A 126,925-nucleotide genomic window follows, 5' to 3' on the forward strand; every position below is an offset into this window, starting at 1 on the left:
AGTTCCTGTTTTTCCATTCTCACTGTCAAAAACCATAAAACAGACATAAATTGCTGTTGACATCCATCAAAGGAAGAAACTTCCTGTTTTTTCATTCTCACTGACAAAAACCATAAGACAGACATAAATTGCTGTTGACATCCATGAAAAACATCAAATAAATTGACCAACACACATAACCGTCCAAGAAAACATCCATAAAAGTGAGAAAATTCCTGTTTTTTCAAGTGAGAAAAATTCTGTTTTTCCATTCTCAGTGAGAAAACCATAAACCACGTGGTTCTATGCCCATATATGGACTCCCGTCACGACCTCCTGAGGCATCTCTACTGATATTTAGTGTGCTTAAATTTATTCTAGCAACATTGACTGATGGTATGATTGGAGCAGTCCTTGAATTCCCAAGTCTACTGATTGTAGAGTGTGCTTTGGAAAATTTCGGTTCTAATGGAGCAGCACTAGAGCTAACAAATGAGCTGAACGTCCAGTTAACTTTGGAAAAGGTCGATTCTAGTGGTGATCAAAGCATGAAAGAAAATGGGCGCCGAATGTTGAACAGAGTTGAAACATTCATCGACTCAAGAATACCACAGATCGAAAGGATATCTGAGTCTGTTTATTATACTGCAGGTTTTTTAAAAGGGCTAAAATTCTTGACGTTGGTTTTTATATCAATTGGATGAAGAGAAAGAAAGATTAGATTCATTTCAAAAGAAATGAAGAGAAACCCGATTATTTTCGTCGTGGGTCCTGTAACTAGACCAGCACACAGGCTTTTATTTTTTTTTCTTAAGGAGCCACTGAATTTATAAAATAAGTTAATTAAATATATAATATATAGCCAAATATTTGTAACAATCTTAGAAATATAAGATTTTTGAAAAAAGGAGCCCTGACTTGAATACCTCTCACATCTTTGTCTATCTGTAACCTATTTATTTCTTGCTTCAGTGTCAAATATGTGGGGATTAGTGTTGGACAGTTACGTGTGAAAAGTACATAGGTTTGCTTAAGTTATAATTTTATTTATTAAATATTTATTGTCTGGCTTTATTTTCAAAGATAAAAAGAGAAAATACTGTTCTATAGTTTTATGTAAAAAAAAACACGTTTTAATTCCATTGGTTCATTTTTGTGACGCAATACAATCACATTTCAACCCAATTAAAAAACAGTTTTTTTTACTGAAAGTAAGGAGCAACTTTAATACTTAAAACGAACAGAAACTATTACCTGTATGGAAGGGGTTACTCCTCCACAACACCTGGGTCTTTATACTAAAGTTATTCAGTACTTAAAAAAAAGAAGCTTCTTGATGTTCTACTTAAGCAGACATTGTGTTTCAGGAGTCGTTCTTAAGGAATTGGGACAGAATCAAACTTTAGCGTAAAGAGCACACTGTTGTGGAGGAGTAACCCGCTTCATATACGTAATAATTTTTGCTCGTTTTAATTTTTAAAGTAGCTCCTTAATTTCAGTTGAAGAAACTTGTTTGTTTTTATTAATTTAATTTTTGATCGTTTTTGAATAATGCCAGGAAACCTGGATACACCTCCAAGGAAGAATCCCTTCTCCTTAAGGGTATATTCTCTAGGCAATTCAATCCTGCTGAAAATTTACGCCGGACAATTACCCTTAACATCTCCATGCGTAAAATTGAGTCGGCAATGAGAAAGCAAAACATAAGAAGAATTTCGTATAGGAATTCTGGCAAATTCCCCAGTGTAAAATTTCCTCTGAAAAATTCACCCCCTGGAAACTTCCCTCCCCACGGAAAATTACCCCCGTGGAAAATCCCACCAACAAAAAATTCGTCCCCTCCCCCTCCCCCGACAAATAGATGCATACTGACCAATAGCACATATTATACGTAAACAATGGGTAGAAATTGTATTTTGCAGACCTTTTTCCCAGGAGCTGTGGGGGGTCATGATATCAAAAATGTTATTGGACGATTTTGAGAAAAAAGGGACGTAGGAGGGGGCCTGGTTGCCCTCCAATTTTTTGATCACTTAAAAAGGGCACTAGAACTTTTAAATTCCGTTTGAATGAGCCCTATCGCGATATTCTACGACCACTGGGTCGATACGATCGCCCCTGAGGGTAAAAAAAAAACGAATGAAGACACACCCGTGATCTTTCTTCTGGCAAAAATCCAAAATCCATATTTTCAGATAGGTACTTAAAGCCTCTATAGTAGGGTTCTCTGATACGCTGAATCTGATGGTGTGATTTTAATTAAAATTCTATGACTTTTAGGGTGTGTTTTCGCCTTTTTTTCAAAAATCAGGCAAATTTTATCAGGCTCGTAACCTTTGACGGGCAACACTAAACCTAATGAAACTGATATATTTGAAATCAGCATAAAACTCCAATTCTTTTGATCTATCTATTGGTATCAAAGTTCAATTTTTTAAAGTACCGATCACTATTGAGCTGGGTCGCTCCTTACTTACAGTTCGTTACCACGAACTGTTTCATCATATATTTTATATGTTTGGAATGGAAACCAAATAACCCTCATATTTATCCGTCACTGTTATGTCAAACTTTGAGCCATTAAAAAGAGATTAAAACATGATTGGCTGTTTTATATAAAATTTTAAACTGGAAGAAAAGAACCAAAATATTTTAGTCACACCAGGTTTTATAGGTAAACACTTTGTCTTATTTCTGTGTCAGTTTTTTTCTAGATTGTAAAAGTCAGAAAAATTACGTCGGGAAACCTCAGTTGATAAGCATAAGGTTGATTAAGATCACTTATAGGGTATAATTTCACGACAAGCAACATAAAGTAGTAAAATAGTTTTTAAGGTGATCAAAATTTAATGAAAATATTAATTGCACGGGAGAAACATGTATCCATTATATATTAAATACACTATATGCAGCATCTATTATATCTAGAAACAATTGAACATTCTTTAACAGAGTCAAACTTTATTTTATTTTTTTGCGTATAATAATATTTTGTATAAATTTGTTTTGTGTAATATTTTGTGTATTTTGTATATTTTTGTTATTTTATTTTATTGTAGAACTTTGCATGCCAGACAGTGAAAAGAAAAAAAAACTTTGTTCTCGTGTTTCTGAATAAATGCATCTAAATCCTTTGGTGACTCGATTTTTGTGGTAGTTTTTTTTTTTTTTTTTTTTTTTTTTTTTTTTTTTTTTTTTTTTTTTTTTTTTTTTTTTTGCGTGAAGCTTTTAAAGAGAAGTAGCGAGTCTTTGTGTTAAATAAAAGTTAGGTGAAATTAAGTATTATAGTAAATATGGTGACCTTATTGTCTCATCCAATAGGTTTTGCCCATAACCCCAGGCATTTTATCAATGACTCATTATGTCACTTTACTCATTTTGTCATTGTATATTATTTACAGAATGATTGTGGGTTATTTCGTTCTCTGATGGGATTGCTGGCCCACTCTTGCTGCTAGGTTCTCTTGGATCATAAAATCCCGAATGACCAGGGCGATAATTTGCTATGGGGCAAGGGGCAACTGCAACCCGGACCCCAGTTTTCTCCCGCCCCCACTGAAACTTAGTGTCTTCAAAAATATTGTCAAAACTAAGATAGGCCTACATATTCAAGCATCCACAGAAACAAATCAGTGGTCTTTAGTATGCCTTCGCCTTCATGGTGCTAAATAGATCATTTTTCATTTTTCGCTGTCATTTTCACTTGATTTGAGAAAATCAGCCCCAACTTTGCCTCCCCCCTCCAGGATTTTGGGAAATAATACCATTGTAAATGACAATTTTCTATCCTGAGAGCTAAATTGGAAACGTTTTAACGTTTAAAGTAAACGTTTTAATGTTTTTTTATTCAGTTAATTTTACCTATTTCTGGTAAAATTCTGGATGACGGGCTTTTCACAATCATGGGAATTAGTTCAATTAGATGAATGAAACTTTTAGGAATGGATCCAAGGCCTAAAATATGCTCTGTGAAGACAGTTCTAGATCCTGTATATACTCCTCCATTTCAAAGGCTTAGAAGGTTGCATATGTCTAACTTTGGGAAAATAATCCTTTTCTTCATTCGAGTCCGATTCTGCGCTTTTTTTTTACTCTAGGCTTTGAAAAGATTATAAATCTTATTACATTTTTTTTTTAATTTAAGAAACTTTTTTGCTAATTTTTTTAACCTCACAAGTTCGGATAAAAGATATGTATAAGAATAAAACATTTGATGGGCCTCATTTGTGCTGTAGATAAGATTTAGTTTATGCCAAAATTATGTCAAAGTCCATTTAAGGTCAGTGCCGTTTGGAGAAGAAAGGGTTGAAGTTGATTATTCAGAGATCTTCTCAGGGCATAATTCGAACTCTGGGTCCGCTCTTGAACGTTTCAGTCACCTAATTTCATTATTTTCTAAGACAATAAAAACCATTTTGGAGGGTTCTACTCCTATTTGCTTCCAATTGGGCAATTTTTCTTTTACATGAACACAATTTTTGTCAGCATAATTGACAGAGAGTAGCACGACCTGGCAGAGTCCATCCCTTATACTTTTTTCTCTCTTTTTGTCCCTCCCGGAAAAGCACCAAATTTACAACATAAGCTCTTGATTCGCACATTTCAATCTCACTTGATTTATTTTGTCATTTCAAATAAGGTAATTTTAGTGCAAGATTAATTTATTGAACTAAGCCCTATAATAATAATATAATTATGCTATTAAATTCCCCATTCAAAACCAATTGAAAATATCCTGTACCAATGACAATTGAGTTACTCCGTCGTCCTAACGTCTGGATATAGCAGCACGGTATGTACAAAAATTTACCGGTTTTGTTGGGTTAGATTATTTTGTGTGCTCATGTCTCCCCCTCGTTTGGTTCATAACGCCAAACAATGTAAATTTAAAATAAAATAATGTCGATTTTAAATAAATAATATCAATTTAAACTAGCGAGCATCATATCTAAAAAAAAGGCTAGGAGAGGAATCGAATGGTACTATTGTTTTGGGTACTTGTCTAAAATATAAAGCCCGCTCGAGAACTTGTATTGCGAATACCCGGTTTTTCTACCCTGTTTATACCAAACAATAACCTTCGGTTCGTTGAGAAACCACATTGTATTTTTTTTTTTAAATTAAGTATTTAATTGACATTTTGGTTAGGGTATGCACTCTATCCCTTCCATAATTCTTTGTGGTAGTTTCCATAATTTTGTTACTGAAGCGTTGTATTTTCATCGTATTTTTTTATTTCATTAGTAGTCACCAAACTGCATTTCTCGAGTGTGTTTTATATACTAAAGTACCCTGTTTTGTTACTATAATAGCATCTATCTAAAAAACGAATTTTGCACTAAAATTATCTCGAATACGATTCAGCGTAAAAACGACGTATTTAGCATATACCTTTCTCGATCAGCATAGCAATACATGCATCATTAACTGAATCTCCTTAAGTATTAGCAAGCTTTCACCAACCGGAACTACACTTGGCTAAGTGGGGCTTTGTGACGTTACTTGAGGAAGCAGAGGTCTTGGCCTGTTGATGTCTACGAGAAAAACCTGCTTGCATAAATATCTTCGCCGTTCTCATCATTACCCGTCAAATTCCTAGTATTTGACGCACTCAATTGGGTTCTTTATTACTGTTAAAATTTGGTTTTGGGTAGATTCTTCCCATGTGAATTTCTAGGATAATACGCCTGCTAAGAGTGAGTATCTTATTTCTTTTCGAAAAGTCGCTATATTTGTTGGGCAAACGAAGAGCTCTTTCTGTTACAGCCTTACTCAAAAGGTAATACAGACCTTTAAGATTTTTAACTCAATTTCAGCTATAATTTTCGGTATCACAGGAACAACAAAGGCATATGGAAAGGAAAAGTTAAGACACCTATATTTTGATAATTTCGTCCAATCTTCAAATTACTCATTCAGCACTCCTTACAAATGTAATAGTCGCTACCGTGACAATTGCGTACATCCCGTGTATATAGCCCTGGATTTTAGAAGTGTGCTGATTTTGTGGGTTAGTCATTACCCTTTGTGCTTGTTCACAAGGCCGTACCCAGGATTTTTTTCGGAGGGGGTTTTACTCAAAGATTTTTTTCGGGGGGGGGGAGGCTACACAAAAAAACATAAAAAAATCCATAAAAAATTTCTTTATATCCATCTTTGTTACGTTTTTACGAGTCAAACAAATATTTCGGGGAGAGGGGGGTTTAAACCCCCTACCTCCTCCCTTTGGGTACGGCCTTGCTTATTCATCATCAAAATTGGGTTTAAAAAACCTAATAAATCTAATTTGAAATAAAACATATATTGGCATATATCCGAAGGCTATAGGCCCGTTTTTTAGCACTGAGATCTTACATCTTTCTGCAAAGATTATCGTTTTTCAACTCATCTTTGTTCTAAGATCTTACAGCTCACTGATGTTAGCAAAATACGTGAAAGACGCCATCTTTCTGCCATATAGAACAATGATGAAAGAACTTCGATGATCTACTCATTAGTTTTTTAAGACCGCTGATCAGACCAGAATTATGAAAGATGTTTGCATAAAAACGGCCAAAGATGTATGATCTTTCTTCAAAGATTTCACTTTTAAGCGTTTTCTGACAAAAGATTTATGATCTTAGCACATTGATGAGTGAAAAAACAGGCCTTATATCTGACCCTATTAGTGTGTGTATGTGTGTGTGTGTGAGGGTCTAATCACCCGTATTAGCTTTGTATCAACTCTGTTTTCGATGTACTGTTTTTGGCTTTCCAAGCACATATTGTCACACATTTATTTAGCTTCCATATGTCTGTATTTTCATTGGAGAGGGGAGCAAGAGGGGTCCACATCCGGGAAGTCCGGGGGAATGAAATATCCTTCAGGAGAAAGGGGTGTTGGAACATTTGTGAAAAATTCAAGCCTAAATATGTTTTGAGATGTCTGAAAAATTATTTCGGGAAATTATTTAGCAATGGATACCGAACACCCAATGGAAAAAAGTAAAGGTGGTGTGTGCCTGCCCTAAGTCTTCAACACCATATTTTTCTTCAAGCGGTAGTAAAGAAAAGTTACTATTTAGCAAAGACGCTACTCGGTTAAATTCAAAATTTTACAGAATACATAATAAATAATACACTCGCATCAAACAAACATAAATCAAACAGTTCGTAATAACGAACTGTAAGTAAGGAGCGACCCGGCTCAATAGTAACCGAAACTCTAAAAACCGGAATTTTGATACCCATAGATACATCAGTAGAATCAGATTTTTATGCTGATTTCAAATATATAAGTTTTATTAAGTTTAGTTTTACCCTCCAAAAGTTACGTGCCTGAGAACATTTGCCTTATGTTCGAAAAAAGGGGGAAACACCCCCAAAAAGTCATAGAACTTTAATGAAAATCACACCAACGGAGTCAGTGTATCAGAAAAACCCTATTGCGGAAGTTTCAAGCTCCTATCTGCTAAAATGTGGAATTTTGTATTTTTTGTCAGAAGAAAGATCACGGATGCGTGTTTATTTGTATTTTATTCCAGGGGTGATCGTATCGATCCAGTGGTCCTAGAATATCGTAAGAGGGCTCATTTGAACGGAAATTAAAAGTTTTAGTGTCCTTTTTAAGTGACCAAAAAAATTAGAGGGCAACTTGGCCCCTCCTACCCTCATTTTTTCCCAAGGTCACCCAATCAAAATTTTGAGATAGCAATTTTGTTCAGCATACTCGAAAATCTAATAAATATGTCTTTGAGGATGACTTAATCCCTCACAGTTCCCGGGGGAAGGGCTGGAAGTTATGAATTTGCCCATTGTTTACATATAGTATTGGTTAATGGGAAGTATAAAGACGTTTCAGGAGGAATTTTTGTCTGATGGGGGGGTGTCGGAGGCGGGGGTTACGGGGGAGGATCCTTCCATGGAGGATGTTTCCTTGGGGGAAGGGACATTTCTATGAAGGGGCACTAGTTTTTCCAGCATTACTTAAAAAACGATCAGAAATTAAATAAAAAAACTAGTTTTTTCAGCTGAAAGTAAGGAGCAACATTAAAACTTAAAACAAACAGAAATTATTACGTATATGAGGGGGCTTTCCCCCTAGTCAATACCTCGCTCTTTTCGCTTAAGTTTTTTTTAGTACTTTCAAAAGAGCTATCTATGCTAATTTACCGGTCTTTGTGATTCAGGGGTTTGTGATTCGAACAAAATTTGAACTTCAGCTTAAAAAGCAAGGTATCGACTAGGGGGCAATCTCCCTAATATATGTAATAAAACATACGAATATAGAAGTTCGTTACGTAAGTTACGTCAAAACAAAATTTCGAGAAAGCCACTTAACAAAAAAACTGAAGTTAATATCAAAATTTCGTTTAGATTATTCAGGTCCGATGAGGGCAAATCAAAACCTGCATTAATTCAAAAACATTCAGAAATTAAATAAAAAAACAAGTTTTTTTAACTCAATGCAAGGAGTAACATCAAACATTAAAACGATAATAAGTTATATCGTGTATGAAAGGGGGTCCCCTCCTCAATACCTCGCTCTTTACGCTAAAGTTTGAATCTGTCACACAACTTTATTTTTTAAACAATAAAAAACTTTAGCGTAAAGAGCAAGGTATGGAGGAGGGGACATCCCCTTTCATATACGGAATAATTTCTGTTCGTTTTAAGTTTTAATGTCACTCCTTACTTTCAGTTAAAAAAAATTTTTTTTTTTATTTAATTAAGTACAGGCTAAGGCTGTCATAACATGAGTTAACAAATATAAACTAAGTATTGTGCTAAGGCTGTCAGCAACGAGTTTCTGCAGACGACAGTTGTAGTGAAGCGTAAACAGGCTTTCGGGTAGGCGATGGCGAATCATGGTTGCAGCGGTATCTGCAACCTAGTACAGAGCGAACTACAGCCCATAGTAACCAACAGTTAAAAAACACGTTTGGAAAAAACTGCCTATTGAAAAAAAATGTCATATGGCACTGACTCTGGTAACTAGTATTTCGGTTCGTCTTAAAAGCAAAAGTTTATTGCGAAAAGAAATTTATGGTGATTTCAAAAAAAAACTGAAACCCCTCGAAAATGACGTCAGATCAAAATGAAAAGTGTACCATTGCAATCAGCATGGTCGAAAACCTTGTTCAGGGAAATTATATTCCCCCTCCTTGATCAACAAGGGAAATCACTTTTTCGCATTCGTAGCACCGATCTGTCTCCCTTTTTTTCTTTTTCTTTTCAGCAGGCCTAGCGGGTTACCAGAACATCACAGAGAGATGCTTAATGGATTCCCCTCAATTACCGCCGTTAGAACTAGTACACAGGCTTCGTCACAGACTGAAGTTTGAAGGTTCAATTCACAACTGTCGATCATTCAAGATTAATTTTTGGTAGATTTTTAGTTGAAAATTTTTTAGTTCTAGTTTTGTTTTCGCAATAATCTTTTACTTTTAAGATTAATAGACGATTTATGAAACTTGCCAAGAGGGATTAGAGGGGGAGTATACGTGAGGGGTTCTTATAAACCTCCAGTTAGGGGCTTTGGACCATAATTATTGCAATGGTACCGTCTTATGCTTCCAAACTCTTCCACTTAAAAAGTGGCACCAAAATTGCCGTTTTTAGTGCTATATGGCACTTGTGGATAGTAAAATTGATAAAAAGCACGTAGATATGAGTATTAGCTTTAAAATGAGCCTTTCCGGGATATGCTTTAAAAAATGAGTGCATCACTTATGCAAAAATAGTGAATTATCTGAAAAAGTAATCATAAGAAGGGACAAACCATGATTGAAAAAAATCCAAGCAGGAATCGAACGCATGATAATCTAATTTGAAGTCTAGTGATGTACTAACAGAACCACGCCTCTAATAATCTAATTTAATATATTGGGGTTCATAGGAATTTAATTGCGTAGCTTAGTAAGGGGGCCTGGACGAGGAACATGCGGAAGGTGTTCTTGCAAACCTCCAGTTAAGGATTTTGAACTATAATTATTACAATTATACCGTTTTATACTTCCAAGATTTCTTACTTAAGAAGTAGCACCAAAAGTGTTGTTGTCAGTGCTTTATCTCACTTATGAATGGTGGAATCGATAAAAAGCACGTAGATGTGAGTAAACGTTTTCAAATTAGCTATTAAACATGACTCTAAAAAGTTCTGCTAACCCACTAGCCCCAGCTTTTCCACTTGAGACATGGCACCAAAAGTACCACTGTTAATGCCATTTGAAACTTGCAGATGATGGAATTTATAGGTAGAACGTAGATATGAGCAATATTTTTTTATAGTAGCCATCAAAAATCTATCTACGGTGTTCTGGTAGCCCGCTAGCCCCACCCCTTGAGGAATGGCATAATAATTGCCTTTGTTCGTGCCATACTGCACTTGCAGATGGTGGAATTTACATAAACCAGGTACATGTGAGAAACAGATTTTGAATGGGCTCTTAAGCATTTCTCTACGATGTTCTAGTAGCCCGCTAGGCCTGGAAAAAAGATGAAGAAAAAGAGACCGTTTTAACATTTTTTAACATTTATTTACTATTGGCTGTGGTTCGCTCTTTACTAGGTTGCAGCTAATGCTTCAACCTTGACAAAGAGTTCATTGCAAATTGTCCCAAGAAACTAGCTAACATTGACATCTGTGAAATCTAATAGATGGTAGAATTCGTAAAAACCAAGTAAATATAAGCAATAGCTTTTAATTGAGCCATTAAACATGTATCTACTATGAGGTGGTAGCCTGCTAACGTTGCAGTAGCTTACTGGTGAGCAGACGATTTATGAAACTTACTGGGGGGGGGGCTATGAGGTGGAGTGTACAGGAGGGGCTCTTGTAAACCTCCTGTCAAGGGTTCTGGAACGTAACTATTACAACAGTACTTGTTTTGTACATCAGAGCTTTTCCACTTAAGAAGTGGCACTGAAAGTGTTGTTTTCAGTGCTATATCGCACTTACGAAGGGTAGAATTAATAAAAATTTAGTGATCTACTAAGAATGTCGTTGCAAAACATGAACTGGATGACCTTTATTCCCTTTTAAATCAAAATCCTTGACAGAATACCTTCCCGGGACATGCTTTAAAAAATGAGTGCATCACATTTACAAAAAAAGTGATATTATCTGAAAATGATCATATAGAAGGGGACGAAACCGTAATTGAAAAAAAAAAAACATACTTTCGAATGTCAAAAATACGCTTCATTTTCTGTAATACAAAAAAAATTGTAATTTACAAAAAAAAGTGATATTATCTGAAAATGACCACATAGAAAGGGACAAAACCGTGATTGAAAAAAACCTGCTCCCCTAGATCGGTCATAATCAGAAATTATATTAAAAAATAAGTCTTCAACTGAAACTAAAGAGTGACATTAAAATTAAAACGAACAGAAATTGTTCCGTATAAATAAAAAAAGATCATGGCGGCATTGTTCCTACATCAAAGCATGGTTGTAGCGGTAGCTGCAACCTAATAAAAAGCGAACAGCAGCCCATAGTAACCCAAAAGTTAAAATACGTGTTTAGAAAAAAACTGCATAGTGAAAGACACTGATTCAAGAATTTATGGTCATTTCTAAAAAAAAACCTGAAACCCCTCAAACATGGCGTAAGATCAAAATGAAAAATATACGATTGGAATCAACATAGTCAAAAGCCTTATTAAGGGAAATTACAGTCTCTAACATTGAGAAACAAGAAAAATCACTTTTTTTGTATGGGTAGCACTGGTCTTTCTCCCGCCTTTTTTCTGTTGTTTTTTTCTTCCAGGGCTAGCGGTTTACCAGAACATCATAGAGACCTGCTTAATAGCTCATTCAAAAGCTGTTTCTCACATTCTGAGTGCTTTTCATAACTTTTACCACCTGCAAGTGCAATATGGCACAAAAATGGCACATTCTGTGCCATTTCTCAAGAGGTGGGGCTAGAGGGCCACAAAAACATCGTAGACAGATGTTTAATAGCTCACATAAAAGCTATTGCTCATATCTACGTTTTATTTACAAATCCCACCACCTGTAACTACCAAATGGCACTAAAAATGGCACTATTGATGTTTTGTCTCAAGTGGAAAAGCTAGGGGCTAGTGGGCTGCCAGAACTTCTTAGAGAGATGTTTAATTACTGCTTCAAAAGCTATTGCTCATATCTACGTGCTTTTAATCATTTTTTCCATCGTAAGTGCCAAATAACATAAACAACGGCACCTTTTGTGCCATTTCTTAAGTTGAACAGCTTTGAAGTATAAAACGGTACCACTGTAATAATTATGGTCCAAACCGTTAACTAGAGATTTACAAAGAACTCTTCCCGTAAACTCCCCTTCCCAGCCCCCTTAGCAAGTTTCATTAGTCCGTTGAGAGAATTCAATACGAACTCTTTAACACGGTCAGAGCCAAAAGTAAAAAAACATGCTTAGGAAAAAGCTGCCTAGTGGGAACAAATTACCATCTGACATTGATTGCGGAATTGCGTCTTAAAAGTAAAATTTTATTGCGAAAAGAAATTTATGGTGATTTTGAAAAAAGCCTGAAACCCCTTGAAAATGGCGTCAGACCAAAATGAAAAGGGCACGATTGGAATCAGCATGGTCAAAAAGCTTGAAAAGGAAAATTAAAGTCCCCCTCCTTGAGCAACGAGGAAAATCACTTTTTTTCCATTGACCTGTCTCCAATCACTCACTTTTCAATCACTCTTTTTGATGTAGCACTGGTCTGTATCCTTTTTTTTTAGTCCTAGTGGGTTACCAGAACATCATAGAGAGATACTTAATGGCTCATTTAAAAGCTATTCATCATATCTATTTGCTTTTTATAAATTCCGGTATCTGCAAGTGCCATATGACACTAAATTGGCACTTTTTGTGCCATTTCTCAAGGGTTGACACTAGCGGGCTAGCAGAACATCATAGACTGATATTTAATAGCTAATATCCTTCATGTCTACATTCTTCCTATAAATTCCACCATCTGCAAGTGTCAAATGGCACTTTTGGTGGCATGTTTAAAGGGCTAAAGCTGGAGCCCGTGGGCTACAATAACTTTTTAGAGAGGTGTTTAATGGCTCATTTTAAAGTTGTTACTCATATCTACGAGCTTTCATCAATTCTACCATCCGTAAGTGCTATATATCACTAAAACCAGCACTTTTGGTGCCACTTCTTAAGTGGAAAAACTTGGAAGCATAAAACGGTACCATCGTAATAATTATGTTCCAAAACTCTTCACTGGAGGTTTACAAGAAGCCCTCCCGTTTACACCCCCCTCCCATCCCCAGTAATAAGTTTCATAAATCGTTTGCTCACCAGGAAGCGACTGCAACATTAGCAGGCTACCACACCATGGTAGAGAGATGTTTAATTGCTCATTAAAAAGCTATTGCTTACATCTAAGGTTTTTACAAATTCTACCATTTATTAGATTTCAAGGTTAGTAAGTTCCTTGGCAGAATTTGCAATGAAATTTTTGTCTCTAACACGGTCAGCTGACATGAGGCTTGAAAATGATTTTTAAGAGATCGAATGCTCTTAAGAGAAAGAAATTCACCGAATAACAAATAGTTGGATTATGAAGTTCTCGATGACTATTCCTTGACGTACCACCCTCCCCTTCCTCCTGTTGGCAAAAGTTCAACTTCATAAAAAATAGTTTAATTCTCTCGCTCTTTACCATAGAAACTTTAATTAACTCAGTGCTTTAGTTACATAGCATTTTTTAATACCCAGTGCTAGAATTCTCTAAGAAGTTTTACCTTGATGGATTATTTTAATTAATGCATGAGACCAAGAAGCGACAAGCAAACATTGTGAAAGTGGTTCTTGTAAACATAAATTGACGGGGTTTCTGGGTATTACAGAAAATGAAGCGTATTTTTGACACTTGAAAGTATGCTTTTTTTTCAATCACGGTTTTGTCCCCTTCTTTGTGGTCATTTTCAGATAATATCACTTTTTTTTGTAAATGTGATGCACTCATTTTTTAAAGCATGGCCCGGGAAGGTATTCTGTCAAGGATTTTGATTTAAAAGGGAATAGAGGTCATCCAGTTCATGTTTTGCAACGACATTCTTAGTAGATCACTAAATTCACACCCCAAAGTATGGCATAATTATTTTAAAATCCTTCTGCGTGTGTGTGTGTGTGTGGGGGGGGGGGTAAAATCTGGAGCTAATTTTCCCAAATCAAGTGAAAATGACAGAGAAAACTAAAAAAAAGCCATATAGCAATAAAAAAGGTAAAGATGTACTAAAGAAAGCTAACCTGTTTCAGTGGATGCTTAATTTTCACCTGGGGGATAGCTGTGGTCTGGGAGAGGCAGTTGCTCCCTCTGTCCCATAGGAAATTACGCTCCTGACCCCAACCCCTTGCCGCTTAGTGGTTGGAGAAGTGTAGGGATGTGGCTGTGGAACCACTTAAACTTGTATATTAAAGGAAGGATTACTTGTAGTTATACTTACTTATTCAAATTATTTACTTGACAATTCTGCTGTAATTTTCTCTCCATGCGCAAGATTGTTCATCCAAAGAGGAAGAAAAACAAATGAAAACATTTCTGTAGGAGAATTCTGGTAATTCTTCCCTAAATTTTTGAAATGAAAACAAACTTAGTTTATAATACCATTTATTGTATCTACACAAAAATGATCTTTTTTGAAATTTCGACTCATTTGTAAATAATGAATGGCTTTTCTACTTAGGGGCAGGTCAAATAACTCCCTAAGCCTAAAGGCACATTTCTGTTGAGCTAGCAAAATTTCCAACAAGCATGTCGATATGTAAGCTTGTCTGCTTAGTTAACCTTTTGTGTCGAAGCTACTCGCCTCGAGCTACTTTGTTATGCGCTACTAGATTAAATTTTTTAAAACAAACAATTAAAGGTCTATTCTTCTTAAAAAAAAAAAAAAAGAGACTACACTATTTTTCCCTAGATTGGACTTGATTAGAAACTATATAAAAAAAAGTTTTGGACTGAAACTAAAGTGCAACATTAAAAATTAAAACCAACAGAAACTATTCTGTAAAATAAAAAAGAATCATGGCAGTGTTGTTTCTAAACTAAATTATAATCAAAAACGAGCAGAGATTAATTTAAAAAAAAAAAAAAGGTTTTCTGAGGGAAGTAAAGAGTGAAGTTGAAACTTAAAACGGGCAAAAATTACTACTTCACAGCCTATCTACCAGATATAAATAAAACTAGTACAAATAAACCAACTACTTATGTTTCCCTATGTTTCTAGGATTACAGAAATCAGCGCTTTATAGAAACTGTAAGTAAGAGGCGACAGGACTCAATAGTAACCGAAACTCTAAAAAAAAAAGTAATTTTGATATCAATACATATATCAAAAGAATTGGCTTGTTATGCTGGTTCCAAATATATAAAATTCATTAACTTAAGTGTTGCCCATCAAAATCTACGCGCCTGAGAAAATTTGCCTGATTTTCAAAAAAGCGGGGAAACACCCATTAAAATTCAAGGGATCTTAATGAAAATCACATCATCATATTCAGCGTATAAGAGAACCCTACTATTGGAATTTCAAGCTCCCGTCTGCAAAATTGTGGAATTTGCATTTTTTGCCAGAGGAATCACGGATGCGTGTTTATTTGTTTGTTTTTTCCCCCAAGGGATGATCGCATCGAACCAATAGTCCTAGAATATTGGGAAAGGGTTCATTCAAACGGAAATTAAAAGTTCTAGTGCCCTTTTTAATTGACCAGAAAATTAAACGGAGACTAGACCCCTCCCACCCTCTTTTTTCCTCAAAGTTGTTCAATCAAAATTGAGATAGCCATTTTGTTCAGCATAGCTAAAAGGTCCAATAACTATGCCTTTGGAAATTACATGACCCCCCAGAGCCCTTAGGAAAGGTCTTTAAGTTATGAAATTTACCAATTAATGACCTACAGTATTTGTTATTCGGATGTTTGCTTGCATTTTTTGGGTGGAGGGGGAGGGATGAATTCTCTGATGGGAGGGGGGAATTTTCCATGGGGAAGGAAATTTACGGGGATGGGGCTAAACTTTACAGAGGGAATTTTTGAACGGGGGGTATTTGCCAGAATTCCTATACGAATTTCTTTTTACTAGTCTCACTTTCTCTTTACCGACTCAATTTTGCATGTGGAGATGTTAAGGTGAATTGTCTGGGGGAAAATTTTTACCGGGTTGGAGTTGTCCGAAGCATTTTTCCGTAGGAGGGGAGATTTTTCATGGGGGAAATTTGCCATTGTGGGGTAAATTCTCCAGAGCGAATTTTCTGTGGGAGTAATTTTCTACTAGGGGAGTAGGAGAACCATACTAATTTCGGGGCGAACAAGATCATACGCCTTTTTCTAGGCCAATCACAGAGCTAGAATACTAGGCTAAGTGACATCAGACCAGATTTCTGTGAATTAACCTTGAATTGACGTAATGTGTTTGTCGAAACTACGTATTATCTGTTATGTCACAATTCCACCTTGGGACATTGTTTATAGTGTTCGTGCTTCAACCTAAAATAGCAGTACTTTTGAAACCTTTAAGGAACAAACACCAGATAAAATGGAGAATTTCTATGATATTGTTACACACATTTATATCGTAAGTTTTATTTATAAATAATTAATTGTGATATTTGGGTACTATTGCATTATATTAGAGACACATGAAAAAAAGACAAGTTTAGTTAAAGAAATAAAGAAAGGATGAAAAATACTTTAGAAACAAACTGGAGCTCCTAAAAGATATTATATTCAAAAGCTCTTATTGATACCTACTAAATTAGCTTTAGGTTTCCTCTGTCTAGTAAGGTATTGCGTATTTAATATATGCTATGCTTTACCCCACCCCTAATGTGCAAATATGACCCAATTTTTTTTCTAAACTAGTATATTTTCATCATATTCTGTATTACTTCATTAGCATTAATCAGACTATACTTCTCGCGTGTGTTCCAGCTAACCGATAAGTATCGATCCTTTCCTCAAAAAGTGGTGTGTATCTGCATGATTTTCAACTCTGATAATTTTTTTTTTCATTTGAACTATGATTTTAACCCTCTGTGACATATAATTAAGGAATAATGTGTTCACATTGCAATAATGCAGAATGACAATATCTTAATGAAAAAAATGTCTTTTTTATGTATTTAATTTGCCATACAATAACATAATAAATAAACGAGCCTAACAGTGTATAAGAATTATAAACTTTTTAGCTAGTTGCAATGATAAAACTCCCCTCAAAAGTTGAAAAATATTAACAGCTTTTAGTTAGAGTTTTAATTCATTAGCATTAATCAGACTTCACTTCTCGCATGTGCTCCAGCTAACCTGTAAGTACTGATCCTTTCTTCAAAAAGTGATGTTTAGCTGCAGGATTTTCAATTCTGATATTTTTTTTTCATTTAAATTATGATTTTTTCCCTCTGCGACATATGCTTAAGGATTAATGTGTTCACATTACAATAATGCAGAATGACAGTATCTTAATGAAAAATATCTATCACTTTTTATGTATTTAATTTGCCATACATTATTATAATAAATAAACGATCCTAACGGTGTATAAGAGTTATCAACTTTTTAGCTAGTTTCAATGATAAAACTCCCCCAAAAGTTGAAAACTATTAACAGCTTTTAGTTGGTGTTTTACTTCATTAGCATTAACCAAACTTTACTTCTCGCATATGTTCCAGCTAACCTATAAGTACTAATCCATTCTTCAAAAAGTGATAAGTAGCTGCATGATTTTCAACTCTGATAAATTTTCTTTTTTTAACAATGATTTTTTCCCTCTGCGACATATACTTAAGGAGTAATGTGTTCGCATTGCAATAATACAGAATGACAGTATCTTAATGAAAAACATCTATTATTGTTTATGTATTTAATTATCCATGCAATAATTATAATAAATAAACGATCCTTACGGTGTACAAGAATTAACAACTTTTAGCTAGTTTCAATGATACCCCCCCCCAAAAAAAAAGTTGAAAAAATATTAACAGCTTTTAGTTAGTCTCATGAATAAAACTTCCCGCAAAAGTTGTAAAATGTTAGTGGGTTGCCTCTGCGACACATGCTTAAGGAATAATGTGTTCGCTTTGCAATAATGCAGAATGACAATATCTTAATGAAAATATCTATTTTTTTATGTATTTAATTTGCCATAAAATAAACGTACCTAACGGTGTATAAGAATTATGAACTTTTAGCTAGTTTCATGAATAAAACTTCCCTCAAAAGTTGTAAAATGGTTAAAAAAAACATATAATTTAATTTCTTTTCAAGGATAATTTTGAAGAATATGCCCCTGCCCCCGACAAAAAGGCCCGGATTGAGGTTGAGAGCCACTCGCACCCTTAAGTAATTAAATATATCGGAACCTCGACATCATGTATACAAGGCAAGAATACCATCGCTGTCAATACAAGGACCAATATACAAGACGGTGAACTGACTATGGACATGAGGATCTCGCAAAACGCAAATAATTCAACGAAATTTAACGATATTTCTTGTAAATAGACTAGCAGTCAACAACGGCAAATTATCCCTTTTTGGCACTATTGACAACTGAATAACATCAAATTGAAAAGTGATATGTGCTTGTCACATGATTGGAATGGGATAACACTACCCTTCAATTATCACATCAACCTATAATAAATCAAAACCATTTCTAAAAGTATTTCCGGTTTACAACCAATCACTTTGACAACAAGCAATTAACTGATTTTGTGCAGACTAAAATGAATATTCGTATACATAGCTCGTAAGTTATACAATTTGCCGCAGTTTTAAGAATGTATTCTATTACGGTGGGGGAGGGGGACAAGTAAGATCCCTGATTTTTTCAAACAAATAAAGAATATTAAGATTGAGAATATTAAGATTTTCAGGGAAGGTTTGACAAAATCAGAACCTATTATGTCCCGTTTAGATTGTAAATATAGAATAGAGAATATTAAGATTTTCAGGGAAGGTTTGACAAAATCAGAACCTATTATGTCCCGTTTAGATTGTGAATATGATATATCTGGAATACATATGGGGTGGTTATTAAATTGAAACTTTCAGGACATGTACAGTGTGGTTAGGGAAAAGTGAACTAACCAAATTCCACTATACGCACTCAGATATTTATTGCTACTGCTTCTGCCACTACTAGAATAAGTGTGTTTTTTTGGTTTGTTATTTATTTTAATGCTTATGTTTTAAATGATTAGAAGTATAGGTTGCTATTAATCCAATTTTTGACTTTTTTTTTAAAAAAATAGCGTGGTTTATAAACTTTGAAATAAGCTATTTTCAGGAGATGGCCTGAAGGGGTTAGACTATCCCTTTCAAACCAAGTGAGATCCCAGATTTTTCCAAAACAGATAATTGTATATAGATGAAATTTTCAGGGAATGTATAACAAAATAAGAACCTACTATGTCCCGTTTAGATTGTAAATATCATATGTCAGTAATACATATGGGGTGGCTATTAAATTGAAACTTTCAGGATATATATAGAATGGTTTTGGGGACAGTGAACTAACCAAATGTCACTATACGCACACAGATATTGTTATTGCTACTGCTTCTGCTACTACTACTACAATAAGCTTGTTTTTTTGTTTTTTTATTTATTTTAATGCTTGTGTTTTAAATGATTAGAAAATATAGATTGCTATTAATCCAATTTTCGACTTAAAAAAAATAGGGTGGTTTATACACATTGAAAATAAGCTATTTTCAGGAGATGGCCTGAAGGGGTTAGACTAATCCTTTCCAAGTAAGATCCCAGATTTTTCCAAAACAGATAGTTTTAAGATGAAATTTTCAGGGAATGTTGAACAAAATCATAACCTACTATGTCCCTTTTAGATTGTAAATATGGTATATCAGTAATACATATGGGGTGGCTATTAAATTGAAACTTTCAGGATATATATATTGAGTCGTTTGGGGGACAGCTAACTAACCAAGTGGTACTATACGTACACAGATATTGCTACTAAGCGTTATTTATTTTAATTCAAATGTTTTAAATGATTTGAAAATATAGTCGCTAATAATCCAATTCTTGGCTTAAAAAAATAGGGTTATTTGTACACTTTGAAATTAAGTGTCTATTTTCTCTATAGGTTAGAACGGATGTCATATCATACGCACTACTTTCTCACCCACCTGAAGAAGCAAATCATGAATCACGTGATCGCTTTGACGAGACGGTTTTAATTAAAGCACCAATGCAATTTCGTGATATTCAGGTTACCGTTGGATCATCACATATAAGTGAACGGTACGGTAAATTTTTACGGGGGTGTTATAATAGTAGCGATAATTTAGATGGTATACCTGCTTACATTATTAACGACTCGGAATGGGCAGATAATTTATTTGGAGAATATTTCAGTCTTGATAATAATTCTTTAGATGTAGACGCTAGTACAGTTGAACAAAGTAAAGAAGTTAGTTCAGATCAAGATTTGTTAGAGAGCGATTTACCTTGGCTGAGTCCTAACACCATACAAAGTTTAGATAATTTTAGTCGTGAGTTAAATGAGATCCCTTCCGCCACAGATTTAATGAATATAACCCCATTTCAACCGAATTTAATTGAAGAAAACAAATTCGCTTGGGCTGATTCGCATAGTCCTAACGCGTTAGAGACTATGTTAAGCAAACTCTGGGATTTCACTCCACACACCATCCCTATTGTTGAACAAAGTGGAGGAGGTGGAGAGGGAGTAGTTAGTGATGATATGCAATTCTCATCATCACCGCTACCCGAATTTCAGCAAAAAAAATCAATTATGAATACGATAGACGTTTTCACTGCAAGTTTTGGCGACCCCTTTAATACACTGATGGCATGAAATATTATAAGCGACCTCATAAATATTATCCATACATATGTGGAGAAGATTCGAGCACTTCTTGAACACCAAATTTAACTGTGGGGGGACGAGACAGCATAAAAGCCTCAATGGTTTTAAAAATATTTTATTTAAATGAAAATCACGGTGAGGTCTACGATCATTATGTGAACACTGAAATGCTGGTGGCATTCCCTCATTTGGGGAATTATGATAATGTTTTCATGCAATGGGTAGATAATATTGTCACGCAACTGGACAATTATAATGAGAATTGTAGTGGTTCGGTGGTTTTATTTGTTGAAAACTTAAGTGTAAATATATCAAAATTAAAAAAAAATTTTATTTTAAAAGAGGGGGTGGGGGGTCTGAGCGATCAATAGTTTTAAAATATAATCCTGATTTAGAAGGATGTCAGGGTGTCCAACGAATCTGTTTAGAAACACACCAAAAGTGTTTCATGTACGCATTTCTCGTATCGGCTTTCCAAACTCTGAAAGATAAATCTACAAAGAAAAATTTGGATCAGTGGGCCCTACATGGAAAAGAGGGGTCTGACTTCCCCCGAGTAGATTTCACTTGTTCAAAAGATAAATTTCCTGTAGCACTCAAAGAAATAGATATTTTTGAATGGGCAAACGCGCATTTAAAGATTGGTGTTACTGTTCTACAGGTGAAACGGAATTTGACGAGGGGATGCGTTCTAATAAAAAGGGGGTAATATTCCCAGTAAGGGCCCCATCGATTGAATCTGTGAAACACTGGGTTTGGCTGTTGTACACACCGCTTAGTGAACCTAATTCAGTTGGACGTTTCAACCCAATTACGGATACTAGTAGAGTTCTGGGGGAGGGTAAGAAGATGTGCGGGGTATGTTACTATTGTCCATTGTGTTTGTCTAGATTTGGTAGTGATTTAAAGCTACAAAATCACATGTTACACTGCAAAAGACACGGCTATCAATCGGTGGAGACAGTTGGTGGTGACCAGTCAATTTTACAATTTTGAAATTTCCAGAATATACTTATGCAAAGTGAAAAAATAAGTTTAGATTGGGAGGCTAGATTTACATATGTGAACGACCCCCAATATCCAAATCGTATCAAAGAATATCAAGCTATTACAGTTTCCTATGCCCATGCGCAAAGAGACAGCAGTAACATTATTCGTCGCTTAGAAATAGTCGAGATATTGGACGAGGAAGATTGCACGATCGAAGCATTGACTAAATTAATTGTCACAACGAATGGGGTAATTTCCCGCTTGAGACATACACATTGCCCAATGATTCTATCGGCAGAGGATCGCCTGGCCATTAAAAATAGGAAAACATGTTGGGTAAGTAAGGGGGAATTCGAAGGGGGGACTAAGGTGAAACGGACCAGGGGAAACAAGACGAAGGGGGAAGGGGAAAGTGAGGGACCATGATCATTTATGGCTGGAAATATCATCAGGGGGTAATAATTTTCGTGGTGTAGATCATCAATTGGGCAATGTGAATGTGAGCCAGCAGTTCTTTATACCAGCTTTCATTTACAATTCAAATTACGATTTGAAATTTATTTTACCGGCTTTGGCACGTATGCACAGGAAGAGGATGCAGATAGTCCCTGGGTAGATAACTCATTTACCTACAATATTATAACCAAATCAGCTGAGAAGTTGTTGCTTTTAGTATTCAAGTGGCAAACAGGGGATAATGGGCTTACGTTTTGGAAAAAAATCTGTTTTTTAGATTCTTATAGCTTTTCCCACATAGCTTTCAGCCAACTTATTTCAGTGCAGAAAAATGACAATATCGATAGTTTCCCTCTGCTTAAACAGCGCTTTCCCGACAATAAAATATGATTTTATTGTATCATTCAGTAAATATGATTTACTGAATTGTAAAGGCATATGTGCATATGATTATTACAACCTTGGCGCAACGTTAAGTGAGGAAAAACCTCCGCCTATTGAATCATTCTATAGTTCACTTACCGATAAAGAATGAATTGTCGAAGACTATGAATTTTCCAAGAGTGTATGGGCTACGGGGGGGGGAGGGTGTAAAAATGGTTGGGATTATTGTAGAATGTACTTGGCAAGTGACGTGTTAACTCTTTTAAATATTGTCTTTTGCAAGAACGCAGATCAGATTTATTCGGAATTCGGCCTAGACATTGGCTATTATTTTTCAACACCACACCTGGTAATGGATTTGATTCTAAAAATCAGTAGGGAGGAAATAGGTTTGATCACCGATGTGAATCAACACTTATTTGTAAAAACATCTATGAGGGGGGGATATGTTTTTATGGGGATCGCGTCTTAACAACTGAACCAACTGTGAAGAAGTCTGTTGATGGCGACGATATAAAGTCCAATGCTGTTTTTCTGGACATGAATTCGCTCTACCCCTCAGCAATGTCTCACTATAGTTTACCGTGTGGCAATTGCAAATGGCTTAAAAATCCTTGTGCCTTAGATTTCCCCGACATCCACAATGTCAAGAAAAATGGTCCCCATAGATGTTTTTTTTAAATTGACAGTCACATACCAATGGAGCTCAACGACTCTGTCAAAGATTTTGTTTTTCCGTGTGTAAATAGACCGATGACCAAGGACTCTTTGAGTCCATACAATTTGTCTTTGTTCGAGGATATGGGTACGCATTGGACCCCCTCCAAGCAGAAACTAATTGAAGATCTGGACCCGAAACTGAATACTGTTGTTCACCATGTGCTATTGCGGTGGATGGTGACCAATGGTTTCTGGATTACAAAGATGCACAGAGCCCTGCAATTCGATCAGAAACCCAACTTGAAAATGTTTATTGACACTCTTGTCAGTAAACGTTCACAGGCAAAAAGCAAAGTTCAAAAAGAAATGTATAAATTTATTTTAAGTTCAGCTTTTGGGAAAATGTGTGAAAGCGTACGAAACAGATCTCGTTGTGACGTCGTAACCTGCCCCTGAGAATGTGCACGGATCGTCGCCGATCCCAATTTCACAACATACGCTGTCATAGTTTCGAATATGGTTTTTCTACACAGAAAAAAGAGAAATGTTATTCTGAAAAAGGGTATCGCGGGAGGGAGTTCGGTGCAGGAAGTTTCAAAGATATTCATACTACCATTCCTTTACGATGTAGGTAAGTTACAATGACAAAGGAAGGGGGAAGTTCAAATGTATTATGGATACTCAGATTCTCTATTCTTAAAAGTTAAAACCGAGAATTTATTGGAAGATTTGGAAAATGGCATGCAAATAAGCTCTCGGATAGATTACACGAATTGGAATGAGAGCATCTACCCCGAGTTGGTGAAATGTCAGGCCCCAATCAACAATTAATGTTAAAATCTGGGACGGGGAGCGATTTAATATCCAACGGGGTGTTCCCTGGTTCAAAAGTATACTGTGTGGAAACACACGATAAGGATGTAAAACAAGTGTGCAAAGGGGTGCCTACACACTTTAAAAAAAATAATTTCGACATGAGTGTCTACAAAAACTGTGTGGAGAGTAGTTTATTGCCAAGAGCAAAAGTAATGGCAATTCGCTCATTACAATTTAAAAATTATACTGTTAGAGTGGAAAAAATGCCATGTCTTGCATATCTGACAAGGTCTAAGTGCGTGGGGAAGATGTGAAGGTACTCCCCCATGGTCAATACCGTATTTCAGATCGATTTGAATGTTTGGACTATCGAAAACACCTCGGTCTGGATAAATTAACTTAAATTCAAATATAGTACTACTTGGTGGGTTTGTTTTTGGAGGACAACAATTTCCCATATAATCTACATTCTATTTTCGTTACCATCATCATCGTCATCGTCATTATTGAACTTTTGCTGCTGCAATTGTATACTGTGTTTGTTTCCCGTCGCAGCGGGCCGGCCCCCGCACTTTCCAGCCCGGCCTAGGGGGTTGGGGGGTTTCTGCCTTCGGCCCCGGCCCGGCCTTTGGCCCCGGAGGTGTGGGGGGGCCCGGCCCGGCCGTCGGCCGGGGGGGAGGGGGGATTCTCATCTTTTAAATGTTGTAAATAGTGTTTATTTTTTCTTAGTCTACAAATATGTTCAACTGTGCTGCTGCTGTTCATGCTTTTGCTTTATGCATTATTTAAATACATGTTGTTTTTGTTCTTGTTATTGCCAACAAATGAAAAATATTAAATTGTTCCTGTTGTTCTATTCTTTTGCTATTATTGTTGTCGTTGTACAAATTGTTACTAATAAAAGAAAAAAAATATGTTTTTGTTCTTGTTGCTATTGAATATCGTACTAGGTAGATGCTGCTCTAGGGAATATTATTATTATATATTCATTAGACAAGCATGGTTTACAGTTAGTTGTAGTCCAACTGCTGTCAGCAGAAGTATCTATCGATTTAAAAGACCAGTCAGATCGTTTCTCTGTGGTCCGTCAATGTTGGAGAAAACGACACTTTTAGCTGAAATAATTAAAAATTGTAATAAAAAGTTTTTGGAAAAACCTAAGAAAATTTACTATTGCTATAGTATTTGGCAAGAGTCCTATGACTAAATAAAAGCTATTGCCACTGCTACATCTATGCCAATACAATTCATACAAGGACTTGACGTTTTCAATAGTACCAAACTCATGGCTGATTATTGATGATTTAGCTGAATCCATTGAACAGTTTCTCACAAGAAATGCTACAACTGTCTACTGTTCGCTCTGATCATGAACACATTTCCATAACCCTAGTTCTATACAATCTGTTTCATCAGAGCAAGTGTATGAGGACCCTTGCTTTGAACTGAACCGTCTATATTATCTACCGAGTTGTTTGTTATTCAAGTTGTCTAATAACTCTCAATAAAGACATACTTCCCAGTGCCCCCAAATTTCTACTTTCAGCGTACAGTCAGGCGACAAATAAGCCCTACGGGTACATTTCTTTTTATCTTAATCAGAATACAGCCGAGAATTTGGGTGTAGTCACAAATATTTTCGACAAAGAAATTACCGTATATCTTCCGATGAACAGTAGAAAGGGCTATTAGTTGCCATCATGCCACTGAAGAAACTACACAAAAATAGACACATATTTTAAGTTCTAAACACTTCAAAACCCCCACTCAGGATGAACATACTCGAACATGGTGTTGACAAAGAATTTATTAATCTAATATCTGAACTGTGTTTAAATTTAACTGAGGGCAATGTACGCTTGCCAGAAGGTGGTAGACAACAGACAAAGCAACATCGTTCCTCTGTACGTGCCTTGGTTTGCAAAAACAAAGGAAAAAATTTATAAAGAAAACGTCTCCTTCAAGCGGGTGGTAGGTTTTTTACATTTTTACTGCCAATAATTGCAGGACTTTTAAACAGTTTTCTCTAAATGGCTAAACTCTATAAATTGGCTCTAACAGTACTTGTCCTTTCACCAATTGAACACTTTGAGGACAATCTAAGCGAATGCATTAATGATGAAAATATTGCCGATAATAAAAAGCTATTTTTACTTCAAGATGCACTTCGTCGTGTAGACAAACATAGACCGTATCGTGAGATACCCGCCAATCAATGTAGCTGATCCCCAGCCCCCCAAAAAGGAAATATATTCTCAAGATTCTGCACCATCAAGAATAGCACCATCAAAGGAGAAGGAATTGAATTCAATAGTGTCAACAATTGGAAACCTACTGCCTTACACCTATAGGGAACAGAGTAAAAGAATATTAACATATCTCCATATATATCAACATATATTATATGTTGGAAAGTGGTGATGATCACCAAGTTCAAGTCGATAGCACCGGGAAATGAATTATAATTCAGGGAACCGGCTATAATATATTTGATTTCATTTGTGATATGGTTAAAAATTGTAAAGGAATCTTATCTTTTGATAATAATATTTACATCTTTCTAAATATATAATCTTCTCCAAAAGTGTTATCGAAAATAAGCAAATTCTAAAGAAATTAAGGGAATATAGTAGAGGTGTCAGCCGCACACCTATAGGGAACAGAGTAAAAGAATATTAACATATCTCCATATATATCAACATATATTATATGTTGGAAAGTGGTGATGATCATCAAGTTCAAGTCGATAGCACCGGGAAACGAATTATAATTCAGGGGAACAGTTGTAATCTACTCGATTTAATTTGTTATATGGTTACAGATTATAAAGGGCTTATCATTTACAATAATCTTTACAGCTTTCTAAACACATAAATCTTCCCCAAAAATATTATTGGCAATAAAAAAATTCGAAAGAAATTAAGGGAATATAGTAGAGGTGTCAGCCCTCTAACAACAACACCATTTAGAGAAAAAGAAGAATATTTGAAATCAATCTTGGAAAATACTAGCACTCCTAGTAGCAGCAGCAATGATTTGATAACACTGACGATGATGGTGATGGCTAGACAAAAGCGAAAATGTATTGATATCAACTCACCGTCACAGGTACCACCCTCCAGTGTGCAAAAGGGTAGAGGGCATTACACCACGTGTTTGCGTTCAAAATTGATGAAGTTTTAAAACATTTCTATGAAAATATTGGGGAAGTGGGAAGTCTAAGTTCTCCCACAACACTTTCTAAAGTTGCCTCTGACGTCAGTGTTAACAACAGCACGTCAAAAAGGCAAAAGAGTATCTAGAAAATGAATCGAGTTACACTCTACATCGAAATCGCAGGCTTCGTGGCAAACAATATCGACAAACTAAAGCCTTTTTCTCACTGCATATAATGCAAACAGATCTTTTAATTCTAGATGAGATTCAAAGACGGCACAATACACCCTACAAATATATTCTAGTGGCAATCAGTGTCTTTAGTCGCTATGCATATGCCATTCCATTGCAATCAAAGAGAGGTGTTGAAGTTGCTCAGGCTTTAGAAGGTATTCTTGAACAACATTGCTATAGAAAAATTCAAAGTGATCGTGGTAGCGAACTGGTTAATCCACATGTGCAAAACGTTCTATTGAAAGATAATACAAAGCTCTATCATAATCACAGTCAGATAAAGGCTGCATTGGCTGAACGATCGATAAGAACAATTCGTCTATCAATTTAGAGATATTGCACACTGAAAAATACTGCTGCTTTTATTCATGACTTAGATAAAATCATGCAAATATATAACCAACGACCTCATAAATCTATGTCCAGTGTTAGCCCTCAGGAAGTTCATTGCAGTGAAAATACATTTGACACTTTTCTTAAACAATATTCCAGTGAAAAAAAATGTGGAGAAAAAATTCAATGTTGGCGATACTGTTCGAATTAATAGAACCAGCAACATTTTTTAAAAGGGGAATTATTTATGGTCCACTGAACTTTTTCAAGTGTAAAAAATCCTAGATACCGAACCCATGGCATATCTTCTGCGAGACACCAAAGATGATGAGATTCTCGGCGGTTTTTATGATTATGAACTACAAAAAGCTAGAAACCGTAGTGAAATTTATCAAATTGAAAAGATATTAAAGAGCCGTACTCGCAGGGGCAAGAGACAGGTGCTTGTTCGTTGGCTAGGATACAACTCGGATTTTGATTCTTGGGTTGCAGGTGAAAACGTTAACAATTTCCAATAATTTCTACGTGACGTTAATGTCTAATGTCTCTAACCCTCTCTACATTGATTTGAATAAAATAAGTGATTTTTGGACGAAACTCTCTCCCACTATCAAATTTGACGGCGTGTTTGAAGTGGCTCTTGTCGACTGTATTTTCAAAAATACATATGATATCCCGAGGAAAGATCGAAAATGTGTATAAAAAATTAGACCCTATGATTGGCTGCCAGCCGTTAGCGAACAAAATAAATTTCAAAAGATCAATTGGTTGGATTATCCATATGTTGAATTACCATACAACGAACTCACTTGTATGAATGATTTATGTCGTTCTATCAATAAATAAATTTCCGCTCGTAAAAAAGGAGCCTTTCATTTCAACTATTCAAAGGGAGAGGGCAAGATCTACATTAGTTCACCCATTGCCAGTGAAAAGGTTATTCTCAATGATAATCTAAAAGATGTTCTTTGCTTTAAACTTAATATAATCAATGGTAAAGGTTCCGGAAACACTAATGTTATTTTTGCTGACTGCCTGCCTGCCTTCTCCTCGGACACTTGTATATTTCTTTATGCTTAATTTGTTGAAACATCCAGAGTTGGCAATAGCAATGTCCCCTTCCTACGAGTTCTTGAACGAAAAACCAATCAAGATCATATTCATCATTACAATAAAAATCATCTTCATTACATCCCAGTAAACACTTCCTATTTGGAACTCTACCAGTTAACACTAAGAACTGAATTAGGTGATTCTCTAGCAATATCAAGAGGTTTGGCTGTGATTACATACCATTTTCGACCCATCGTTGTCGGTGTTAAAAAAAACGATGTCTAATAGAAAAGTGATATTCATTTGTCTTGATATTGACTGCTATGTTAATAATCTTGGCCCAAGACAACTGGGCAATGAAATGGACTATTACAAAGGTCGTTCATCAATGTCTGGCTATGGTCTTCATAGTTGGTTTGCTAAGCTGTTTCGCTCTGCGCTACCTCTGGCTAAAAAATATATTGTACCGGCTGCGACGGATTTTGCATCCTCTATACTATACGATTGGAGCTCTGGCAAGGATTTTAAAAAAGTGCTTTGGACAATCTTAGGTTCAGTGCTCGAACCCTTGACGAGTAATTGAAATCTTGACAAAATGGAAGACGTTTAAAAAGGTTGAGAAACAGTGCACCACTCATCAGTCTCTACTCAGGTCAGAAATGAAAGACATCACTCCTGTCAAAGAAAAGGAGGAAAAAAAACCACAAGTACAATAAGCACTAGAAGAAAAAGAAGCCCTAGGAAGAGAATATTTTGATCAAAACAGGATTTCTTTTCCTAGACTAAACAATGGCATATCTACCACATAGGAATTCCCATCCTTCAATAACTTCATTTTCAAATCTATTCAATGCAGAAAATGTTGATGTAAGTGTAAAACATGTATACTATGAACAATTCTATCCACAACAACCGCTCTCCGATAATACCCACTTTCAAATCTATTCGGATGAAGACTACTTTATGGACATGTCTTCAACATTTATAGATTTACTTGTGAAAGTCAAGAAATACGACAATGGAATGCCAATTCGTGCTGATGGAATATCCTATGAAAATTGTATAATACATAATTTATTTCGTCAAATCAGTGTCTACATAAATGGTACATTGGTGAGCACAAGCAACAATCTCTCAAATTATACAAGCTTTATGCAGTTCATGTTGATGACACCCAAGTATACAAGGAATTGAGAGGCACCTCCAATGGATATGAGTATATTACAGATACTGATAGTACAGATGAACTTAAAAATGCTACAACTAGTGAATTACATCTAGTTGGAAAAATATATCACGAGATATTTAATATACCCCAATAGCTACCATCAAATATTAAAGTGGATATAAAATTGACGCTTGCTCCATCCAATTTCATTTTACGAAATGAGCTTCCTGCCAATTCTGATGTAACTCTCTCGTTCACCTCGGCAATACTACATTTACGAAAGCAGCAGGTTATGAGTTCTGTTGCCTTGGCAGTGGAAAAACTGAGAGCCAGTGGGAATAATATTAAACTACTTGTTCCTCATAGAATCACCAATCAATGTCATATTGCCACAGGCTCGCGCAACTTCAGCGACTTATCCTTTATCAGTGCTGAAATTCCATCAAAATTAGCATTTGTAAAAAGCGCTAGCGCAATAGGATCGTGGACTGGTTGCCCACATAAATTTGAGATGCTTGGGCTTTCATCTCTTGTCTGAAAGGTAAATGGAATCCCACTCAAAAATCTACCTTTTGATAAATCCTACAGGACATTTTATGAGTTGACAATGCAAAGCCTAAATCAGGATTCACAACTATTTGAAAATGGTATCACTGAAGAAATGTTCTCTAAAACACAGGGCATCATTGACCTAGACTTGTCTGGCACTCAAGATATGAGTATAGTACGAACGGGGAGTTTGCGTTTAGAGTGTACATTTGCCGACCCTTTACCTGAGAGTATTGCACTAATCTCGTTAAATAAATTTGAAACCTATTGGGAAATCACTCCCGAAGGCAGTGTTCTTCTAGACCTTGCACCATGACCACTAGTCAATTAATAAACGTATTTGATGTAAACCCGTACATGTCCAAATACAGATCCTATTGTATACCATCGGACTTCCTTGGAAAAATTCACAGTGAAAAAAATACCATAGTAATTGTTAATGGCAGTCCGTCGACTGAATATCGGCCATTAGCTGTGCACCTTTCAAACAATGAAGGCTATTGAAATATTTGATCCTCTCGGCCTACCCTATACATTCTACACTCCACACATCAACAACTATATTGAAAGCAGTGGGAAAACTATTATTCAAAACCAGAAGAGAGTGCAGGATCTAACGACTAAAAGTTGCGATTTTCATGCGCTACTATATTTCGTCTTCAGATGTCGCGGTTATACTTACAAGGAGTTTCTCAACATTTACGTAGACAATCCACGTCTGAATGACCTTGTGGTGGAAAATATGCTCTCAGACCTATATAATATTGATTTTATTGCCCTCCGAGTAAAGCGTTTTAAAAATGTATGTAAATTTGTTTATTAATAAAAAAAATGTATATACACAAGAACAATGTCTTTATTTTTCACTTTAGATTTCTTCTTCTGTGTATAGGCAACTGTCGAGAACCACTAATGCTGTTAGATGATTTGAATTCACTATATATTGATCTTGATTGGCTGCAAAGTCAGGGTCACATTTTCTACAGTACAATGTAACTTCATTCTTATCATATCTCTTTGTATAGTCAATGCTACTATTTGCATTCATATTGCGAAATTCATGTGTTTCAATTTGTCTATTTGAAGCAATATCACATACAGTTTTTTCAAGTGGTGAATAACATTCTGTAACAGCCAAATAAAAATCACTAGGTTTTTAGTCATAATAGGCAGTGTCGTCACAACGATGACGTAGAAACTAAATTGTCTTTTTACCCCAACAGTTGAATCGTAGACCTGGTTCTTCCTCCCAAAATAATTTAAAACCATGACGATAGCAATCTCGTAGAAATAAACTAAAGTTACGTTAGGGTTCTTTGCAGTCATATCAGGATAAGTATTCTCTCACTGATCCCATTTGTCATAGTGACAATTGAAGCATAGTTGCCCTCTAGGGTGAGAGTCACAAATCTCTTCAAGACATGAATTACAACCTTTAAATTTTACAGTATGTCCTCTATGTAGTATACACGGGTTGTAAAATTTGTACTTTTCCTCATACTTTTCAATAATTGTACAATTATAACATGATGACCAACTGCTAAGGGTGTAAATACTTACTTGATATGCATAAAAAATGTTCTGGTTTTCGGAATCAAGTCTCTCACAGCTAAAATGAAAACTGATCGATGTTCTTTAAATTCAGAGGGGGGATACGAGAGGAGTAACTCTGTGACGTTACATAACCTGTTTTGAACAGAGAGTCATCTATATAAAATCTATGGCAATGTTTTCAAAAGTATATCTACGATATTATTTTGCTTTGTTTCAATTAATATATCAATAAATTGAGTAAAAGCATTTGAGTCACGTCGTAAAAGCTTCATATAATAGTCCAACGGTGGAAAATCATTCCCCATTATATTGTCAAGTGTTCCTCGATCAAATACAATCCGTTGAAGAGATAACTCGAGAAAATCGTCATCTAGAATCAAATGTTTTCCCATAATCACAAAATTCGACTTAATTCTCTCTTCCTTGAATTTATTCATTTTTCAATCCTAACACTGTCACTGCTGACTCTAGAATAACCACGATTTGTTCTACTTCAAGAATATTCGATGTCCTACCTAAAATAAATCTAACAAAAAGAAAAGGAACATATTCGATTTCGAAATAATTTTATTTTGTGTGAGCATAATTACAACAATAATATATTACACAATCACAATTACCGATATAACTTATCGTCCTCAATATACTTTACTATTTCATTGAAAGCACTTTGAAGTCTATGTATATGTACTATATCGACTTTCGCAGCGAAGCGTAATTAGTACTCCAATTTAAATTTACTAAAAGATAATACGTATCTTGCATATACTTCTTCCCACTCGAGACAAAGTCGAGATCCTCTCGTGAATTCTACTGCAATGATTGGTGCTCTTGTATCATTGCTGCTACTACCAGCTCCACTATCAACTTCTAATAGTGTAAACATTCCACTCATTATTGCAAATATATATCTTGCCAAATAAATAAACGAGTAAAGTCAAACTGTTCTCACTCCTTGAATTCTGTTCTCACACTAATATCAACTATACTGACAATCATTCATTATATTAGTTGCGCTTTCTACCTCTTTGGGCTATTGCGCAAATCCAATGCTAATCAATCAAGAAATCTAGTCTGATGTCACTTAGCCTAATATTATAGCTCTGTGAGTGGCCCAGAAAAAGGCGTATGATCTTGTTCGCCCTGTTATTCGCCCCGAAATCAGTATGGCTCCCCTACTTAGGGGAGTGGGGTATTTGTGGGAAATCTTTTCCACAGAGAAGGGGATTTACGGAATGATTTTAAAAACAATATTTTCAAATGAAAGTCTTTTCCAAATAAAGGTGTGCTATGAAAGTTTTTTCACCTGGATCCGTCCGCAAGAAATTTTTCGGGGGGAATTTGTAGCTAAAATATAATTCTCTGGAAGGAACTTTCCTGGCGGGGGCGGAGATTTTACGTGGGAATAATTGCTTTAAGTAAGATAAGGATTCAAACAATATTAAACAAAACAATAAGTTTTTTTGGTACTCTTCTATTAAACGGACTCTTTTATCTACGGCAATGCATACCAGTCACGAAATAGACTGAGACGCGTGATGAAAACAGGTTTACAATACCTTCTGGGATATAAACAAAAGCAAGAACTGTATTTAAATTGCTGTTTTTCGGTTTAGGGGGGGGGTACAAAGGTTAGGTTAGGTTACGTTTTTAATATATGGTATGCTTTACCCTCCCCCCTAATGTGCAAATATATATCCCAAATTTTTTCTAAACTATGCATCCTATGTTATTTTATTTCATTAGCATTAACAGAACTAGCACTATATAAAAGAGTCCGTTTAATAGAAGAGCACCGTTTTTTTCAACTGAAAGTAAGGAACGACATCAAAACTTAAAAGGAATTGAAATTATTACTTATGTGAGCGGCGCTGCCCCCTTCTCAACACCTCACTCTTTACGCTAAAGTTTGACTTTTTGTCCCGATTCTTTAAGAGTGACTCCTGAAACACAAACCTGAACTTTTCAAAAGTTCATATGAATCCAAAACGTAAAGCATAGCATGTTATCAGCGCTTATTAAGCATTTCAATTGCTGTTAGTATTTGATTAGTATATGCATCCAAAGCGTAGGGTATAGGACTTTATCAGCGTTTATTAAGCGTTTCAATTTAAAAAAAGAGACTATGGAACATTATTGGAGTTTCTATTAAATATTGGAAGTTAAAATTATAACAATTAAATAATTTCTGGAGCGGATCTCCCCTCCTACTTCCTACCAACATCGATTATCAAATTACAGCAGATTTGATCTGTCTAGTTACGAATGTTAATCATGTTAAAAAACTAAGTCTTATTTTCTTTTTCTATGATTTCTTTTTCATTCGAAAATTATATTCGCTTTATCTATCTACCTTTTTACTTTTCGATGATTTCATTTTTGTTCTGTTTGCATATGTGGAGTTTGTATTAATATTCGATTTCAAAAGTTTTAAACAAGAAAATCTAAACTTGAACTGATAGATTTTAGGGAATAAAAGAACATGAAATATCAGGAACAAAAATGCCCTGAGCAAATGTCGCAAAACAGGCCGAAGTATAGAGCATTTTTGCCATTTTTTCATTCACTAGGCTCACCTATATTCTTGATAATAAGGCTCTTGGGTCTATAGGGCGGAATCGGAAGTTTCAAAGAATTCAATAATATGAATTTGGAACGTCTTAGAAAGTTTAATGGACCACTGTTTTTGTGTTTTTTAAATTAAAAACTAAATTGGATTAGTTGAAAAATTATCAGCTGGAAGTAAAGAGCAAAGTTAAAACTTAAAACCAGGAACAGTTTTAAGTTCCTTCATAAATTATAGTTTTTTTTTTAAAAATTAATCAGGGGACTGGTGCACTCTCTTGCCTTCATCAAACGACGCCTATGATAAAATGGGTATATGGAAGACTAAATCAGTGCATAAAAAGCCAAAAACAGCATATTGAAAACTGAGTCGACACAGCAATCAAAGCTAATATGCAGAAAAGACAAAACCCAAACTGTTGATAAAACAAGGTAACCTACAATCCAATAAAGCCGAAAACATATCATTTAGCCTTGGGCCCCATTGGAGGTGCAGTTCTTCCTCTCTGGGAAACAAGAAGACATTGAAAACCCTATTTAAAAAAGAAAATGAGAAAAACTCCCATATACACTGTAAGAAACAAAAGTCTTGGTCTTTCTCATCCCCAACCTTCATGGGAAAATTCCCTGGCATGTCAGAAGTTCTCATTCTACGTATTCAAATGTTCACGTGTGTAGATGTACTTCTTTCTACCTTTCTTGGTGCACCCTGAAACAAATAAATTTGTCAAAATAGAGACTGGAAATTTTGGCAAATTATATTGGAACCATGAAAACGTGCATAGAAAAGAGGAATTTTCCTGAAAATTCACTGACAAAAATCCATAACGCTAGAATTGGAACTACGGCATGCAAGGACCAAATACCCGAGTAACCGACCATAGCGAGTGAGGCTAGTGAAGCTAATAATAATCCCGCAAATGCTTAGAGAAAGTTGAAAGAAGGAGGAAAAACGGATGCGGCACTAGAACTCTAAAATCCAAACCTGCGGTTTTGATTCCTATTGCATGGCCCTTCAGGCAGATGTGCGACGAGTGGCAGCTATCCTGTGCTTTTGCACACCCTTCCTATTGAAAAAGGATTGGATAATACGGTATATGAATAGAATTCTTACGCCCTAAGTAGATTCAGGTATCCCATGGGAAACTAAATTATGCATCCAGCTTTCATGGATCAACGAAAGATATCACCATCGTTAAACTAAATTCCCCTATTTCCATTACACCTTAAAGGGAAATGTCTAATCTCATCACCGTATCCCATGGGAAACTAAATTATGCATCCAGCTTTCATGGATCAACGAAAGATATCACCATCGTTAAACTAAATTCCCCTATTTCCATTACACCTTAAAGGGAAATGTCTAATCTCATCACCATAATCCAGCGTAAGCTTGCTTACTATAATTTCATTTCATATTGTCTTGAAGCTGATAATAATGTGATCTACATGAATATAAGTACGGAAGGGGTATCCCCTTCTGGCCCTTGTCTTTCCAAAATATCGATATTTAAAAAGTTGTAAAATTCTTCATATTTTCTATATAACTTACGTTTTTATTCTTTTAAAATTATCCCCCTTCTCTGCACAAACTGGATCGTATATACCCATGACCCAACATAGGGCATTCATCAGTTTAATTATTCTAAGAGCAATTAAATGATTGAATAGGTTGTATAGGGTACTTTTACGGAATTACTTAGTCACTGAATGAACTGTGGCTGTTAAGTTCTAATTAAATTATGGATAAGGACCAATAAACAAACAAATGCAGTGAGAGTTCTAAAAAAGTAGAAAGAAGCTACTCAGAATATGAAGAGAAAAACGAAGAAGGGTCTACAGAAGATGAGGTATAGATCCTAACCAGAGAAAGCTGGCTATTGCCAATATTAATTACACTCGGAAACAAAGTTTTGTTGTAAAAATCGTAAAAAACAGATCTTTCACAGAGGCGTATTTCATTAGAGAACTTTCAAATCCTTTTCTCCTATATAATTTAAAAACCTACGCCCTCTAATGTAGAATTCCAGAATGTTTTTTTTGTATCTTGGTTACAGTAATAGCCAAAATGTAGGAAAGAGGAAACTACGGCCCAAAGTAACCGAAAGTTTAAAAAAGCGCTTTGAAAAAAAAACTATGGAACCTTAAAAAAACTCTAAACTTGAAATAGTGTACCATCACCATGACCCAAATCTCTATTCACAAAAATCACAGTTCCCACCTTGAACAACAAGGAAACTTCGTCGTTTGCTTGGGAAGGACTAATGTGTCCCTTTTTTCTTCTTTCTTCCCTAGGGATCGTCGTACCGAACCAAATGTCGTAGAATGCTGAGAGAGGGTTCATTTGAAAGAAATTCGCCCAATCTAGTGCGCTTTTTAAGTAGCAAAAGTGATCATATCGCAGAAAAGCGTTGTTTTCCGCCATGTTGTGCCACAAACATTATTTTTTCACAATCCTCAACTATTTACCGATAAGATCTCACAGAAAAATCTAATGGCTCATTTAGAGGCAACTACCAATGTCTACATGTCTCTTGTATATTTATCTTCATAACTACATTGTAAAGTACCATTTGACACCAAAAATGGCGCTTTTTGTGAAAATTTCTGCAGTAGAAAAGCTGGGAAGCATATTAAGGATACCAATGTAATCTCAATCGTCGATAGCCCTTACCATGAGGTTAACTATTCCATATCTTTTAAATTCTCCTTCTAGCCTCCTTAGTAAGTGAAAACTAAAAAAACTAAAATAAAATACTAAATACAATTTAGTTATTTATTTTCATTTTTCTATTAATATAGTTAATTTTGGTACTTATCTGTTATAGCTACCACATTATGGCTGATAAAGGACTATTGATAACCTTATGAATTGGTATTTAACTTTTGTACAGGCTACTAATGGAACTCACTGCTTAGAATTTAAAATGTTTATTTTTGGATTGGTTTTGTGATTTTAGTGTCAGGTATCAGGGTTTTGTAGCATGAATGGGGCAAAAGATGCACAGACATTGTATTATTAGACAATATTATATTGATGACACAAACTTTTCAAACCAATTTCTTAGCACACTAATATTCCATTTCATACATACAAGTATGGGACTAATATAAAGAAAAAAACAAGGATATCAATTCAATAAAATATACTCGGGAAAGGGCAATATTTATTTGTCAATTTGTGGGGGAGGGTAATTTTCTGTTTTGTCGATTTTTTCCCATGAAAACGCTCAAATAACGGTATTTAATTGAAAATACCAAAAAAGGTGTTTTTCAGAATCCTAGTGAGGACAGAAAATCTAAGAAGTAGGAGGAATTTACTCCATCAAACGCTCCTCGTCCAATTGACGTACCTGAAAAAAACCTCTGCCGTTCATTAATCTTGTCGTTTTTAAAACTGGTATGATTGTGGTATGGCTCGATAGAATTTCTTGGGTTAGAAGAACCAAAAGTCTTAAGAACATCAAGAAATGTAGCAGCAGGAATAGATCCAATGTAGATGAAACTAAAGAAGAAAAAAGGGGATGTCAATTAACGAAAATATCGGATGGGGGGAGTAAAAGTCTTTTTATGTCTGGGAGTGGGCAATTCTGTTGCTTTGTTGATTTTTTCCATTAACACCCAGATTATGGTATTTTCAATAAAAATACCCAAAAAAAGATGCTTTTAAAAGTGGAAGTAGAGGGAGAGGAGAAAACCTAAAAGGATGGGGGGAATTTGCTTCCTCTTATGTCCCTTCCCTAATTGATGTACCTGGAAAAAACCTATGTTTTTCATAAATATTGTTGTTTTTTTACAAATTGGCGTGATTTTGGTGTAGCTCCGACATTAAACCAAAAAAATGTATACCCTTATGATATAACTGACGGCCAGAATGAGACAACTGACGATGAAATTTCTTGGGTTAAAAAATATCAAAAGTCTTACGAACCTTGAGATATGTAGCAGCAGGAATAGATCAAGAATACAATGTAGATTACATAAAATTCAAAAAAGGTTCGACGCGCATTCTCTGTTAAACGATTCATCCGAAATCCAAATTGAAAATCATGGACATTTTTTTAAAAATCTAGAAAAGAATTGAGACAAGAAAACAGCTATTTTCAAAATGTTTACTAAATACAGCCAGCTTCATGCGACGCAGTTGCTTGTTTGTTGACAGTTGCTTGGCAACAAGACGGCAGTTTCGTTGCTTGTTCGTTGGCTAGGATACAACTGTGATTTTGATTCTTGGGTATTTGCTCAAGACGTACACAATGCCCAACGATTTCTATGTGATGTTCATGCCCAATGTCTCTGACCCCCCCTACAATGATTTGAATAAAACAAGCGATTTTTGGAAAAAACTCTCCCCTGTCATCAAATGCAACGAAGGAAAGTATGAAGTTACTCTTTTCAATTGTATTATCAAAAATGCACATGATACCCTGAGAAAATATTGTAGGTTACATATGAGATAAAAACTAGACCATTCGATTGGCCACTCCTTACCGACTATGAATGGATAGAAGCACTTAAATCTGGTGAATACCCATATGTCACACTAAAATACAAATAATTTGTTAGTATGATTGATTTGTGACGTACAATCAATAGAAAAATCTCTGCTCGTAAGAATGGTGTATTCCAGTTTAATTATTCAATGGAACATGCCAAGATTTACATTAGCTCACCCATTGACAATGAAATGATTCATATCAGTCATAACCTAAGAGATGTTCTTGGTTTTAAACAGAATATAATCAATGGTAAAAAATACTATGACTGTCAGTGGAATGAATCGTGTTATTTTTGCAAACTATCCACCCGGCTTTTCCTCGGACAGTTGTATCCTTTGTTGAGATATTGAGAGTTGGTAATTGAAATGTCCCCTTCCTACCTGTTCTTGAAAGAAAAACCTTCCACGAACACGTTCATCACTACAATATCAAGCATCTTCAGTATGTTCCTGTAAACACTTTGTATTTGGAACTCTGCCAGTTAGCTTTAAGAAATGAATTCGGTGATCCTCTTGCAATAACAAAAGTTTTGGCTGTGATTACATGTCATTTTCGACCCATTCAACAACGAGATGGCTAATAGAAAAAGCATATTCGTTTTGTCCTGATATTGATTGCTATGCTACTACTCTCCGACCACGACAATTGGGTCAGGGAATAGACTATTACATAGGTCGTTCGTCAATTTCGGGCTATGGTCTTGGCAGTTTGTTTTGATAAGTTGTTTTGCTCTGCACTACCCCTGGCTAAAAAATATATTGCTCTAGTTGCCGCGGATTTTGCATCCTTTACACTACATGATTGTGGAACAGGCAAATATTTTAAAGAAAGTGTTTCACAAAATCTCAGGTCAAGCACACGATCCCTTGGCGAGCGATTGAAATTACGACAAAGTGGAAAAGGTTTAAAAATGACGAGAAAGACCTCATCGCTCATCAGCCTCTACTCAGGTCAGACATGAAACACATCACTATTGTCAAAGAATACGAAAAAGAAACCAAGAAATAAATTGCTAGATCGGAAAAGGATTTCTTTTCCTAGACTGAAATGAAATTATATACCACACAAGGAATCACACCCCATAGTCACCTCATCTCTAAATCTTTTCAATGCTGAAAGTGTAGATGTCAGTGTAAAAAATGGTTACTATGAATAATTCTACCCACGACAAACACTCTCTGAAAACATAGATTTTCAAATTTACTCCAATGAAGACTACTTCATAGATTTATCGTCCACAGTTATTGATTTAAAATTTGTGATGAGGAAAAAGCCTGACAATCAAACTCCCACCGCTAGTGATGGATTATCTTATGAAAACTGTATCCTGCATGAATGTGTCTACATAAATGGAACATCGGTGAGCACTAGCAACAGTCTATCAAACTCTGCAAGTTATATACATTTCAAGTTGATGACTCCAAAGTCCTATAAAAATTGAAAGGTCTGGCGATGGGATATTATTACAGATCAAATGTTGATACTAGTGGTGAACTCACTTAGGCGGTGAGCCAGGAGTATCATTTAGCTGGTAAATTAAATAATGAAATATTTAATATATCTCAATGGAGGCCTCCCAATGTTGAAATTGAAATAAAGCTACAACTCGCCCCGTCCAATTTCATTTTGATAAAAACACTTGATGCAGCACCCGATGCAAATGTCAATCTTACATCGGCGATGCTTCAGGTACGAAACCATCAGGTTATGAGTTCTGTTGCTTTTGCAACTGAAAAATTAAGAGCCAGTGGAAATAATATAAAACTGCTCGTTCCTCACACAGTCATCAATCAACGAAATATTGCCACTGGTTCTAGAGCCTATACCGACTCTTTATTAATCAATGGAGACAATCCTTCAAAACTTGCTTTAACATTTGTGAAAAGTGCCAGTGCCATAGGATCATGGACAAGTTCTCCACACGAGTTCAAAATGCTTGGACTTTCGTCTCTTGAGTGTAAATTAAATAGAATGCTTCTCTACAATTTATCCTTTGTTGAACTACAGACGTGTGTACCTGTCGAACCATTGACGGGGAATGTAGCATTAATCTCAATAAATCAATTTGAAACCGATTGGGAAATAATCCCTGATGGTAGTGTTCTATTAGAATTGGCACCATGAGGACAAATCAAATAATCGATGTATTTAACTTGGATCCATACATGTTCAAATTAAAATCCTTTTGCATACCATCGGATTCTCTTGAACATATTCGTAGGTCTAACAATACCGTTATCATTGTTAAAAGTAGTCCATCGACTATGCAGACGGGGCATTGGACTATGCATATTTCAAACATTGAAGAATATAGAATTTTTTTATCCTGTTGGTCCACCATATGCATTCTACGTGCCTCACATAAAAACACTTCCTTGAAAGAAGTGGAAAATCTATTATTCAATCTCGGGAGCGAGTACAACGTTTATCTACCAAAAAATATGGTTCTCATACATTTCTATATTTTATTTTTTGATGCCGTGACTATACTTACAAGGAACTTCTCAACATTTATGTAGCAATCCTCGAATGAATGGCCTCATAGTAGAAAATATCCTGTCCTACCTCTATAATATTGATTTCAGTGCCCTAATAATAAAATGTTTCAATAATATTTGTAACTTTTTTTTATTAATGAAACATTTGTGTACAATAAAAAAGTCTTTGTCTTTCATCTTTTAGATTTCTTCTTCTTGTTCATCATTTAGATGGACGTCAACGACGATTAGTGGTGGCCCATAATAGGGATTCAACTTGTGCTGATCTTGGTGTGCAAAGCCAGGGTCACATTTTTCACAATATAATGTAACTTAATTTTTATTATATCTCTTGGTGAATTCAATGATGCTATTATAATTCATATTTTAAAATTTACTTGTTTCAATTTGCTTATTTGAAGTAACGTGACACACGATATTCTCATATGAAGAAAAACTTACTGTAACAGGCAAAGAAAAATCAGTAGATTTATAATCATAACTACCATTGTTAGCACAACGATGACGCAGAAACCATACTTTCTTGATGTTTTGACAATTGAAATATGGTCCAAATTCTTCTTCCCAAAACAATTTAAATCCACGACGATACCAATCCCTTAGAAATAAACTGAAATCACGTTTAGGGTTTTTTTCCAATCATACCAGGGTAAGTATTTCTCCATTGATCACGCTTATCATAGTGAAAATTGGAACATAGATATCCTCTAGGGTGAGAGTCACAAGCCTTTTCAAGACAGGAATTAAAGCCCTTAATTTTTAGAGCATATCCTTTATGCAATTTACACGGATTTTATAATCTATATTTTTCGTTATAGTCATCAACACTAGTGCAGTTCTCATGTAACGACCAGCTGTCCAATGTATATTAACATAGTGTACATGTACAGGGCATTTTTTCACTGTGATGACTCTCACACTACCAAATAGAAACTGACTTGAGAACAATAGGAATGTTCTTTTTTACTTCTAGGGAGAGAGAGGAGTAATCGATTGACGTCAAAATCAATTGCATCTGCTTTAGAGAGGGTTTTTTAAATTGTTTACTGTTGTCACGAAAAAACAGAGACTGAACAAATCAACATAGAAACTTGAATGTTCTTAGGTAGTGTTCAAAAGCAAATCCACAATATTATTTTGTTTAGTTTCGGTTAGTATGTCAATAAATTGAGTAAATGCATTAGATCCACAACGTAAAAGCCTCATGCAATAATCCAACATTGTAGAACAAATTTCTTTGATAACGTCAAGCATTCTTTCAGAGAATATATTCTTTTCAACCGTTAACTTCTGAAACTGATCATTTAGATTCAAACATTTTACCAGTGTCACAAGATTCCGTATGATTTTTTGATTCTCAAATCCACCCATTTTTTCCTTGACACTCCCACTGCCGATTATAGACTAAGCTAACATAGCCAAGTTTCTACTTTGAGTACACTCTCAACGCCTGTTGGTTCCCTAGAGAGAGATGAGTAAACGATTAACTAAAATGTCTAACAATAAAAAACCCGATAATTATAAAACATTTTTATTGACAGAAATGTAATACTATAATAATATATATTTTCACTCTTTTCCCATGAGGTAAGTCAATCCATTGTCTTCAATGTGGTTCATGATAGCGTTCAGTCCATGTTGTAGTCTGGATATATGCATTAAATTCACTTTTGCTGCGAAATATAATTGTTCTTCCAACTGAAATTTACTCAAGGATATAACATCTACCTTCAACAGCTACATTGAGGGCTAATGTCTTCATATCATTATTGTTAACTGCTTCAAGTTGTAATAGTGTAAAACCACTCATTTTTAAAATATTAGAACGTTTATCGAACTTGAAACAAAGTAAACTAATCAAATGTCTATGTGGAATTGTGATACTAAGTAACTCGCCATCAAACTTTTATACCAATGTTCACGGGATGCTCACCAGATGGGTACTGTGTGCCTGGCCACTTGTATCAAAAGGCCTATTTCACTGAGAAATAATAGCTGGCAAGCATTTCGAGAAATTTCCTTATCGCCGGAAGCTGAGATAACGCCCACTGTGTCGTAGGAATGGTGGATGTACTGTGCACTTGTATCTGTGTAGGGATCCGGGGGTACTCTGCGCTTGTATTTGTATGGTAGAATGGTCGGATATGTATGCGCTTGTATTTTTGGCATTGTTACATCGACAACATGAATGCGTATGCAAAACCAGATGCTCGACAGACCAGATGAAATGGGAGTACTGTCCGCTTAGAATGATGGGGATACTGGCAGCCCAGAATGATAGGGGCACTGGCCACCCTGGACGTTTTAATAGCATACTACTAACTCTAGCGCAAAGAGCAAGGTATTTAGGAAGGAGCAACCCCTTCAGATACTGAATAATTTCTGTTCATGTTGAGTTTTAATGTTGCTCCTTACTTTCAGTTGTAACACTTGTTTTTTATTTAATTTTATTCTGATGCCGGCTTGTAGACTTTAATCGGTGACCAAAAATGAGATCCAATAAGGCTAATTAGGCCAATAAGATCCTGAAGCCAATCAAGTTTAGTAGGTACGTAAGTTTATTTATAACCCGCAATAATACAAAATTAAATGCGGAGTAAAGAACAAAAAGTAATATAACCCACAGGGAAATACAAACGAAAATGCAACATAAATAACATAGCAATGTCCACTGAATTACAAATCGGGGAAAAAATAACTGAGACAATCACTGGCGTACATCTTTTTCAGAGTATAAGCCCTTAGATCTTTAGCGATATCGTCAAGCAGGGCTGGCGGATTGGCAAGTCCAAAACAAGAAATAGTCTTGCAGTTTCTATTCCATTTTGGTAAATATAATAAGAATAAAGTCTATTGCCTGCAGAAGCAATAAGGAGACATAGCCTTTCTACACAGGGAGGAAATATTCTTTACACTGTAAACCACGATAGAGGAATAGCACTTTCTTACCAAATTTTACAGAGTATGAATCAGATATTTACATATAATCTAGATTTAAATGCAACATTAAACTAAGAATGAATAGGGAAACGCGCAGAAATAGGGCTAATAAAGTTGAGTTTTGTACCAATTTAAGTACAGAGAGAATGTTGTCAATCAAAGAAGCTGTAACATCAGTTACGCCGGTTGGGACAAATGTAGTTGGACAAGTTTCCAGGGTAGGGATAGTTGCAAAGTAAATTCTGCTCTACAAAAATTTCGTGGTGGTCAATTGATTTAGAACATTCAAGAAAGTATATGCATAGCCGGACAATCTTAAAGATCATGTTGTCATGCGGTGGTGCTTTCTGCCATAAACATGGTATGCATACAAAAGTAACGGTTATTATGAACTACTACAATAGTCAGGTTTATACAGCAAGGTTAAACCAGCTATTAGAAGTCAGATCAGCAGAATTTTTTTTGAGAAGGGGTAACATAATCCACAAAAAGCATCTCTTTAGACCCCTGGTTTCTGAATTTTACTTGATGATTCTTCAGATCAGTTTGAAGGGGAGGTTTATCCCCTAACCTCCATTCATTTGCAACAACATATTTGTACCAAGCATACAAAATGGATACTAAGGGTGATCACTTGTCTTTTATTGTAGAAATATTATGAGTGTAATGTAAAAGTTTATATTTCTGTGCTTATCTGCGCAGAGATTAAAGCCCCCTCACAGGAACAAGATTAGTCCTAATAACTCCTACCCTTTGAAAAACTTAAATTCGGTACAAAATTATGTTTTACATTTCAAATTCTCCCAACAAATTCGTTTAGGGGTCAAAACAAGTGAGGTAAACTATAGAGTATAGAGTGGGGAATCTTCAGACAACCCTTGTCAGAGGCCAATTCCGGTCCTTCTATATTCAGGCCCGTTTTATAGTCATTTATTATTATTATGAGTTAGTAAAGGCATTTTTTAATATATTTATTTTCATATTCAACTTCGTAGCTTGAAACCGTAGATGATTTTGAGCTGAATTGTGAATCTTTTGATACTAGTGGACACAATGGTTATGTCAGTTGGTGCTATTGGTTTTAAGAACGGTCTTGGAAACGGTGCTGGCCCTTCAAGTCTGCTAGCGTTAGCAATGAAGCTAGCAAACCTTCGAGACAAATCCGGAAGCAAGAAAACCGAATCTGACAGCACAGAAACAAATGTAAGTTCCATAAGACTCGCTCTAAATCGAGGGTTGTCGGCTTTCAGCAATCACGCACACCAGGTAGCACGTGCCGACCGTGACGAAAATGTGCCAAGCATGGCAAAAGTGTGCCAAGCTTGGTCGAACATTTCCGAGCGTTGCGGGTACTGTGCCTTGTGTGGTAGGACTGTCCCGTGCCATGGTGTATTTCTCTCCCAGTGTGTAATTTTGTTTCTTTATATATATATATATATATATATATATATATATATATATATATATATATATATATATATGATATATATATATATATATATATATATATATATATATATATATATATATATATATATATATATATATATATATATATATATATATATATATATATATATATATATATATATATATATATATATATTTACATATATTTTGTCTATATATAAATCTTGTCTTATATTACTGGAAAAAGGGCCTTCTGATATCATTTTGTTTTTCTGTACCCTGGATGCTTAGAACACCTTATTTCAGTGGTGCACTCAGGAAACAATTATGGGGGGGGGGCTGACCGGGGGTCCTTGGGCCAACCAACGGAAAACTTCAAAAATTCCTTAGAAAAACCAGTACTTCAAGACATTATTTTAAGTTTATCTTAGCTCTTTGAATGCAAGTTTTGAGTAGGGACAATAGGAATAAAAGATGAAACTCGGCAGATTAAATAAGATTTCAGGCTTTAATTTGACAAAATCTTTTTACATAAGCTGTCTTATAAAAACAAAATTGAGTGTCCTTTGGGTCTTTGTCAGTATGGATAAAACACTGTCTGTGTAAACTGGAATTTCCCTGTGGATATTGAGATTGGCTAAGTCATCTAGCCTACTCTAAGACATCGTGTTTCTTAGGTATGTCTTGATTTTCCAAATAGTGATTTTAAGTACGATGTGGATGATTGGAAACATTGCTTTATCACAAATATTTAGAAAAGCAATTGCATTGACGGGATGTGCCTTGTTTCGTTGCGTTTCCTTAGAATACTAATTGTAGTTTCATTCAATTTGGGAATTTTTTGTGCCTCTTGAAACAAGACTGAAAACTCTTCATCAGCTTTTTCTCTTAGTGACTTCAGACTCTGAAGTACATAGTCAGAATAGTTCAAAGCAACCCGGAGATCCGCATCACTGGACTGTAGCTTTTGACACAAAATCAAAGTGTAGCTGAGTAGGTTTTCAGCTGATACTAGAGCTACAATATACTGTGACTGACATATATCTGTCAAAAGGACATCAGCCCCTGGAGATGTGTCCTTATTATCCCAACATTTGATTTCTTCTAAGAATGAGATGATAGGGCTGTACAGCTCCTTCATGACGAGGACAGCATCATGCCTTTGAACCCATCTGGTTGGGCATAGCTGTTTAAGTTTTTGTTTCTTAGTTTTTGGTACTAGAGTTTAAATTTTTCTCTGGAGAACATTTTGCCTCTTAAGTGTGTTAAAAAAGACCATACTTTTTCAGTACTACCAAAATGATTTCTGATAGATCTGACCTCTACAGCATTTGTAATGGCTAAGTTAAGGCTGTGTGACACGCAGTGTACATATACTGCCTTCGGGCACCGTTTCTGCTGAACAGTCTAAGCACCATTGACATTTCCGCTCATAACTGATGCGCCATCATATCCTTGTCCTCTCAGGTCATTTATTTCAAGATTGCATTCTTAAAGCCCTTTCAACAGTGTTTCTTCAGGTTCCTCGCCAGTCGTTGACTCTAGAGGCACAAACTGCAAAATCCTTTCATTAATCTTATAACCAGCCTTCGTGTTATGAGAGACATACCTCACAGCCTGTGCAAAGTGTACTTGTCGAGGCGTCTGTAGTCTCATCAGCCAACATACTGAAACAAGTAGTATCTTTAACATCTTTGACTATGTGACTTTTTAATACTTTGTCACAAGCATCAATGATTTGGTATTGTATGTTCCAGCTACCATAAGTGACATTTTTACCGCACAACTTGAAATGGTCTCTTGATTTTTCATCTCCTGTTCAATACGTATCCGCAATAGGGCTTTGAAATTTCCCTCATTATCATTTGGAACTACGTCTAAGTTGAAGTCTCCATAGTCCCTTTGGCCTTGAAGAGCTATTCCCTGTAGTCCACAAGAAATTACCGTTTCTATTACAGGTTTTAAGCTCTCCGCATTTACGTTTGCCTGATTGGCTTTGCCTGCATCTGTCTATGAGATTCATCTTACCTTCCACTACTGTTTCCAAATTGTTAAAATCGATCATTGCCTGTTTTGTGGTATTGTAAATGAGAATGTGACTCAAATTTTTCCATAGCCTTTTTCCAATTTTGGAATCGTTCTTGGACAAGCTGGTCCGTTTTCTGGGATGATATCATACCCACTTCAGCTAGAGCAAAGAATGCACAATAAGTGCAGTATTCCTGGTTTTCTATCTCAGAATATGACAACCACTTATAATTTTGCAACCAGGAATACAAAAACTTCCTCTCCTTCTTTCCATGAGTCTTCGCTAGAAACTTGTAGTTGGAAGATGGACCCCACAAGTTTTCCAAAACATGTAACTTCCCTGTGTCTGATAGCCACTTATTCTTGTACAAAGAAATGTCCATTTTACTGATGCATTCTATGTTGAGATTGTCCAGTGTATTGCTGGAGCTTGAGGTACTAGGTTCATCAAGACCAAGACTAGCCATTTTCTTCCGATTAGGGTCTCCAATCTAAAAAAAAAACTATTAGCCACCCTTAATGTGAGAAATGGAAAACTTACAACTTATTTTTTCTCTCAGTATATATTGACTTATATTTTTGTACTGTTAACTGTCATTCCTCAATTGCTGTACAGTTCAAATAGTTACACAATTCCTCCAAGTTAGTCCCTTGGTATTTTAATAAATTATTTACTAATCCACCGACTTCCTTAAACTGAGGCCACTGTATGAACTATTTTATTTAAATGTATTAATGTGTTGTGTTTTTTTCTATATTTTCGAGATTAACCCAAAATATTTTAAACAAATTAATATTAAGAAACATAACCACCAACATATTACTTTATGATTGTCACAGCGCAAACTATTTTACGTTTTTATTTTAATCTTATATTTTATTGTCATTTTGGTTTTCAGTTATCGCAATTAATCTCCTCGACAGATAAATAAATAACATTATTATCAATTTGATTTACATTTTTTATTTATCTATATTTAAATTATTCTTACTAATTTTTCACTAAAAACCATTTTATTTAGCACGCCAAGGCATGCCGGCTAAATGCTAGTACATCCGGGGAATCAGTATAAACATTAAACTAGTTAATTGTACACAGCACAGAAATGAAAACACCTGAGTTTCAAAAACAAAGGTAAAGCACATTCTCTGTCTGCCAATATAGGCTCAGAGCGAATAGTAGTGAGTGATCTGTGCCTTCCCGCTCAACACAAGACGAGCTAAGAAGTTCGTGTTAAGTGCGCCGCTGGTACTTACACTTACCTTTTGCGCCGATGGTAACACTCTCATTTTTGCCAAAATAGTCTGTCAAAGACGTTTCATACTGAAACATTAAATAAAAAAAACAAGTTCTTCAACTGAAAGTAAGGAGCAACATTAAAACTTAAAACGAACAGAATTATTATGCTTATGAGGAGGTTCACCCCTAGTCAATACCTCGCTCTTTACGCTAAAGTTCGCATTTAGTTCGAATCATAAATCCCTGAATCACAAAGGCCGTTTAATTAGAATAGATAGCTCTTTTGAAAGTACTAAAAAACACTTTAGCGTAAAGAGCGAGGTATTGACTAGAGGGTGAAACCCCTCATATACGTAATAATTTCTGTTCTTTTTAAGTTTTAATGCTGCTCCTTACTTTCAGTTGAAAAAACTTGTTTTTTTATCAAATTTCTGATCGTTTTTTAAATAATGCTGGGAAATCCGGCATCCCCTTTATAGAAATGTCCCTTCCCCCAAGGAAACCTACTCCATAGAAAGATCCTCCCACGTAACCCCCTCCTCTGACACCCCCCCCTAGAAAATATCCCTCCTGAAAACGTCTCTATACTTCCCAATAATCAATACTATATGTAAACAATGGGCATAGTTCATAGCGTGCAGCCCTTCCCCCGGTAACTGTGGGGGGCTAAGTCATCCTCAAAGATATATTTATTAGATTTTCGACTATGCTGAACAATATGGCCATCTCAAAATTTTGATTGGGTGACTTCGGGAAAACAATGAGCGTGGGAGGGGGCCAAGTTGCCCTCCAATTTTTTGTCACTTAAAAAGGGCACTAGAACTTTTATTTTCCGTTCGAATGAGCTCTCTCAAAATATTCTAGGAATACTGGATCGATACGATCACACCTGGGAAAAAAACAAAAAAAACAAACAAACAAATAACCACGCATCCGTGATGTTCCTTCTGGCAAAAAATACAAAATTCCACATTTTTGCAGATAGGAGCTTGAACCATCTGCAGTGGGGTTTTCTGTTACGCTGAATCTAATAGTTTGATTTTCACGAAGATTCTATCACTTTTAGGGGGTGTTTCCCCCTTTTTTCAAAAATAAGGCAAATTTTTTCAGGTTTGATGGGTTAGTCCAAATTTGATGAAACTTATATATTTCAAATCAGCATAAAAATCTGATTCTTTTTGATGTGTCTACTGGTATCAAAATTCCCTTTTTAGAGTTTCGGTTGCTATTGGGCCGGGTCGCTCCTTACTTACAGTTCGTTACAACGAACTGTTTGATGAGAGTTTACACCAAACACTTGCACTTCTAACCTCTGTCAATGTTTTTTTTAAGTGCATTTCTTAGGAATATGAATGCGGCAATGCAGCTATTTATTTCGTAGTTGTAATAAAATGTAACTCCTACAAACCAGTATTCAGTATGCTATGTGTCTATTATTGGTGGATTTTAAAAAACAAATGTAATTTTTTCTTGAGGAGGGAATACCGCCCCTTTAGCCCCCCCCCCCCTTGATGCACGCCTGCCTTTTTTACACAGGTAAATACTGCTTAATCAATGTAGAAAAAGAAAAAAAAACTAAGAAACCTTTGACTTATTTTCCAGTAACCCCCCTCTCCTTTTAAATCAATGTTTGTATAGTAACACTTTTACGGGCAATACTTTATTGAAAATTGCCGTTCTCCATAAAAATGAGCTGAAACGACCCTAATCAGTAATAAACTTTTTTGGCTCGAATACTTTTCAAGTTTTGTCTCCCCCCCCTGAAAAAAAACCCTTAACCAAAAGTCCTGATACATCCATTCCTACCTCCACTCTCCCCTCATCTCTCCCTTAGAACTGTTTCTGTGTTTATCTGAAGGCTCAATGAGAGCTGGGATATTTTGGCATTAAAATACATCCTTTGACGTATCTTCCTCCCTCCCTAACTACAAAACAATCAGAGAACCCAATTGATAAAGTTTAGTTGCCTTTTTAAGTTTTGTAATTTACCCGTTGCTTATACATAGAATTTGCTATTGGGAAACATACCGACATTTTTCGCTTGAGTTTTTTGCTGGGGGGGGGGGATTGTCTAGGAGAATTTTCAGTGGGGAGAAAATTTTTGGGAAGAATTTCCCTTCAGCAGGGATCAAATTATCTGCAAGATTTTTCTGACGAAAAATGTAGGTAATATCAACAATGGTGTTGCAAGGTGACACCTCCCTTATTGTTTGCATAAAAATGTTTCTAGTTTATATTTTAATCCTTTATTTAACTGAAGTTATTTATAATTCAGTGATCAGTTATTAAGGAGGGGTGGTAGATCTTTTTGTAGGGAGGGGGTAAGATACCAAAAGGAATACGGTTCAGTGGCCTAATTTTCTAAGCCTCACTGAGGCTTCAGATAAAACTTAAATGAGTTTTTGGGACTTGGTGTCTAATTCTTCTTAGTTCCCACGTATACATTCAGTCTATGCCTTTATTATTGGTGCTGAGGCGCAGATGGGAATGGTAGTGCCGAAGTAGGACCAAGTTGATTCAGGTTGATGAATCAGAGGCAACGCTGTAGCGTTGCCTATAGTAAAGGCCATATGGCTCCAATGTTTTATTATTATTATTATTCATTTATTTTTTTTCCCCAGAGGCACTTCATATGGAAGGGGTCGTCGTAGAAACTTCAAAGGGGGCGCATTCGATTGGAAATCGAGAGTTCTAGTGCCCTTTTTAATACTCGAAAATGATTGGAGGGCAACTTGGCCCCCCCCCACGCCCGTCATTCCCCCAAACACATCCAAACAAAATTTTGAGATGGCAATTTTGTTCAGCGTAGTTGATTTCTAGATAGAAAATATATTTTGAGGAGGAAAATCCCCAACAACCCTCAGGGCAAGGGTTTTAATTTATGCCCTGGGGGCATATAAGGTTTTTATAGAAGGCGTTGTCGTAGAAACTTCAAAACAGGCTCATTCGATTATAAATTAAAGGGCTAGTGCCCTTTTTAATAGTCGAAAGTGAATGGAGTGTAACTAGCCCCCTCCCCCCCCACGCCCATCATTTCCCCAGACACATCCATTCAAAATTTTGAGATAGCCATTTTGTTCAGCGTAGTTGATTTCCAGAAAGAAAATATGTTTTTGAAGAGGACACTCCCCCAGAATCTTCAGGGCAAGGGTTTTAAGATATGCCCTGGGGGCATATAAGGTTTTTATAGAAGGCGTTGTCGTAGAAACTTCAAAACAGGCTCATTCGATTGGAAATTAAAGGGCTAGTGTCCTTTTTAATAGTCGAAAGTAATTGGAGGGTAACTAGCCCCCCCCAAGCCCATCGTTTTCCCAAACACATCCAATCAAAATTTTGAGATAGCCATTTTGTTCAGCGTACTTGATTTCCAGATAGAAAATATGTTTTTGAGGAGGACACTCCCCCAGAACCTTCAGGGCAAGGGTTTTAAGATATGCCCTGGGGGCATATAAGGTTTTTATGGAAGGCGTTGTCGTAGAAACTTCAAAAAAGACTCATACGATTGGAAATTCAAAGGGATAGTACGGTTTTTAATAGTCAAAAGTGATTGGAGGGCAACTAGCCCCCCCCCATGCCCCTCATTCCCCCAAACCCATCCCATCCAAAATTTGAGATAGCCATTTGTGTTAGGCGGATTTGATTTCCCGATAGAAAATATATTTTTGAGGGGGACACTCCCCAACACCCCGCAGGGCAAGGGTTTTAAGTTAAGCCCTGGGGGCATATAAGGTTTTTTATAGAAGGCGTTGTCGTAGAAACTTCAAAACAAGCTCATTCGATTGGAAATTAAAGGGATAGTGCCGTTTTTTATAGTAGAAAGTTCTTGGAAGGCAACTAGCCCCCCCCACGCCCCTCATTTCCCCAAACACATCCAATCAAACTTTTTAGATAGCCATTTTGTTCAGTGTAGTTGATTTCCAGATAGAAAATATGTTTTTGAGGAGGACACTCCCCCACAACCCTCAGGGCAAGGGTTTTAAGTTATGCCCTGGGGGCATATAAGGTTTTTATAGAAGGAGTTGTTGTAGAAACTTCAAAAAAGGCACATTCCATTGTAAATTCACAGGGCTCGTGCCCTTTTTAATAGTCGAAAGTGATTGGAGTGCAAGTAGCCCCCCCACCCCCATCATTCCCCCAAACACATCCAATCAAAATTTTGAGATAACCATTTTGTTCAGCGTAGTTGATTTTCTGATAGAAAATATGTTTTTGAGGAAGACAATGCCCCACTACCCTCAGGGCAAGGGTTTTAAGTTATGCTCTGGGGGTATATAAGGTTTTTTATAGAAGGTGATGTCGTAGAAACTTCAAAAAAGGCTCATTCGATTGGAAATTCTGAGGGCTAGTGTCCTTTATAATAGTCGAAAGTGATTTGAAGGCAACTAACCCCCCCTCTCACAACCACCTTTTCCCCAAACACATCCAATCAAAATTTTAAGACAGCCATTTTATTAAACGTAGTTTTAAGTTCTGGAAATCAGGTCTTTGAGCATTACAACTCTCCCACAGCCCTCAGGCAAGGGTTGTAATTTAAGGATTCTCCGAATCCTTCATATTATTTTTTATGAAAGGGATGCTCGTATAAACTTTAGAGAGGGCTCATTTGATTAAAAATTGAAAGTTCTTGTTAACTTTTTAAGAGTCGAAAGAGATTGAAGGGCAACAAGTCCCTCTCCCTCCTTCACGCCCTAAATACATCAGATAAAACTTTTTAGATAGGCATTTTTTGAAAATGGTTTAAAGTTCTGATAACAAAAAACTCCGGTGTCGACACAGCCCACCAGGGCCCAGGGGCAGGCGTTGTAAGTTATGCCCTGGGGCATAACTATTTAAGGGGGGTTTATAACATATGGGAAGGGGTTTTGTATGGGAAGAACACATAGGAAATCTATTATAATTATCCAATTATAAAGTTAAAATCCATACTCTGTGATAGATGCAAAATTGCTTTGGCATACAAATTCCTATTAAGGTCAATTCCACACAGTCGTGATCCCTTTGTGTCAGCAAGTGAAATGGTCTAAACCCCCTTATTGGAGCTATTTTTTCAATCCATTCATTGTTGTCAATCGCTGTCCACAAGTTATGCAAGCTGTCTATTGTTCATATATAAGGTTTTTATCAAAGAGGTAATCGTATAGACTTTGAAAAAAGCATCATTCGATTTAAATTGAAAGATCTAGATCCGTTTTTAAAAGGCAAGAATAATGGGACAGTAAGCACCCCCCCCCCATGCCATAAAAACTTAAAACTTTTTGCAATCAAAAATTAACAAAAATTAATTTAAAAGACTTTACTAAAAAGATGTTTTTAAAATAAAATTAATGGCAATTTTAAACTTAAGATAAGCAGATACAAATAAATGTTAAAATTCAAACTCAAAACGACCAGAAATTACTATTAAAGAATAAATGAAACTATAAACGAACAGAAATTAAATAAACAATCATAGCAAAACATTCATATAAATGAATAAATAGATCTTAAAGCGAGTAATGCTTAGATTGAATATAAAAATCAAGAGTATAGTCCTTCTAATGAATTCTATGGGGCCCCCGTACCAAACAGGTTTTTCTGATAGGTATTCTATTATAGAGGTCATTACACTCTTTCAAAGAGGAACGAGTATAACTTGATTGGTGATTAGGGTTTGAATAAAAGGAATAGTTTTTTTTACAATTCATATTAGTAAAGATTGTGTGATGCTATAAGACTGGTTTCGTTTCATGGGTTCATTAATAGAAGGACTAATGTTTTTTGAAAAGGGTAATTACTTCTTTAGTTTACGGGATTTGCGAATTTTTTGCGAAAAGATATTTGCGTAAAGGTATTGCAATGGTTAAGAATGCCTCATGGGTAATTAAAGAATGGGATGCTTGCATCAACAATACAAAGAATAAGCTCAGATACTTAATAGATTTGACGCTTACAAGAGACATTGCTACAAAGTATTCAATAGCTTAATTGAAAAGTAACGATAGAATGACATTGTGACTTGACCTAGCTTTACCTCGCCGATGTGGTCTGTATAATACATAAGTAACGTTTGAAAAGTATTGTCAATTTAAAAAGAAATGGCTGAAAAGTATTTTGAGGGAGATGGGTTGCAGGCAAGGTTGAGTTGCATGAGAGTTCAGTTAAAGGGGGTACAGTTACACGGGGGTTTCGGTTATAAAGGGGTTCAGTTACAAGGGGGTTCAGTTGCACGGGGGTGGAGTTAAATGGGGATTGAGTTCCACGAGAGTAGTGCTTTGTCGTGGTTTAGCTTGTCACAGTTTTAAAAGAGCTTTACGGGGATTGAGAGGCTCAGTTGCCTAATTCCGTGTGATTTTTCTTTACTTGATGGTCATTAAAAAAGAAATTTTTGTGTTAAATAATTAGTTTTTGTATCTTTTAAAAGAGCTTTAAGGGGTTTGAGAGACTCAGTTGCCTGATTCCGAGTGATTTTTTCTTAACTTGGTGGTCATTAAAAATGAAATTTTTTTGTTAAATAAGTAGTTTTTGTATCTTTTAAAAGAGCTTTACAGGGTTTGATAGAATCAGTTGCCTTATTCCGTTTGGTTTTTCTTTACTTGGTGGTCATTAAACATGAAATTTTTGTGTTAAATAAGTATTTCTTTTATCTTTTAAAAGAGCTTTACTGGGTTTGAGAGACTCAGTTGTCTAATTACGTGTGGTTTTTCTTTAAGTAGTGGTCAAAAAAAAAGAACTAATTGGTTTAAATAAGTATTTATTTTATCTTTTAAAAGAGCTTTAAGGGGATTGAGAGACTCAGTTGCCTGATTCCGTGTGGTGGTTATACAGGGGTTCAGTTACAAGGGGGTTCAGTTGCACGGGGGTTGAGTTAAATGGGGATTGAGTTCCATGAGAGTACGAGAAAATGACTGAAAAGTGTTTTGAGGGAGATGGGTTGCATGGAAGGTTGAGTTGCATGAGAGTTCAGTTAAAGGGGGTACAGTTACACGGGGGTTTCGGTTATACAGGGGTTCAGTTACAAGGACGTTCAGTGGCACGGGGGTTGAGTTAAATGGGGATTAAGGTTCAAGAGAGTAGTGCTTTGTAGTGGTTGAGCCTGTCACCGTTTTAAAAAGAGCATTACGGTGTTTTAGAGCGTCACTTGCATAATTAAGTATGGTTTTTCCTTAATTGATGGACATTAAAAGCTAAATTTTTGTGTTATATAAGCATTTATTTTAAATTTTAAAATAGCTTTCAGGTGATTGAGAGACTCTGTTGCCTAATTCCGTGTGGTTTTTCTTCACTTGGTGGTCATTAAAAACGAAATTTTTTGTGTTAAATAAGTAGTTTTTGTATCTTTTAAAATATATTTAAGGTGATTGAGAGACTCAGTTGCCTAATTCCATGTGATTTTACTTTACATGATAGTCATTATAAATTAAAGTTTTTGTGTTAAATAAGTAGTTTTTGTATCTTTAAAAAGAGCTTTACAGGGTTTGAGAGACTTAGTTGCCTGATTCCGTGTAGTTTTTTCTGTTCTTTGTGGTCATTTGTTGTATCTTTTAAAAGAGCTTTACAGGGATTGAGAGACTCAGTTGCCGGATTCCGTGTGGTTTTCCTTTACTTGGTGGTCATTAAAATATAAATTTTTGTGTTAAATCAGTAGTTTTTGTATCTTTTAAAAGATCTTTACGGGGATTGAGAGACTCAGTTGCCGGATTCCATGTGGTTTTTCTTTACTTTGTGGTCATTAAAAAAGAAATTTTTATGTTAAATCAGTAGTTTTTGTATCTTTTAAAAGAGCTTTAGGGGTTTGAGAGACTCAGTTGGCTGATTCCGTTTTGTTTTTATTTACTTGGTGATCATTTGTTGTATCTTTTAAAAAAGCTTTACAGAGTTTGAGAGACTCAGTTGCCTAACTCTGTGGGGTTTTCCTTTACTTGGTTGTCATTAAAAACGAAATTTTTGTGTTAAATAAATAGTTTTTTGTATCTTTTAAGAGGGCTTTAAGGGGTTTTACCTTGTCACAGTTACATTTTCTTGATTTTTCAAAGTAAATTTTAAATTTCTTTAGCTGAAATCCAAGAGTTGGAATATTTCAGTAGTGTTTGATTGTGGTTTACCTTCTCACAGTTACATTTTCTTGATTTTTCAAAGTTCATTTTGAATTTCTGTCAATGAAATTCATGAGCTTTAAGATTTCTGTCGGGATTGGTTGTGGTTTAGCTGGTCAACGTTACATTTTCATGATTTTTAAAAGTTCATTTTGAATTTCTTTCGTTGAACTGCAAGAGTTGTAATATTTCAGTAGTGTTTTGTTGTGGTTTACCTTGTCACAGTTACATTCTCTTGATTTTTCAAAGTTCATTTTGAATTTCTTTTATTTAAATGCAAGAGTTGGAATATTACAGTAGTGTTTTGTCATGTTCTTACTTGGCACAGTTACAGTCTCTGTATTTTTTCAAAGTTCATTTTGAATTTCTTTCGCTGAAATGCAAGAGTTGGAATAGTTCAGTAGTGTTTTGTTGTGTTTTACCGTGTCACAGTTACATTTTCTTGATTTTTCAAAGTTCATTTTGATTTTCTTTTGGTGTCATGCAAGTGGTGGAATAATTCAGTAGTGTTTTGTTATTGTCTACCTTGTCAGAGTTACATTTTCTTAATTTTTCAATATTCATTTTGAATTTCTTTAGTTGAAATGCAAGAGTAGGAATATTTAAGTATTGTTTTGTTGTGGTTTACCTTGTCAGAGTTACATTTTCTTGATTTTTCAAATTTCATTTTGAATTTCTTTCGTTGAAATGCAAGAGTTGGAATATTTCATTACTTTTTGCTTGTGGTTTACCTTGTCACAGTTACATTTTCTTGATTTTTTCAAGGTTCATTTTGAATTTCTTTCGTTCAAATGATAGAGTTGCAATACTACAGTATATTTTGGTTGTGATTGACATTGTAGCAGTTACATCTTATTTTATTGACTTATTATTTACAGATTGTCTGTCATTTAAATGCAAGAGTTGAACTATTTCACAAGCTTACGGTCGTTTTTTAAGTTGTCTATGTTACATTCTCTAGTTTAGTGAATGCTTAATTTTAATTTTTTTCGTTTTCAAATCATAGTTAGAATATTTCAGTAGTGTTTGGTTGTGGTTTACCTTGTCACAATTACATTTTTTTTATTTTTCGAAGTTCATTTCGAATTTCTTTCGTTGAAATGAAAGAATTGGACTATTTCATGAGCTTTTTGGCGTTGAGTTAATTGTCAAATGGTAATGTTCTAGATTTTTCAACGTGCTTTTTGAAGTTCGATCGTTGTAAAGCAAGAGATGTAAAATTTCAGTAGTGTTTGGATTGGTTCTTACTTTTAAATATTAACTTTTCATTATTTTTCAATTTTCAATTTGAATTTCGTTCGTTGAAAAGCAAGAGTTGGAATATTTCAGTAGTGTTTGGTTGTGGTTTACCTTGTCACAGTTACATTTTCTTGATTTTTCAAAGTTCATTTTGAATTTCTTTCGTTGAAATGCAAGAGTTGGAATATTTCAGTAGTATATGGTTGTGGTTTACCTTGTCACAGCTACATTTTCTTGATTTTTCAAAGCTTATTTTGAATTTCTTACATTGAAATGCAAGAGCTGGAATATTTCAGAAGTGTTTAGGTGTGGTTTACCCTGTCACAGTTACACTTTCTTGATTTTTCAATGTTCTTTTTGAATTTCTTTCTTTGAAAGGCAAGAGTTGGGATATTTCAATAGTGTGTGGTTGCGGTTTACTTTGTCACAGTTACATTTTATTGAGTTTTAAAAGTTGATTTTGAATTTCATTAGTTGTAAAGAAAGAGTTGGAATATTTCATTAGTGTTGGTTGTGGTTTAACTTGGCACAGTTAAATTTTTTTGATTTTTCAAAGTTCATTTAGAATTTATTTCGTTGAGATGGAAGAGTTGGAATATTTCAGTAGTGTTTGATTGTGGTTTACCTTGTCACAGATACATTTTATTTATTTTTATTTTTTCATTGTTATTTTCTTTCGTTTAAATGCAAGAGTTGTATTATTTCAGTAGTGTTTGGTTTTGGTTTACCTTATCAAAGTTACATTTTCTTGATTTTTAAATGTTCATTTTGAATTTCTTTCATTGAAATGCAAGAGTTGGAATATTTCAGTAGTGTTTGGTTGTGGTTTACCTTGTCACAGTTACATTTTCTTGATTTTTCAAAGTTCATTTTGAATTTCTTTCGTTGAAATGCAAGAGTTGGAATATTTCAGTAGTGTTTGGTTGTGGTTTACCTTGTCACAGTTACATTTTCTTGATTTTTCAAAGTTCATTTTTAGTTTGTATTTATAAAAATTATGTGTTGGTCGAATGTACTAGCTTTTGGTTACGGTTTCCATTATAAATGTTACATTTTCATGTTTTTCCAAAGTACATTTGAAGGTCTTTTAACTTACATTGTGTGATGGCATAGTGAAGATGCGTTTGGTTGTGGTTTAAATTGGCACTGCTGAATTTTCATGATTTATAAATGTTCATTTTTGAATATCTTTAGTTTTCTATCACGATATGTGCTATTTCAATAGTGTTTGCTTGTGAATTACCTTGTCACAGTTACATTTTCTTGATTTTTCAATGTTCATTTTGAATCATTCAAGAAACGTGATTAAACACGTTTTTAAACTACATGCTATTTGCATGCCTTTCCTTGGCACCTTTCCAAACGAGTGGGGATTCCCCGCTGGTTCCTACACATTGCAAAAAAGTGAGCAGTACGAAAACTCCAAAAGTTGGGTTAATCAAGGTTCACTTAGAGTGGCGCACCACTATAAGTGAACCTAGATTAACCCAATGGTTGGAGTTTTCGTCCTGCTCAATTTTTTGGACGGTGTAGGAACCATCGGGGTATCCCCGCTCGGTTGGGAAGGTGCCAAGGAAAGGCATGCACATAGCATGTAGTTTAAAAACGTGTTTAATCACGTTTCTTGAATGATTCAAAATGAACTTTGAAAAATCAAGAAAATGTAACTGTGACAAGGTAAACCACAAGCAAACACTACTGAAATATTCCAACTCTTGCATTTCAATGAAAGAAATTCGAAATGAACTTTGAGAAAATCAAGAAAATGTAACTGTGACAAGGTAAACCACAACCAAACACTACTGAAATATTCCAACTCTTGCATTTCAACGAAAGAAAATCAAAATGAACTTTGAAAAATCAAGAAAATGTAACTGTGACAAGGTAAACCACAACCAAACACTACTGAAATATTCCAACTCTTGCATTTCAACGAAAGAAATTCAAAATGAACTTTGAAAAATCAAGAAAATGTAACTGTGACAAGGTAAACCACAACCAAACACTACTGAAATATTCCAACTCTTGCATTTCAACGAAAGAAATTCAAAATGAACTTTGAAAAATCAAGAAAATGTAACTGTGACAAGGTAAACCACAACCAAACACTACTGAAATATTCCAACTATTTCATTTAAACGAAATAAATTAAAATGAACATTGAAAAATCAATAAAAAGTAATTGTGACAAGGTAAACCAAAACCGAACACTACTGAAATATTCCAAATCTTTAATTTGAATGAACGAAATTCAACATGAACTTTGAAAAATCACGACATTGTAACTGTGACAAGGTCAACAAAAATCAAAAACTAATGACATAATACAACACTTGAATTTCAATGACAGAAATTCAAAATGAACTTTGAAAAATCAAGAAAATGTAACTTTGACAAGGTAAACCAAAACCAAACACTACTGAAATATTCCAACTCTTGCATTTCAACTAAAGAAATTAAAAATGAACTTTGAAAAATCAAGAAAATTTAAATGTGACAAGGTAAACCACAACCAAACACTACTGAAATATTAAAACTCGTTCACTTCAACGAATTAAATACAAAATGAACATTTAAAAATAAAGAAAATGTAACTCTTATACTTTAAAATTCAAACTATTTCAATTCAACTAAAGAAATTCAAAATAAACTTTGAAATATAAAGAAAATGTAAGTTTGACATTGTAAACCAAAACAATACCCTACTTAAATATTCCAACTCTTGCATTTCATAGTAAGATATTCTAAATTAAATTTTAAAAATCAAGAAAATGTAACTGTGACAAGGTAAACCACAACCACACACTACTAAAATATTCCAACTCTTTCATTTCAACGAAAGAAATTCAAAATGAACTTTGAAAAATCAAGAAAATGTAACTTTTACATTGTAAACCACAACCAAACACTACTGAAATATTCCAACTCTTTTATTTCAACGAAAAAAATTCAAATGAACTTTGAAAATAATGAAAATGTAACTGTGACAAGGTAAACAACAACCAAACACTACTGAAATATTCCAACTCTTGCATTTCAATGTAAGAAATTCAAAATGAACTTTTAAAAATCAAGAAAATGTAACTGTGACAAGGAAAAAAACGACCAAACTATACTGAAATATTCCAAATCTTTAATTAAAAAGAACGAAAATAAAATAGAAATTTTAAAAATCTAGATAATGAAACTCATACGCTTAAATAACAAAAAAATCTCACATGAAATATTCAAATTCTTGCATTTCAAAGAAAGAAATTCAAAATGAACTTTGAAAATTATAGAAAAGTTAACTGTGACAAGGTAAACCACACCCAAACTCTAGTGAAATAATTTATCTCTGGTATTGAAATTATAGAAGTTCAAATGAACCTTATACTATCCTGAGTCTATAGCCGTGTGTAGTTCAAAAACAAACCATTGTGATAGAACTAGTACACATCTTGCATTTCAATGACATACATTCAGACTGACCTTTGATAAATAAAGAAAATGTAACTTTGACTAGGTAACACATAACCAACCACTACTGGAATAGTGCAACTCGTGCATTAGATCGAAAGAAATTCAAAATGAAACTTGAAAAATAAAGATAATGTAACTGTGACAAGGTAAACCATAAGGAAAAAGTACTGAAATATTCCAACTCTAGCATTTCAACGAAATAAATTCAAAATGAACTTTGAAAAATCAAGAAAATGTAACTGTGACAAGGTGAACCACAACGAAACACAACTTAAATATTCCAACTCTTGCATTTCAACGAAAGAAATTCAAAATGATTTTTGAAAAATTAAGAAAATGTAACCGTGACAAGTTAAACCACTGCAAAACACTAGTGAAATATTCCAACTATTGCATTTCAACGATAGAAATTCAACATGAACTTTGACCTCTCAAGAAAATGTAACTCAGACAAGGGCCCCGACACCAAAAACCGAAGCACTTAGGCCACTTCTAGAATTTCCACGAAATAAATTAAAAATGAACTTTTAAAAATTAACAACATTTATCGGTTCCCAGGTAAACCACAACCAAACACTACTGAAATATTCCAACTCTTGCATTTCAACTAAAGAAATTCAAAATGAACTTTGAAAAATCAAGAAAATATAACTGTTACAAGGTAAACCCCAAACAAACACTACTGAAATATTCAAACTCCTGGATATCAACGAAATAAATTTAAAATGAACTTTTAAAAATCAAGAAAATGTAACTGTGACAAGGTAAAACCCCTTAAAGCCCTCTTAAAAGATACAAAAACTATTGATTTAACACAAAAATTTCGTTTTTAATGACTACCAAGTAAAGGAAAACCACACGGAATTAGGCAACTGAGACTCTCAAACCCTGTAAAGCTCTTTTAAAAGATAAAACAAATGACCACCAAGTAAAGAAAAACCACACGGAATCAGGCAACTGAGTCTCTCAAACCCCATAAATCTCTTTTAAAATATAAAAAAACTACTTATTTAACACAAAAATTACGTTTTTAATGGCCACCAAGTAAAGAAAAACCACATGGAATCAGGCAACTGAGTCTCTCAATCCCTTTAAAGCTCTTTTAAAATATAAAAAAAATAATGATTTAACACAACAATATCTATTTATATGACTATCATGCAAAGAGAATACTAACGGAAACAGGCGGCTTATTCCTTCAATCTCCTTAAATCTAAATTAAAATATAAATAAAATTACCACCAAGTGATGAAAAAACCACACGGACTCAGGCACCTGAGTCTCTCAAATCCTGTAAAGCTCTTTTAAAAGATAAAAAAACTAATTATTTAACACACAAATTTCTTTTTTAATGACCACCAAGTATATAAAAACCACACGGAATTAGGCAAATTAGTCTCTCAACCCCCGTAAAGCTATTTTAAAAGATAAAAAAACTAATTTTTTAACACAAAAAATTTCGTTTTTAATGACCAACAAGTTAATAAAAAACACACGGAATAAGGCAACTGAGTCTCTAAAACCCCTTAATGCTATTTTAAAATATACAAAAACTACTTATTTAACAAAAAATTTCGTTTTTAATGACCACAAATTAAAGAAAAACTACACGGAATTAGGCAACTGAGTCTCTCAAACCCCTTAAAGCTCTTTTAAAAGATACAAAAACTACTTATTTAACACAAAAATTTCGTTTTTAATGACCACCAAGTAAAGAAAAACCACACGGAATCAGGCAACTGAGTCTCTCAAACCCCTTAAAGCTCTTTTAAAAGATACAAAAACTACTTATTTAACACAAAAAATTTCGTTTTTAATGACCATCAAGTAAAGAAAAATCACACGGAATTAGGCAACTGAGTCTCTCAATCCGCGTAAAGCTCTTTTTAAAACTGTGACAAGCTAAACCAAGACAAAGCACTACTCTCGTGGAACTCAATCCCCATTTAACTCATCCCCCGGGCAACTGACCCCCCTTGTAACTGAACCCCTGTATAACCGAAACCCCCAGGTAACTGTACCCCCTGTAACTGAACTCTCATGCACCTCAACCCTCCATGCAACCCATCTCCCGCAAAACACTATTCAGTCATTTTCTCGTACTCTCGTGGAAATCAATCCCCATTTAACTCAACCCCCGTGCAACTGAACCCCCTTGTAACTGAACCCATGTATAACCACCACACGGAATCAGGCAACTGAGTCTCTCAAACCCCTTAAAGCTTTTTTAAAAGATACAAAAACTACTTATTTACCAAAAAATTTTCGTTTTTAATGAACACCAATTAAAGAAAAACCCCCCGGAATCCGGAAAATGAGTCGCTCACACACCTTAAACATCTTTTAAAAGATACAAAAACTACTGTTATAAAACAAAAATTTCGATTTTAATGACCGCACAGTAGAGAAAAACCAGGCGGACCTAGTTCGCTGAGTCTCGCAAACCCAGGAAAGCTATTTTAATATATCAAACATATAATAAATTCAAACAAAATTTCTTTTTTAATTAACACAAAGTGAAGAAAAAAGCACTCGGTATCAGGCAACTGAGTCTCTCAAACCCCTTAAAGCTCTTTTAAAAGATACAAAAACTAATTATTTAACACAAAAATTTCTTTTTTAATGACCATCAAGTAAAGAAAAATCACACGGAATTAGGCAACTGTCTCTCAATCCCCGTAAAGCTCTTTTAAAACTGTGACAAGCTAAACCACGACAAAGCACTACTCTCGTGGAACTCAATCCCCATTTAACTCAACCCCCGTGCACCTGAACCCCCGTGTAACTGACCCCCTGGATAACCGAAACCCCCGTGTAACTGTACCCCCTGTAACTGAACTCTCATGCAACTCAACCCTGCAACTCAACCCATCTCTCTCAAAACACTTTTCAGCCATTTCTTTTTAAATTGACAATACTTTTCAAACGTTACTTATGTATTATACAGACCACATCGGCGAGGTAAAGCTAGGTCAAGTCACAATGTCATTCTATCGTTACTTTTCACTTAAGCTATTGAATACTTTCTAGCAATGTCTCTTGTAAGCGTCAAATCTATTAAGTATCTGAGCTTATTCTTTGTATTGTTGATGCAAGCATCCCATTCTTTAATTACCCATGAGGCATTCTTAACCATCGCAATACCTTTACGCAAATATCTTTTCGCAAAAAATTCGCAAATCCCGTAAACTAAAGAAGTAATTACCCTTTTCAAAAAACATTAGTCCTTCTATTAATGAACCCATGAAACGAAACCAGTCTTATAGCATCACACAATCTTTACTTATATGAATTGTAAAGAAAACTATTCCTTTATTCAAATCTTAATCACCAATCAAGTTATACTCGGTCCTCTTTGAAAGAGTGTAATGACCTCTAGAATAGAATACCTATCGGAAAAACCTGTTTGGTACGGGGGCCCCATAGAATTCATTAGAAGGACTATACTATCAAGCTTAAAACGAAAACAAATATTTTGCTATTAAAGTATAAATGAAACTTAAAACGAATAGAAATTAAATACCAATCAATGTGAACAAACATACAATATATATTAATGTAAATGAATAAATAAATATTAAAACGAGTGAAACTTAAATTGAATGTGCAAATCAAGTTTGAATCGAATAAAAATAACTACAAACAAGAGTTTGGGTATCTGTTCGTTTTAAGTTTCATTTATACTTTAATAGCAAAATATTTGTTTTCGTTTTAAGCTTGATTTTCATATTCAATCTAAGCATTACTCGCTTTAAGATCTATTTATTGATTTATATTATTACTTGTTGTATGTTTTTTGCTATGATTGTTCTTTTTAATTTCTGTTTATTTTTGGTTTGATTTGTTCAATAATAGTAATTTCTGGTGATGTTTGTTTAGAATTTTAACAGGTATTTGTATCTCCTGAGCTTAAGTTTAAAATGGCCTTTACTTTTCTTTGAAAAACTTATTTTTCGGAAAGTTTTTTTTTAAATTAATCAAAATAAACGCCAGAAACATTTTTGTGCAATAAGAAGGGAGATGTCACCTTGCAGCATCTTTGTGGACATTAACCACATATTTCCATGGAAAAATCCTGCCAGAAAATCTTATCCCCGCTGAACACTTCCCTTGGACAATTCCACCGTAAAATTCTGTCCATATATAAAATTGTGAATCCATAGAGGAAAAAAGACAAATAAAAAGAATTCTATAGAAGACTTCAGGGTAATTCTTCCCAAAAAGTTTCTCCCCTCTGGACATTTTCCCAGTTAATCCCAACCCTTGCGAAAAAAAAAATCCGTGTGTTTCCCAGTAACATAAACTATTGGTAAGCAATGGACAAATTACAAAACTTAAAAAGGCACTTATACCTCTACAATTGGGCTCTCTGATTGTTTTGTAGTTATGGAGGGAGGAAGATACGTCAAAGGATATATTTTAATGCCAAAATATCCCAACTCTCATTGAGCCTTCAGATAAACGAAGAATTAGTTTTAAGGGAGAGACGAGGGGAGGGTGGAGGTAGAAATTGATGTATAATCCCCGGGACCATAACCAGGACTTTTGTTTGGGGTTAAACGCATAGACCCTTAAGTAACATTAAAATTCAAAACGAATATAATTATTTTGTATATAGGGAGGGTTACACCCCCTAAACCTTCATCCTTTTCATAATAAAGTCTGACTTTTCCCCCAATGCTTCAAGAGGAAATGCTCTAATAGAAGAGCAATTTGACCAAATTTTTTACTTTTTCTTATAATGTTTCAGGAATGGGTGGTTTTTTTTTGCCTTTGCTTTAAACAATAAACATTTTAGTTTGTATCTTTTAGGGCATAAATGAATAAAATAAATAATAAATGAATAAAATAAAATAAATGAATAAAATACTAACAATTAACATCTGGTTAAATCTTTCTCCCTCCAAAAGACTTTCATTTGAGCACAAGTTAAACTTCCAAATTTAATTCGTTTTAAGGTTATTCTAATTGTTATTGTCGTTAATTATTGTCCTTCGAAAAACTTGCTCATTTTGTATAACTTATTTAAGAGTTGAAGTTTATTTTAAAAGAGTTTTCCATCAGTCTCAACCTTACGTCATAGAAATTTATAACTGTTAATAATTGTTAAATATAGGAGATTAAGGGAATTAAAGCTTTTAACCGTTTAGAACAGGAAAATAATAACAATTATAATAATAATAACTAAACCGGTATCCAAAACTCAAAAATAAGAGTATTGACCGACAAATCGAGAATATCAATTTGAAAATTAGAAAAAAAATTCAAAAATAATTTTCTGTAAAATAAAAACTTCGTTGTTACTTTCTCAAACTATGATTTATTGCATATAAGATAAACGGATATTTATAAATGTCGGTGTTCTGATAAGCAAAAGTACGAATTAATTCTCTGCGGCAAAATTAATCTGAAATTTCAAAGAATGAAGATGAAATCTATTTTTCTTGTGCATCTAGTTGCAATTGACACATTTATCCTATTTTATCATATAATTAATCTGTTTATGTAGGCTATAAGAAAAAAAACTTTACAGTATTTGGAGAGTGCCCAAAAATTCCAAAAGAGAAAGACAGTAAGTACTGTTATATACTTCCGTGTCAAAAATGTGCTTTAATTGTATTGGTTTACTTTCGTGATGTCATTCAACACACGTTTAAGCCAGTCACATCATTACTTAAGGGGATTAAATAAAAAAAACAAGTTTTTTTTTAACTGAAAGTAAGGAGTGACATTAAAACTTAAAACGAACAGAAATTATTCCGCACATGAAAGGGGATCCCCTCCTCAACGCCTCGCTCTTTACGCTAAAGTTTTTTATTGTTTTAAAAAATGAAGTTGTGAGACAGAGTCAAACTTTAGCGTAAAGAGCGAGGCGTTGAGGAGGGGACAGTCCCTTTCATATACGGAATAATTTCTGTTCGTTTTAAGTTTTAATGTCGCTCCTTACTTTCAGTAAAAAAAACTTTTTGTTTTATTTAATTTCTGAACGTTTTTAATTAACGCAGCTTTGATTTTGGCTCACCGTACATGAATAATTAAAACGAAATTCGCATATTAATTTTCCTTTTTTGGCTAAATGGCTTTCTTGAAATTTTGTTCTGACGTAACTTACGAATTGATTTACGTAACGAATTTCCATACTAGTATGGTTTTATTACGTATATTAGGGAGTTCGCTCCCTAGTCAGTACTTCGCTCTTTACGCTAAAGTTCGAATTTTGTTCGAATCACAAACCGCTGAATCACAAAGGCCGGTTAATTAGAATAGATAGCTCTTTTGAAATTACTAAAAAAAACTATAGCGTAAAAAGCGAGGTATTGACTAGGGGACGAACCCCCCTCATATACGCAATCCTTTCCGTTCGTTTTAAGTTTTAATGTTGCTCCTTACTTTCAGTTGAATTTTTTTTTTTTTTAATTTCTGATCGTTTTTTAAATTATGCTGGGAAATCCGGTGCCCCCTTCACGGAAATGCCCTTCCTCCAAGGAAAGATCCTCCTCTGTGACACCCTCCTCTGTGACACCTACTTTGACCCCCCCCCCCTCCAGAAAAAAAATCCTCCTGAAAACGTCTGTATACTTCGCAATGAGCAATACTATATGTAAACAATGGGCAAAGTTTATAACTTGCAGTCCTTCCGCCGGGAACTGTGGGGGATTAAGTCATCCTGAAAGACATATTAATTAGATTTTTGACTATGCTGAACAAAATGGCTATCTAAAAATTTTTATTGGGTGACTTCGGAAAAAAATGAGCGTGGGAGGGGGCCAAGTTGTTCTCCAATTTTTTGGTCACTTAAAAAGAACACTAGAACTTTTAATTTCCGTTCGAATGAGTTCTCGCGCAATATTTTACGACCACTGGGTCGATGCGATCACCCATGAGAAAAAAAAAACAAATAAACAAGCATCCGGGATTTTTCTTCTGGCAAAAAATACAAATTCCACATTTTTGCAGATAGGAGCTAGAAACTACTATAGTAAGGTTCTGTGATACGCTGAATCTGATGGTGTGATTGTCATTAAAGTTCTATGACTTTTAGGGGCTGTTTCCCCCTTTTTTCGAAAATAAGGCAAATTTTCTCAGCCGCTTAACTTTTAATGAGTAAGACTAAACTTGATTAAACTTATATATTTGAAATCAGCATAAAAATCCGATTCTTTTGATGTATCTATTGGTATCAACATTCCGTTTTATAGAGTTTTGATTACTATAGAGCCGGGTCGCTCCTTACTTACAGTTCGTTACCACGAACTGTTTGATTCAATACATTGAAAGATCACCCTTTCTCGTCCATTATAAACTTTTTTTTGTTTGTGTGGTCAAACTATTTGGAACCGATTGGATGGTCTTGCCATAGCTTTTAGAGCTTGAATGAGATCTGAGTAAACGATAGAAAACAAAAAACTGACACCTAATTTGGCCGAAATCATAAAAAAACATCAAACTTCTCCCGCTTGTACTGGAGATAGAGAAATTCAGATTTAATTAAGTTTACATCATTAGAAAGTGTGAGTTTATTTTTTCGATTAAACGGAGCCATATTTTCTTTTTAAAGGTCTGGAAAAGGCAGTCATTAAAAATTTCGGTACTTATGTGTTATAGCGACCACACACTGACCTTGATCTGTAATGAAACCGGTTTTCTGTGTCCGCTTGGAGATAATCAGCTTAGCCTGAGCGAGAAAAACGGTATCTATGCAGGCATATTTTAATTAAATATTTTATGTATAGAGGATGTTAGGATAGGTTACGTTAGGGTAGGTATTTAATATAACGCCTTCTGGGAACCCTGCTCTCCATAAGCAGGCCGCCCTTATTATATTTTCATCATATTTTTGTATATTTCATTTTGATTAACCTGACTTCAATTCCTTGGTGTGGTCGCTAATCGCTATAACACGCAAGTACCAAAATTTTTAACATACCTGCTAGGAAAACGCTAAGAATCAGCTCAAATGAAATATCATTTGAGTAATTAGGTAGATTTGGGAGTTCCCTGTGGTGCTACTCACTTTGATTGAAAACCTTGCCGACCCAGGAGAAATAAAATTTTGGTGTTTTTTCAGTCAAAATTCATGGCCAAACCACAAATTGTCAACAGCTTTCAATTATAGCTAACTCCCTGAGAGAGTTCACTAATTATCTTTGTCTTTGGGACTGTCAGCCGACATTGAGGCTTATAAAATGATTTTTAAGGCGTCGAATTCTCTAAGTCTATATCAGAAAGGGAAACAAAATAATATCGGCTCCTTTCCTATTGTTTATTCACTTGTTATTTGTAGGCTATATCCAATTTTGAGCCTGAACACAAAACATGATTGGGTGTATTTTTATGAAATGTTAAGCAGGTACAAGGAGCGAAAAATTTTTGAATCACTCTGACCCCGAATCTCAATACTTTTGTTGGATCAGCTGACTCTAAATTGTGCATCAGGTGAGATATGTCAACAGTGTTTGACATGGTCCGAACATATTTGCTTACTTTTCATAGGTCTAGTGAACCGAATCCGCCCGTCTGTGTTATCTTTCATTGTAAAAATCGACATTCAGTCATTTATTTTTGACGGCTACATTTTAAAACTCAGTTTTTTGGAATTGGTCCAATTTTATACTAAGTCTTCTATTTGGTGTCTATTTTCAGGGTTGTTATTCTGGCGAAATATTGCCCAATTCCCATGTCATATGCACTGAGGATGGAGAGCTAAGGTGTATTGACGGCTGGGCTGGTGACCATTGCAACATACCTAGATGTAAAAGAGGTTGTGATCCCATGCATGGGTATTGTACCTACCCCGGAGAATGTAGATGCAGAACAGGTAAACTATTTCTAGCTATTAATTGTTTGTGTCTCATATATATTCGGTTATTTGCCCCTTTGAGCCATATTGAATTTCTCAGAATTATTGGCATAGTTGTGTGAAGTTACTAAAAGCTTTTTGAAATAGGTAGCTTCTTAGTTACTTTTACTTTAAACACTCTTAAGAAGTGGCGATTGACAAACATGTTAAATAAGGTAAAATTTTTCTAGTTGTTTTTATTGACTTGGAAGTCTAAATGATTTGCGATAATTTCTCCACCGCTTAAGCCATCTTATTTAGACAAACATTACATTACTCGTATCATATTCTAATTTTTAAAAAGAAATAGATGACAATATTTTGCAAAATGAAAAATTTTCAAATTTCTCATCCCATTCTATTAATCATTTATATACAAAATTAATTAACTATTTAATTATATAATACGTTTTAGAATTAAATAATCCAATTAAATAATACGAATAATACACTAATTATTTACTTAAATGATTATTTCATTAAAAATTTGAATAAACAATAAAGTAAATATTTAATTAAATAAATAATTAATTCTTTAATCAACTTATAGATTTTACACTCCAATGAATTATCTCTGCTCTGAGTTTGTCTATTCTTTTCTCTTTTTCTTTTTTTTTTGGTTTCAATGTCATTTTAAGTTTTAGTTAATATTAGAAATAACCTAGACCTAAATACTTTCTCAAATTTACGATGTAACCTTAAGATCAAACTCATAACATATGCTTGAAGGCCCAGCAGTTTTGGAAGACTGCCAAGAATCATTTTTTGACCGAAAAAAAAGCAGAGAAAATCAACAAAAGATTTCTGAAAGTCCTAAGCCTGTTATCCAAGCTATTCATTTTTCTGTCGATACCTTACCTTTGCTTAAGAAACTACCTCCTTTTTTCTATTTGTCAAATAAGAGAGCATAGCCTAAAAACAAAAAAAAATCATTTAAAATAATTAAAAGGAGTGTAAAAAGCCCCCTACATTTCTTTTGTTTTAATTCACCCTTATTCTCCAATAGAAAACATTCCTTTCACAGAATTCCTTCAACGCTGATGGGTTCAGCCAATCACAAAAGTTCTTAAATATGAAAAGGATGCCTAATAGCTCGTAGGAAGATTAATATGCAACTCTCTGTAATCGTGAAGTGGGCAAAATTATTACTAAAGTTTTTAGTTGTAATTCAAAATTTTTCCATCAACAGTACTTCTTGAGAAATTTTTCATTCATATCTGCTTTTCATCTAAGCCCTTGAATAAGATATTAGAAGCTCCATTCTTTCTCACTTGAAAATGATGAATTTTGTAAATGACAGAAATTCAAAATAATTCCAGGAAGGATATTCAAAATCTAAGCTCATTTCCTTTGTACTTGTGCTACCTCGTGATAATATTCTTATTCCTAGTGTGGTTTATTTAAGCTCTATTTTAAAATTAAATTAAAATGAGTTTTTTTCAACTGAACATTATTAGCAACATTAAAGCTTAAAACGGAAATTATTTTGCATATGAAGGGGGCCACCCCCTCCTCAACCCTCTTTACGCTAAACCCTTAAAGCTATTTGAATTTTCTTCTCATTCATATTCAATGGTTCTTGTGATAAGGCTCGCAGGAAGTGTGCAACTGTACTCTTTCTCAAGAAACTGAGTAAAAAAATCAAAATTTAGCGTAAATGAGCGCGGGGTTTAGGAAGAAGCAGTCCTCCTAATATACGGACAAAGTCTTTTTTAGAACTTTTAAATAGCTTATTATTCTACTTAAACGGCCCTTATGTTTCAGGAGTCTTTCTTAAAAAAATTGGGACAAGAACTCAAAAAATAGCGTAAAGAGCAAGGTATTAAGAAGGGGTCAACTCCCCTCATTTACGGAACAATTTCTGTTTGTTTAAGTTTTCATTTTCTTCCTTTCTTTCATTTGAAAAAAACTTGTTTTTTTATCTAATTCTTTTATAAGGGTATATACCAGAAAGTGGTATCAGATATCAACCAACTTGGTTACAAGAAAGAGCTAATGCCCTTGTTCCATTGTTTTGGGCTGAGGACCATTACACCCTCTTTTAGAGACAGATGACGGGAGGGGGCTTGATTTTTGTCAACTGGGTATTTACAGAAGAAGTTCTGTAAATAGAACTGAGCCAAATCTGGTGGAATATAAAGGTAAGTCAGCTAGCTGTTCCCTTTTGAGGTTCACTTTTATCTGGCCTCTGTGTGCGGTAGGGAATTCCCTAAATTCTTGTCATCAGGGTGACCACCAGATACAAATTATGTAGCTAATTCAAACACAAAACTCATCTATTTTATATTCAGTAGGCTAGGCAGACAGGTAGGGTGTTGATAAATCTCCCTCCTTAAATATGAAACGATGCGTACACACGCACACACGCTCATAAACACACACATGAGAAATTTGTAGTATGATGACTAGTCATTGTAATAAAGAAAACAATGCAACACAAAATATGTTGTGTTGCATTTTCTGACCCAAAAATCTTCTTTACCAAGGGAATCTAAAATGATGCAGAACAATTTCTTTTGTTCTGAAAAGAAAAAAAAATGAACGACTCAAGGCTCCTCAAGAAAAAAAAACGTTAGAATTTATGATCTTGGCCAGTTAGGTGATTGCCAGCTGATTCTGTTCAAGAGTATACACACAAAACACATCTAAAAGCCGAAACACACACAAAAGGAAAAGAAGAAACAAAAAAAAATGTCAAAGTGTAAATTTTAGTCATGGGGTAAGGATTTACAACAAAATTAATAAACATTGAAGATAGTCTTCAGTTTTAACTTCCTGAAATGCCAAAAAAAACTGTTATTAAATCGCAAGTAAAGAACACACACTACAAAAACACATAAAAACGCAGTAAAGAGCAAATAATATTACTAAAACGTAAAGTTACAATCGTTCCTGTGATCACCATCAAAAAGTATCAAATCAAAGCCATTTGTTCCAATTGCCCTGTGTTGAAAAACAGAAAAAAAAACCTGCACAACTAATAATACTTAACAACCTTTCACTATGTCAGTTGATTTGTCTTAGATTTTTGTCATCTTATAGGCTACGGAGGCCCATTTTGCAATGTCTGTCTTCCTCTGCTTGGCTGCGTTCATGGAACATGTAATAGAGGTTTGGATTGCAATTGCAAACCAGGCTGGACCGGGAGACTATGCAACATACGTAAGCCTTTATTTTCAATTGTGCGAACAATCATTACTGGTACGAGAAAGTGCTTATGTCAATCTTCAGCAATGGCATGCTAATTATGTAGCAAATGTCAAAAGTAAATGCGCAGTTTCTCTTTTTTGGTTCACTGCTCATTTGTTGCAAGGTGTAACCCATATGTTAATTTTAATTTCTACTCACTCGATTTCCCATTTGAAAGGTAATTTTGCTACATATTATGATTTTAAACCTTATTTTTACTTGCAAAGTCTATGCTACCGCTATGAGGGCCTAGAAGTAATACTCTTACGTAATTTGACGTACACACAGTGTAACACTTTTGAGGTTCGAAATAGTTTTTGGATAGTTTTAAGTTCACTTTTCCTGATCATTTTAAATTCTCGGCTATTTTTAAAAGTGCTGACAGAGATTTACCCTCTACTGATACACGCACCTAGGCACATCTTGATGTCCTACCAAGCTGCGTTAGTCCTAAAGGTGTTACGTTGCAGGATATCAGTTTTATAGGACAATGAAAAGATACTTCTTGTTTTTTTCTAAATCTTATTGACACGACTTGTTTGTACAAAAAGACTTTCTTAGAAATAAAAATGTGGCACATAAAACGTATGCCAAAGCCTGTGTTTAAAAAAAAGTTTACAAGTGAGAGAAGGGAGACACCATAATATGGAAATAATTTTAATCTTCTAAGAATCTTGGGAGCCAAATAATTAACAAGTCACTGCAGCACTAAGCTGCCAGAGGCCTACGCAGGTACATACGCTCCTCTTCCATCCCAATCTAATCAAAGTCTCCCTCTTTACAACCTCCCAAAAAATTTTCGTTTCAATAAATCTTTTCTTACGACATCCTAACACCCCATTTGAGGACGACCTGATTTTCGTTTTGTCCTAAATAGTTGGCCGAAAAAGACGATCTTTGGAAATCTGTCATCCTTCATCCAAAGAATGTGTCCTGGCCATCTTAACCTTTCTCTCATTATAGCCATAGAGCGCCGGACAGAACCACATTTTTAGTACAGCGTAGGCCTACTATTTCAGTTGAGAATGCTAAGTTTCAGAACGTATGCTGTGAATGCCAGTTTGAACCGTAGTTAAAACAGTAAGAGAGAAACAATATGGAACAAAAATAATTCAACAGCAAGATAGGCTTTACACTATAAAGAAAACATGCACCTAAAAACTTCCTTTTAGCTATTTTCTGGAAAAATCATTTGATGCACCTCTTTTCTACGTTTTGGTCATTTAAATTGGTCATTAAGTTTTTACTCAATCATTTCTTCAAAAGAATTCTTATATCCCCTTTTGCAGGCAAACTAACCAAATAGTATTTCTATAGCCCAATAATTATTCCCTGCAAGATAAAGCACCTTAACCCCCCCCCCCCTGAATGAAGTAATTAAAAAAACATAATTGACAAACAAGTTTGGCCACATTTTAGCCTCGAAGGTTGGCCGTACTTTAGATTTAAATTTGGCCCTCCGGTATTTTCTGGATTTATTCCAGAATAAACACATCTGGAGAACAGAAGGGGTTAAATATTCGGCGTTCATTTTTTTGTGATAGCTACTCCTGACTGGTAGTTATTACTGTGATAGTTATCATTGGCACAAACCAATTCGATTAATGAATGTGGTTGAATTCTAAAGCGCTGCGCTTATAATATAGTTCGTAGTTCTTTTCGTTTAACCGTGGTGGGTTTTTTCGCGTATTTTACTGTCTTCATATTTCTTTTTGGCACTGTATCATTTCTTATTTACTGAATATGAGAAATATTTGATTTCCGGTTCAGTCACTAATGAAGTATTGATCTATCAGGTAGCTATTTCTTTCTGATCACTTGATATTCTCAGTTTAAGATCTTCAGCAAATTTGGGGTATGAATGTATAAAACTTGTATCTTTGCTGTGGCCCCCTTTTCCTCTGATGTTTTTAAATCAACATTTTTTTATGTGTAGCAATGTGTTCACCCGGCTGCCCTCTTGATCGTGGGTATTGTGAGAAACCAGGCGAATGTCGGTAAGTCATTTTGAAAAGTTTTATTTCTTTTTTTTATTTTATGAACAAAAAATTAACAGGATATTATCCATCACTGTAAGCCATCATACATAATACAAATTAACTCTTGTTTATTATGCTCTATTGTCTGAATCTCCATTATTCCCTGGGCATTGTGAAGAATCATTCAGCTATATACTTCCCTCGTTCCTGACGTATTTAAACTATTTTGGCCAAGTTGTTGATTTTTTTCCTAAAAGAGTGATTAAATCTTAAAATGTCTAGCATGATGGCCTACCAGCAAGCTTTTGGCAGCAATTTACGACCTTAATTTCCTAGAGGTGCTCCGCAGGTCCCTGACACATTTAAAATATTTTGGCCAAGTTGTTGATTTGTTTTCCTAAAAGAGTGATTAAGTCTTAAAATTGTAGCATGGTGGCTTACCAGCAAGCTTTTGGCAGTAATTTGTGACCTTAATTTCCTAGAGGTGCTCCGCTGGTCCCTGACACATTTAAAGTATTTTGGCCAAGTTGTTGATTTGTTTTCCTAAAAGAGTGATTAAATCTTGGACTTACCAATGGCTTACCAGCAAATTTTTGGCAGCAATTTATCATCTTAAGAGGTGTTATAGCTCTCGAAAAAAAATGAATGCTGATCTCCACAAAACATATTCTTAAGCCTATTAAAACCCAATCCCTAATAAAGCTAACCCCATTAAAGCCAAACCTTAACCCTAAAACCCAAACCCTACTAAAGCCTATTAAAACCCAATATTTGTGCCTGTAAATATTACGCTACAATGAGGGGCCATGCTCCCAAATGTCTCATTTAAGAGCATGATCGCATTTTAGAAAAATCGTAATTTGAAGCTTTTAGAGTGGTAGATAATTGTTGGTACATGATAAGCTATGGTTTGGACAGGTCGGAGACCAATTCTTTGATGGTTAGAAATAAATTAAAATTTGAATTAAGTTAAAGCCAAAATTAAAATTGAAATTAAAACGAAAGTCAATCTTCACACAGGCTGTTCCTCGGCCTATTAAAGCCTAATCATCTTGTATTGATGCCTGTAGATACTATGTTACAGTGAGAAACACCCCCCCCCCTTCCGACGTCTCACTCAAGAGCAAGTTCACATTTCAGATAACTTATAATCTGAAGTTAGTAGAGTAGCAGGAATTGTTGGTACGTGATGACTCATGGATTGGTCAACGACTCATTGGTCATGACTCATGGTCAACGAAGAATTCTTTGATGATTAAAATACACCTTTGAAATATAATGATAATAATTAATAGTCCACTGCAATTTACCTCTCTTTCATAAATTTTCGTAATCATTTAATTTTACATGTTATTCAAACGGAAATAAATACACACGATAAGAAAATTAGACCTGCCGGATGATGAAATATAATGTTGTGAATGTTTGCCTTTATCGCTTGATTTGGTACATGGTTTCACCCCTAATTCTTAATTATCAAAGTATTAAAAATTCACTTTATTGCAATTATTAGTTCTATTCATTTTTCTGTTTTTGTTGTCATTGCTTTCGTAGCTTCTGCCATAGAAATCTTAGCTCTTCGCATGCTGTCAGTTCATTTTTGTAGTTGATTAATCAGAGATTATCATCATAATATCATCAATTTTACATTATATTAGTATATTAATGCACAAGTTCCGTAATATTTGTCGTGGGAGTCATTTTGAGAGTAAAGCAAAATTATACTTAGTATCTTATTCGTTATTTTTCTTAGTTTGATTTATGAAAATTCTCTATTATGCTTTCATGAAATTAAATAAAAAAAACAAGTTTTTTAAACTGAAAGTAAGGAGCGACATTAAAACTTAAAACGAACAGAAATTATTCCGTATATGAAAGGGGCTGTCCCCTCCTCAACGCTTCGCTCTCTACGCCTAAGTTTTTTCATTTTTTTAACAATTAGACTGGTGAGAAATATTCTAACCTGTGCGCAAATAGCGAGGCGTTGAGGAGGGGACAGACCCGTTCGTATACGAACTCCTGTTTGGTCAGTTGAATTTTTATTGTCGCGTCTTACTGTCAGTTTACAAACTGGTTGTTTTTGTATTTAATGTATGATAGTTTTTTAGGTAATTAATCTGTTATTTTTTATAAAAGTCAATGAATAAGCAAAAAAAATTTTCATCAAAGTTTTAATTTTACTTTTATAACTGGCTTTTTCTAAATTTTGTTCTGACGCAATTTAAAAATTAACTTACGTAACGAACTTCTATATTCGTATATTTTTCTTCTGACAAAAAATACGAAGTTGCAGATTTTTGCAGATATGAGCTTGAAACCTATGTAATAGGGTTTTCTGATACGCTGAATCTGACTGTGTGATTTTCATTAAAATTCTTTCACTTGTAGGGGATGTGTCCCCCCTATTTGAAAAATCAAGTAAATTTCCTCAGGATCGTATCCTTTGATTAGTAATACTAAACTTAATTAAATTTATATATTTAGAATCAGAATTATAGACACATTCTTTTGATAAATTTATTGACATCAAAATTCCGTTTTTAAAAGTATCGATTACTATTGAGCCTTATCGCTTGTTTTTTTTTTATTGTTTTTTTTTTATTATTTATAAGTTATTACGTATGTGAGGGGGTCCTCCCCTTATTCAATACCACGCTCTTTACGTTAAAAGTAAAAAAAAAATTAATTCACAAACCCCTGAATCACAAAGGCCGTTTAATTAGAATAGATAGCTCTTTTGAAAGCACTAAAAAAACTGTAGCGTAAAGAGCGAGGTATTGAATTGGGGGATAACCCCCTCACATAAGTTATAATTTCTGTTTGTTTTAAGTTCTAATGTTGCTTCTTACTTTCAGTTGAAAAAACTTGTTTTTTTTAATTTAATTTCTGATCGTTTTTTAAATAATGCTTGGAAATCCGGCGTCCCCGTCATAGAAATGTCTCTTACCCCAAAGAAACATACTCCACAGAAAGATTATCCAGAGTAACCCCCTCCTCTAGCCCCCCCTCCCTCCAGAAAAAAATCCTTCGTGAAAATGTCTGTATACTTCCCAATAACCAATAAATAATGCTGGCAAGTCCGGCGCCCCCTTCATGGCAATTTCCCTTCACCCATGAAAACTTCCTTCATGGACAGATCCTCCAAAATAACCCCCGACCACCCCCCCCCCCTACCAGAAAAAAAAACCTCCTGAAAACTTCTGTATACTTCCCAATAACCAATACTATATGTTAACATTGGGTAAAGCTCATAACTTTTAGCCCTCCCCCTGGGGACTTCGGGGGATTAAGTCATCCTAAAAGATATATTTATCATATTTTCGACCATTTTGAACAAAATGGCTATCTCAAAAGTTTGATCGGGTGACTTTGGGAAAAAAATAAGCGTGGGAGGGGGCCTAGTTGTCCTCCATTTTTTTCGGTTACTTAAAAAGGGCACTAGAACTTTTAATTTCCGTTCCAATGAGCCCTCCCACGTTATTCTAGGACCACCGGGTCAATACGATCACCCCTGGGAAAAAAAAAACAAAAAAAAAACAAATAAACACGCATCCGCGATCCTTCATCTGGCAAAAAATGCAAAATTCCACATTTTTGTAGATAGGAGCTTGAAACCTCTACAGTAGGGTGCTCTGATACGCTGAATATGATGGTGTGATTTTCATTAAGGTTCTATAGCTTTTAGGGGGTCTTTCCCCCTTTTTTTGAAAATCAGCCAAATTTTCTCAGGCGCTTAACTTTTGATGGATAGCACTAAACTTGATGAAAGTTATATATTTGAAATCAGAATTGAAATCTGATTCTATTGATGTATCTATTGGTATCAAAAACCCGTTTTCTAGAGTTTCAGTTACCATTGAGCCGGGTCGCTCCTTACTTACAGTTCGTTACCACGAACTGTTTGACTCATAGATTAGCTGTTTTAAGCCTTTGAGTACAATTTTTTTTTTATTTTTTTTTTTAAGTCTCTTGATGCGTGTTGGAAGTTTATAGTGGTTACTATAAATTAGTGTTAGTGGGATTTATATATTAGCATTGTTTGTAAATAAATTGATTTTTTTTTAATGAAGCATTAGGAATAAGCAAATACATGCGTACATTATTTTCAAAAATCGTTACTACAAAGTATAATAATTTCCTCCTTCAGTAATGTTCTCGTTATTTTATTAGTTAGCTTTTTCAATGGTCTTAGTTCGAGAAAATTTAGAGAAGGGGGTGTAGTAAAATGTATTTTTCAACAGCTAAATGAGGCGAAATTTTTTTGCAAAAAACTCCATTGGAAATATCAAAGAGAAGTCATTTTTCGATGAAATTACCAAAAGCAAGGTATTTTCGAAAATCTAGTAGGGAGGGGAACATAGGGTGACACTAGGCCTCCCTGTTAACTCCTTAAGTTGATACTACTGAGCTATTTACTTAGGCAGTGCTATTGCACAATTATGCACTGTAATTAAGAATATGGACGTGAACTTAAGAAAAGGTGAGGGTTTTGGAGCCAGAGCCACCCTGGATACGCTATTGGAAGGATGGTGTGGAATATAAAACTTATAGAATAGCCCCACGCGAACTGTAAATGTTCAGTTAGTATCAATGGTGTCGGTTCAAACTCAATGGGACAAGTTGCAGCTCTATCCGCAAAAATAATAGCGTGTCACCGTTGTCAAACAAAACAAAGTTCATAACGAGTATGCGAGACGAAAAAGGGTAGGAACCGCTACTTGCTACACTCAGCACAGAAATGTAGACATTAAAGAAAGAATAGGAGCGCGTATGTGACGTTTTCAAGACAGGTATTTTAAGGATTTTTATATTAAAGCTTAACAATGTGATACCACCCCCTTATCTTTGTTAACAAAGTGATTCAAGTTCACTAGTTAGTAAAAAAAAAAAAAAAAAAAAAAAAAAAAAAAAAAAAAAAAAAAAAACAGAATTACAGGATACAGGATACCTGAGACTGATTCGATTTTATGAAAATGAAATAAATCTTATGTAGAAGTTATAGCGGCCTCAAGTGGCTTAACACGGGAGCTTAGCACTTACAGCAATATTGTAGTATTAGAAATAGTCCTAAAAGTGGATTTTACTTGAGATTAAATAAAAAAACAAGTTTTTATTTTTAACTGAAAGCAAGGAACGACATTAAAACTTAAGACAAACAGATATTATTCCGTATATGAAAGGGGCTGTCCCCTCCTCAATGCCTCGTTCTTTACGCTAAAGTTTCTTATTGTTTTAAAAAATAAATTTGTGAGACAGAGTCAAACTTTAGCGTTAAGAGCGAGGCGTTGTACAAGAATTATCTGAGTGATAAATCGTATGAAAATAGAAGATATGTAAAGAAAGTGGAGAAAGCATTAAAATATGAACTAAAAAGGTGTGAAGTGGAGGCCATGGATAAAATTGCCGAGGATCTGGAAGATGCAGCTAGACGGCATAATAGTAAAATTTTGTACTGGCACGTTAACAAATTGAGAGGGAGTAGTCAATCCGGACTTGTCCCAGTTAAAGATAGGAATGGGATCGCAATTAGCGATAAGGAAAAAACTAAAGAGAGATGGACCGAACATTTTGAGAACTTGCTTAACCGAGATAGAGTTGCAGGAAAAATATAGAGGAAAATGAAAATTTTTTTGATACTTTGGATGCGAAGGAATATTTGTTTTGTGAGGAGTAATTAGCAACAGTACTAAAAGGATTAAAGAATAAGAATGCTTCAGGTGCTGATAGGGTGGTAAAAGAGTTTCTTAAATATGGTGGCTCTGTGGTTAGAAATAAGTAACTGAAGATTATGAATATTGTTTTTGAAAAAGGGTAAGTACCTAACGGATTTAGGAAAACCTTAATTAAGCCACTTTATAAGAAAGGTGATAAAAGTGGGTGTGGTAATTATCGAGGCATTAGTCTGTTCTCTGTAGGTAGTAAATTACTTAGTAATATGATACTTTTTAGACTGAGAGATTTGGTAGACAAAGTTTTAAGAGAAGAGCAGTGCGGTTTTAGAAAAGATAGAAGATGTGTCGACCAAATTTTCACTCTTAGGCTAATAATTGAGAAGTGCCTGAGTTTTCAAACACCGTTGGTCCTCAGTTTTATAGATTATGAGCAAGCGTTCGATTCTGTCGATAGAAGAGCTTTAGTAAAGGTTTTATCCTTGTATGGTATACCAAAAAAATACATTAAAGTGATTAGTGCTATGTACGAAAATAACACTGCTGCGGTTAAGGTAGCAAATGAGGTTAGCAGCTGATTTTGTATTAAATCACGAGTTAAGCAGGGTTGTGTTCTATCCCCCTTTATATGGATTATTTTGATGGACTTTGTCTTAAGAAGCACAGGAAAGGCAATGGGAGACCACGGAATCAAATGGGGAGGAAAAATTCTCCTGGACTTGGATTATGCTGATGATTTAAGCATCCTAGATGAAAGTGTGAGCAAAATGAATGAAGTTGTAGAGTTTTTGCGAGTTCAGGGTGTTAGTATTGGTTTGAAAATTAATGTTAGGAAGACTAAGTCAGTAAGGCTAGGAATAAGTGAAGATGAAAAGGTGACGTTGGGTAATGAAAAGATTGATCAGGTGGGCAGCTTCACTTACCTTGGTAGTATTATTAGTAAAGAGGGTGGGAGCAGTGAAGATGTTAAAAATAGAATAGCCAAGGCTCAGTGTATTTTTTCATAGTTAAAAAAAGTCTGGAAGAATAGGAAGATAAGTCTGCAAACCAAGATTAGAATATTAGAAGCCACAGTGATGACAGTGGTCAAATATGGCTCTGAAGCATGGACGCTCCGAAAAGCGGATGAAGATTTGCTAGATGTTTTCCAGAGAAACTGCTTACGGATTGTTCTGGGTACCCGGCTGACTGACTGTATCAAACAGTTCGTGGTAACGAACTGTAAGTAAGGAGCGACCCGGCTCAATGGTAACCGAAACTCTAGAAAACGGGTTTTTGATACCAATAGATATATCAAAAGAACCAGATTTCAATGCTAATTTCAAATATATAACTTTCATCAAGTTTAGTGCTACCCATCAAAAGTTACGTGCCTGAGAAAATTTGGCTGATTTTCAAAAAAAGGGGGAAAGACCCCCTAAAATTTATAGAACCTTAATGAAAATCACACCATCTTATTCAGCGTATCAGAGAACCCTACTGTAGAGGTTTCAAGCTCCTATCTACAAAAATGTGGAATTTTCCATTTTTTGCCAGAAGAAAGATCACGGATGCGTGTTGATTTGTTTTTTTGTTTTTTGTTTTGTTTTTCCCTAGGGGTGATCCTATCGACCCAGTGGTCCTAGAATATCGTGGGAGGGCTCATTGGAACGGAAATTAAAAGTTCTAGTGCCCTTTTTAAGTGACCAAAAAAATGGAGGGCAACTAGGCCCCCTCCCAAGCTTATTTTTTTCCCAAAGTCACCTGATCAAAATTTTGAGATAGCCATTTTGTTCAGCATGGTCGAAAATATGATAAATATGTCTTTTAGGATGACTTAATCCCCCAAAGGTCCCAGAGGGAGGGCTAAAAGTTATGAACTTTACCCAATGTTAACATATACGAAATTAAATTAAAAAAAACAAGTTTTTTCAACTGAAATGTAAGAAGGAATATTAGAACTTAAAACGAACAGAAATTATAACGTATGTGAGGTTCTCCCCCAAGTCAATACCTCGCTCTTTACACTACAGTTTTTTTTAGTGCTTTCAAAAGAGCTATCTATTCTATTTAAACGACCTTTGTGATTCAGGGGTTTGTGAATAATTTTTTTTTTAACTTTTAACGTTAAGAGCGTGGTATTGACTAAGGGGAGAACCCCTTCATATACGTAATCACATATACGTAATAAAAAAAAACAATAAAAAAACAAGCGATATTGCTCAATAGTAATCGAAACTTTTAAAAACGGAATTTTGATGTCAATAAATGTATCAAAAGAATGTGTTTATAATGCTGATCCTAATTATATAAATTTTATTAAGTTTAGTATTACTCATCAAAGGCTACGAGCCTGAGAAAATTTACCCGATTTTTTAAAGAGGGGGTAAAAATCCTCTACAAGCGAAAGAATTTTGATGAAAATCACACCGTCAGATTCAGCGTATCAGAAAACCCTTTTACATAGGTTTCAAGCTCATATCTGCAAATATCTGCAACTTTGTATTTTTTGCCAGAAGAAAAATATACGAATATAGAAGTTCGTTACGTAAGTTAATTTGTAAAGACATCCATTTAGCAAAAGAAAAGTAAAATTTTTATGCAAATAAAAGCTGCATTAACTAAAAAACGATCAGAAATTAAATAAAAAAACATGTTTTTTAAACTGAAAGTAAGGAGCGACATTAAAACTTAAAACGAACAGAAATTATTCCGTATATGAAAGGGCTGTCCCCTCCTCAACGCCTCGCTCTTTACGCTAAAGTTTGACTCTGTCTCACAACTCTACTTTTTAAAACAAAAAAAACTTTAGCCTAAAGAGCGAGGCGTTGAGGACAGCCCCTTTCATATACGGAATAATTTCTGTTCGTTTTAAGTTTTAACGTCGTTCCTTACTTTCAGTTTAAAAAAATTTGTTTTTTTATTTAATTTCAAACAATGGGTTATACGAAAAATGTGGTTCAATACCGCTCTCTAGGGCTATAATGAAAGAACGGTTGAGGTGGCTAGGGCACGTTGTACGGATGAAGGATGACAGATTGCCGAAGATTGTTCTTTTCGGCCAACCATCTAGGGCTAAACGGAAAGCAGGTCGTCCCCGTCTGGAGTGGGAGGACGTCATTAATATATGATCGTTTTTAATTAATTTAGCTTTGATTTTGGCTCACCGCACATTAATAATTAAAACGAAATTTGCATATTAATTTTCCTTTTTTTGGCTAAATGGCTTTCTCGAAAGTTTGTTCTAACTTAAATTACGTAATGAACTTATATATTTGTTTATTTGTATTACGTATATTAGGGAGTTCGCTCATAGTCAATACCTTACTCTTTACGCTAAAGTTCAAATTTTGTTCCGATTCTTTAGGAATGACCCCTTAATCACAAAGGCCGGTAATTAGAATAAATAGCTCTGATGAAAGTACAAAAAAAAAACTTTAGCGTAAAAAAACGAGTTAATGACTAGGGGCGAACCCAATCATATACGTAATAATTTCTGTTCGTTTAAAGCTTTGATGTTGCTCCTCCTTTCAGTTGAAAAAATTGTTGTTTTTTGTATTTAATTTCTGATCGTTTTTTTAACAATGCTGGGAAATCTGGTGCCCCCTTCATAACAATTTCCCTCCCCCCATGAAAATTTACTCCATGGAAAGATCCTTCCACATAGCATCCAACCCTCCCCCCCCCCCCAAATACCAGAAAAAATCCCCCCTGAAAACCTATGTATACTTCCCAATAGCCAATACTAAATGCAAAAATTGCGCAAAGTTCATACATTGCAGACCTACCCCTGGGGACTGTGAGGATTAAGTCATCATCAAAGACATATTTATAGTATTTTTCGACCATACTGAACAAAATGGCTATCGCAAAATTTTGATCCGGTGGCTTTGGGAAAACAATGAGCGTGGGAGGGGCCTAGTTGCCCTCCATTTTTTGTCACTTAAAAAGGGCACTAGAACATTCAATTTTCGTTTGAATGAGCCCTCCCGCGATATTCTAGGACTACTGGGTCGATACGATCAACCCTGGAAAAAAAAAAATAAATAAAAACGCATCCGTGATCTTTCTTCTGGCAAAAATTACAAAATTTCACATAGGAGCTTGACTTCTACAGTAGGTGCAATTTTCATTAAAGTTCTATGATTTTTAGGGGGTGCTTCCCCTTGTTTTTGAAAATAAGGCAAATGTTCTAGGCACGTAGCTTTTGCTGGGTAAGACAACACTTGATAAAACTTATATATTTGAAATTAGCATAAAGTTCTGATTCTTTTGATGTATCTATTGGTATCAAAATTCTGGTTTTTAGAGTTTCGGTTACTATTGTGCCGGGTCGCTCCATACTTACAGTTACCACGACGATACGTTGCCACGAACTGTTTGATCAGCAGATTTTTGACAACTACTTAATGTCAAAATATTTTTTTAATTTATTATATTAATAGAGGAGTAAACAAAACTAATGTTTCGTTTAGATGTCGTCTAGGCTGGACTGGACAAAACTGCAGGCAATGTCAACTTATGCCCGGATGCAAAAATGGATTTTGCAATAAACCTTTGGAATGCATTTGCAAAAAAGGTTGGACAGGACTTCTCTGCCAAAGCTGTAAGATTATGCTTTTAACTTTTGTTTTCAGTACGAATATGTAAAACACAGTTAAAACTATATTGAATTTTTCGAGTCCTCAAACAGGTTATTACGAAACGTCTATTTGACATTCTGGACGTACATAGTGTCTTTTGATTTAGTTGTTTTTGTCCCTCAACATTCCCTGAAAATTTTACCTTAATACCTTTAGCATTTTTGGAGACTCAGGATCGAACATGCCCCCTTTTCCCAATAATAAAGCCTATATAGAAAAAATGGGCATATGACATAATTTACAGCTCTTTCTCAAGAAGCAGTGGGGGTCACGTCGTCCCTAGAGTCATAATTATTGGAACTCTTTCGCTATTTTGAAAATAATTACTATTTCAAAATTTTAATCGGGGTCGAGGGTACCTAAGAAAGGTTTGAAACGGGAATGGTTGCCCTTCAATCACTTTTGATCCTGAAAAAAGGCACTGGAACTTTCAATTTAAAATCGAATCAGCCCCCTCCGTCGTTTCTACGACAAATTTTTATCCCTAGGAAGTGGCCTGGGGAAAAATACTACGAAGACCTTGCTTCACCTCCAACTAAGTCAAAATTCCTGGTGACTTAATATTTTCAGTTAAGCTTCTTATTACATAGGTCATCCTATATATATATATATATATATATATATATATATATATATATATATATATATATATATATATATATATATATATATATATATATATATATATATATATACATATACATATAGTTATATATATACATATATATATATATATATATATATATATATATATATATATATATATATATATATATATATATATATATATATATATATATATATATATATATATATATATATATATATATATATAAATATAAATATATATATATATATATATATATATATATATATATATATATATATATATATATATATATATATATATATATATATATATATATATATATATATATATATATATATATATATATATATATATATATATATATATATATATATATATATATATATATATATATATATATATATATATATATATATATATATATATATATATAAACTCTCCTAGTCTTAGATTATGCAGATGATTTGAACCTCCAAGATAAAATCTTTGCAAAGTGAATGAATTTTCGGAGGTTTTGGGAGTTCAGGGTTCAAGAATAAGTTTAAAAGTTAATGTTAAAAAGTTAAAATTACTTAGACTAGGAATAAATGAGGGTGAAGAGGCGATATTAAGTTTGACCAATAATATGCCAAATAATATGCTCAATATCAAATGTATATATATATGTCAATGTCAATGTCAAATAATATGCTCAATACATGTTAAATAATATTCTTCACGGAAAATATTATTCGATTCCACTTTTTGGGGTTATAATTAAAGAAATTAGAGTTATAATGAAAGAAAGGTTAAGATGGCAATATTATGTACATGTTCTGAAGGGCCGATCAGATATGAAAAATACAAGCAAATTAATTCTCAAATGAAGCTTTTTTTTTTTTTTTAGCAGCATGCAGTCCGACATGTCATCCTGAAAATGGTTATTGCGAGGAACCAGGAGAATGCAGGTAATTTATAAAGACTTCCTCCTCCGGCCTTTTTTATGCAGAGATGGAAATTATGGTAACATTTTTCGTTTTATTTTCACGCCCAAGCCACGCCACAGTTGCTGTTGAAGTAACTTCAAGATTTATGAATGATTTTTTCCTTGAATATAGCGTCACATTTGTACTACAGGAGCAGAACATTGAAATGACAAGAAATTGGTTTGAACTGCCTTGCATCAACGCTAATTTTGTCCCACGAGTTGTTTACTAATAGTTATATTTGTATCTTTTGCAAGAATGACCTTAAAAATACAAAGTTTTTCTGATGAAATTAAAGAGTGAAGTTGAAACTTGAAACGAAAAAATTACTGCTTCGAGGTTTAAGCAACATATTTTGAACAACTGTTCTAAACAAACTGGTTTTGTGTGTTATTCCCTACGTTTGCACATTTCACAAAAGCTGCAGTTTTACTAAAAATCCAAATCCGACGCAACAAAACAGGAATAGAAACAGGAAAATCCCAAAGGGGCCTGCAGAAAATAAATGTATAATTCATAAAGAGCTCAATTGACTTTTACTGGCCATAAAATGAATTAATTTTACGATACCGTTTTATCTCAATAAGTCTCAGTGAAGCTTGACTTTCAGAAAAGCGCTAGTTTTCAGAATTATATAAGATGTCCTGTATAGGGTTTTTGACGATTTTACTGATATACTTTTGTTTTGATCCGACGCTATTTTTGAGCAAAACAACCCATTCTGTTAATATTGATCGAAATGATAGTTATACACCCTGAATCAGCTACAAATGTCGATTTTCCTTCAATAGACAGTTTTTTTTTTATTCATTTTTAAACTTTTGGTTACTGTGGGCCCTGGTTCACTCTGAGCTGCAATAATGATTCATCATTCAGATAGGAAAACTGTTGTTTCAAGCTTTTATCTTTTCTAATTTTATTACGCCTTAAATCTTCCGTCGGATTGTTCAATGACGCCCTGGCCTTTAATGTGTAAGGGGGGAGGGAATTAGCCCTATCCCTGTTTGTGGTAATTTTCTCCGTTAAGTTCAACTTGATTATTCATCTGATTCTGTTTGTTTTAGGCTTCATTTTATTCATCAATAGTAATAGTCGTTATCTTTTTTTTATGTGCTTATTCATTCTTATTTCTGTTCGTTTTGGCTTTCATTTATTCATTGATAGTGAATTCTGTTTCTTTTAAGTTTGAATTATTATATGGCAATATTTCTATCCTTGCTAGATTTTAATACGGCTCTTTATTTTTCATTAAAAACTTCTTTTTTGGATTTTTTTTAAACTTTTTTTCACTATAAAAGCTATCTATCAACAATAGTCAATTTCCATTATTTTGGACTTCTGCCCCTGGGCTTCTTGGGATCATGTCGTCCCTGGAGGTATTTTTATTCGGCCTTTTGACTATACTAGGAGACACATGGTTACCTGGAAATTGTAATCTAGTGCAATGGGGATTTACGCGGGTTTTAGGAGGAAAAGGGCAAAAGTAGTGGCTGGTTATTCTCCAATCACTTTCAAATGTTGACACCCTTTCCTGGAATAGGACTTTCAATTTGCAAATGAATGAACTCTCTCCCGAGTTTTTATGAACCACATTGCATACGAAGAGGCCGGGGCAAAAAATCGAAAGCACTTCGCTCTTTACAAAGTCAATTTTAGTACGTTAGATCTAACAACTACAACTTTGAGGTAGCTAAGCATAAAATACTTTTATTTTGGAAGGTGTCATGACATCTAACTGTCAGGACCACTAACGTCAGGACATTGAAAAAATCCGTCATAACATCGACAAAAAAAAATCCGTCAGAAGCACTAACCGTCAGGACATCGACAAATTTTAAAACTTTAGTTTTTTGGGGTTTAGGGGGGGGGGAGGTACCTAGGTTTAGGTTTGGTTACGAATTTAAAATATGCTATGCTTTACTCTCACCCCCTGATGTGCAAATACATAGCCGAAATTTGTTTATAAACTATTATATACTTATTATTATTATATTAACTTATCAATTTTTTGTCGATGTCCTGACGTGTGGATGTCCTGACGGTTGGATGTTATGTCGTTTAGTGCTTGTGACGGTTAGATGAAATGGTAGCACCCCTTTTATTCTGAACAGCACGCACATAATAGATACAGCAAATGCCTCCACTAAAATTCAAATGGCAAAAATTAATGCGTGATTTAGGAGCGTAACCATTCTGTTTTTTTCGGTCAGAGTTATAACTTTGGTTTTCACTACCATTCGGTTTTTGTTAGCTTCCCTTGTAACTTCAAACAACCAATCATATTTTGCGACTTTTCTACTGGTTTAAAATAGTATCGTCAGGCTATCTGATGCGGGGTGCTACCATTTTGAACAACCTTCACAAGCACTAAACGTCATTTCGTCGACAGGAAAATCCGCCAGAACCACTAACCGTCAGAACGTCGAAAGTCACAACATTGACACATCATTCCATCGACAGTCACAATCGCTACTCGTCAGAACGTCGACAGTCATAACATCGACACCTCATAACATCTAAAAATTTTATATATTATGACGTGTCGACGTTGTGACGGGATAGCAATTATGACTTTCGATGAACTGACGTGTCGATGTTGTGACGGTTAGTGGTTCTGACAGATTTTTTGTCGATGTTAGGACGGATTTTGTCGGTCGATGTCCAGACGTTAGTGCCCCTGACGGTTAGATGTTATGACGCCTTCCAATCTGATACATCTATGGATTGTTTTTGAACAGCTGAGTCATATTCTCCATAAATAAGGATAATGTGATCGTCATACGAAATTATGTCATGGGAACAAGCCAGTGGAATCAAAGCATACTTTTTAGCTGGGAAGTATAAGTTTGTAATATGTCATCTTCTATATTTATTATAGTGATCAGGATTTTAGTCCTGGGTTCAAGCTTCATCGACTTCATGAGTAACTTCTTCAAATTTTCGTTAAAAAAATATGCTTAAATTAAACCGTAGCTCTTAAAAAGTATTACTTATTCGATAGGATCAAATAAGATTATTTTAGAATTGTTTAATGTAGTGATAAATTGAACCAAATCTCAACAATACAGTCAAAATATGAGTTTAATGTTAGATCATTCATCCAAAACCATCATAATTGGTTGGATTTTGTTAAGACTGTTAACAGAGTTCCAGCTACTTCCAGCAAATCTGCTCACAGCGGTGACAGGAACCCGAGCCAAATATGTGTTTTCTCCTACATTTTCCGTTGTCCTTGAATGAATTAACTCCTCAACACCAAGAAAAGCTCTTGTTTTGCTGGTGGAGTGAAGATACGGTCTTTTGACAACCAGGTATTATGAAACAGTAGTATCAATTGCCCAAAATAGGTTTGCCTTGATTTTCATCAGATCTGTCAGCTCAAGAAGAACCTTTTATTCAGCAATTAATTACACTTTCCCCATTTTCAGTTTTGAGAGAAATACCTTGATTTGTTCCGTAAATGAATTTGGGCGTTCCTTTCATGTTCACATCTTCAAAACCAAACTGACATCTTAATGAACGAAGGCGTTTGCCTGTCATAAGGCCTATATTGCTCTCATTTTTCATCAATTCCACAAATTCGGATTTCCACAAAACAATCTTTATAGTTCTCATCCATTGTCATTGTGTATTGGGGTAGATCTGCTCATTTATGAAAAGGGATTTTTATTATCTCAGTTCAGTTGAAACCTAGCACCTATTTGAATACCCCCTTGGCGAGGGGAGATTTCATAAAATCCCATCTGTGCAGAAAACAGTATCATTAAACTATTTTATATGCATAAAATGATTTTATCTTATGTTTCGAAGTTATTGGGCTTACAACTAGCAGTCTAAAATATATCGACTCCTCCGAAAGAGAAACTAAGCCATTTTTTATTCGAAACGAATATGACCAATGTATTAAAAAATATTGACGAACAATCATAAACACGTTAATATAAACATTAAAATAAGGAATTAAGAAGTTCATAATGACTGAGAGATAAGATATATATAAACACTTTTCAGATCTATAATTCTAGATAGTCGTTTCAACGATATATGTTACCAAAATATATTAGACAATTATGTTCGGTTCAATTGACGTCTCTAATAATTATTAAATAAAAAAAACAAGTTTTTTTAACTGAAAGTAAGGAACGACGTTAAAACTTAAAACGAACAGAAATTATTCTGTATATGAAGGGGGCTGTCCCCTCCTCAACGCCTCGCTCTTTACGCTAAAGTTTTTTTATTGTTTAAAAAAATAGAGTTGTGAGAAAGTCAAACTTTAGCGTAAAGAGCGAGGCGTTGAGGAGGGGACAGCCCCCTTCATATACATAATAATTTCTGTTCGTTTTAAGTTTTAACGTCGTTCCTTACTTTCAGTTAAAAAAACTTGTTTTTTTTATTTAATTTTTTAACGTTTTTTAATTAATTCAGGTTTTGATTTTTGCTCACCGTACATGAATAATTAAAAAAAATTTGCATATTGTATTTGGTTAAATGGCTTTCTCGAAACTTGTTTAATTTTATTTAAGAACGTTTTTATTTGTAATAAATATACGTAACTTAGAATTAACTTACGTAACGAACTTCTATATCCATAAATTTTTAACACGTATATTAGGGGGTTCGCCCCTAGTCAATACCCTGCTCTTTAAACTATAGTTCGAATTTTTTTTCCAGTTCTTTAAAAATGACCTCTTAATCACAATCAGTTGATCAGTTGAAAAACTTGTTTTTTTTTATTTAATTCCTGATCCTTTTCTTTAATAATGCTGGGAAATCCGGCGCCCCCTTCATAGCAATGTCCCTTCCCCCATGAAAACTTCCTTCATGGAAAGATCCTTCCATATAGCCCCCGACCCTCTCCTTCCCCCACCTACCAGAAAAAATCTCCTCTGAAAAAGTCTGTATACTTCCCAATAACCAATACTATATGTTAACATTGAGTAAAGTTCATAACTTTCAGCCCTCCCCTGGGGACTTTGGGGGATCAAGTCATCCTAAAAGACATTTTTATCATATTTTCAACCATGCTGAATAAAATGGCTATCTCAAAATTTTGATCGGGTGACTTTGGGAAAAAAATGAGCGTGGGAGGGGGCCTAGTTGCCCTCCATTTTTTTTGGTCACTTAAAAAGGGCACTAGAACTTTGAATTTCCGTTCCAATGAGCCCTCCCACGATATTCTAGGACCACTGGGTCGATACGATCACCCCTGGGAAAAAAAACCCAAAACAACCAAACAAATAAACACGCACCCGTGATCTTTCTTCTGGCAAAAAATGGAACATTCCACATTTTTGTAGACAAGAGCTTGAGACCTCCACAGGAGGGTTCTCTGATACGCTAAGTATGATGGTGTGATTTTCATTAAGGTTCTATAACTTTTAGGGGGTCTTTCCCCTTTTTTTCGAAAATCAGCCAAATTTTCTTAGGCACGTAACTTTGTACAGGTGAGATTAAACTTGATGAAACTTATATATTTGAAATTAGAATTAAAATCTAATTCTTTTGATGTATCTATTGGTACCAAAATTCCGTTTTTTAGAGTTTCGGTTACCATTGAGCCGGGTCGCTCCTTACTTACAGTTCGTTACCACGAACTGTTTGATTAAATAAAAAAAACAGGTTTTTTTTAAATGAATGTAAGGAACGACATTTAAAATTAAAACGAACAGAAATTATTACGTACATGAAAGGGGTTGTCCCCTCCACAACGCCTCGCTCTTTACGCTAAAGTTTTTTATTGTTTAAAAAAAAATAGAGCTGTGAGAAAGTCAAACTTTAGCGTAAAGAGCGAGTCGTTAAGGAGGGGACAACCCCTTTCATATACGGAATAATTTCTGTTCGTTTTGTTTTAATTTCGTTCCTTACTTTCAGTTAAAAAAAACCTGTTTTTTTTATTTAATTTTTGAACGTTTTTGAACTAATGCAGGTTTTGATTTAGGCTCACCGTACAAGAATAATTAAAACAAAATTTGCATATTAGCTTTACTTTTATTTGGTTAAATGGCTTTCTCAAAACTTGTTTACTTTTATTTACGAACATTTTTATTAGTAATAAATATACGTAACTTACGAATTAACTAACGTAACGAACTTCTATATTCATAGATTTTTAATACGTAAGTACAGGAGGGGGTACCAGCCCCACGATTACAATACCCCTTCGAATCCCGATCCGGACACTTTTTTTAAAACTCCCACGATCACCACGTGGTTTATGGTCCTAATAAGGGCATCGCCCCCCTAGGGAGAAAGATTGCGTAATCGGTCAATGACCTCTTTTTCCAAGGTCGATTTATTTGATGTTTCTATGTGTAATAACTCCGGGGCGAAGGTTGCACATGCGCATTGAATTCTAACGGGAACAATGTTATTGATCTAGGACTCGAGGGGAAGTGAATTTCCGAGAACTTGATTGCGTAATCGTTCGTGAATGTCATGGTGTCCAGAAATAGTATTTGTTGTTGTTGCTCGAGTCAAATGTTATGACTTTCCCGGAAACAGTTAGATCACGTGTTTCCTTCTCAGCCAATCAGCGAGTCGGATACATCCTCCTTCTCAGCCAATCAGAGACCTGCTTACATATGATTTTCCCCGTTACATAACAATTCGCCCTTGAGATTTCGTATATAACGGGCATGCAATGTGATTCAATTATCAGAAAGTAAAGTAACCTGACAATGGATAGAACACATAACATAATTGATGAGCTTGAGGCCTTGGCAACGGCAATTTACCATGTAAGTATATTTTTATTTTCAAACGAATTTTCCATGGACATCCTCCCGTATACTCACTGCAAAACCTAAATATATTCCTTTACCCCTGAACCATTGTTTTACAATCAAATTCTCCCAAAAAGAACTACTATTTCGATCAATTCCTTCCTTATCTATTTCCAGCTAAATCCCCCCCCCACCATTGTTTTACACTCAAATTCTCGCAAAAATAAATACCATTTCAGTACATTCCTTCCATCTATATTTCCAGCTAAAGCAATCAATGACTTATGTCAATTTTTAATGAAAATATCGCTCTGGTTTTGACATAATGCTCCAGCGCGAGGCCTAAAATTAGCTGTCACCCTTTTTAAAGCACTTCCTGTAAAAGGTTTCTCAGATCAAAATGGGATGTTTTTCTCCTATCAAATTAAAACGGTTTCATGCAGACAATTAAGCTAGGCCTATGCAACCTGTATAGAAGTAGAGAAACAAGTTATTTTCGAATTAGGGTCTAACAATATCCCCCTCCCTCCCCCATTGTCTTACAACCCCAAATTCTCGCAAAAAGAAATACCATTTTGATAAAGTCCTTCCCTCTATATTTCCAGCTAAATCCCCCCCCACCACTCTAATACAAAAATCACTTTGCAATGAAAACGAAAATATATTCTTTTACCCTCAAAAGCTAACCACCGCAAAAAGAAATACATTTTCTCAAATTTATTCTTTCTCTGTGACACCCGTCGCTATTAAGCCGCTAACTTGACAATACATTTCCGCAAGCATATAATTACTTTGTCACCCTTTTTCCGGTTTTGTTTACAAACGCGGTCAAGTCAATGAGGGGAAAAGCGAGGTTTATTATCATTTTATACATTCCGAGATGTGTTCGGTTTATTGAAATTTGGAAAATGTTTAAGGAATGTTAATAGATTGGGTGGATCAAATTATAACTTATGTCGAGAACTATAATGAAAAAGCTAGTGTCTCTCTAGTTTTTTTTATTGAAAATTTAAGTGTTAATATTTGTAAATTTAAGAAAGATTTTATTTTAAAAGGGGGGCAGGTGGGGAAAGGTCTGTAGTTTTAAATTATAATCCAGATCTAGTAGGTTTTCGTGGTGCCCAGCGGATCCGTTTTGAAACAGTTCAAAAGTATTTCCGATATGCTTTCCTCATATCAGCTTTTCAGCCTCTAGCAGATGACTCTACCAAGAAGAATTTAGATCACTGGGCTGTACATGGGAAGGAGGGGTCCGTTTTCGCAGTTGTAGATTTTTAGTGCTTAGGAGGAAAATATCCAGTAACGCTTCGATCCGTTGATATTTTTGAAAGGGCTAATGCCCATTTGTATATTGACGTTACTGTGGTATAATATAAAACTTACGTTGAGGATGGAGCTCGCTCTAAAAAGAAGGGGGTGGTCTTCCCCGTAAGGGGCCCGTCAGTCGGGTCGGTTAAAAACTGGGTTTGGTTACTTTACAAACCACCTACTCAAATGAATGCACTCAGGCATTTTAATCCTATCAATGACAACAGTAGAGGTTTGGGGGAGGGTAGGGAGCTAGGGGTAGGTTTCTAATCTCCAACATGTTTATCACAATTCTGTAGTGATATAAAACTCCGAGCTCACCTGAGGTATTGAAGACGGTATGGATATCAGAGAGTGGAAACGGTTGCAGGGGATATGGCATTTTTACTATTCAAAAATTTCCAGAACACCCTTCTTCAGTGCAACAAAATATCTTTTGACTTTGAGGCTAAGCTGGCGGAGGTGAATGATCCCCGATTTCCAAAGCGATTCAAAGAACATCTGGCTATTGCAGTGTCCTACGCCAACGCGCAAAGAGACAGTTCTAACACCTTGCGGTTGTTAGAAATAGTTGAAACATTGGATGAGAGACCTGAGTGCATTGACAAGACATTGACTAAACTGATTGGCATGGCTAATGGTTATTGTTAAAGTGTTATAGATACCAATGATCATAGGGGGCTGTCTGCTGTGTTTCGTATTGCGATTAAAAAACAAAAAATATGGGTTTGTGGTAAGGGGGAGTGTGTTGAGGAGGATAAGGGGGCGAAAGGTACCACTGTTGGGAGGGGGAAAGTCCGAGATCATGACCATTTGTGGCAGGAAATATCCTGGGGAGGTAGTAATTTTAGGGGGGTTGCGCATCAATCGTGTAATTTAAATGATAGCCAGCAGTTTTTTAGCCCTGTTTTTATTCATAATTCCAATTATGATTTAAAATTTATTTTACCGGCACTGACACGTATGCATAGGGAGGGAGGGGGAGTAGATTGTCCATGGGTAAATAGTTCATTTACCTACAACATAATTCCCAAATCAGCTGAGAAGTTGTTGCTTCTCGAACTGAAATGGCAGGCAATGGATAATGGGCATACGTGTTGGAATAAAATCAGGTTTTTAGATTCCTTTAGTTTTTTCCCCAAGGCATTGAGTCAATTGATTCAAGTGCAAAAAGCGACAATTTTGATAGCTTCCCCTTGCTTAAACAGCACTTTCCAGACAGTGAAATGTATGATCTGTTGACCTGCAAAGGTATATATGCATACGATTATTACTGTTCTTGCGCACGCTTAAGTGAGGAGAAACTACCTCCAATTGAAGCTTTTTACAATTCACTGACCAACAGTGTATTCACAGCCGAGGAGTATGAGTTTGCCAAGAAGGTGTGGTCCAAGGGGGATTGTAAAAATGGGTGGGATTATTGTAGACTGTACTTGGTCAGTGATGCTCTAACTCTGGTAGATATACTCTGCTAGAACACAGACCAGATCTCTTCAGACTTTGGGTTAGATATAAGTTATTATTTTTCTACACCCCATTTAGTGATGGATTTAATTGTAAAAATTAGCCGGGAGGAAATAGGCCTAACCACCGACATCGATCAGCCCCTGATTGGCGCGCGTTCTCGGCGGGGGGGGGTATGATGTCCATGGGGACCACTGATTATAAACCGATCCGAGCGACCAAAGCACCAGTGTAAAGTCATAAGCAGTGTTCTTTGACAAGACCTCGTTGTACCCCTCGGCAATGTCACACTACTCTTTGCCGTGTGGGAACTATCAAGGGCTTGATAATCCATGTGAGTTCCCTGACATTACCACCGTCGAGGACAATGGACTACATAGAGGGTTCTTTGAAGTTGATGGTCACATTCCGCTGGCGCTTCACGACTCAGTCAAAGATTTTGTCTTTCCCTGTATCAATCAGCCCGTGAGCAGGGACTCTCTGAGCCCCAAAAATCGTTCATTGGTTGAGGATTTGGGGATGCACTGGACCCTCTCCAAACAGAAACTTATTGCTTATTTGGACCCTAAAGAGAATATCGTTGTTCACCATATGCTTTTGCACTGTATGGTGAGCAACATCTTCAAAATCACTAAAATACACAGGGTCCTGCAGTTCAATCAGCGACCCTATTTTAAAACGTTTATCGACACCTTTGTCGATAAACGCTCGAAGGCAAATTCAAAGGTCGAGAAGGATATGTACAAGCTCTTCCTAAATTTAGCACTTGGCAAAATGTGTGAAAGTGTACATAATAGATCTTGCTGTAACATCATGACTGATCCTCGAGAGGGTGCACGAATGAGTGCCGACTCCAATTTTACATCATTCACGAGCATAGAGACCTACATGGTTCTTCTACACAGGCGAAAGCGAAATTCGGTACTGAACAAGAATATCGCAGGAGGCAGTTCAGTACTAGAAATTTCAAAAAAGCTCATGTTGTCGTTCTTTTACAATTTCAAGTTTACTATGGGGATACAGATTCTCTGCTGTTAAAGGTAAATGGGACTGAAGATTTATTGGGTGATTTAGAAAAGGGGGTGCACATCAGCTCGCGGATGGATTTCACCAACTGGAATCCATCACTCTACCCCAAATTGGTGAAACGTCAAGCTCCCAACCAAGTCTTAAAATTAAAATCAGAGAAGAGGAGTGATTTTATATCCAGGGGGTTGTTCCGAGGTCCCAAAGTCTATTGCGTTGAAACTCATAGTGGGGAAGAAAAGAAGACACGTAAAGGGGTGCCTACACACTCTGTAAAGAGGAATTTTAAGAAGAGTGTGTGCTATAACTGCTAAAACATTGACCTGGGGTTAAGAGCTTAAGAGCAGTCACGTTGCTCGCGCACGTATAGAACTGAGACTGTGAGTGCGGAGAAGAATGTGCAGTTAACCCTCTATGAACAAGTCTCTAGGCTTGAAGATTGATCGTGTGCTTGAACTAATGGTAAAGCTCAGATGTCGGCTAAGTGGTATTGAAGAAAATCTCGTTAGTGAAATTACTTACAGAAACTAAATTCTCGCGACTCCCCACCACCTCAACCTGTTCATAAATTAACCTAATCCCAATTTCACTACCTTAACCCATCCACTAACCTGCAGTGACGATAACTATTTTTTTTCCATCGCCGCTCCCGGGGGGGTGGGGGGCCCTGCCCGTGGCCGGCTCCCACCCGCGGACGCCCCCCGGGGGGTGGGGGGGCCCTACCTTTAAATTCAGTGTAATGTTCAACTGTGCTAGTTCATGTTCCAAGTGTTTTTTTTGTACAAAAAAGTGTTTAAAGACAATAAGTGCTGTTGATGGACAAAAGTGTTGTACAGAAAGTGTCATTTTTATCATTGTTCATGTTGAACAAATAGAGTTTTCATGTTGTTGAAATAAATACTGCCACGAAATATTGTCAGGCTCTTGTTGAACATAAAGTGTTTTTCTTATGTCGTTGTTCATGTTGAACAAATAGAGTTTTCATGTTGAATAAATGAATGAAATATTGTATTGTTGTTCTTGTTATTGATTAACGTACTAGGTAGATCTAAGGGAAAATTATTATTTATTCATTAGACAAGTATGGTTTACAGTTAGTTGTAGACCAATTATTCTCAATAGCAACAGTATATATCAATTTAAAACACCATTCAGATCGCTTCTGTGTGGATCGTCAATGTCAGATAAAACGTTTAGAATGTTTATTAAAAAGTCAGAGATGTCCGAAAAAGGAATTTTCAATGAAATCGATGCTACTAGCAGACTCATAAAACCATTAATTATTGACTGAGTGTCGAAATTAATAAGAAAAAAGTACATATGCATAGAAAAAATTTAACTACACGGATATTTCATTGCATCAAATGGATCTTACAAAATTTCACATATTCCAGAGAATAATATTGCCATCTACCAACCTATAGCTATAGATGGCAGCACAGTCCCAGGTTTCACTACGTTTAAGTTAGGTTAGGTTAGCTTATCGTTAGTTAGGTTAGGTTAGCTTATTAGGTTAGGTTAGGTTAGGTTAGATTAGGTTAGGTTAGCCTACGTACGCACGCGTACGTAGGCTAACCTAACCTAACCTAATCTAACCTAACTTAATCTAGCCTAACCTAACCATACTCGCCGGAAAATCCCCCCATGTCGACTTTGTACCATGTTTAAGTCAGGTTGGGTTAGGTTAGGTTAGCTTATCACGAGCGGTTCATGATAAGCAAACCGTTTCCACTCTCTGGTAGCCATACTGGCTTAAGTATCTCATGTGGTTCCTGCCTTTCAATTAACTACGGAAGTACGACAGACACGTTGGACATTAAAATAGGCCCACGCGCTGTCGCCCACCCCCAAACCCTCGACTGATGTAGTGATTAGTATTTGTATTCACGAGTACACTCGTTGTACTTTTCGTCTAATCTTATAACCCAAACCAGATTTGAAAAACCCCCTATGCCGAGCTCTGGCTGGGGACTACCCTTCCCATATTTTTGGAGCGAGCAACCACCGCAAATTATGTTTCATTCTGCACAACAGTAATTCCAATCGTTAAATGTACTTTATCCCTTTTAAAAATATCAATGTATCTAATCGTTACTGGATCTTTCCCCTCTAGGCAAGAAAAACATACAACTGGGAAAACGGACCCCTCCTTCCCATGTACAGCCCAGTGATCTAAATTCGTCTTGGTAGCGTCATCTGCTAGAGGCTGAAAGGCTGATATGAGGAAAGCATATCTGAAATACTTTTGAACTGTTTCAAAACGGATCCGCTGGGCACCACGAAACCCTACTCAATCTCGATTATATTTAAAGACTACAGACCGGGCCCCACCTGCCCCCCTCTTATAATAAGATATTTCTCAATTTTACAGATATTTACGCTTAAATTTTAAACACAAATAGCTTGATGTCCCCTACTGTTTCAATAAAAGGTATCAACATACTTTATAATTTGATCGACCCAATCCATGAACATACCTTCAAAATTTTCTAAATTTGAATAAACCAAACACATCTCGGAATGTACATAATGATAATAAACCTCGCTTTTCCCCTCATTCAAATAAAAAACCTTTAAAACAATGGAGACCTTAATTGAATCCCTACCTCCCCACAATTGAATTTGGTTCACCAGAAGTGCACGAATTTTGTCTACATAGAATTGTACAATCTTGATATGATTAAACATATCTTGTCCCGCCATAAGGGACTTATAATGGTCACAACACATCGAAGCTACAACTGCTCGATTATTTAAAAATATGTTGGACAACTGACAATCGGGGAGAGGTTTATCCTGCTCTCCCGCGGCGATAGTACAACATTCCCCACGTTGTTCAATAATAATTGGTGAATTATCCAATTCAGCTTTTCGAAGTGGAATCGAGAGGGGATAGGAGGGGGGAGAGTTATCTATTAATTCCCGGGTAAAATAGTTTAAAAATTTACAATTTTTTTGACGCAAGTCTACCAGCTCAACTGCGCTATAGTCAACATTTAAAAAATCACCTATAAACTAGCCCATATGATCTGGAATTTGATGTTAATCATCCCATAGTAAATCGTTGGAGGGCTCCACGCGTGCCTCTTCTTCTTCCCCTTCTTCACTGGACGGCGAATATGGGACCAATGCTCGTCCAATCTATAAATGAAAAAAATAGCTTATTTTCAAAGTGTTCAAATCACCCCTACTGTTAAAATTTGGATTATTATTTTTTAATAACATTTGGTTAATGCAACTGAAGATAATCTAAGATATGACATAGAAGGCAACAATTTGTTCGTTTATTTTCAAAGTTTTTAATTTTTTTTTTTCGGCGCTTCCCCTCAACGCTCCCCTGACTCATGGCGCATCCCTGTGGGCCTTCCCTGACCCGTGGCACTTCCCCCGGCGCTTCCCTAACCTTGCCCCCACAGCACTTCCCGGACCCACCGGCTCCGCGGCTCCCAGCCGTTTACATAATGTCCCAAAAAACCCTATTGTTAGACTACATAAGACCAAGTTTCTCTCTAAGTCCGTTCTACAGGTTCGGTGAACTCTTCATTAGCTCACAATTATTGTAAGCCACCGCGCTAGTGTTCCGATTTCCAAGCCCGAACTTCAGACAAGGAAACAGTATAATTAGATGCTGTAAACCATAAACTCAGTATATTGTCAACAATGTTTCCCAATCACTAAAATATTGGCAAGGGTTTGAAAGTTATTTTCAGTGCAAATTAGAACATCAATATGTACACTAGACAAAAGGAATAATCTCTCTTAGAACTATGTGAAGAATAGCATTCACGGAGTTTCCCAGGTAACTAAAAATATTCGCTTATGAGATAGCGACGAAGAGAGAGGGGTGAATACACAGAAAATAGCAAAGATTAGAAAAAAAAGTATTTTGAGTTTCAAAGGCAGTGATTATTAATAGAAATTATCTAAAAATATTCGCTTATGAAATATCGAAGAGATAGCAAAGATTAGAAAAGAGTGGTTTCTCTGCAAAAAATTATATTTATATATGTAATATGAGGTTAATATCTCACAGAGATAAGTTTATATTGGGATTGAAAAGGACTAAAAATTGGAAGAAATAGAAATGTAGGAAAAAATGCTTACATTTGCATAATCCCTCTGGACTTGGGTGCCCACAGGACCAGGTAGTGCATGTTAGAGGGCGGACGGGGTGGTGGCGCTATGTTCTTGCGTGACTGGGCCAGCAATGTTATGATCTTGCATTGCTTCGGCAGGGTTCACCTTATTATAAGAAGCCGCCCACTCTCTCTTTAACTTTCTGCCAGGCTGCATTGGGGCTGGCACTGATGGGGCTGCCTCACCCTCTCTTGCTTTCTTGGAAGGAGGGGGCATGCATTCTTCATAATTGGCCTTAAAAAGAAGAGAAAAAATTAGTATCTAAATAATTTGCCTCTTTTTTTACAGAAAGAAAGTTATTAACTACAATTTTGTATAGAAAAGTATAGCATTTTAGTAAAGCAAAAATACCATATTCTCCCCCCCTAAATTTAGGAAAATTAACCCCCCCTAAGTCTACCCTCCCATTGAGTTAATCATATGTTTTATTCAAGCGAAAGCCATATCTTACTACCTTTTATTCAAATGTTATATCTAAAATCAATAAATGACGAATAAGCAATTAATTTAAGAAACAATTATCTTTTCTATTTTGTCACTATTAAAAGTGCTAACCCCCTCCCCAGCAAAAAATCCTGGATTCACGCTCCCCTCCCGGGAATATAAAAGAAACTTTATCGAAAGAAAGCCTGAAAAAAATTAAAAACATGCCTATAGACACAACGCATATATTTACACATTAGTTTTCTTGTCAAAGGGTATACATATCTACACAACGAATCACCCCTCTTACTTCTCATGCAAAGAAACAGTTTGTTTTCATTTTAAAATGATGGCGATAGAATTGAGGCATGGCCCCCTCCCCCTTTCGCCAATGTCCTAAATATATTGTTAGATCTTAATTTGAAAATAACGAGATTTTACCGGCTCTCTGACAAATACAAGGTTAATATACTGCAATCTCTTTTTGCTTAAAACTGTTTAATTTGACAGAAGAATAGTTCCATTGACTTGACCGCGTTTGTAAACAAAACCCGAAAAAGGGTGACAAAGTAATTATATGCTTGCGGAAATGTATTGTCAAGTTAGCGGCTTAATAGCGACGGGTGTCGCAGAGAAAGAATAAATTTGAGAAAATTTTTTTCTTTTTGCGGTGGTTTGGTTTCGATTGTAAAAGATTTTTTTTTCGATTTCATTGCAACGTGTTTTTTGTATTTGAGTGGTGGGGGGGGGGATTGATCTGGAAATATAGAGGTAAGGAATTTATCAACTTGGGATTTCTTTTTGCGAGAATTTGGGGTGGTCAGACAAGGGTGGCGGGCGGGGGATATTTTTAGACCCTAATTCGAAAATAACTTGTTTCTCTACTTCTATACAGGTTGCATAGGCCTAGCTTAATTGTCTGCATGAAACTGTTTTAATTTGATAGGAGAAAAACCCCCCATTTTGATCTGAGAAACCTTTTACAGGAAGCGCTTCTAAAAGGGTCCGAGCTAATTATATGCCTTCCGTTAGATAATTATTTCACAACCAGCGAGATATTTTCAATAAACATTGAGATAAGTCCGTGATCGCTTTAGCTTGAAAGATTGACGGAACGAAGTACACGAAATGGTATATCTTTTTGATAGAATTTTGGTTGTAATACAATGTAGGGGGGGGGGGGATTTAGCTGGAAATATAGAAGGAAGGAATTTATCGAAATGGTATTTATTTTTGCGAGAATTTGATTGTAAAACAATGGTTTGGGGGTAAAGGAATATATTTACGTTTTGCATTGAGTATACTGGAGGATGTCCATGGAAAATTCGTTTGAAAATAAAAAATGTACTTACATGGTAAATTGAAGTTGCCAAGGCCTCAAGCTCATCAATAATTTCATGTGTTCTATCCATTGTCAGGTTACTTTACTTTCTGATAATTGAATCACATTGCATGCCCGTTATATACGAAATCTCAAGGGCGAATTGTTATGTAACGGGGAAAATCATATGTAAGCAGGTCTCTGATTGGCTGAGAAGGAGGATGTATCCGACTCGCTGATTGGCTGAGAAGGAAACACGTGATCTAACTGTTTCCGGGAATGTCATAACATTTGGCTCGAGCAACAACAACAAATACTATTTCTAGACACCATGACATTCACGAACGATTACGCAATCAATTTCTCGGAAATTTACTTCCCCCACGAGTCCTAGATCAATAACATTGTTTCCCGTTAGAATTCAATGCGCATGTGCAACCTTCGCCCCAGTGTTATTACACATAGAAACATCAAATAAAACTACCTTGGAAAAAAGAGGTCATTGACCGATTACGCAATCATTCTACATAGGGGGGCGATGCCCATATTTGGACCATAAACCACGTGGGGATTGTGGGAGTTTTAAAAAAAGTGTCCGGATCGGGCTTCGAAGGGGTATTGTAATCGTGGGGCTGGTACCCCCTCCTGTACTCACGTATATGAGGGGATTCTCCCCCAAGTCAATACCTTGCTCTTTAAGCTAAAGTTCAAATTTTGTTCCATTTCTTTAAAAATGACTTCTTAATCACAAAGGCCGTTAATTAGAATAAATAGGTCTTATGAAAGTACTAAAAAATCTTTAGCTTAAAGAGCGAGGTATTGACTAGGGGGTGAACCCAATCATATACGTAATAATTTCTGTTCGTTTTAAGTTTTGATGTTGCTCCTTACTTTCAGTTGAAAAACTTTTTTTTTCTGATCTTTTTCTTTAATAATGCTGGGAAATCCGGCGCCCCCTTCATAGCAATGTCCCTTCCCCCATGAAAACTTCCTTCATGGGATGATCCTCCCATATAACCCCCGAATCACCCCAACCCCCCCACCTACCAGAAAAAATCCCCCCTGAAAACGTCTGTATACTTCCCAATAACCAATACTATATGTTAACATTGGGTAAGGTTCATAACTTTCAGCCCTCCCCCCAGGGACTTCGGGGGATTAAGTCATCCTGAAAGACATAGTTATCATATTTTCGACCATGCTGAACAAAATGGCTATCTCAAAATTTTGATCGGATGACTGTAGGAAAAAAATGAGCGTGGGAGGGGGCCTAGTTGCCCTCCACTTTTTGGTAAAAAGGGCACTAGAACTTTTGATTTCCTTTCCAATGAGCCCTCCCGCGATGTCCTAGGACCACTGGGTCGGTACGATCACCCCTGGGAAAAAAAAAACAAAACAAAAAACAAATAAACACGCATCCGTGATCTTTCTTCTGGCCAAAAATGCAAAATTCCACATTTTTGTAGATAGGTGCTTGAAACCTCTTCAGTAGGGTTCTCTGATACGCTGAATATGATGGTGTAATTTTCATTATAAATTTTCATCATAGGTTTTATAACTTTTAGGGGGTCTTTCCTCCTTTTTTCTAAAATCAGCAAAATTTTTTCAGGCGATTAACTTTTGATGAGTTAGACTAAACTTGATGACACTTATATATTTGAAATCAGTATAAAAATCTGATTCTTTTGATGTATTTATTGGTATCGAAATTCCATTTTTTAGAGTTTCGGTTACCATTGAGCCGGGTCGCTCCTTACCATTGAGCCTAGTTTGTTACCACGAACTGTTTGATTAGACACACCAATGAAACCTACCTGAATTTTTTTTTTCTAATATAGAGATGGTTAATATAGAGGCCGTTAATATAGAGGCCATGCTCTTTTATGGTACAGTTCAAAATTGTTGGTACATTATGGACTGCTTTAAAATGCATCTAATTTTGCTAATGCATCTATCTTCAAATTTTTCATATTTGGAGCTTGACTAGATCTCGCAAAAAATGGTGATCACAAGACTGTGAACGTAGCAATTCTGTTGCTTTGATAATTCAATACATATTATATATTGTTTTTTTTTTCAAAGTGATGCTCATGACGCACTCTATTAAAGATTAAATAAAAAAAAAAACAGTTGTTTTAACTGAAATTAAGTAGCAACATTAAAACTCAAACGAACAGTAATTATTCTGAATATGGAGGGGTTGCCCTCCCCCAATAATACCTTGCTCTTCACGCTAAAGTTTTTTGGCACTTTCAAAAAGCTTTTTATTCTAATTAAATATTGTGCTTCAGGAGTCTTTCTTAAGAAATTGGGATAAACAGTCAAACTTTAGCGTTAACAGCAAGGTATTGAGAAGGGGGCAACCCCTTCATATAACGAATAATTTCTGTTCGTTTTGAGTTTTAATGTTGCTCCTTACTTTCAGTTAAAAACTCAGATCGTTTTTCAAATAATGCCGGTAAATCAGGCTCCCCCTTCATCAAGAATTCCCTCCTGTCATAAGAATCTCTTCCTCGGAAAGTTTTGTCCATGTATAAAACTTCTTTTGCGCCGTAAAATTCCCTTCGGACGATTCCATTGTTGCTGAAAAAATATTATGCTTAAACAACGGGTAAAATTTGTAACTTACCGCACTTACCCAGGGGCTGTGAGGGGTCATATTATCCCCAACGGGATAGCTAGTGAGCTTCTGAACTATGCTGAAAAATGGCAATTTCACAATTTTCATCGGACAACTTCGGAGAAAAAGGGGCATGGGGGGAGGCTAGTTGCCCTCCAATCTTTTCGGTTGGACTATTTAACTGTGACGTTTAATTTCTGTTCGAAAACACCCCTTCCCCTATCTTCTAGGACCACCATTTCGATGCGATTACCCTGGGAAAAAAACAAAAAACAAACACGCATCTGTGATCTTTCTTGCGGCAAAAAGTTCGCAATTGCACATTTTTGTATATAGGAGCTTGAAACAGCTACAGTAGGGTCCTCTACTACGCCGAATCTGACGATGTGATTTTCATTGGGATTTCTTGACCTTTAAGGGGTTTCCCCCCACTTTCTTGAAAATTAGGCAAATCTTCTCGGGCTCGTAGCTTTTGATAGATAACACTAAACTTGACGAGTTTTATATATTTAGAACCAAAATAAAAAACCAATTCCTTTGATGTATCTATTGATATCAAAATTCCTTTTTTTAGAGTTTCGGTTACTATTGAGCCGTGTCGCTCCTTAGTTTATTACCACGAACTGTTTGAAAATATAAAGAAAATATATATGATCAAGAAAAAAATAAAGAGAAAATAAAGATTGATTGATAGTTCGGTCTGTTGTCTTACATCTTTCTTGCTTCTCAATTTAATCAGATGCTTTTTTTTTCTGAAAGACGGTACGTCACCTTTTGTCAAACGACGAGACAGTAATAATGTGTTAAGCTTTGTAATATAACACCTACTGTGTTTCTGTGTAACGTACCACCTATTGAATGACCGTGGTTTCTAGCATTACTTGCCAAAAGTATACTCAAAAAATTAAGCGCAAATTATCAAATTGATAATTTAATTATATATGGCTAAATGTCTTTGAATATTTTCCTGTTCCCTCAAAACAAAGGGCTATTACAGTTTCACTAAGTTACTACTAACAACTCACCGCAGCACCAAGCCGCCTGAGGCCAACACAGCTACGCACGCTCTTCCTCCACCCCAATCTATTCAAAGCCTCCCTTTTTACACCCTCCCACGAAGTTCCCATTTTCTTTAAATCTTTCTTTATGAAGTCCTCCCACCCCAGAAGGGGACGACCTGCTTTCCGTTTAGCCCTAGGTGGTTGGCCGAAAAGAACAATCTTCGGCAATCTGTCATCCTTCATCCGCACAACGTGCCCTACCCACCTCAACCTTTCTCTCATAATAGCCCTAGATAGCGGTACTCTACCAAATTTTTCATATAGCCTATTGTTTGAAATACGGTCAGTCAGCTGGGTACCCAGAACAATCCTTGAGCAATTTCTCTGGAAAAGATCTAGCAAATCTTCATCCGCTTTTTGGAGCGTCCCTGCTTTTGAGCCATATTTGACCACTGTCATCACTGTAACTTATAATATTCTAATCTTGGTTTGCAGACTTATCTTCCTATTTTTTCAGACTTTTTTCAACTGTGAAAAAACACCCTTAGCCTTGGCTATTCTACTTTTAACATCTTCACTGCTCCCACCATATTTACTAATAATACTACCAAGGTAAGTGAAGCTGCCCACCTGATCAATCTTTTCATTACTCAACGTCACGTTTTCTTCTTCACTTATTCTTAGCCTTAGTGACTTATTCTTCCAAACATTAATTTTAAAACCAATTCTAGCACCCTGAACTCGCAAAACCTCTAAAACTTCATTCAGTTTGCTCACACTTTCATCTAGGATGCTTAAATCATCAGCATAATCCAAGTCCAGGAGTTTTTCCTCCCCTTTTGATTCCGTGGTCTCCCATTGCCTTCCTGTACTCCTTAAGACAAAGTCCATCAAAATAATCCATATAAAGGGGTATAGAACATAATACTGCTTAACTCCTGATTTAATACAAAACCAGAACAGGGGGACGAAAAGGATAAATTGATATAATTAAAGTATTCCTGCGTGTCCTTTAGTTTAGTAGTAATTACTAAATTTAGTTTTTTTTTACGAAAAAGTTCTAAATAATCGTTTCAGCAACGTTACGCGAAAACCGCCTTGATTACATTTATAGTGAAATTTGGCTATTGCCATTCTCTTAAATAAAATTGGTAAAATGAATCACAGTTACTCATAGTAGGCCTATTATAATTCAAGTTTGAAGCTTTAGTCCAAAAATTGAAAAGATCAATTTGTTATTGCTAGAGAACCTATCCAGGTCTGTAGTGATGTTACATTTTTGGAGAGGGGAGGGGTGTAATTGATCCCCATGAATTTTGAATGATACATGTTGTGGTTATTTTCAATGAAAAACTTGTAAAAATAAAATCCCCTTCCTAGATCTTGATTCACGTCCATGTTTATATTTGCATTTAAAAAAGGAAGAAAAAATATCCCCTCCCCCTTACATTTTCGGGATTGGCTACCCTGGACTCGATTAATCAGGAACCAACCGTTCCGATGCTATAAAACATTTTTCTTAATTCTAAAAATACTTTCTAGGTGTCATGTTGGCTGGTGGGGACCTGACTGCAATGATTGCTATCCTTATCCTGGCTGCTTGCATGGATACTGCACAAAGCCTTGGGAGTGTAAATGCAAACCTGGTTGGACAGGGTATTTGTGTGATAAAAGTAAGTAAATGGTTATCGTACTAAACCAACATTCCCAGAAAATTTGGAGTAGGGTGTTTAGAATGAAAATTAAAATTTGTAGCTCCCGTTTTAATTAGCCAAAAATATTTTACTGCAGCAAAGTGACATTTGCAAGATTTGAAAATTCTGAGATTGGCAGTCAGTCTCAAATTATTTAAAAATGTCTTCCTAAGAGTCACATACAAAATAAACGTTTCCTGCCATTTTGTGGCACAAAATGACCAATTTTTCTCATAGGGTCAAAAAAAAAACCATTGAGTGAAAATTTCGAGGTAGCCAATCTATTTAAAATTATTGAAAAACTATATATTGAGCTTTCTAGTTACAAAGACGGTAATTCCACATGGTGGTTAGTTAATTTTTAAAGATGCACATAATGTAAACGAAATGAATGGTGAATATAGACATTTATTCTAAAGTTTGATTTAGACATTTATTTTAAAGTTGATTCATTTGAGGTTCGATTAAATTATGTAGGCTATAATGGTCTATACTTGCACATCAGCCATTTTGGAGGAGAGCTGGTTGTTCTTTTTGTGGAAGGGGGGAGGAGTGTGCTTGGAGCCTAAGAGAGTGTGCTTTTATGCCTAAATTCCCTAAATTTTTATTAGCCTTCATACAAATATAGAAGGAGGCTTAAGGGGAGCGTGGGTAAAAATGAATCTCTAAGTCGCCTTTATTCCCGGGTGTTTTTTTTTTCGAATACTCCTGTAATGTTAGTGTTGGGGGGTGATAGCACCCTCTTATATCTATGAAAATCTAATTTTCAATGTAAAATAAAAGATTACATTTACATACCTACCGACATAAAGGTGGAGAAGTGGGAGGGGGGTTATGAGCATCACCAAGACATTTCTTGGGAAGGGGGTGTTCGAGTGCTACCAGGAACTTTGTTTTCATTGAGATTTACTTATTTCCGTATTTATATACACTGCTTAATATCTTCTTGTTTTTCGGGAGGGGGGGGGGGGTATTACCCCCTTCCTGGCATCCATGGGGGATTATCCCTTTGTATGTATAGTGCGTGGATGATAGTTTTTGGGATTATTACACCTTTTTTTCGAAAATCAAATACACTAAATGAGCTTTTTTCCTTGAACCATTGCGCTGCAAAATCCAAATTTTAATATAAATAGTCGGCTTTGAGAGGACGACAGCCGTCCTCGCAGTTAGGGTAACCCTGGGTAAACTATTATAAATGAACAGAGATTGATAAAAAAATATAGTTTTTAACATGAAAGTAAAGGGTGCCGTTGAAACCTTAAATTAACAGAAATTATTCCGTATAATAACAACAAATTTATTATAAGCCAAAAAAAAATAGGCCATGCTGCACATTGTTCTTAAATACACTCCAAAACAAAAATAACATAAATATCTAACTCCCCCCCCCCAGAAAAAAACAATCAAGTTTCACTCATTGATGTCAACGCTTCATTTACATATTTACATAACTGCCTGATTGTCCTTTTTACAGTCGCCTGCAGGACTCCCGGGTACTCCAAGTTACCACTCTCAAAATACTTTCCTCTTAAGAAAGAAAGTTGCTCGCACTCGGCGAGAATATGGGCCACATCCTCAATACCTAGGGTACATCTGGGGCAAGAGTAATCCACATCTGCATCTGGGGCCATCCTTTTTCTTTCAAATATTCTTTTTCTATTTTTTAGTGGCAGGCAATTCGCTCGGATCCAAAACCAAGTCCTTAATGTCTCCGCCGGTAATCCTAGTTTAAAATAATATTCAAATCCAAATATCTCTTTTACTTGGGGACAAAACTTCAATGTCCCAGATATTTTAACTGCCTCGGTCCACATTTGGACTTCCTGGTCTTTTATTCTTTCGATTAGCTTAGCCAAAAACGGCTCATCCATCCATTCCAAATATAGGATAACACTACCCCATCTAAAACATCTTTTATTTGATACGACCACGATCTTTTACGTTTCGACCGTAGCATCCCCAGATAAGCTGGTAAACTTCGACAACCCAGATGAGAGCTGTCATTACCCGCAAGGAAAACGGATATTGAGTCTCTTTTTAAAAGTGTAGTAGATGTTAGCTAAAAAGAAATTAATTCTGGAGTAAGGATTGCCTATTATTTTTGTAACAGGATCGTTATAACAAGATTGTTATAGCCTTGTATAACAAGAACGTTACGAAGTGACGACGCTGTCTGATTTTAATTTTTTTCAATGTGAGAGGGTGCATCACCTTATTACTTATTCCCTAACTTATTCCCTTGCTTGAATTACAATGGAAATGCTTATTCTCTTTATTGTGTCTTATTGATACTGTTGCTAGTAAACAAATTTATGTCTGATTCAACTTTTATTGTTAAATATTCGAAGTCACAAATGCAAGATTTGCAGAAGGCATCCAACCATATGAGTATCGTTAGCAAAATTTCGGTCAATATAATATCTAAGCGCTATTTTATTTTCATAATTTAAGGAGATGAAAACCCCCAAATACCCGAACACTTCGTTAAAGATTTTACTTCCTATGGGAATAACCCTTTCCCCTTGCTATATTTGATTGCCAGGGCTGATGGGAAAATCCCTACTATATTTTATAATAATTGCATAGAAATTCTTCTCGAAAGTTGAGTTACTAGCTTTTGGCAATTTCATATCATAGCTTTTCCAGGAGGTCAGTAACCTGAAAATGGGTTTCGTGCTCATTGACTATTATTAAGAAGCATCTGTTTATAAAATAAAAAGAAAATAGGATTAAATACACGACAATTCTTTTTATCGGAAGCTCTAATACCCATCTAAATCTATAAGGGAAAGAAAAGAATACATCGCATTTGGAAAAAAAAAATCTTCAAAATATCTTAAGAATAAAATAAGTTAGAGAAAACAGACCGAACAATCTTCAGAAACAGTTTTGTTTGAGGAATGTGGATTTCAATCTAGCTTATTCAGAACTCTTAACATAGTGTCTTTTAAATTACCATTTTCGATATGTCGATTAGTTACTATAAGTTCTTGTTCTAGGGTTAATATCATGCAGTCTTCATCCTGATCATTGCTTAAATGGGGGAAGCTGCATTGAGTCAAGTAGTGAGATTTCCTGTAAATGTCCTGAAAATACGCTTGGGGACAGATGCGAAATAAGATTCGCGAAAAATTTCACTTCCATCAACAGTCCCAACTCTTCCTTAATTCCAATAAGAAATGCAAGCCCAGTTGAGTATTCTGAAAAAAATTTCATATCACAAGCATTTACAACAGTCCTACCAGATCAAGTCACTGACTTAATTACAGAGCTTAGCAGCAAATCTGCTGTTGATGAATCTGTTATTGTTCCTAATATTGAACAAAAATCAACTTCTCAAGAAACCGAGGCCTTTGACTTGGATAAGGAACTTAGCAGTGAATCCACTCTTGAAGGATTTGTAACTAAAACTATTTCCAGTGACGATGTTGCATTAAGTATATATAAGCTAGTGAACAGAGAACGACCTGTAAACGATGCCTTCCATACTATACCTGATAATGAGATACCAATGGCAGAAAAGAGGGCGTAAGCATATTGTTGATTTATTCAGCGCTAAGCATATTGCTTGTACAAAAGGACATATTCATGAAAGTATTCCTAAATAGGAACGTTGGACTAATGTCTTTCTCACATGCATGAATTCGCTGAAAAGTAAGAGGCAAGCTAAGGCTTGTGCGCAATAAAAGGTGAGAGAAAATGACAAATAGCTGTTCTTGGTATTTTAATGTACTAATCTAATTTATTTTAGACTTATTTATTTGTAATTATTATAACTCAGGGATTTAAAATAAATTGAAGAATTTTTCTTTTAAGATTTTAGTTTATAACGTATAGGAAATGTATTTTATTTAGATCAGTGGATAAAGCATTAAATGAGTTTTGGAAATGATTAACAACCAGGTTTAACAGTTTACAATTTTTTGGATATTTTCAAGAAAGAAACGAAAATTGTCTCATCTATAACTGTCAATAAAAATTTTTTTACAACTCTGAAAAAGCTAAGCTAGCTTTTTTCTCACAGAGACTATATGACTATATTGTCTATTTTCACTTGGACCCGACCGGAGTTTGGACCTTGGACTCTGTGGTATATTTAAAAGAATTTAAGATCCTACTGTTCTTCTCCTTAGTGATTATGGAACAGCCAAATAAAAGAATTCGTACTTTCACCCTCTAGTTCTATTGTAATAACCAGGGTTGAACTGAAGGGTGGACGGAGTTTACCCCCATGGAAAATACACATCTCCCGGAAAATACCCCCCTCCTCGGAAAATACCATCCCCACATGGCGTCCAATCACTTCGGACTTAAAAAAAGGACTGGAACTTTCAGTTTCTGATCTAATGAGCATATTCCGAGGTTTTTGCAACCACGAGGTGGAGGTGTGGATGAGGAAGAGACAATTTACTTTTATAATAAAAGCGTAAACCAGAAATACTCCCAGAAATCATAAGGGAGTAGAAATCAATTTCAAATTTTTAATGCGTTTTTAAATTTTCGTTTGTACCCCCCCCCACCCTAGAAAAATACTGGCTACGACCCTGGGGATTACGCATCATTTTCTACCTCACCTTTTCCTCGCCTCTCCCTTAGAACTAGTTCTGTATTTATCTGATGCCTCAATGAGAGCTGGTATGTTTTGGCATTAAAATGCACCCTTTGAGGTATCTCCCTCCCTCCCTAACTACATAATAATCAGAGAACCCCATTGTAGATGTTTAGTGCCTTTTAAAGTTTTGTAATTTGTCCATTACTTGCAGATAGTATTTGTTATTGGGAACATACGGACATTTTTCACGGGGGAGTTTTCTGCAGTGGAGGAGGGGTTGTCAGGGAGAATTTTTAGCGGTGAGAAAATTTTTCGGAATAATGTCCTTTCGGCAAGGATCAAATTGTCTGGCAAGTTAATTTTTGCTCGTTTTGAGTTTGACTAGGTTATATGTAATTTATTTACACTTGGAAGATAAGAAAAACCAACTCATAGAATTTGACAACGCTCTCGTTTGTAAAAACTGAAACAATAAAAATTTATTTGCTCCCAAAGCCAACTATACTTTAAAAGGAAAGCTAAACCTTCTTAAACTTTTTGGTACCATATGTTTTTAGGTTAATTTTGATCATTTTCGGCTACATTAATTTTTTTTTTTATTTTGTGCCCGCTACTGCCAAAATTGCAGAACTTCATATGGAAGTCTTTTGAATGAAAATTGAATTGTGTTTTTTTTTCTAAATTTTTAAGATACTTATGGTGTGTAAATTCCTCTTTTTTACTTTCCTTAGTACTTCTCAACTAAACTAAAAAAAAAACAATACTCAAATAAAGTTCTCAAATTTGGAAAACCTTATATTCAGCGAGGAGATGAGGTATTTTCCAGGGGGTATTTTCCGAGAAGGTATTTTCCGGGGTAAGTTCCTGGAACCAAATTTAAGATAGTTGATGTCCCTTACAATTCTTTGACTTTATTTCCTTTTACAAATAATTGTTGAATTTACTTGGTACACCACTAGTGTACCAAAGAGTTTGCGGAACAACCAAATTGTAATTTTACGTACGGTCTGGTCATACTTTTAGGGTATTTTCTTGCAGCTATGTTACTCTATAATTCTGAAAATTAAACGTCTATTAAATAAAGATAAATAATTGTTTCCTTATTTCCAATTTTCATTCTTTGTTTCAATCCTTGTCAGTCTCTTTGATTTAAAGTCACTATCAGCATAATTTGCATCTTAAGGCGATGACTTCTAACTGATGGCTTCTAAAGTGGGGGCTTCTAACAGTGGCGACAAGAAAAGATATCAGGGACAGATTTTAGATGGGATCTCTTATCATTTTTCAATGTAGTGAATATTTTCGGACCCAAAATGAAATAGTGTGTTTGAATTATAATGGCTTAAAATAAAAAAAACACAAAAGATTGAAGAAACAAAGGAAGAGAACGCTAAAACAGGTTTTCTTCAGTTGACAACATTCAAAAAATCATTTCCTCAAACTGAAATGTTCAGCCTGTGGCTGAAACGGAGGCACTAGAGAACAAATAGCCTGTATATGATATTTTCTTTATTTTTCATGTATTCTATTAGGACTATTTGGAAAAACTTCTCCGCTCTTAAAAGTTTGTAATACATAAAAACAGGTAATCATTGTTAATGTTTTTAGAACTTGAGTTAAAAATGACAAGGTCTAAACAAATATAGTAATCAGTATTTTTGCCTTCCTGACACTCCCGGCGAGACATCTGACGTTTTCTTTTTTTTACTTCCTTGAGACCCACTAGCATATCAACGTTCCTGCACAACAACGGAATTTTAATTTATTTCGAAGTTTTAGTCATATTGTTAAAGGTTCCTATTGTAGATATGTGACCATTGTAATTCAGAAAGATAAAATGGCTGGCAAATAAAGATAGTTGTTTTTATTTTAAACCCAATTTTTCTTCTTTGTTTGATACCTCTGTGACCAATTTTCAAGTAGATTTTCACTCACTACCAACAGCGTTTACGTTTAGCATAACAAATGTTTACAGCGAAGATTATCAATTTGGGATCCTAAAAAAGAAATTGTTAATCAATTACTCAAACAATGCATATCGTCCTACCCATAAGGAATTGGGCATGGGAACTTCATTGCTGCTGCTTGACCATCATGGGCCAGATCAGAGCTTAATAACTCCGCTAGCCTGGTCAGCTTCATCCAATGCTAGCCAACCAGATCACTTCGATGAACGTGTATACATTGCATACCTCCAAGGCTAACCTCGTAGAAGATGGGCTGATAATTTTCAGGTCCATAAACTGCCTAATGTAGTCCTAAGATTGGACCACACTTGAGCCACGTAAGTCAAACGAAATAGGGTAATTTATATTCTCAGAATTTTACAGATACTGTAATAAGGCTTTGGAAAGTTTCATGAGCCACAGTTCTGTAGAAGTGTTTGAACGAAGAAGTATATCATCAAAAATATGGTATTTCGAATTACTACTACTACTACTACTAACAACTCACCGCAGCACCAAGCTGCCTGAGACCAACACAGCTACGCACATTCCTCCTCCATCCCAATCTACTCAAAGCCTCCCTCTTTATATCCTCCCAGGCAGTTTATATTTCCTTTAATCTTTCTTTATGACGTCCTCCGAAACCAACCGCGGACGACCTGCTGTCCGTTTAGCCCTAGACGGTTGGCCGAAAAGGACAATCTTCGGCAATCTGTCATCCTTTATCCGCAGAGCGTACCCCAGCCATTTCAACCTTTCTCTCACTATAGCCCTAGAAAGCGGGATTGAACCACACTTTTCGTATAGCCTACTGTTTGTGAAAATTTGGTCGAAACATCCTCTATCTTTTCTAAAACTGTACTGTTCTTCTTTTATAACTTTTTCTGCAGCATCTCTTAGTCTAAAAGTATAATATTACTAAGTAATTTGGTACCTACAGAGATCAGGCTAATGCTTGGATAATTACCACACTCACTCTTATCACCTTTCTTATACAGTACCCTAGTTTAATTATGGTTTCCATTATATTGCTAGGTACTTCCCCTTTTTCAAAAATCATATTCATAATCTTCAGTAACTTATTTCTAACCTCAGAGCCACCATATTTAAGAAACTCATTTACCAAATTATCAGCATCTGGAGCCTTATTATTTTTTCCTCACAAAATAAATCTTGCTTCACATCCAAGGTATCACAAACTTTTACATTTTCCTCTATATCTTTTCCTGCAACTCTATCTTGGTATAGCACATTCTCAAAATGTTTCTGTCCATCTCTCCTTAACACTTTCCTTATCACTAATTTCGGCCCCGTTCCTATCTTTAACCGGGAAAAGTCCGGATTGACTACTCCCTCTCAATTTATTAACAATCCAGTACAATATTTTACTATTATGCCGTCTAGCTGCATCTTCCAGATCTTCGGCAATTTTATCCTTGTCCTCCACTTCATACCTCCGTAGTTCATATTTTAATGCTTTCTCCACTTTCTTTTAAATTCCTTGTGTTCTCGTATGATCTATCCCTCAGACGATTCTTGTACAAGCCCCATCTCCTGTCTATTAAACATAGAGCCTTTTCACTAATATTCCTACCTGCACTCCTAACTTTCGATAAGTTAAAAAAAAAAAAAAAATTATCAGAAGCTCCGTGTCTAAGCCTGTCATGTGAGAAAAAAAAATATAGAAATAGTGGATTTTGGAAAGAAGGAAATTTCTAAATATCTTTAAGGCCAAATATGATCGAAGAAAAATGATTGAACCAGTCGATATATCCTGCTTAGCTTAAGGTAGTAAACGACACTAGGAGAATCTGTTACAAAGGTATAACAACACACTAAAAGAATCTCTTTCCTGCTGCAGTGGCAGTAACAGTAGTAGTAGTACTAGTAGCAGTATCAGTATGCTCACATTACTTTTTGGCCAGTTGAACATCCCTCTCATCATGCCCTGGAAGTTTCAGCTCAACACTAATTACGTTTCAATTTCAGCTTAATGCCCTTGAAGTTTTCAGCTTAATAGCCGTTCCTAAAGTATTGCTGATGCACCCTTTTGATAGCCTGTATGCACATAGTGTGTTTTAATTTAGTTCAACTCTCCCCTCAACATTTCTTGAAATTTCGACCGTAATATCCTTAGCCTTAGTAGTAGTCACAGTAGAGGTAGTTATTGTTGTAGTAGTAGTAGTGGTAGTATTGTAGTAGTAGTAGCGTGCATGAATTGTCTTTTGGTCAATTGCATGAACAGAGTGTGTTTTGATTTAGTTCAACTTTCCCCTCAGCATTCCCTGAAATTTTCACCTTCATACCCTTAGTCTTAGTAATAGTAGTAGGAGTCATAATCGTTGCAGTAGAAGTAGTTGTATTAGTAGTGGCAACATTAGTAACAGTATTATTAATAGAAGCATTAATATGCACACATTGCGTTTTGGGTTGACTGAAAATCCCTCTTATCATGCCCTGGAATTTTCAAGTTAATACGCTAAGCTGTTCCTAAGATAGTGCTGATGCGCCCTTCTGATAACCTATCATTTTAATAGCCTCAACCTTATGAGTAGTTTTAATAGAAAAAGCTGTTGTAGCAGCACCAGTAGTAGTGGTGATAGTAGTATGGTAGTAGCAGTAGTAGCAGTAGCAATGGTAGTAGTAGTCGTAGTAGTTGTAGAAGCGTTAACATAACGCCTTAAATGTACTTTATGATCACATTGGCTATACATGACGTATTACGAAGAAGAAAAATAATGAATAAAAAAATAATCGTCAAGGAAATCGAGGTTAATGTCAGCTTGTGGACAGAAAAAAGCGAAAATAAGCAGATATTTCGATAAGGACCTCCGCCAAGCCGTCTTCAGTGTACACATAAAAAAAGAAGAATAACTAACCTTTCCAAGTAGATTCAAATAGAGGAGAAGAAACACTGAACCAGAAAAACCAAGTCAGTATAAATGAAAGACTATTCACCAATTAGATTGGGCAAGAATTCTCTGCTTAGCAATTGACTTAGCTTGCCTACTGACCCGACGGCGATTGAAAACAAAACCTTCACCAGCCTACTATATATTCCGAAACATTAGGTTGTTTCTGTTGACAAAAATGACGACAAAGAATAATTACAACAGGAAAGAGATCATTCAATATTTCATGTCGTCAAAGAATGACTTATAGGTCTACATTTACCTTTATATATTTAAGCTTTTTGGAAATCAATAATGTCTTTAAACTATCCACATCACGTCAAACATATTATGTGTTCATTCAGCATATTATATCAAACAGTCCACATCAACATCCTATAATATGACACGTCATATCAAACCATCCGAATAAGAAGTTTCATGTGACATATTATATTGTTCAAAACTATTTAAACAAATATAAATTATTGGTTGAAGCTCCTAATATGATTTTACTAGCGGTATATAGTCCCAATAGTCCCAATGTATGGAGATACAGGTGCGTAGTGTATGCCACTCAATGTTATAATACGCGTTAATGTGCTATTAAAAAAAAACAAAAAAAAAGTTGTCATAACTGAAAGTAAGGAGTAAAGTAAAGATAATTTCTGTTCGTTTTAAGTTTTAATGTTGCTCCTTACGTTCAGTTAAAAAAAATTATTTTTTTTCATTTAATTTCTGAACGTTTTTGAATTAATGCAGGTTTTGATATTGGCTCACCGTACATGAATATTTAAAACGGAAATTGCATATTATTTTTTTTTTTTGGCTAAATTGCTTTCTCGAAAGTTGTTGAATCGTTTTATTAGTAATAAATATACGTAACTTACGAATTAACTTACGTAACGAACTTCTATATTCGTATATTTTTATTACGTATATTAGGGGGTTCACCCCCTATTCAATGCTTCGCTCTTTATGCTAAAACTCGAATTTTTCCAATTCTTTAAGAATGACCTCTTAATCACAAAGCCGTTAATTACAATAAGTAGCTCTTATGAAAGTACTAAAAAAACTTTAGCATAAAGAGCAAGGTATTGAATAGGGGGCGAACCCAATCATATACGTAATAGTTTCTGTTCGTTTTTAATTTTGATGTTGAAAAGTTTTCAGTTGAAAAGTTTTTCATTTTTTTTTCTTATTTAGTTTCTGATAATTTTTTTAAATAATGCTGGGAAATCCGGTGCCCCCTTCATAGCAATGTTCCTTCCTCCATGAAAAAATCCTCCCACGTAACCCTCCCAGGTAATGTTTGATTAATGATCTGACAGAAAATAAAATATGTTGGAAAACAAGTTCCACTGCTTGTAGTTTTCAATGTTTAGAACCTCAAAATGTCTTCAAAATTAATCTTGTTTCAGTCTTTAAAAATTAAGCTTTCAAAAATTAATTTTGCGTAACAAGACAATGTTTGAGTCACCGCAGTTGATTTACTTATCCAAATGTTACAATCCAAAAGCACTTAAAAAAAATTACTTTGAAAAAAAATACTGTTTTGATTATATTTAAGATCCATCCACCCTAAATGGTTCGATCCCACCATTGCCACGTTCCCTTCTTTGAAATTCCTTGTAATTATGCCTCTTTAGTTGCCTGTAGTAAAATATTTTAGTAAAATTTTCTAATCTGCATTAATACAAGCTTACATGCCTCGCATATACTCCTATGCCCACCGAAAACTATTGGATGCAGGGATCTTGTCAATATTCTTCGAACCACTTCATGAAGAAAAAAGGTGTAATCTATGGTCAAGTTGTAGATTTCTCTTTTAAAATGTTTCCGCACAAACTGAATGAGCCGTATTTCAAGTTTTAGAACCGTCATTTTTGGACAATACTGTATTTTACTCTGCCTTTGAACATTTTCTATCCCGATAGCACCCATATTTGGAGATGTTTTCAACCAACTATCCAGATTGCTGAAAAGGACTTAAAGATTGGCACTGGAGGTGAAACAACTATTAATTTGTTGGTCGTTGATATCAAGCCTGCAGTCTTGCTTCAGAGAGAGATTGTCAAAAGTATAATCGGGATATTCAATACGGATTGTCACCGAAATTGCCCTTTGTTAATCTGGGCAGTTGGTGGAACGTTCATTTCAAATAGTTCGTGGTAACGAACTGTAAGTAAGGAGCGACACAGGTCAATAATAACCAAAACTTTAAGAAACGGAATTTTGATAACAATAGATATATTAAAAGAATCAGCTTATTGTGCTGATTCCAAATATATAAGTATCATTAAGTTTAGTAATACCCATCAAAGGCTACGAGCCTGAGAAAAAATGCCAGATTTTCCAAAAAGGGGGAAAAAACCCCTAACTGTCAAAGAAGCTCAATGGAAATCATACCATCCGATTCAGCGAATCAGAGAACCCTACTGTAGAGGTTTCAAGCTCCTATCTGAAAAACTGTGAAATTGTGTATTTGTCACGGATGTGTTTTTTTTTTTTCTTAGCCAGTGGTAATCGTATCGACCCAGTCGTCCTAGGATATCGGGAGAGGGCTCATTCAAACCCAAATTAAAAGTTCTAGTGCTCTTTTATGTGAGAAAAAAGATTGAAGGATATCTAGATCCCCTCGCACAACCCTTTTCGCCAAAGTTGTCGGATCAAATTTTGAGATAGTCATTTTGTTCAGCATAGTTGAAAGCCCCAATTAAAATGCCTTTGGAGATAACCTGACCCTCCCAAGCCCCTGGGAAAAGGTTTTTAAGTTATAAAATGTGTTCATTGTTTATGTATAGTATTTGTTATTGGGACGTATGCTTACATTTTGGAGTGGGGGGGGAGGCAAATTTTCTGTAGGGGGATTTTCTACGGGGATGAATTTTTCATGAAAAGTGAAGGTTGAATTTTTGAGGAGAATTTCACATTTGGGGATAAAATAGCGACGAAGACCACACTGCCTTTCGATAACAAACAACAAAAGCACGAAGAACAATAGGGAAATCTTTTTACAAGACAGTGGAGATAATTTGAATGAATATTTCGACCCTATGTCCAAGGGCCGTCCTCAGCAAGACAAAAATATATAAAAGAAAAAAGACTCACAACAACATGCGATCAATAAAACCAAAAATTAAACAAATTTTCAAAGCAGTCCTAGCATCCTTACTTCAGTGAAGTTCAACCAGGACTGATAAAAAGTAAGTTAAAACAAGGCGATTCAATGAGATGAAAGAAAAATAATTTAAAAACACGTTCTTATTGCTAATCCAACCTTTTTGGTAGCTAACCTCAAAGGTCTTTTTGTGACCGGTTCTGTGTTAATGTCTATTGGTTTTTAAAAATATATTGTAAGATCCTTTTTAATTAAATTTGTGTATAGAGCACTTAGTGTATATTCCCACAAGTCCCTATTTAAGGAAATATTATTATTAATCTTAAGTCTGATTTCAATTGATTCTCGGGCTACCTGCTTTATGCCTAGGAAAATGCTAATAAGGGCGGATTCATCAAAAAGTATATTGTCGCTAGGATTTTCAAAAATATGGTCCCCTAATGCAGAATCAAATGAAACAGTGGACATATTAGAATTTAGAACTTTGTCTATATCATCTGTGCGCTGTTGTATGCGCTTTGCCAAATTCTGGTGTGTTCTACCTGCATAATATTTGCCACAATCGCATGGTATTTGATAGACCCCTCTTTGGCGAGTAACTGGGGTTTCATCTTTACCAGAATTTAGAAACTGTATGATTTTAAAATTATTTGTGAATACTGCATACAAATTATTCTTTGTGCAAACTTTTTTAAGATTTGTAGTGATTTTTGGGATGTAGGGGAGGTAAATTATGTTTAAAGGCTTGTCAAAAATCTCACATGGTAAACTATCATTAATTTTACGGGAATGTCTTTTCAGTGTACAGTTAATTACACTGTTAATAAATAAAATAGGATTCCCATTTCCAAAAAGTATGTCCTTGATAAAGTTAAATTCTGCTGTGATGTGGGAATCAGAACAAATGTTTAGGGCACAATTGACAAAGGATATTACGACTGCTCTTTTAACTTGTGGGGGTGGTTTGATTTAAAATGCAAATATCTATTATTTTGTGTTGGTTTTCTATAAATAGTAAAATTGAGTTTATCGAAGCTACGAATAACTAACACATCTAGGAATGGGGGAATTTTGGAGGAATAGCCCTACTTACACTCCAAGAATCACTCCTGGACCGGCTGTTGTTAATCTATCCCCTAGAACGCTTGAACCAAAGGAAATTCAAATTCTTGAAAAAGGTCCAAAATTCTCTTTTCTTCCAAGACATGTCCATGCGGCAGATTTAATTTTCTCTCTAGAGTCCTCTGTGCACAAATTTTATACATCTATTTCCAACCCAGATGAAGTTAGGGCTAGTCTTATAGATAACCTTTACAACGATAAAAAAAAAAGGCTAATTCTCCCGCCACTAAAAAAACAGATAATTTGTTTGACCTAAAAATACTATCTAATCTCCGTAAAGATTATTCCATTATTATAACTAAAGCAGATAATAGGAATTCTCTGGTTGTCATGGATACGACAGATTACGACACAAAAATTTATTCTCATCTAAATGACGAGACAACATATAGAACTATAACCCACGATCATACTGATCAATTTGCAAACAAAATTATAAATGAATTAAAAGTTTAAAACAAAATGGTAAAATTACTCCACAACTATATAATAAATTTTTCCCCCGCGGTAGCTTTTGCTCAAAGTTTTATGGTCTACCAAAATTACATAAGGAAGGCATTCCTTTAAGGCCCATAGTAGCTTGTACGAAAGCCCCCGCATCCAGTATTGGGAAATGGTTAAGTACAGCCTTTAAACCTTTGCTTTACTCTCAAAAATCCTATATAAGTAATTCGGTAGATTTAGTTGAAAAACTAAAGGTATTGACTAGGGGGCGAACCCCCTAATATATGTATTAAAAATATATGAATATAGAAGTTCGTTACGTAAGTTAATTCGTAAGCTACGTATATTTATTACAAATAAAAACGTTCGTAAATAAAATGAAATAAGTTTAGAAAAAGCCATTTAAACAAATAAAAGTAAATTAATATGAAAATTTTGTTTTAGTTATTCATGTACTGTGAGCCAAGATCAAAACCTGCATTTATTCAAAAAACGTTCAGAAATTAAATAAAAAAAACAAGCTTTTTTAACTGAAAGTAAGGAGCGACAGTAAAACTTAAAACGAACAGAAATTATTCCGAATATGAAAGGGGCTGTCCCCTCCTCAACGCCTCGCTCTTTACGCTAAAGTTTTTATTGTTTAAAAAAAATAGAGTTGTGAGAAAGTCAAACTTTCGCTGTTGCCCCCTGTTGGAAATAACCTTAACGTCCAAGCAACTCCAGATTGCATCAAAAATTTGAATAAATTTGAATTGGCAATGATACGATTCGTCATGCCATGTCTAACTGTTGTTAGGCTTGGACAAGTCATGGGATCAAAAAGACCTGCAAACGAATTGACAGATGCCCTTAAAGGAAGAATTGTATATCTACCTGTAGATGTTCAAGCTAATGCAGATGTACAACCAGACAAGTTGCTTAACATTGACAGCTTTGTAATACTTGTCAACGGACAGCCAACATATAACAAGAAAATTTGGGCAGCACTTATTGATTTAAGGAAAATACATGAAGCACTACTTTGGTTGAAAGAAAACAATAGTGTGTATAGGAACATTAAAGCATATACACTAGAAGAGTTAAAAGAGACTCTTGAGAGTCGTTTATTATAAAAAGAAAATGGACAAAAGCAAAAAAATGAAATACCAGAGGGCGCAATTTTATAAAAAATAACAAATGATTCCAAATCACACATAGTAGAGCATTTCTGTATTCAATCCCTTGACTCGTCAGTGCCAAAAGACTTTATTGATGAATTCAAGAACAACAAAAACATTGAGAATGACCAATTTCAACTGAAAAGATTAAATGGTTTAGGGGAGGATCTCTTACAAGAGGAATTGGACATCAAAGCATTTCTAAATCTCTTTCCTGATGGCAAAAACCATATGTAGGAAATGACCAGTAGGTATTCGATGTAAAATGAAGATTACATCGAAGGGTGTCCTCTTAGTAGACACCTACAGTTTTGTCTAGACAAAAACTATTTGTGTTACATCTTTCAGTGTTAAGAGAATTATAACTTTTGTTATTATGTTGGACCTATAATCAGCACTGTCATGCATAATCAAAGCGCAAAAGATTTTTTGGATCGACTTCAAAAATGAGACGCCGACATGGACACGTCAATTTTTTAAGTCCAGTCAAAAGTATGATGTTCTCGACCATATTTTTATGCGTTGGCTGGACAAGTTAAGTCTATTTTCGAGCAAGACGGGCTACTAACGTTATTTCTTATAGCCTCTTGTGCAGAATGGTATTCTCCAGAATTCATAAGACACTTACGTGACATAACAGCCACGTTGTTGGCGTTGATAAAATGATACCAGCTGAATTAACAGCAATGGACTCTCTATCTGTGGCTACACGTTTTCACAAAAAATGGAGGGCCATATTCAATGATCTTATCTCTGCAAAGTTGAATCCGGTCTTTGGTAAAATCAAGGATTACTTTTGGCGAATTGAATACCAAACGAGAGGTGCACCACATGTGCATTGCATTCTCTGGGTAGACGATGCGCCAGTAATTGGAAAATAATTACTGGATGAAGTTATAATGTACATTGATAGCATTATCACGTGGCAGTTTCCTGACAAACCATTGAGTCTTACCCTGAAAAAAGTTGTTGTTGATCACCAAATGCACCGCTGCAACAACTACTGCCAACGGAAATTCAAAAGAAATTCAGGCAAATGGATTAGTTATTGCAGATTCAGCTTTCCTCGCCCTTTTAAAACACAAACTGAAGTGCATGATGTGATGATTTGTTTGGTTCATGGGACAAACCACGAAATAACAAGAAGGAGAATATATGACAGTGCTCGTGCAGATAAGGAGAGGTGCATCAATGATTACAATCCCTTATTGTTCTTGACCAGTCTATCAAATGTTGATGCTCAATATATTTGTCATATTGACTCCAAGTTGTCATACTATATAACAGACTACATGACAAAAGGTGAGAAGTCAGAAATTGATGAGATGTGGGAAGAAGCGAATAATGCATACAAAGGTCTGGGCCCACGGGCAATGTCCTTTCTATTATATTCAGTTAAAACGCGTCAAGTTAGAGCAGTAGAGGTGGCAGATAGGCTTCTTGACACAAAATTGTACAGTTTCTTGAGGCAATTTAAATTTGTGGATTCATCCAAGGGAACAAGTCTAAAAAGGACACTTAAAACATTCAAGCAATTGGAAGATATTGTACGCCAAGATCCCCAAAACTTGGATCTCTATGTTGCACGCTGGATAGCTGATGTTTAACCAAATAGGCCAGAGCATATGGAAAACTTTAGGCTATATGAACTGTTGTCTTGGCATGAACGTGAACGACGGGGCAATGATGAAAAAATGCTACTGAAAACAGGCTCATTTTTTTTACGACGACGCAATCAAAAACCATATATCATACAGCACAAAAGGGTCAATACTTTTGAATCTAGCAAAAAGGAAGACCAGTACTACGGTATGTTTTTGAAACCGTTGAAGCCGTGGAGAAATGAACGGAATATTTATGTTCATGACTTCGACAACTTTGAAACATATTGCACTGAAAGTAAGAATATTCAGACTTGATTGCTTATCATGAGAAGCTGGTAAATAAAACCACATGCGATGCCGAATTTGAG

The 126,925-nt window shown here is 35.3% G+C and overlaps 2 protein-coding genes across 5 annotated transcripts in view; both read left to right on the forward strand.

Moving 5' to 3' along the window:
* The window catches only part of LOC148950615 (uncharacterized), a 25,444-nt gene extending 22,360 nt beyond the window's left edge, over positions 1-3,084 (forward strand). The window contains exon 4 of the mRNA XM_089091906.1: positions 361-3,084. Coding sequence (XP_088948032.1) covers positions 361-683 — 323 coding nt within the window. The 3' untranslated portion in view covers positions 684-3,084. The remainder of the gene's footprint in view (positions 1-360) is intronic.
* A 2,447-nt stretch (positions 3,085-5,531) lies between these two features.
* Positions 5,532-113,529, forward strand: LOC148950616 (uncharacterized). 4 transcript variants are annotated; one of them, XM_089092514.1, is made up of 9 exons: positions 5,532-5,675; positions 45,673-45,880; positions 70,772-70,946; positions 74,010-74,129; positions 76,093-76,153; positions 86,259-86,389; positions 87,923-87,983; positions 109,566-109,696; positions 112,720-113,529. In XM_089092514.1, the coding sequence occupies exons 2-9, from the start codon at positions 45,731-45,733 to the stop codon at positions 113,250-113,252; spliced, it is 1,362 nt and encodes a 453-aa protein (XP_088948640.1). In that variant the 5' UTR covers positions 5,532-5,675; positions 45,673-45,730; the 3' UTR covers positions 113,253-113,529. The 4 variants fall into 4 exon arrangements, with proteins under 4 accessions (XP_088948640.1, XP_088948643.1, XP_088948641.1 ...); XM_089092517.1 differs by having other exon boundaries at positions 87,926-87,983; XM_089092515.1 differs by lacking the exon at positions 5,532-5,675 and adding an exon at positions 9,200-9,344.
* The last annotated feature ends 13,396 nt before the right edge of the window (positions 113,530-126,925 follow it).

This window comes from Artemia sp. Qi Xiang Cuo, chromosome 7 (genome assembly GCF_049724085.1).
Source record: "Artemia sp. Qi Xiang Cuo chromosome 7, ASM4972408v1, whole genome shotgun sequence".
In the NCBI taxonomy this organism is placed as follows: domain Eukaryota; kingdom Metazoa; phylum Arthropoda; class Branchiopoda; order Anostraca; family Artemiidae; genus Artemia; species Artemia sp. Qi Xiang Cuo.

Excerpts from the sequence above, each read along its gene's own strand:
- LOC148950616 (XM_089092514.1), top strand. The coding sequence starts at position 45,731 with ATGGTTATGTCAGTTGGTGCTATTGGTTTTAAGAACGGTCTTGGAAAC. Across the intron at positions 45,881-70,771 it reads CTGACAGCACAGAAACAAAT|GGTTGTTATTCTGGCGAAAT; the intron begins GTAAGTTCCATA and ends GTCTATTTTCAG. Across the intron at positions 74,130-76,092 it reads CGGGAGACTATGCAACATAC|CAATGTGTTCACCCGGCTGC; the intron begins GTAAGCCTTTAT and ends TTTTATGTGTAG.